This window comes from Hibiscus syriacus, unplaced genomic scaffold (assembly GCF_006381635.1).
Source record: "Hibiscus syriacus cultivar Baekdansim isolate YM2019G1 unplaced genomic scaffold, ASM638163v2 tig00112153_pilon, whole genome shotgun sequence".
NCBI lineage: Eukaryota > Viridiplantae > Streptophyta > Magnoliopsida > Malvales > Malvaceae > Hibiscus > Hibiscus syriacus.
In genome coordinates, this window is record NW_024063262.1 from 316,753 (window position 1) to 460,931 (window position 144,179).

General features: G+C 33.4%; 1 protein-coding gene and 1 pseudogene across 1 annotated transcript; both read right to left on the minus strand.

Annotated features, from left to right (window-relative positions):
- Positions 1–57,369: 57,369 nt before the first annotated feature.
- Positions 57,370–103,952, minus strand: LOC120175005 (annotated as a pseudogene).
- A 17,211-nt stretch (positions 103,953–121,163) lies between these two features.
- LOC120174995 (ABC transporter G family member 16-like) lies at positions 121,164–125,339 on the minus strand. Its single transcript, XM_039181708.1, is given in 3 exon segments — positions 121,164–121,192; positions 123,017–124,442; positions 124,445–125,339. Coding segments are annotated over 2 exon segments (2,247 nt in total). The 5' UTR covers positions 125,268–125,339; the 3' UTR covers positions 121,164–121,192; positions 123,017–123,018.
- Positions 125,340–144,179: the final 18,840 nt, after the last annotated feature.

Consider the following 144,179-nt stretch of genomic DNA (forward strand, 5'->3'; position numbering starts at 1 on the left):
TTATAAAAGAAGAAGTGTATGTGGAACAACCTCCAGGTTTTGAAGATTCAAAATTTCCAGATCATGTTCTTAAATTGACAAAAGCTCTTTATGGTTTAAAACAAGCTCCTAGAGCTTGGTATGAAAGATTGTCAAATTTTTTAATTGAAAAAGGTTTTTCAAAAGGAAAGGTTGACACTACATTGTTTTTAAAGCATAAAGGTAAAGATTTATTAGTAGTTCAATTTATGTTGATGATATAATATTTGGTTCTACTAATGATGTTCTTTGCCAAGAATTTTTTAAGCTAATGCAAAGTGAGTTTGAGATGAGCATGATGGGGGAGCTCTCATTTTTCTTGGGACTCCAAATCAAGCAAAGAAAAGATGGCATCTTCATTAATCAAGCTAAGTACGTCAAAGATATGCTCAAGAAGTTTGGACTGGAAAATGGGAAACCTCATGACACCCCAATGAGCTCTTCAACAAAGCTTGACTTAGATGAAGGAGGTAAATGTGTAGATGTTAAATTATATAGGTCAATGATTGGCTCTTTGCTTTATATAACTGCAAGTAGACCAGACATTATGTTTAGTGTTTGCTTATGTGCTAGATTTCAATCATGTCCTAAGGAATCACATTTACTAGCTGTTAAGAAAATCTTTAGATACCTTAAGGACACTCCTAGTTTAGGACTTTGGTATCCTAGAGACTCTAGCTTTAACTTGCATGCCTTTTCTGATGCGGATTATGGAGGATGCAAATTAGATAGGAAAAGCACCTCCGGTACTTGTCAATTCCTTGGAAATATGATGATTTCTTTCTTTTCAAAGAAGCAAAATTATGTTGCATTATCTACCACTGAAGCGGAATACATTTCAGCCGGTAGTTGTTGTGCACAAGTTTTATGGATGAAACAACAACTTTTTGATTATGGAATTGAAGTAGGTACCATTCCTACCAAGTGTGACAATACTAGTGCTATTTGTCTCACTAAAAAAAATCCCATCCAACACTCTAGAACTAAGCACATTGAAATAAGACATCACTTCATTAGAGACCATGTCACTAAGGAAGATGTAGTTGTAGAATATGTTGATACTTTGCATCAATTAGCGGATATCTTTACAAAACCCTTAGACAAGGAAAGGTTTTGGACACTTAGAAGAGAATTAGGTTTAACTGACCTATCTTCACTTAGTGTTTAAAATAATTTAGCACTTTTAATAAATACTGAACAATGCTTATAATAATAATTTTTGATTGCATTCTTGCTATTAGTTAGGGGGAGTTTATGATTCTTAGTGAAAATTAATTTTATGTTTAAATAATGTTTAAAGATTAATTTAATTGATTGAACATAATTAATTTTTGATATATGAGTTGCCAACACCACTAGATCCTATTAATTTAGCATTTTTAAGCGTTTGAAACATATTTTTCTTTTGACATTTTTGTGCTTAATGCACCGATGCACTTAACAATGCATCGATACATCCCTTTGAATGTGCATCGATGCATCCGCATGATGCACCGATGCATGCCTTGAATATGCATCGATGCATAAGACCATGCACCGATGCATCCGTCGGGTTTTAGGTTTTAAAGGCTTCATCTTCTTTATTTTTCAAAACCTAAACTCTAAACTTCTCACGGCCGTTCGTCCCCCTCTCACCCTAAATCTCCATTTTGCTCAAAACCTTCGGGAAATTATCGGATTCTTCAAGCTTTTCATCCTACAAACCTGCTACAATCATTAAATCGCGCATAACATCTCTACATTCCACTCAATCCGAATTTTTCAAGGTGATATTTCTTTTCCGATTTCCCTAACCATGTCTAATCCCAAACACCCTAGGTCATCCTCGAGTCGGTCTCACCAAAATCGTCCTCCCGCTCCTAGACCTCAAAATCCATCCAATATTCCTTTATCCCTCATTAGTACTTGTTTTAACATGCCTGAAAACCGTAGGGATGAATTGTACTCTAGGTACATGAACTCATTCTAATCCTATCGTATTAGGGAAGAGCGTATTCCTTCTCTACAAGCTATGATAAAAACTTGAATTTGAATACCTCTCAATTCTTCGCCGATGGAAGTTTGATAAACTCTTTTCTCTTCAACCCATCATCTTTCACCAACTTGTCTACATCTTTTATTCCAATGCGGTTTGTATTCAGAACACAACTCAGTGCGGTACTATAGCGATTAGATCCTATCTTTTAGGACAATATATCACTATTACTTCTGAATCTATCGCATCTCATTTTGGTTTAGATGACGAGGGTTTATTTAATGAGAAGGAAGATGTGGAATATCCATATCTCCCTAATGCTAGTGTCAGTACCTTTAGGTCTCACCACGATCGATTTCTTCACTTAATGATCTCTTGGTGGTTTAGACCATCCGCAGGTCGGTACTCCACACTACGTACTACAGACTTATGGTGGATGCACTGTATAAAGAACAAAAAGAAAATCAATTTTCCACATATTGTCTTTAGCGCGCTTGTCGATATCATAAACATCATTCCCTCAAAGCATGTAGAAACCCTACCATATGGTTGTCTACTAAGCAATTTGTTTATCAAACTCGGCCTAGATGTCTCCCTTGACAATCCTATCCCGCTCCAAAACCCAATCAATATCACATCCTTAAAGAAATTGGATTAGAAATTGGATGAGAACACCGGACTATGGTCTTTTCGACCCGGTAAGCAAACCCCGGGAGCTAGTTCTTCACGAGCTGCTCCTAGTTCTTCTCGTGCTCCTCCTCCTCCTCCAGCTCCTGACGCTGATGATGATCCAGAGCTTCAAAGGCTTATGAGAGATATTGACGAGGAAGTACCAGCTCGGCAAGATGATCAAACGCCACCTTATTTCTGATCTTTTCTAGAGTCGTTTGATCTACGTTTTGCCTCCATTGAGTCTACGATTTCTGAGTTTCAGAGGGAGATGCGTGATCGTATGGATTCTCTGACTCTTGAAGTTCGAGCTCATTATCCTCCTCCTCCCGATCCTCCGATGGAGTAGACTTGCTTGTCATGTTTTCTTGTTTTTAAAACTTGGATTGATTTTGATTTTTGTGCTTTGTTTGGTACTTTGAACTTGATTAGTTGTTGGATGTTTGTTTGAGGATGCTTGAACTTATTATATATTTGGTTTGACATTTTAACGCTTTCTGTTTATTAATTTTGCATCATTAGAAATTTATGACCAAATTATGCCATTTCACATTTTATTATGAATATTGTTTATGAAAACTAATGGCTAATCTATCTTTTGATTGTGATCTTAGCAGCTTATTATTAATAAATCAATTGGCTAACGTTTTTCAAAATTCTTGTTTAAAACGTTTTTATAGAGTCTTTTTGATTTAACAAAAAGGGGGAGAAAATTTAAGATGTGCTATAGTAAGGGGGAGTAAGTTTTTCAAAATCGATTTCAAAAATAATTTCTTAAACAAATCTTAAAATTACTCAAATGTTTTGTTATATCAAAAAGGGGGAGATTGTTGAAAACATTTTTGATATTTCGATATAACAAATTACGTTAAATGAATTTTAAGATTTTACAAATGATTTTACAATTTTATATTCGATTCAATTAACCGAATATCAAATTATTACTCCAAGTTTTTCAAGATCAATTTTAATCCTTACTAAAAGTGTAAAATTGTGATTTGTACTTAAACTATTTTTGAAACAATTTTCACAAAGTATTTTGAACCAAAATCAAGCCTAAATTCAATTATTTAAAGTGATGCACCGATGCATCAACCATGCATCGATGCATTAGTGAATTAATTGAACATCGAATGCATTCCATGCACCGATGCATTCTCCATGCATCGATGCACTCTGAATATTTTCAAAACATCGAATGCATTTGATGCATCGATGCACAAGCCATGCATCGATGCACTCAGGCTATTTTCAAACATCGAATGCATTTCATGCATCGATGCATACTTGGTGCACCGATGCATTAAGTGTTCCAACGGTCAAAATATTTGAATTTTACACTGATGCACCGATGCATCCTTCATGCATCGATGCATGAGACGCTCCACCCAGAAAATTAATTGTTTTCACACAATAACGGCTCTATTATCTCCACTATCTATCACCAACGTTCAGAATTGATTCAAGGAGTATTTAAACAAGTTCTGGAGCCATTGATCAATAAGAAATCATAGAGAAACAAGAGAGTAAGCATCAAACACCAAGTTTGTGCAAATCAAGCCAATTTTCCTTTCAATATTCATTTTGCTTTCAAGAACACCATTTTTGCTCATTTGTAATTATCTTTGAGTGTTCTTTTCTTGTTCTAGAATTGTGCAAACATCTTACCTTGTGAGGTTTTCCTTGTAAGTTTGCAAATTTGTAATCTTCTCTTTGAGAAAAGAGTGTTCTCAAGAATTGGGGTATATTCTTGAGGTTGTTGTAAGGTTATCTCTTTGGCCTCAAAAGAAAGAACAAATTAGTGAATTTTTTGGAAAATCCTTAGTGTGGATAGCTAAGGTAGTGGACGTAGACTTTGTTTGAGAAAGTCGAACCACTGTAAATCATTGTGCAATTACTTTCAATTTTCTGCAAAAGCTTCCACCAAAATTTTAATTGCCAATTCACCCCCCTCTTGGCCGATTCCATCGATCGATTAACTCAACACACTTGAAGAAGGGTTAGAAACACCTATCCAAGTAATCAAACACAAGAGAAGAGTTTTTCATTCTTATTTTCATTTCTCTTGTAAATATTGTGTTTGTGTGAGATTAATTCTTTGTAAACACCTACATTTGAGAGGTGTATTTGTTTACTTCTTTTTATCCTTTTGTAAGGGGTTTTAGTTCTATCTTAGCCAATTCAAAAGATAGGGAGTTGTAAATGTTACTCTTGATCCTTGAAAAAGAAAGAACAAATTAATGGATTTGTTAGAAAATCCTAAGTGAGGAGCTTAGGTAGTAGATGTAGACTTGGTTGAGAAGTCGAACCATTATAAATCTTTGTGTTCATTGTCTTATCTTTTACTCTACTTACTCCCTAAACACATTTTTATCAATTCACCCCATTTGCAACAATTTCGGTTGTTCAACTGAGCCTCTTCAAATCCTAACACGACAAAAAAAGGACTCATCTCGCCTCGTGTCCATCCCTAGATTTGAATCAAGTCATTTTTTGTCATCTCAATTCAATTCTAGATTATATTCGATTTAATTTTATTCAGATCGAATAAGATATAGTGCAAAAGGTCTATGATAAATTAGGTTGCGTCAGGTATCAAGTCAGTCAACATTAGATTGAGTCAATATTGAATAATTTTTTTTTAGTATGTGTCTACAAGATTGGTCATTTATTGGGTAGAGTAAATCTTGGATCTTCAGGTCAATTCAAGTTGAGTTCGATATGATTCCAATAAAGAATATATAAAATTATCATTATATTCTTGTAAAAGTTGTATATTTTTATTTGTCAATTTTATCATTTAGGCTCAATTTTATTTAAATTTAAAAAATATTTAACAATGATAATTAAACCTAAATCCGACCTATAAGAAGTGTTAGAGTTTGAAATATTTTTCTTATTGATCTGGTCCAAAACATTTACGTGTGACCTATTTGGTGAAAAAAAAATTCAATAATAAATTTCATTAAAAATTTCAATAGATTTTAATGTTTAATTATAAATATAATATTTTTATTAAAATCTGAACAAGAATAATAAATTAATTATATTAAATAAGTATTAGTTTGAATTTTTTTATAAAATATAATATATTGTTATTAATATTTTAATTTTATATAATAAATAAATTAAATATTTTTACAATATAAAATAAACTGTTTTATATTAAATTTAAGTAATTCCATTTTTTCGTTAATGAAAGAATTAAAATATTTTGGAAATTAATTTAGGCATAATGAAAAAACACAATATTTGATAAAATAGTCATTTTAATCCACATTCTTTTTTGGAGTACATTAACCTTAAACATTTTATTTTGAGTTTTAACCTCATTAGATGAAAATTATTAGTCAACTAACAGTTAACGTTCGAAGCTAACTTAGCTAAAAATAGGTGTAGGGAGATGCTATTGTGGTTTGTTCACGTCAGAGTAGGGATGTGCCAGTCTCCCATGTCAGCAATGTTTTAAATAAATTTGAAAAATATAAAATAATTATAAATAATTTTTATATTAAATTATTTACAGACAACTACAAAGTGATATATATTAGGGGTGTGTAAAAATATCCGACCTGGTTAACGCAACCCGTCGACCCGGATCTAAAAATACCGGGTAATTTTCTAAAAGAAATTATCCGGCCAGGTCAGGTACCTGGCCCGACACTTTCCAGGACAGGCTCGGGTCACAAAAGTTGATTTTCCTGGGTACCCGATTACCCGAGTACTCAGTTAAGTATTTTTTTTATATATATGTTTATTAAATTTGTTATTGCATATTATATATAGATATGGGGATATGACTAATATAATACCCAAGTCCCTTGAGTACATGGAAAAACCTTTCGAAAAATCTAACACGGCCATATTACTTGCACCCAACATGCTCATAATCTTATTTCAATCTTCCATTTTTTATTTCTTCATATTCATTGATATGTTAATATTTCGAACATTTAAATTTTTTGTTTCGATGTTGGACTATGTAATTTGAAGTTTCAAACATTTAAATTTGTGTGTTTTTTATATTTAATAATTTGAAGAAAAAAATATATATGTGTATCCGGGTACCCGATTACCAGGTACCCAGAACATCCAGGCGGGACACGGGCTGATAAATCACCGACCTGGATGTTCCGGGTACCCAGTAATCGGGTACTCGAAAATCTGGGTACCCGAATTTGCACACCCCTAATACATATCACTCTTTAATTGGTGTTCAGATCAATTCAGGTTGAGTTGGATATGATTTCAATATAGTATATTATAAAATTATTAATATATTCTTCTAAAATATAAACCTTTTTGTTTGTCAAAATTATCATTCATGCTCAATTTTTTAACTTGAATCGGACTTATAAGAAGTGTTAGATTACGTGACCCTTTTTATATTGATTTAGTCCAAAAAATTTACGGTGTCACTTATTTGGTGAAAAAAAATCAATTATAAATTGTATTATCAATTTAAAATTTCAACTAGATGTTTAATGTGTAATTATAAACATAATACTTTTATTGAATCTGAACAAGAATAATAAATTAAGGGTAAACCATGTGAATAGTCCTCTTTATTTTCGATCTGACTGATTTTGATCACCAATTCAAAAATTAAAGACGTTTGGTCTCTTATTTTTATTTATCCGTTCGAATTTAATACCTCAACCGTTAATGTTTATTAACCTATTAATGGAAGTATTACGTGATAATTAAAGTTTTTCAAAATATTCATGTGCATCCACGTGCCTCTTCTTCTTCACTTTCTCCACAACTTAACCAAAAACTATGGGATTTACAGAGGCTGCAATCTACAACTGAGCCAAAGCCGCTACGGAATAAATGGATCAATGATGTAAAACATAAAAGGGAGCTTAATAAAAAAAATTCACGTTTCTTCTTCTTCTAATGTTACAATCATAGGTTGCAGTGAAAATATAAGTATTTGATATATATAGTTTGAATAAAATAAAATTACTAAAATTATTGTAATAATCAAACTCTATTAAAATTTATATACTTTGATATATAATATTTTACCATATAAATATAGAAATTTTAATAGAGTTTGATTATTACAATGATTTTGTTAATTTTATTTAATATATATATATATAGTTAGGATCTAATTACAGAATGTAAAACTCTTTAATTTTACACAGATTTGAAACCGTTGGAAGAGTGAAAATAAACGGCTGAGATTGACTCCTTGTTTTCTCTCAATAAATATCTTGCCATTTCTTGCTTTTAATCTCAGTCATAACTTATCTAACAGTCCTAAATCTATGTAATGGAAGAAGTTGTCGGCCTCATCTTTGAACATAACATCATTAGAAGACCAATCACCATCAAAAAGTTCAAGGGAATTGATTCGGTTGCATTGCTTTATGAGAGTAGCTTTTTTATGAGAATAGGAGGTGTTATAATCTCCTAGATGAACCCAATCAGAACGGGACTTTTGTCGCCACAATAATTCTTCTTGATCGAGTAATGTTTCAAGCTTAAAGCGAAGCTGTTCACAAGATCCACAGTTACACTCATATATCCGCACTGAAGTCTGTATAGGTTGAGGTAACTAGGCGGAAACAAAATTTCATTTTTCTAACTTCCATAGTAATACTCGAATTGATTTACTTTATTAAAATACCTTTCAGAATTTCATACTTTTAACATGCACTCGGCCACACATCAACAGATCTATGATTCCTTTGAAGGTAACATGTAATATATATACAATAGACAAATAATCTATATGCATAACATCCTTCAGAATACTTTAAAACTTCTACACAAGTTTTAGAATAATGACATTAATTTCATAATTGATAGTACCAAAGAGAAGGATACGGCAGTGTTGGGTCATTCTCCACAAATAGACTAAATAAAATGGTACAATTATTATATCTTTCCGATTTTTAGGACATTTTCATTAATCCGAACGAGAGAGCCTTGACAAACATCATAATTGATTTACATAGAGTTTAAAGAAAATCAAATAGTTCAGACCGAAATAACTCTAAGGTTATAGATATAATGTTAGTCAAAATCGCACGTAACACTACTACAAGAATCCATCCAAATACTAAAATTGTTGCACAGAACAAATTTTTTTATCAGAACTCCCAATTGCAGATGAGCTTGGAAGAGTATTTAATTATGGGGCATATATGATCCGTAGGAGTTATTTCTTAGGAAAGATTATATATATATATATATATATATATAATTAAAGGAAAAACTGAATATAATACTGAAAACCAGACTTGAAATAAATTTACAAGAGAAAATTCAGAATAAATTCAAAATTCATGATAAAGTTTATTAAAGGAGGACTAAAGAGTGCTAAAAGTATATCAGAAACACATATGTCGTTATTTTCTAATTTAGGAGTTAATTGTACCGCTTCAGGTCAGACAAATATTGATTTTTTTTAACAACTAACATATTCATGTTTGAAATAGATTGTAACTTTTCGTATGAAAAATATTCTCATAAAAACAAGTGAACGTTTTTTGAAAGAATTTCTTTGAAAACAAGAAATAACTTCCTAAGCATAATAATTAACCCAAGATATCATCAGATCAGATTAGTCAGAATTGAATTAATATCTGTTAAATTGCACCTAAATCAACTCCAGAAAAAAAAATCATAACACTGAATTACATTCGCTAATTAACTAACAATTAGTTGTTTGAGTTCAGATCTAACAACTAAAGTAATCAATAAAGACATCTAAACAAAATCTGATATCCCTACCAGTCTATGGCTATATATTAAGTATTGAACTATGATTACAAAAAATAGTAACTAGCCAGAATGACATTGGAGTCTTGGTACCTTCAGAAAATTCTTGAAAATCTTGTAGTATTTTCTTCATAAATAATTTTTCATGAAAATCCTTTTGTAAATCTATTTTAAACATATTTTCAAAATTATAGTGGACTACACAGTCCGAGAATTTAAATGTATGCTCTGATATCACTAAATGTAAACCCTTAGATTCGACTTAAGAGTTATAACTGAACTAGGGTAGCCACACTGACCACATAAATAGATTACATACATAAATTTATTTAATAAATCATTTTTTAAAGAAAATATTTACCAATAATAAAATCAAGAATAAACTCATGCCACAATTTAAAGAGGTTGAAAGCAAAATTTTAGCCTCACATAGTATGAAATCAAGACTTGTCATTTGATAGCCAAATTGGTTATACATATGAATAATATGAAAATATATACAAAAACAGAGTGTGCTACAAGCTCAATGTGCCCTCTAAATACAAATAACAATCCAAATATTGCATGTATGATATAAAAATAATAAAATATTAAAGTACTAGAAAATAATACACAGTTTCTCAGATCATTACCTCTAGTATAAATAAAAAGAATGAAAACATTACATGCTAAAAGGAATTTGATACCTCCAAAGTGGTTCCAGAGTAGAAAATAAAAATCAGGATGAGGACGCTACACCCCGAAGAGGAACCCGAGTTAACCTACAAAGAGGAACTCATCAGAAATTAGAAACAGAACGGGAATGTTGCCCTTCGTAGAGGATCCCATACAGAAACAGGACGGAGATATAATCCCATATAGAATCAGGATGGAATATAATCCCATGCAGAATCAAGATAGGGATATAATCATATGTAGAATCAAGACGTGGATATAATCCCATGCAAAATCAAGATAGGGATATAATCCAATGCAAAATAAATAATGCATCAGTATACATATTAAATGTGAAGCAACATTATTCAAGAATCAAACATGTCATATATATAGTTTACGATCATGCTTACAGATAACAATACACAACATAACATATAAAGTGTATCAAACAAGTCAATGGGACACACCTATAGTATTTATTCATCACCGGCTAAGCCTTACTCTTCCGACGATCAGTCACACTAGGTCTTGTGGAGTGTGGACCTAAAAAAACCCTTCTATGAGTACGAATGCCAAACAACTAAAAGAAAATAAACTATAGAGTCACTAAACAAAACTTACACATATCTCGAGACGAGCAATAAAAAATAAACTGAGCAGAACATTAGTGATCAGGATCTACTGCAGAGCGATCTAAAGACACGAGTGCACCTTCAGAAAATAACACCAAAAAGTGAGTCCAAAATCTTAAATTTTACTTAACATAATTAAGATTTTAAGTGATAAACGAAATAAAACAGGGCTTTCATGTTTGAATTCGATAAAAAAACTAAAAAAAAAATACTCAAGACGTCAAAAAAATGAAGATACGTGTCTTCAAAAAAGTCAACAGAAAAGTCAATGGTCAACAAAAAGTTAGCAATCAATGTGTCAAAGTCAACGGGACATATCAATAGGTTTAGTTCAGTTGATCGGTCTAGGGCTAGTTTAGGCAGACCTATTCAGCAATTTGCACCGCCCAAAATAGTCCCACGAGCACATGGCGACGCGTAGGGGCGCGTGAAGGCATTTTCGGTGGGAGAAAAATTACCATAAATGTAGAAAATATTTTAAGTCCTCTGAAGTTACTTACCTGGGTCAATTCACGAAAAAGAACATCAGAGATAGGGTTTTTAACGAAATCCAAAACTTTTCCTCCTCCAAAAAAGCCAACTTTAGCTATGATGGAAAAACCGAGACCATCAAACGAACGACGATTACGGGACGAGGAGCAACGAAATATCGATGGTACACTCCACAGCCAAATAAACAATGACCAAAATTAAATCAAGCAAAAAAAGTAATGAGAGTAACTGGGAGAAAAAGAAAGAATGTGCAGTGGACTGGGGTGAACGGACAGGAAAATGAGGGAAAAAGGAAGGGAATAAGATTTTTAAGCAATCCATGGGAAATTACATTAAAATTCCTTCTACTTTTGAGAAATTATAAATCGTTATTGAAACTTTAAAGCATTCAAATTTAGACCTAAAAAATTAGAATATGACAAATACCCACAATACCACCTTCAACATCAACATTGAAAGCATCTACAACCCCTCACTAACACCTCCAGCATCACTCTCAATAACCCTTTTAGCATTTCAATGAATATTACCCTCACCCACACCTTTACCCTCACCAAAGAGAAAAAATAACCATTGCTACATCAACATAAAATAATACATGCACAAGAAATGAGATTTCACATGGTTCGACCTTACCTACCTCTACAAACGAGATTTAACATAGTTCAACCTTGCCTATCTCCACGGGCGAGATGAACAATAATCCACTATAAAGGTAGAGAACATGAAAAATACAAATACATGATATCACATATATCTCAAAACTTGATATCGATACAAAAACCTGTTATATCCCAAAATAGTCTTCCAACATCCATACAAAACTATCTCTACAACATAAACTCTAAAGGTTACAAAGAACCTAAAAAGTATTTACATCTCTCCAAAATAATTCTATTTAACATTATCCTAAATGTTAAGGCAATCTCTATTTATAGAGCTAAATACTTGATCATCACGAATTCTTGCCTAAAACATAAAACAAGACATGCACAAGAAACGAGATTTAACATAGTCCGGCCTTGCCTACCTCCACGAGTGAGATGAAAAATAATCCACTATAAAGGTAGAGAACATGAAAAGTACAAATACATGATATCACATATGTCCCAAAACCTGATATGGATACAAAAACCCGTTATATCCCAAAATAATCTTCTAACATCTATACAAAACTATCTTTGCAACATAAACCCCAAAAGTTATAGAGAACCTAGAAAGAATTTACATCTCTCAAAAAAATATCTCACATAATTCTAAGGGTTAAGGCAATCTCTATTTATAGAGCCAAATACTTGGTCACCTAGAAGTCTTTCTTAAAATAAATATTTACTTTATTAAATAAAGTAAATTACAAAGTAATCTTAAACCATTAAAATTACAATAAAATCCAACTTAGTTACCAATTCTAATTTATGTAACACCTCAAATTTTGGGCTAATAGTTTTGAGTTTACTTGAGATCTATGTAGACCTCGTGGAGTTCATAATTAAAGACATTGGGCCAAATGTGGCTTAATTAGTTGTGAATTAAGTCCAAAAGTGTTATAAAAAAAGGGATTTTTGCATAGGAGATAAAATATGAGGGACCTAAAGCGTACCTAGACTGTTGAAAAAATAAGATGATACCTTAGGCTTTTATTTATGGTTTGGGCACGGGGTCTTCTATTTCCATCTTTTTTTCTTTTTTTATTATTTCTTTCTTCATCTTCTTCCTCTATAGCAAATCCTAGCTCAAGGTAAGTGGTTAAGGGCTCTGTTATACTCCCTTAAGCTTCAAATCTATCCCTAACCTTCTTCATTTCCATCTTGTGTTAAGAAATTATTTTCTTCTTGCTTGGCTAGAGAAAAAGGTGGAGAATCAACCAAGTTCTAAGAGGAATGTGTTGGTTGGCTAAAGGATCCTCATTTTGGGATTCTAACATCAAGGTAGTGCGTATTTCTAATCCTTTGTGGTGTTAATGTTTTTATAAGCATGAAGATTTTTTAAGATTTGAATATTTGAGCATTTTAGGGTTTATGCTTGATTTCATGATTAAATGATGTTTTTGATGTAAAACATGTGTTTTATGACACTTTATGACCCTAAGAAACTTCTTAAAGCTTTAAAATAGGATTAGGAACTAAATTAAGACATTAAGGGTGATTTTTGGGTTTTTTAGCTTAAATAAGATATTTATGGGTTATAGTAACGATATTGGATGAGCTAGGATGAATTTTGGGTAATTTTAGTAGGGAGTATCGATACAGAGGGGAATAGTATCGATATTGAGGGTATCTAGATCGATACTAGCGCAAAAAAGGGTATCAATATTGAAAATAGTATTATCGATACATTGCCACTTTTTAGCAACCATAAGCCATTTTTAGTACAAATACTCATTGGGGTATCGATACTTGACCCTAGGGTATCGATATTGCAAGTAGAGTATCGATACTATCCGATTTGGATTGTTAGGTTTGATCTCATTAGGCCTCTAAGAGCTATGAATGATTCATAATGGTGGAACTTAGCCCGTTAGGGACATAAATGACAAAGATAGCCTAAAAACACTCGTAGGAGTGGGTTAGTAACCATACTATGTGTAATACGTCTAAGTATCTTCAGTTAAGTACATATCAAATAAATTAAGAATGCGGATTGTTGTAAAATATGTACCAAAAAGCGGTATGATAAGTAGGTCAGATTAAGTAATAGCAAAATCGTGTACTAAGGGAATGTTAGTGAACTGAGAATGTATAAGTTATCCCTCCAATTCAAGGGGTATTAAAGGAAAGTGTGACTAGAGCGTCGTTACCCAATAATGAACCCAAGCTAGGTATTGTTAGAGTATTCTCAAAGACCAATCATATGATGATTGTAATAATACTTTTATTTACCGATTTTATTGAATAAAGGCATACCGCTATTATTTTCATTTATATATATGTGTTTAACATAAACTGGAAGATAATAAAGTCCATATAATGGCATAATTGTTATTATTAAAAGATCCCTAGTCAAGTATTATTATGAGCATGGACAATAATAATACGCTTAAGACTAACATGTTATTTATTGATGACAATGAGTTGTCATTGACATAGAGATGTCAGAATTGATACATGATTATATTGTTAGAGAACAATGTATTAAATTGACCGACCATGAGCATATGTCTTGGATTATTATGTGACAGTCATAACATTGCTCATGGTGATGACTATATGTATCATTCTCAGACTTGAGATCAATACCATCCCAACATATATTGTTGTATGTTTTAATGCAGCTAAACAAGCTCCGTAACTGGTTGCTCTATAAAGACTGTTGTTCAATATATCTCAATATATGTAGTGGGTTTGTATGATTAAGATAGGATTTGTCCTTCGTACATAACAGGAAATATATCACAGGCCACTTGATTGAGTAAGACTAGAAATGCATGTCCATGCTCGAATAAGTTGATATGAGATATCATAAACTATTCGTTAATGAAATTCTACTCTAGATATTAAGAAACAATAGATGGGCTATACAAGTGTGACTATTCCAAGACTTGTGCCTATTCTAGATATAAAGGACATAAGGATGTAATACATAAAAGAGTAATCACCAAGATGATATGTCGAATCATATTTTCTTGTAACTTAGGTGACAATGATATATTGCTAGATGTCACTCATTGTAGGTAATATTAGAATTGTTCTAATAATTACTGCTAACGTTACAAGAACCTACAAGGTCACACCCTAGGATTGAAACGAGCAAAGATGTACAATTTGTTGTACGTTACTAAAATATATATCTATAGTTAATTAAATATATGTTTTAATAATCCTGAATATTTAATTTTAATTAAATAATTAAATATAGATTTAATTAATTTGAAATAATAAAATCTCCAATATGATTAGGGTAACTTGGATATAAGAGGATTATTAAATTCCAATTAATTAAATATAGATTTAATTAATTTAAAATAATAAAACCCTAATATGATTAGGGTAACTTGGCTATAAAAGGGTGTGTTAGGTCTAGCAGCCGTTTTTGCAACACACACACAAACCCTTCAGCCGTTTTCTCTCAAAACAATTTTGGGGAAAAAAAATATTGCTCTCAATCGGGTCGACTGAGTAGAGGCCGAGACGTGATTTCGTGGAGGCTTTCAATTCGAATCGATCTACACCACCGTATTCACTGCTGTTCTTGCTATTTTCAAGGAACCCACTATAAGTATCCGCATCTCTTCCTTCTGATTTCAGTTTTTCGTACTTGGATCGCTGGTGAGACCGTCGAGTTTTATTTCCGCTGCGCCATGGGGTACGCCGACGGTCCCAACAGTGGCATCAGAGCCACTTGTACGATCTGATTTTGGGTTAAATTTTTGGTTGATGCGATATATATGAGATGCATGTTCTAGTTTTATCGATTTCGGTAAATATGTTGATATCATTGTTCGAATCGATACCCGCAACGATTAATATGTTAATTTGTTAATATGTTTTTCAATCGATTTGTTACTAGATGATCTATGGGAGTGCGATAGCAGATCGCATTTAGCAGTGGAACAATGGTTGTTCCGATGTAGAAAACCTTCAGGATTGAAAATCCCAAAAGAACAATTCTGTTGATAATTATTATCAAATCGTGAAGTTTTTAACAAATTGACCCCTTATCAGCAGTACAAATTGAAGACCCATATTAATATTTTTAACAAAGGCGTAATAATGTGTGTATATATATGATATGTTTGTTTTGCACGGTGTTTGATATGCATGGTTATAACCCTTGTTCAATTCAAAATGGTTTATTTTGAAATACGGTCTGCGAGTCGTGCCTTTCTATATCTTTGTTGTATTTCTCTTCTCATCTTACTCCCTTGTTTGTAAAACGAGTTTCTTTTAAAATTGTAAATCTATGAAGATTCACAAGGAGCAGAAGAATGGCGAGAAGATGCCTAGAGAGAAGTCTTAGGCTTTAGGGTTCTTGGTTCTCCCATTGGCTTGGGATGGGCCACCTTAGTAATTGGTTTGGGCTATAACCATTGCATCTTATTTATTGCTTTATTTGTTATGTATGCAATGCATCAAATGATATAATAAGAATGAATATTGATGAGATCAATAAGGACCTAATATTAAAACGAACAATGATGAGATAATTACGCAAATCTCTCTTTATAATCTAAGTTAACTTAGCCGTCCAATATTTACCCTTGTTAAGGCTTTGATCGATATTTTGTGGGCTTTGCCAAAGCATTGGCACATAAATCTATATTGGTTAAACGCAAAGAATAAGCAAGTGATATTCACCGGTTGAAATATTGGTAATAACTTAGCTAGGTTATTCTAATAGGATTAGAAACCTAGAGGTTAAATATTTGGATAAGTCATGAGATGACTTGAACAAAAGTTGTTCACCAAAATGAGGAGTTACATGAGATGTAACTAGTCAAGTGTTACTTACCTAAATAATCATTATCCTAAAAGAAAAGCCAAAGTTGATTTAGGAAATTGATGTATTATGGATCCTCACCCACTAGAAAACTTTTGTTGAATTTTTCCGAAATTAAAACGAAGAGGGTTTTTAATTTTGAATAAAATAGTGGGAGTACTTTGTAAATAAAGTCCTATTTATAAATTTTAATTTGGTAAATTTACTTACTTTAATATTTCCATTATTTTAGATTTAATGGCAAACAACACTTTATCACTACGATCACTCCTTGAGAAGGATAAACTTTATGTCATAAACTTCCTTGACTGGTTTCGTAATTTGAGAATTGTTCTCAAACAGGAAAGGAAGGAATATGTCATTGAGGAACAATGCTTCACAAGCTGACAAAGACAAATTCAAGAAACATATGGATTATATGTTAGATGTTGGATGTCTAATGCTTGCCACCATGACTCCTGAGCTTCAGAAGCAACAAGAGGACATGGTTGCATATGAGATGATTCAAAATCTCAAAGAAATATATGAAGGGCAAGCACGTCAAGAGAGATATGAGACCTCTAAAGCTCTATTTCAATGCAAAATGGTAGAGGGAACTCCTGTAGGAGCTCATGTCATCAAGATGATGGGCTACATCCAAACGTTGGAAAAGATGGGATTTCTTCTCAAAGATGAATTGGCTACCGATGTTATCCTGCAATCGTTTCCAGATATCTTTAGCCAATTTTTCCTTAATTTCAACATGAATGAAATTAACAAAATTTTACCACAGTTACTTAGCATGTTACGAACTGTTGAAAGTAACATGAAAAAGGTTGGACCTAAGCTCATTCTGATGGTCCACAAGGACAAAGGAAATGGAAAGAAAAAGGTAATGGCAAAGTATAAGGGAAATGGTAAGACCAAACCAAAAGGGAAAAATACATTGAAACCCAAAGGGGGAGTTAGCAAAGAAGGAACATGTTTCCATTGCGATAAGACCGAACACTAGAAGAGAAACTGCCCTGTTTACCTTAAAGAGGTCAAGAAGGAAAAAGCAAACGGAACGTTTGTTTCAGGTATTTATGTTATTGATGTTAATTTGTCAGCATCTACATCTTGGGTATTAGATACGGGTTATGGTTCTTATATTTGTACTTCTGTACAGGGACTACAAAAGAGAAGGAATCTGGCTAAAGGAGACGTGGACCTACGAGTGGGAAATGGAGCAAGAATTGTTGCATTATCTATAGGGACATATGTTTTATCTTTGCCTAGTGGACTTGATTTAAATTTAGAGGATTGTTATTATGTGCCTAGTTTGACTAAGATCATTATTTCTATTTCTTGTTTGGACAAGTTTGGCTTTGAGATTATTATTAAGAATAATTGTTGTTCTTTTTATCTCGATAGTGGTTTTTATGATTCGACACAATTGGTTAATGGTCACTATATTTTGGATCAAAATAACACCATTTATAACATAAATACTAAGAGATCAAAAACAAATGACTCGAATCAAACGTATCTTTGGCATTGTCGTTTAGGCCATATAAGTGAGAAACGCATATCAAAACTTCATAAAGATGGATTCTTAGATTCATTTGTTTTCTAAAAATATGATGTATGCGAATCTTGCTTATTGGGAAAAATGACTAAAGCTCCTTTTAATAGTAAAGGTGAGTGAGCAAATAATTTATTGGGGTTAATACATAGTGATATATGTGGACCAATGAATACACAAGACAGAGGTGGCTTCCATTACTTCATTACTTTTACCGATGACTTCAGTTGGTATGGGTATATTTATCTTATGCGCCATAAATCTGAAGGCCTTGAAAAGTTTAAGGAATTTAAAAATGAAGTACAAAATCAACTAGGAAAGAGTATTAAGGCACTTCGATCAGATCGAGGTGGAGAATACTTAAGCATAGATTTTTATGAACTCCTAAAAGAATGTGGGATTGTCTCACAGCTTACACCACCTGGTACACCACAGTGGAATAGAGTTTCTGAAAGAAGGAATCGAACATTGTTAAACATGGTTTGATCAATGATGAGTCATATTGATCTTCCGACTTCTTTTTGGGGACATGCACTTGAAACATATGCTTTCACACTAAATTGCGTTCCATCTAAATCGGTTCAAAAGACACCATACAAGATATGGACTGGGAAACGTCCCAGTATGTCTTTTATAAAGATTTAGGGTTGTGAAGCTTATATAAAACATCAGATGTCTACAAAGCTAGAACCTAAATCTCATAAGTGTATATTTGTTGGATATCCTAAAGAAACTAAGGGATACTATTTCTTCAACCCTAACGAGAACAAAGTGTTTGTTGCTTGAACATGAGTTTTTCTCGAAAGAGAATTTCTCTCAAATAAAGGGAATGGTAGAAATATTGAACTTGGAGAAGTTCAAAGCAACAAATAAATGAACCTAAAGATGAGCATGTTTCACAAGTTGTTGAGGAGCATTCAACAGATTTAGAAACACAATCATTGCTTAGATCCACAAGAGAACATTGTGCAACTGAGAGATTTGGATTTCTCGTTATGACACATGGAGATGTTTTTCTTATGGATCAAGATGAGCCCTGACTTATCAAGAGGCAGTGTCTAGCCCAGACTCTGAGAAATGGCTTGAAGCCATGAGATCTAAGATGGATTCCATGTCAGTAAATCAAGTATGGACTTTGGTTGAACCACCTGAAGAGGTCAAACCCATAGGGTGTAAATGGGTTTTCAAGAAGAAAACTGACATAGATGGTAATGTACAAACATACAAGGGGAGATTAGTTACTAAAGGTTTTCAACAAGTTCATGGTGTAGACTATGACGAAACATTCTCCCTTATAGCTATGTTTAAGTCCATCCGGATCCTGCTCGTAATAGTTGCATTCCATGATTATGAAATCTGGCAAATGGATGTCAAAACCGCCTTCCTTAATGGAAAACTTGAAGAGGATGTGTATATGACACAACCAGAAGGTTTTGTCTTTCCATGAAATACTGGAAAGGTTTGTAAGCTACAGAGGTCTATTTATGGACTAAAGCAAGCTTCTTGAAGCTGGAGTCTTCGTTTTAATGATGCAATCAAAGAGTTTGGTTTTATCAGAAATGAAGAAGAGCCTTGTGTTTATAAGAAGGCTAGTGGGAGTATTGTTTATTTCCTAATCTTATATGTAGACGACATACTCATCATAGGAAATGATATACCTACTTTACAGTCTGTTAAGACTTGGTTAAGTAGTTGTTTTTCTATGAAAGATTTGGGTGAGGCAGCGTATATCTTAGGAGTTAAGATCTATAGAGATAGATCAAGACGACTTCTAGGTCTGAGTCAAAGTACATATATACACAAAGTGCTGAAAAGGTTCAATATGGAAGAATCCAAGAAAGGATTTTTGCCTATGAGACATGGCATTTCTCTTTCTAAGGAAATGTGTCCTTCAACTCCACTAAAAAGAGAACAGATGAATAAGATTCCATATGCTTCAACTATTGGTTCTATAATGTATGCCATGATATGTACTCGACCAGATGTATCGTATGCTCTAAGCATGACGAGTCGGTATCAAGCAAACCCTGGTGAAAATCACTAGGTTGCGGTTAAAAATATCCTTAAGTACTTAAGAAGAACTAGGGATAAATTTCTTGTCTATGGAGGGGAGGAAGAGCTTAGTATAAAAGGTTATACTGATGCCATCTTCCAAACTGATAAGGATGACTCACGATCGCAATCGGGTTTTGTGTTTTGTCTTAATGGAGGTGCTGTGAGATGAAAAAGTTCGAAGCAAGATATAGTAGCTGATTCTACAACAGAGGCTGAATACATTGCAGCTAGTGAAGCAGAAAAAGAGGTTGTTTGGATCAAGAAGTTCATATCAGAATTAGGGGTTATTCCCAGCATATCAGATGTTGTAGAACTCCGTTGTAACAATAATGGAGCCATTGCACAAGTAAAGGAACCAAGATCTCATCAACAATCCAAACATATTCTTAGGCGCTTTCATCTCATTCGAGAGATCATTGATCGAGGAGATATGGAAATATGTAGAGTACACACGGATGACAACATTGTTGATCCCTTGACAAAGCCTCTTACACAGCAGAGGTATGATCGTCACACTGAGTCACTCGGTATTAGATATGTGATTGATTGATCTTAGTGCTAGTGGCAGATTGTTAGAGTATACTCAAAGACCAATCATATGATGATTGTAATAATAGTTTTATTTACCGATTTTATTGAATAAAGGCATTGCCGCTATTATTTTCATTTATATATATGTGTTTAACATAAACTGGAAGATAATAAAGTCCATATAATGACATAATTGTTATTATTAAAAGATCCCCAGTCAAGTATTATTATGGGAATGGACAATAATAATACGCTTAAGACTAACATGTTATTGATTGATAACAATGAGTTGTCATTAACATAGAGATGTTAGAATTGATACATGATTATATTGTTATAGAACAATGTATTGGATTGACCGACCATGAGCATATGTCTTGGATTATTATGTGACAGTCATAACATTGCTCATGGTGATGACTATATGTATCATCCTCAGACTTGAGATCAATATTATCCCAACATATATTGTTGTATGTTTTGATGCAGCTAAACAAGCTCCGTAACTGGTTGCTCTATAAAGACTGTTATTCAATATATCTCAATATATGTAGTGGGTTTGTATGATTAAGATATGATTTGTCCTTCCTACATAATAGCAAATATATCACATGCCACTTGATTGAGTAAGACTAGAAATGCATGTCCATGCTCGAATAAGTTGATATGAGATATCATAAACTATTCGTTAATGAAATTCTACTCTAGATATTAAGAAACAATAGATGGGCTATACAAGTGTGACTATTCCAAGACTTGTGCCTATTCTAGATATAAAGGACATAAGGATGTAATACATAAAAGAGTAATCACCAAGATAATATGTCGAATCTTATTTTCTTGTAACTTAGGTGAAAATGATATATTGCTAGATGTCACTCATTGTATGTAATATTAGAATTGTTCTAATAATTACTACTAACGTTACAAGAACCTACAAGGTCACACCCTAGGATTGAAATGAGAAAAGATGTACAATTTGTTTTTAAGTTACTAAAATATATATCTAGAGTTAATTAAATTTATATTTTAATAATCCCAAATATTTAATTTCAATTAATTAATTAAATATAGATTTAATTAATTTGAAATAATAAAATCTCCAATATGATTAGGGTAACTTGGATATAAGAGGATTATTAAATTTTATTTAATTAAATATAGATTTAATTAATTTGAAATAATAAAACCCTAATATGATTAGGGTAACTTGGCTATAAAAGGGTGTGTTAGGTCTAGCAGCCGGTTTTGCAACACACACACAAACCCTTCAGCCGTTTTTTCTCAAAACAGTTTTGGGGAAAACAAATATTGCTCTCAATCGGGTGAACTGAGTAGAGGCCGAGATGTGATTTTGTCGAGGCTTTCGATTCGAATCGATCTACACCACCGTATTCACTGTTGTTCTTGTTGTTTTCAAGGAACCCATTGTAAGTATTCGCATCTCTTCCTCCCGATTTTAGTTTTTCGTACTTGGATCGCTGGTGAGAGCGTGAAGTTTTGTTTCCGTTGCGCCATGGGGTGCGCCGACGGTCCCAACAGGTATCGGGCTAGCTAATATTATAGTCAATAAATAGCAAACATAGTAATCGTCATAAAATCATGAAACACATATAAACCTCTGAAGAGATGGAAATGACTAAAATACCCATAAGTACTAATGACCACAATATAATAGCTTAATAAATTATCAGAAACAAAAGACTAATAAATCTTTGTATAATGCCCTAGATGAGAAAACAAGGAAAATAATATTTAATGATGGGTTGACCTCACTTTAGTTGTCGAGCTACACTAGTGTGTAGTTAGGCTACCTCAGTTACCTGATTAGGGCGTTGCTAGTATTGTGTGGCCTTAGGACCTTTATATATACATTTGTATTTTCATCAATCCAGTACATTAGAAATCCTTAAAGCTTGGCTTAACAGTTTTGTGAGACCAAGCCAGTGCTTCAGGGTAACGAGAATTGTACTGATGATATGTGACATCATATTCCCCTCCATGATCTACCTGATGGCTATATTAGACCAAAAGATCATTTAGAAACTTATTGGGAATTTCACCGATGCTATGTGACATAAGGTTCCCTTAATAAACTAGTTTCTAATGGATATGTTTGACCAAATACTAGCAAAGTGTTGAATTCAAATAATATATAGTAGTGTTAGTGTCGCATTTAGATAATGCGTAATAGTTATATTCATTAGGGTTAAGACCCTTTAGAGGTGTACTCATGGCGATACCCTTAGCATAGGATTAAGGGAAGCACGAGACTCTTACTTCAGTGATAAAATAGTGAAACCTTAAGAAAGTAGTAGCACTTAGTTAGGATCATGCATATACCTACTGCTTAGTACTATGTCTTTAGCATGCTTATGTTTATGGGACTCATAATGCTACTCTAGATTAGCGATCATATTACTAGGTTTTGTAAGCTCATTGTTAAGATGTTTTCATTTGCAGGTTTTTAGTTTGGGTCATTCTTGGAGTACCGTCGCAGTAGGATTTCCAACATCTCCTTAATAGTATTGTATTATAGCTTTAGTGGGCATATGGATTCATAGAACCTTACTCATGTATTTGGTTTATCAAACTTTGAGTTTATATTATTTTGTTTAAAACTACGTGTCATTGTAACGGCCCGAATTTCAGGTTAGGATTTTTCAGGTTCATTTGTTTGGACTTATAAATGATTTTACCTTAGAATGTGAACCTTTGGACCCAAGAGGATTTGATTTGGGCTTGGGACGAGCTCAACTAGCTCAAAGGGGGTGATTTTAATCATACATCAAATAGGGAAGGACTAGGTGAGTAATTAACCCATTTTTGAAGCCAAATGTCGAATCCCATTTATTTGGGATGATATCACTTCTGCATCAAGCTCCTTTTTTTCATCCCATGCTTTGTCTTTTTCATCTCTTCTTTCTCATTATTTTCCTCTCGAAGGAAAGTTAAAGGTCCAAGCCTTTTAGCTTGCAAGCTTGAATCAGAATTTCCAAGGTAAGATTCTTAATCTACACTTCCTAAGCTTCCAATTAAGCCCTTATTTGCAAGGTTTGGGTGTCTTAGGCAAAAATGATTTTTGGAGGGGTTTATGTAACTTTGTGATTTAGTCCAGTTTTGGATTCTAAGAATTATTTCTAATGTCCCTTTAAGTTTAAAATGAGTTAACAACTCATTTTCATGGATTTGATTAGTGCAAGAGCAAGGGGAGAGCTTAAAGGCTAGAGGCAAGGAAAATCTATTTGGGACGCTTTCAGTAAGCTAAGCATCAAGGTAACACGTTTCTAACTTAACCATATTGTATGTAGATCTTGGTATCTACATTTTGGTATGTTTTGTTCATGTAAGCATGCTAGAGTAAATAACTATTTTGGTATGTTTGGGGGTCCAGGCTGAGGTGTTTTGAGATCGTATAAACTACAAGTATTCAAAACAATTAAAAATAATCAAGTTAACTCAATTCTCATATAGAAATCAAGTAAGTTAGGATGAAATAAGATTTATATTTATGTGATGTTTGGGAAACAATCTGGACACCTGAGTTACTCTAGCATTATGGTGATCGTCCTTTGTTGTAAATATTCGAATATCGTTTATTGTTACGTATATGATGCACGTAAATTTTGGGTCATACCCATATGAATTTCGATGCACGTAAATTCTGAAATCGTGCCTTATGCTCAACTAGGTTCGGATATGAGCTTTTGATGCACATTAATTTTGGACCTCTTCCTGACCTCTCAAAGATTCAAGGTAGAGTAAGGGATATAATTTCCGTCACACGTAAATTCCGTCTCTTACCCGAAGTTATCCTGTTTTAGCTAGGCTAGTGTGTTGTACGAGACACACGTAAATTCTTAAACCACTCCACTTGGCCTATATCATGTTTGATATGTAGTTTTATATGTTCATGACTTTGCATTCCGACATGTTCATTAATGAATGCATGTAGTATTGCATAGTTATTTTGTGGCACTAAATTTGTGAGCTCAGCGTATGGAATATGTTTCTGTGCTTAGGTTAGTAGAGGGATCATCGATGAGCTTATTGCATCTATACATTCCAGACTAGAAGATTTGCAGAGTATTTCTTGAGTCTATTTTAGAGGGCATGCATTCTATATGGACCTTTTGCATTTGAGTCATAACTCTATTTTGATTTAAAACTCTATGGTTGTATTGTACGTATTTTGAAGGACTCATATATTTTTTAAATATTGAATTTGACTTCTGTTGCAATTATGATTAGTTATTTTGATGTTTATAAATTTTTTTAAAAAAATTGGGTTGATCATTTGGGTGGTTCTGTGTGGCATCGTAATCCATGGATCTTTGGGTTGGACTGGATTAGGGTCTTACAGTCACGGAGCTCAGATTTTTATAAAGTGTTTTTATAATTGTTATTTATGTCCATTATGATACCATTATGTATGTTTGAAATGAAAACGAATAGGTTTTGAAAATTAGAGGTTGTCTCGACAGCCTAATGTGACACTTTAGGGCCAATCGGGTTTAGGGTGTTACAATTTAGGTGAAAGTATGAAAAATCTCCCCTTTGACCAAAAGTTTATCAAAAAGTCGTCTTCATCAACTTCAATCTTTACTTAAATTGCATATCCATTAAATCACCGTTGTCAAGTCTTTAATAACTTCAATTCTTATACAATATCAACTGAAGTATCACTACATCAACCGAGAATTACTCCCCTGTAACTGAACTCATTTCATCAAATTCATTTTGCATGTCTCTAAAATCATTAATAAAATTTGCAACAACAAATTCCTTCAAAACACAGTTCGAACCATAGCACTGATACTACTTGTTAGGTATTTGAAAGCGAAAAAACAACCAAAGTGATATCAACATAAATAAGACATGCACAAGAGATGAGATTTAACGTGGTTCGGCTTAGTCTATCTCTACGGGTGAGATGAAAAATAATCCACTATAAACACAGAAAACATGAAGAGTACAAATACATGATATCACATGTAGCCCAAACTCGATATATCCTGAAATGCTCTTCCAATATACATACAAAACTATATTTTTAACATAAACCCCCAAAGTTATGGAGATCCTAAAAATTATTACATCTCTCCAAAATAATTCTTTCTCACATAATCCTAATGGTTAAGACATAATATCTATTTATAGAGCTAAATATTTGTTTATCAAGAATTCTTACCTAAAATAAATATTTACTTTTATTAAATAAAGTAAATTACCAAGTAATCTTTAACCATTATAATTACAATAAAATCCAACTTAATTACCAATTATAATTAAGGTCGAAATATGACAAATTGTACTTATATCATCCCAAAGCACCTCTAGTTTCTTGTAAACGACCACTAAAGGTTTTATAGAAGTATATCATTGGGATACTATTAAAATATCTCACATAATAGAAGTGTATCATCCCATAGCACCCCTGAATAACTTTACAAACTTCAAAGTATGAAATCATATATGAACTATTTTTTAATCTAGTTAACTCATCACCTAAATATCTCACATATGAATCTCAAACAAATTTCCCTTAAGTATTCAAATTCATGTACTCCTTATCCTCATGCATTTCTATTTTAACAAATTAATTACATTTGTAGGAATTACAAATTTATAATATTTTTTTAACGATTTTCCATTATATGAACCAAATATACATCCTACAAATGTAATTAATTTGTTTGATGCCAAAATATGTTATTCCTACAAATTTAAACAAGTTTAAAGTATATATATAATCACACTAGTTTAAACACACACATGACTAGGATCCAATTATATAGTGAAAAACTAAAAAGTTTTACACCTTTTTAGGATCTTTGGATGAGAGGAAATCAAAGGCTAAAATCAACAATAGGAAGTGAGAACACATTCACTGAAAAAAAAATAGTTACTCTTAGCCATTGATTTCCCCTCATACAATGATCCTAAAAGGGTGTAAATTTTTTAGTTTTACACATATTTAGGATCATTAGATTGAGGAAAATTAAATACTAAGATTAAATTCTTGTTTTCCATTGAATATCTTCTCGTTTTATACTGTTAATCTCAGCCTTTAAATTTTCTCATCCAATGGTCCTAAGAAGGTGTAAAAATAAAAGAGTTTTACACAGTATAATTGGATCCTGCCCTATATATATATATATATATATATATATATATATATATATATATATATATATATATATATATATATATATATATATATATATATGTACGTATGTATGTTAGGATCCACTTACACAATGTAAATCTTTTTTAGTTTTACACAGATTTAGGACCGTTGGATGAATAAAAATAGATAGTGGAGATTAACTCATTTTTTCTAGTAAATATCTTCTTATTTTCTACTGTTAATCTCAACAATCTATTTTTACTCATCCAACGGTCTTAAATCTGTGTGAAACTAAAAGTGTTTTACACACATATATAATCACGAATTTTCAAACACACAAGTATTCTACATGCAAGGAAACAACTACAATATCATATGTAAACTTCATATCATTCTTTCTTAATTTTCTTTTACCTTGTTGTATATAGGAAGAACACACATGAATCATTGTGAAATAAACAAATTGTACAACATATCATAATATGCATCCCGAATCAATTTTTGTTAACTTTGATTTCGATATACTGTTTGTTATTTTGAGATGATGAGTCAAAGTTATCTCAAATGCATTAATTTATGATAAGTTAAAATTTTAGTTATTAAGATATCAAGGAGCTATCATCTCTAAACTCATAATTAAACACACCAGAATTATCAACAAAAGGTTCATAAATGCTTACTATTAACATTATTATATTGATCAATTAAGTAACAAACACAGGACAATACATAGGATAATCGATAACGCATACAAACTTATAGCAAATGTCATAAGATATTATTCCTTAAACTCCAGCAAACGCAACCTATTGTTAAACAAGAGCATATTGCAGCTACTTTTAAGTCTCAACGGTTGCATGATGATTCTTTGTTGTTTGGTGGCTTTTTGCTTGTAGCAATCTACATTATAAAGCTGACTGATTTTGATTCAATTAATTAATATGGTTGGTAAATTGATGAAAAAAGGGAAAGCATCTTATCTGTTAACCAATGAGTATACCGAATAAACAAGAAAAATTAGTCTATAATTAGAAACTCTTTTACGGTGTATATTCTAATCATATGATAGTTTGTGTCAATGTTCCTCTTCTGCAATCAATCTTTTCATGTACTATTTACTGATTTTAGCAAATATGCACATCATGTCAATTTTATTCTTCTGATTTTATCAATTAATTATAGACATTTTAATTATTCATGTCCGAAAGATGTGAAGGGTGTTTTTTCTTTAAAGGACAGTGTTGCTGAACTTAGTGAGAACAGTGAGACTTTAAAGCACCAGTCATGCCATTTTTCTATAATTTTACGTGAAAAAGATTTTCCTTTTATGTTCCTTGTTATCTCAAGGTGCATTGGCAAATTCAGAAAAAATTTAGACTTGGCCATTATAAACATAATAAAAATATTACTTAAAAAATTCATAAATATTTTGATCACCTAGCATAAAAAACAATGATGTTAACAAGATTTTTTTAATTATTTTTTAATCATGACATGAAATTAGCTTATGATGATACATCAACGCTAATTTTTTAAAGATGAGAGACCAAAACATAACCAAAATATAACATTAAGTGTGTTTGAAAATAAATATTAGTTGAGTGACCAACATAAAAATTAAATAATAAATGGGTGATTTAATAAATAATTTACCTTATTTTGGGCATGGGGGTCATGACTTACTTAGGCATAGGCCTAGATACGCCCCTGGTTGCTGGAAATATAAAACTGTTGAATACCTTAAAAAATTGGATTTCTATTGCTTCTCTTTTTTCCCCGTAAAAAGTAGGAAAGAGAACCCTTTACATGCATTTCGGAGAGGGTTTTATATACCCCTCCAGATTAAAAAAAATCAAAATGAAAATAGAGAATCCTCATTTCTTATTCTGACTTGCTTCTTGTTTATTCTGGTTTTCCTGGTTTGCTTGTGCGAGGCTTGTACGGACGATTTGGCGTTCATGGACCGGGTGGCAGCAGTTGGGATAGAGATGGCAGCAATAACCGGGGCATTCATTAAGGGATTTTCGTTTTTAACTTTTTTATAATTAATAATAAAATAATAATTAATATGTGTGTGAGAGAAAAATTGGTGATTAAAGAGTTTGCTCAAGCTGCAGGTTGTAGTTTTGTTGATACAATCAATCTAGTTGTCAATTTTTTTTACCGTGAAGATATTTCTGTCATTTGCAATTTAAAGTCAATGACAGGTACGTCAAGTGAATGTGAATAAGGCCTGTTTAAATGAGATCCACAAGAGAATATCTATATGCACCAACCTGCTAGCTTCGAGGTTTGTAATCATGATGGATCCCTTTTGGTGTGCAAATTTAAGAACGTGATGAATGGCCTGCGTCAAGCACCTCGTAAACTGCACGATTTTCTGTGTAGCCTTTGTTTTAAATCCCCCAAAGCTGATACATCATTATTTTTGTATGTTCATGAAATAGTCACTACATATGTAATAGCTATGTATGTTGATGACATCCTTGTCAATGTGTCATCCGAACTGCATAAAACTCAAGTAATTATCGCCCTTAATGATGTAATATCCCAAATTTTTGGACTAGTAATTAAAATGTAAATTTTGAAAGTTTAGTGGTCAAAGTAAAAACTTTGTAAAAGTTCATGGACTAAAGTATAATTTTTAAAATTTATATAGTTTGTCCCCGTAAATGAATAGTTCACCACCAAGAATGATGTTTTCTTGGGTTTCGGATTTTTGATCCGGAGCTTGTATTAAAGTCTATTAAGCGATAAAGTTCGGTAAAATATTCGAATAATCGGGTCAAATAAGAAATTTAGGAAAATTGGAAGGATGATATAAGAAGGTTAAAAATATTATTTTCATATTATAGAATGGTGAAATTCAACATTGATCATTGGAATTAAGATCGATTTTCCATGTTAAACCGAGATGGTTTAATTATGGTGACAAATTTGTAATTTTTTAAAATTAGATTATTAAAGTTGGAAAGTATGAAATAGTTTGTTCATGTTTGATATTGAAGATGATGTCATGGTAATGACACAGTGGAAATTATCATGTTTTACTAATGGTAAAAAAGTAACTTAGAATTAAATGAATTTTAAATTCATTTAATTAGTATTAAGACATGTGTTAAGAGTTTTTTTTTAGTAGAAAAGTCAAGAAATTTGTTTCATCTTCTTCCCATAGCTGTGACCTCCATAGCCTAAGGCGAGAAGATTTTCATTTTCATTTCTAAGCTTATTTAGTTGATTTTTGGACTAAAGTGTGAAATAAAAAATAAATCTACATCAAATTCTCTATCATTTGGTATAAATAGATCATGCTAAACTTGCTTGAGTGCTTGGTTAGGTGATTATGGTGGATGCAGGGAAGTTGAAATATGATGATTTAAAGGTTGATTTTGTTGTTGTTGTAGAGTTGTTTCTAGGCTTATGTGATAAAAAAGACCATTAGAAATGGCTATGTTAGATTCGTCCATCTTAGGGTTTCATGAAGAATTGTTGGATTTAGATTGAATTTGATATGGAAATGATTTAGATTGCGTGGAATTGATGTTAGGAGCTTGAATTCATGCTTGAATTAAGTTGAAAACCATGCTATTATTGCTTAGTTAGGTTCGACCTTGATGAAGAAATTAAAGGAAAAATATGGAAGAAGAAAAAATCCTAAGGGTTAGAATTGATATTAGAATGATTTTGCATCCTTTGGAATATGTTTTGGACCAATTTGGAAATTTTTGAAAGTATAAAGACTATTTTATATATTTTGATAATTTTAGGGATTGAAGTGTAATTATTCAATAGTTGATGTACTGTTCTAGAATTGAATATTAGAATGTTGATTTGGATCAAATTACAATTTTGCTAAAGTTTAAGGACTAAATCATGAATATTGGAAAGTTCGAGAGTTAAATGACAATTATGCAAGTGTGAATGTACTAGTTGGAATACAATGTTAGAATGCTGGAAATTTAGTGTTTGAAATTAAATTAAAGTGATATGGAAAATGACCATTTTGAATAAATTGGAAAAGTTATGATGAAATCTAAATGAATTTATAAATTGTGGTTGAAATGTAAAGTTATGAAAGTTATGTGGATTAATGATGAATATGAACATTAAAGGAATTGAAGTGTCATTTCAGAAAGTTAAGGTTGATATGGAGCTTTGAAATGTTATTTGTATCAAACAAGTATCAAATGAATTTTATGGATTTTATTATTAGATTTTCTTATGTTAGTTGAAGATACTAATTTTTTTTACCCATTTTGATTTATTTATTATTATTATTATTATCATTATTATTAGTATTATTATTATAAATATTACTATTATTATTATTATTATTATAATATATATATATATATATTAATAATTACAAGCCCAAATTGAAGGCCCAATACAGTGGCCCGGATCCAAAAGCCCACAGTAAACCCTAAACCTAATTTAGGGTTTGTATCATCCCAACAGCCGCCTCAACTCACAGCCGTTGGATCTGGCTTTGATCCAACGGCTCAGATGGTTCCAGCAAAGGAAGCCCTAGGGTTTCCTAACCCTAGGGCCACGCGGCCGCCGCAGCTGCTCCCGCCATCTCCACCGCTGCCACGTCTCACCGAAGGCTCCAGAAGGTCGGCCGTAGCCGCACACGTCTTTCCCAAATGGTGAGTCACCACTGGAAGTCCGGTGACTCACCGAACTCTATCCTTCGGACCGGTCCGAGACGAGCGCCGGTGATGGCTATAAAGCCATCACCCAACCTGCAAGAAAAAAGAAGGACCACAACAGAGACAGAGAGAGATAGAAAACAGAGAGCAACGTCCCACAACCAGCAAAAACCAAAACAGAAAGGAAAAGAAAAGAAAGAAGCTTACCGAAGGGCCAGTGTGTTTCGGCTTTAAATAGCCCTTCCCGAACGACGTCGTTTCGGGGAGGGCTATTCGTGTAATTATTAATAGTTAAATCCTTTCCGCAGTCATACTAGTTTATAAACTTTACATTTTAGTCACTAAATCGAATTTATAATCCTTTTAATTTGATCTCTAAATTTTTGTTTTATTTATTTTAGTCCTTTTTATTAAAATAATATATTTTGGATAAATAACAGATTTAGTCCTATAATTTTAATAATTAATATTTTAATCTGAATAGTATGTTTTAATTTATTTTATTCTAATATCCGAATTTTATATAATTTTATTTTAGTCACTAAATTAATAAAATAAAGAAATAGCATGTTTAATCCCTATAATTATGAATTAGGTTTTTAATTTTAATTTTACTATAATTTAGTCATTTATTTTAAATGTTTTCATTTATTTTACTGCTTTTAAATATATCGTTCTAGTTGTATTTTTATTGTTTTAATTTTACTTGTTTATATATTTAAATATTTTTATTATTATTATGTAGTCATAAATATATATAATAAATAATAATTCATATTTTTTTAATAAATTATTTTAATATTTTTTATCGAAGAAAAGAGCATTCTTAATACAACTGGATGTCCTATTCTGGTATTTTAAAATTAAATATTATAAAAATTATTATTTAATTTTATTTAAATTAATATTTATTAATATCAAAGAAAAGAGCTGTCTTAAGGCACCTAGAAGTCCTTTTCCGATATTTTTAAATAAATAAATATTTTTTATATAATTTTGAAATAATAGGATTATAAATTAAATATATTTTGAATTTTTTAAATTTTAAAGACAATTTATAATTAAAAAGTACCAATTTTGGGCGTTGTAGGGGTGCTAATCCTTCCCTAAACGTAACCGACCACGAATCCCTTTTTATTATTAAAAAGAAAGAATTTTTGGTTATAAATGCAGATCAGTTCATCTTTTAACTGATGTTTTCTTAAAAACTTTGTTAAAAGATAATTTTTAGGTATTCGACCTACCTGACCCAAAAGGCCGATGGCGACTCCCAAATTATTTTCAAAATCATTTATTCACATAAATTTTCCCGCCAAATAAATATTTCGTGCCCGGGCGAAAACGAGTTACGACAGCTTGGCGACTCCGCTGGGGACCTGGTCAAACTTTTAAAAATCAATTATAAATTGTCTCTATTAATTATAAATTAAAATTTCATATATTTAATTTATAATTCTTTTTTATATATATACATATTATTTTTATAGTATTTATATATATTATTATTAATATTTCATTTTATTTGCAAGTATTTTATTATTTATTTTTCTGTTAGAGGTTTGAACATTTCTCCTCACACACAATACTTGCATTGCATAACATAAACTCTATAATTGAGTTTGTCCCTTTTAAGTGAGAGTGAAAGCGACGTCTTCGTGAGAATTTATTCTCTGTGTTAGACCTAGCAAGTAACTTTTGGGGTTCATATGCTCTATGTCTTTGTGAGAATTTATTCTCCGTGTCAGGCATAGAGAAATGTATCCCCTCGAATTGAACTCGATCCATTTTAGTCTGTGATGGACTAGGATTGAGGGTTAGTAGCCCAAGGGGGCACTAACAAGGACAATTCGAGTACCTTTATTCTTAGATCTGAAACCCTGCATATATTCAAACCCTAGAAATTCTTCCGGTCTGAAGTCATGCCGAAATTTTGTCCAAAATAGGTATACACACAGGAGAAATGAATTCTAATTTTCCTGTTAATTTATTTATTTTCTTTACTGATTAAATTACATGTAAATTTAAATTATTTATATTATTTAAAAGCATGTTTAAATAAAAATATTTAGGTAGATGTTATTATTAAATTTCTTTATTATGTAAACTAATTCATTTCTTTTTGTGTGTTCTTTATTTTTATTTTTTTTTGCATAGCATCATACAAGATAAAAGGCATTGATCCTTGTGTTAATTGTCTCATTGGAAAGCCTTCATCAATGGATAAAAAGTGTTCAAATCAAGTAATTCTAAACTCGGAAGTAAGACAGTGGGCTGAGGACTTACAAAGACAAGAAGGAGACAGTCTGCATGATGATTATGTATCTGACTTGGCCAATTATGCTCCAGTTTCGCTAAAAAGAAATGATATACAAGATTTGCGAAGTATTTGGGAAAGTTGGGATTCAAACAAAAAATTGCAGTTTTATCAGACTTACGGAGACATCCCATATTTGCTCTATGTTGAAGTTGATGATGAATTACTCAGAGCCCTAATTCAATTCTGGAATCCAGGGTACATTTGCTTCACTCTCAATAAAGAGGACTTGGTCCCTACTATTGAAGAGTACACAACTTTGCTACATATCGAAGGGGATTTGGAGAATCGAATCTATTCAAAGTCAATTAAAACTCAACCCTTTCGAGTTAAATTAGCAAAGATTGCCGGGGTACGAGAAGAATGGGTGGCATCCCGTACAAAACAAAAAGGCGAAAGCGAAGGCATTGCTTGGACCAACATTAAAGAACTGATTCAGAGTCATCCAGATACTAAAGTACGATTCGATCTATTTGCTCTGGGTATGTATGGTATGGTCATCTTCCCAAAAGTATTGGGATATGTTGAAGCAGCAGTGGTAGATTTGTTTGAACAGCTACCGAAAAAGATTAATCCTGCTTCTGCAAATCTAGCAGAGACCTTCAGATCATTAAATGCTTGTAGAAAGCTAGGAGGTGGACTATTCTCAGGGTGTACCCAGTTGTTATATGTTTGGATCCGTAGTCATTTCTGGAGGACAGAAAAAGTTTCATACCGACGCTTTAATACGGATTACTCACCATTAAAAGAATTTCTGGAGCAGGAATGGCCGAAAGAAATTAAGAAAGATATGTGGATTAATGCCTTTCGAAATCTGCAAAGCAATGACATTGTTTGGCGAGCCCTGTGGCAAATCCAAAGGGAATTCTTTTACAAATGTGGTGATTACAATTGGATAATGCTGCTCGGATTATGGGGAGGAATTGGATATGCACCACTTCTGGTCATAAGACAGTATGAAGGTCGTCAATTTGTACCTGTCACCGCTGGATTACATTCATCTGAGTTCGCATTTCACAGCAAAAATTATAAAAGAAATATCATGGAAGCCGTTACAGCTTGGAAAACAACTTTTTGTATCCGAGCTAAAGCAGCAAAAGAAATGCTAACTCCCGATTATGAGGAATGGAGATATGTCAGGAAAAATGAAAATATTCCTCTACCAGATCAAAATGAGGATATCTCTATGGAAGATCACATTAAGGTGGTTCCATCAGAGATTGAAATCCTGAGAGCTGAGTTTGAAGCAGAAAAGAAGGATGGTCAAGAGAATTAGAGCAAATGAGACGAGATAAGGCTATGTTGGGTGTTGATATTGACTTTCATTCATCACAATGTGCAATGTTGAGAGAAAACAAAGAAAAAGTTGATGGTGAATTTAGAGCATTAAAGAAAAATTACCAAGAGTTATATAAATCCCGGAAAGCATCAGGACCAAGCCAATCGACGGTACAGATGACCAGAGAATTGAACATCGAGAAAAGTCGAGTTGAAGATCTGAAAGGAAAGAATAGCCGTCTACTCAAAAGCCTTGAGAAAGGAAAGCAAAAAATGGAAGATTTTGAGGTCGACAGAAGAGAGCGAATTATAAAACACAAGGCTGAACACTGCGAGATCATGAATGAAATGCAAAGAGAAAGGGATCGAGCCAAAGATTTAGAAGAAATGAAGAATGACATCTTTGATAAATTTGAAGGTGAGAAAAATATCATGTTCCAGGGATTTGAATCTGAAATGAACCAGTTGATTGCTGAACTTGAAGTCAGGGGCCAAAAGATTGAAGAATTCAATGTTGAAAAAGAAAAATGGGAGCTGAAAAGAAAGAATTTCAACACCAAACTTGAGGTAGAGCAAGAAGTGGCTAGTAATTGGATGCAAAGATGCAGAAACAAGAATGTTCAAATCCAAAAGCTTAATCAAAGAACGCAAGAAGCACGAACAAAACTTGATGAAGATCTGGATCAGTCTAGAAACAAAAACTCAGAGTTTAACGCTTACATTTTGCAACTTGAAGAATCATTATTTCAAGAAAAGGTTCGTCTAGGACCTAATGATCTCAAAGAAAGTAATGAGGAAAGTGCTTCACTGCGAAGACGCATTAGAGATCTTGAAAAAATTCTGCACAATTGTCAAGTCAGAATCACTGAGTTAGAGCAAACTCTTGAAGGAACGAATGAACAATGGCAAAAGTCAACTGATTTCTATTTTGAAAGAAGCGAAGAAAGAAGTAATATGGTGTTCGAGGCCATGGTACAAATGAGCGAAGTTGCTAGATATGTTGGGGAACTAGCTGTTGAAGCCAAAATAATTGAGCATCACGTTGATCCAGTTTCTAAGTACGGAAAGAAGGTGTCATGGTTAATGAAAGAAATTATAGAGCTTAATAGGAAAGCTACGCCTTATCTGTAGTTGTGAACTATTATAAAGAAACTTTTGTATGCCGATGAAAGTTGTTCTATGGCAGTTAACTTTTTGGGATTAATACCTTTTTGCATACATGCATTTTGCATACATTCATTATTCATTTCATGATTTTTTTTATAATTTTTATTATTAAGATAAAATTCATTAATTAAAATTTGGAAAAAATAATATCAAAAGATTTTTCAATCGAAGTTATTCTGGCCAAAAGAGAAATACAACATCACTACGGTACTAGACAAGATACTAAGAGAATTATGGAGGATAAAATACAACATATTGAGGAACAGCATAATAAAGAACAAGCAGAAATGAGAATGAAGCTGGAGAAAATTGAAGACAGTATTGCAAATTCACAAGACAGCATGATGCAGAAAATAGAAGACATGTTTAAAAGGCAGGCTATCATTGGAAAAATGCATGAAAATCCTGATTCTTTCGACCAAGAACCTATGTATCCTCTAGGTTTTCCACCAGAACCAATTTATCACTCTGGTACTACACCTATACAAATCAATGCTCGTACAGCAGCATTTCAAGAAGCCAAACCACATGAAAATCGACAAGAAGATCCTACATCTTCAAGCAAAAATCCACTTATATCAGATGTGAAAATAGGGGATTTTAATGCTGAGCATCTAATCCCAGATTTGAATGAGCTGAATGAGAAACAAAAAGTAAATGAAGAATTGACCAGACAGATCAAGAGCTTAGAAGAACGAATGAAATCCGTGGAAATAACTGAATCATTTTATGGGTTTGACGCTAGTGAGTTGAGTTTGGTTCCAGACCTAATCCTCCTCATCAAGTTCAAAGCTCCCGAATTTGATAAATATGACGGTACTACATGCCCTTCATCCCACATTACTATGTTTTGTCGCAGAATGGCAGGATATGTGAAAGACGAGAAATTGTTAATTCACTACTTTCAAGATAGTTTGACAGGACCAGCTTTAAAATGGTATACTCAATTGACCAAAGCCAACATTAGATCCTGGAAAGATCTGGCTAAAGCATTCTTAGAGCAGTACCGCCACGTAACAGACATGGTCCCTGATAGATGGACTCTCCAAAACTTGGAGAAAAAGAATAATGAAACATTCAGACAGTATGCCCAGAGATGGCGTGATACAACAGCCCAAGTTCAACCACCTTTGTCAGAAAAAGAGGCCACAGTAATATTTGTCCATACATTGAAAGCTCCTTATTTAAATCATCTAATGGGGAATGCAACCAGAAATTTTGCAGATTTGGTCATTTCTGGAGAACTCATTGAAAATGTCTTGAAAAGTGGCAAACTTGAATCAAATGAGGGGTCTAGTTCCAAAAGACCTATGTACCGGAAAAAAGAGAATGAAGTCAACAATGCAAACTCTTACAACAAGGATGCATCGAAAAGTGTTACAATAACCCAGCCAAGGGTTAAGAAAGAGGAAACAAACACTAATCGAGCAGAGTCCAGAGGATCTCGAAAGGAAAATGAAAGGTTGTCTTTTACACCTTTACCAGTACCATATACTGAGATCTATGATTCGCTGTTAAAAGCAGATGTCATACGGCCCTATCCTTTGGTTCCCATGCAACCACCATTCCCTCCTTGGTATGATACAAAGGCACACTGTGTTTACCATGAAGGAATTACGGGTCATTCTATTGAAAACTGTTTGGCATTCAAAAGGGTGGTTCAAAATTTGATCAACACTGGAAAGTTGGAATTCAATACACCATCTGCATCAAATCATCCATTGCCAAATCATGGAGATAAAAACATGAATACAATTCAGGAAGAGAACAGAAAGAAAGCAAAAACTGACATTTCTGAAATTAAATCTCCTTTTATTTGGGTATTCCAACAACTCTCTTTAGACGGTATAATTCCACAACAATTCAGACCAAAGCAGAATGAAGGCAAGAATTATTGTGAATATCATCAAGAGAAGGGGCATAAAATTCAACTATGTCCTGAGTTTAGGGATTTGGTGCAAAAATTGATGAACAACAGAGAAATAGAATTCTTTGAAGAAGAACCAAGGAAAAAAGAAGATGATGTTTGCTCATCAGAGGATTCTAAACCTAGTCAAAGAATAAATGATCCTGTGATCATTAATGTGAAATCATCTACGGTAATTCCTGCACCAATAAAGCCGAAAGTAGTTATCACCACTCCTCTACCATTTCCATACAAAGATACCCACAGGGTACCTTGGAATTATACTACCGATGTTTCAATGGTAGGAGGATCTGTTTCTCTAGAAAAAATAGAAGAGAAAATACAGAGCTTGGGTACAACATCGACGTCTGAAGCAGTGAGCGAAGTCGGGTTCTTTACAAGAAGTGGGAGATGTTACTCTCCCGAAACATCCAATTCTTTAGAACAAGTGAAAGCAAAAGGAAAAGCCATGGCAATACCTCAGAAGGTATTTGATGATGAATCCCCTCCAGCATTCAATGAGCCTGTGACAGAAAAACAAGCTCAAGAATTTTTGAAATTCCTGAAACATAGTGAGTATAGTGTGGTTGAACAACTACACAAACAACAAGCGAGAATTTCTATTCTTGATCTATTGATGAATTCAGAAGCACATAGAAATGCTTTGATGAAAATGCTCAATCAAACATTTATCCCTGAAGATATATCCCTCAATAAACTTGACAGAATTGTGGGACATATAGCCGCTGACAATTACATAACGTTCACGGATGATGAAATACCTGAAGGCGAAATGGGGTCAGTAAAAGCTTTGAATATCACGACACATTGTCATGGCCATGTGTTGCCAGGAGTATTGATTGACAATGGATCCGCTCTTAACTTGATGCCTCTAGTCACACTTCAAAGAATGCTTGTGGATAAATCACACATGAAGAGCTATCAGAATGTAGTGCGAGCCTTTGATGGTACTCAAAAAGAGGTGCTTGGGAAAATGGAAATACCGTTGTTAATTGGTCCAGTCGTGTACAATATTGACTTTGTGGTGATGGACATCCACCCTACATATAATTGTTTATTAGGGAGGCCATGGATTCATTCAGCAGGAGCCGTTCCTTCTTTATTACATCAGAAATTGAAATTTGTTGTTGATGGACAACTAATATGCGTCGGAGCTGAAGAAGAAATCATTGCGTCTGTAACAAGTGATGTTCCATATATTGAAACCAATGATGATGCACTTGAATGCTCTTTCCGAGCTCTTGAATTTGTAAATGCAACCTTTATTGCAGAAGGAAGCAAAATTCCATATCCCAGATTATCTGATTGTACCAAGATGATGGTACGACAGACTTTAGGCATCGGAGCTAAAGCTGGGAAAGGTTTAGGAAAGAATCTTCAAGGGATTTCGGTTCCTTTAAGTATACAGATGAAGAAAGATCGTTTTGGGCTTGGATTTAAGCCCAATTTTCAGCAAAAGAACAAAGAGATGAAAAGAAGATGTGAAGACAGAAAGGCAAGGTTGAAAGGGAAAGAAATCCTTTGGGAACACATGTTTTTCCCACAGTTGAAGACCACATTCAGATCAGGGGGAACAATTAATGTAGAACAGCAGCTTGTTGAAGCCTTTAAAGAAGAAAAATTGACGAAAGATCAAAACATAGTTGAAGAAGCTATGAATGGATTATTTATCAACATGATCATGAATGACAACAAGACTGGCAAATACTTGGATAGGATTCGCCCATGTTTTCCTGGAGAAACACTCAACAATTGGACCACTGAAGATCTTCCTATAGTTTTTAATATTAACGCAGAGTAATATTCAGAACTAATCTTTATGTTTAGCTCAAAAAAAATATGAAAACTTTTTGTTATTTTGTAAAGGAAATTATGTTAAATAAAAGAAATTTTCTTTAAAATTTTCAGATAGCAATCATTCTTTACATTTTTTTACATTTACATTTATTTCATAATTTACTATATTTTCGAAAATATGTCCGACTTAAATTTGCAGGTGTCACCATGTTAATAGCATGTTTATTCCTAAATTTAATCAAGAGATAAATTTAGAGCAACCTATATGTCTTGAAGAAATCAATGGGTGTGAGGATGAACTGGAATGTGATGTTCCTACTGAATTATTAAGATTGGTATAAAAAGAAGACAAACAAATTCTACCCCACAAAGAAGAGATTGAGACTGTGAATTTGGGAACAGATGAAGAAATGAAAGAGGTGAAAATTGGTACTACTCTGACAATCCAGATAAAACAAGAATTGATAAATCTCCTTCAAGAGTTCAAAGATATCTTTGCCTGGTCTTATCAAGATATGACTGGTTTAAGCACAGATATAGTGATACACAAGCTTCCAATCAATCCAGAATATAAACCGGTCCAACAAAAGCTCAGACGAATGAGGCCAGAAATGTTGTTGCAAATCAAAGAAGAAGTGATGAAATAGATCAATGCAGGTTTCCTACAGGCATCTAAATACCCAGAATGGGTAGCCAACATTGTTCCCATACCAAAGAAAAATGGGAAAGTTCGAATGTGTGTGGATTACAGAGATCTCAACAAAGCTAGTCCGAAAGATAGCTTTCCATTACCCCACATAGACACATTGGTAGACAATACTGCAGGACACGCATGGTTTTCATTATGGATGGCTTTTCAGGATATAATCAGATAAAAATGAATCCTGAAGACATGGAAAAAACAACATTTGTAACCATGTGGGGCACATTCTGTTATAAAGTGATGCCATTTGGATTGAAAAATACAGGGGCAACATATTAAAGAGCCATGGTAACTTTGTTTCATGACATGATGCACAAAGAGATTGAAGTATATGTAGATGACATGATTGCCAAATCCCGAACTGAAGAAGAACATATTCAAAATCTGAGAAAGCTTTTTCAGAGATTGAGGAAATATCAATTAAAGCTCAACCCCGCAAAATGCACTTTCGGGGTAACTTCTGGAAAACTTTTGGGATTTGTGGTCAGCAAAAAAGGAATCGAGATTGATCTAGATAAAGTAAAAGCAATTCAAGATCTTCCACCACCCAATACAAAAAAAGAAGTTCGAGGCTTTTTGGGAAGATTAAATTATATATCTCGGTTCATTTCTCAATTAACTGACAAATGTGATCCAGTGTTCAAATTACTTCGAAAGAACAATCCTGAAGTCTAGAATGAAGAATGTCAAGAAACTTTGGATATTATTAAGAAATATTTATCCAATGCCCCAATTTTAGTATCACCAATGCCTGATAGACCATTAATTCTCTACTTAACGGTCTTTGAAAATTCAATGGGATGTGTACTGGGACAGCATGATGAATCTGGAAGGAAAGAAAAAGCTATTTATTATCTGAGCAAGAAATTTACTGATTGTGAAATTCGATATCCACCAATACAAAAATTATGTTGTGCCTTGGTGTGGGCTACTCGAAGACTCAGACAATATATGTTATACCATACTACTTGGTTGATATCAAAACTTGATCCTTTAAAATTCTTAATGGAATCACCAGCTTTGACAAGCAGAATGGCTAGATGGCAGATGTTATTATCTGAGTTTGATATTGTATATGTCAACCAAAAAGCGGTGAAAGGAAGTGTCATAGCTGATTTTCTAGCCAGTCGTGTATCAAAGGATTATCAGCCTTTGAGTTTCAATTTTCCCGATGAAGATTTGTTGTGCATATCCATGAATGAAGAAGTCAGGACAAATGATGCATATGCATTTTGGAAGCTTTACTTTGACGGAGCATCCAATGCCTTGGGACGAGGAATCGGGGCAGTGTCAATTTCTCCAGAAAATGTTTATTATCCCTTTACAAGTAGACCGGAGTTCTTTTGCACCAATAACATGGCGGAATATGAAGCTTGTGTCATGGGATTGAAAGCAGCTATAGAAAGAAAAATCAAATGTCTCAAAATATATGGAGATTCATCGTTAGTGGTGTATCAATTGCGAGGAGAATGGGAAACAAAAAATCCCAAATTGTTGGAATATCGAAATTTTACCCTCGAATTAGTGAAAGAATTTGAGAGAGTTACCTTCAATTATCTCCCTCGAGAAGAAAATCAAATGGCAGATGCTTTGGCTACATTAGCTGCTATGTTTCAAGCAACTAAGAAAGTTATAGTGTGGAAGAAGAGGTAGATGGTAAACCATGGTATCATGATATCCTGCAATATATCAAAAATCAAAGTTATCCACCAAATGCATCGGAAATTGATAAAACCTTAAGAAGAATGGTTGCTGGATATTTCTTGATGGCGAGATTATGATAGAAGAAGCAATGATCAAATGCTATTGAGATGTTTAAATACCAGCGAAGCTCGAAGCATCATTGAAGAAGTACACAGTGGAATATGTGGAACACATGCAAATGGTCTTTCCATGGCCAGAAAATAATGAGATATGGATACTATTGGGCTACCATGCACACAGATTGCATTGATTATGCAAGGAAATGTCATAAATGCCAGATATATGCAGACAAGATTCATGTACCCCCATCTCCTTTACATGTAATGACAGCACCCTGGCCATTTTCTATGTGGGGAATAGATGTCATTGGATCAATCACACCAAAAGCATCGAATGGACATTGCTTCATCCTTGTGGCAATTGATATTTACCAAATGGGTTGAAGCTGCTTCATATGCCAATATTAAGAGGTCCACAGTCTGCAAATTCATAAAGAAAGAGATAGTTTGCCGGTATGGCCTACCAGAAAGGATCATTACAGATAATGCTCTGAACCTAAACAACAAAATGATGACCGAACTTTGTGCACAGTTTAAGATCAAACATGTAAACTCAGTGGCATATCGTCCTAAGATGAATGGGGCAGTTGAAGCAGCAAATAAGAACATCAAGAGAATCATTACAAAGACCACTGAAAACTTACAAAGATTGGCACGAGAAGTTACCTTTGCTTTATGCATACCGAACTACTGTTCGAACATCTACTGGGGCAACACCGTTTTCTTTATTCTACGGGATGGAAGCGGTCTTACCAATTGAAGTTGAGATTCCATCGCTTCGAATATTGAGAGAAACAAAATTGGATGAATCTGAATGGATCCAAGCTAGAGTTGATCAATTGAACCTGGTTGAGGAGAAAAGATTGAAAGCTATTTGTCATGGACAGATGTATCAAAAACGGATGATGAAGTCTCATGACAAAAAAGTACATCCAAGAGAGTTCCAAGAGGGTGATCTAGTACTAAAAAAGATCTTGCCTATACATAAAGATTTTCGTGGGAAATGGATGCCTAATTGGGAAGGGCCACGTTTAAAAAAGGCCTTTTCCGGAGGAGCATTGATCTTGGCAGAAATGGATGGAAAAATTCTGAGAAATCCAATAAACTCGGATTCTGTCAAGAAATATTATGCTTGAAGAAAAAAAGAAGAAAAAAAAAGAAGAAGAAAGAAAAAAAAGAAAAAAAGAAGGAAAAGAGAAAAAAGAAAAAAGAAAAAAAGAAAAAGGGGGTCAAGATGAAAACCCGCAAAGGGCATCTTGTAACCAAAGGAAGGATTTGAGTTGAAAACCTGAAAAGGCGGCTCAAATGCAGGTTGATATTAGGCATCTGGCAATTGAACTCTCTTAAGATTTTGACAGTTTGGGAGAAACTTCACATCTTCAAGCATTTTGACAACGTTTGAGATCTTCCAGACAAAAGCTTACATCATTTCTCTAAATTGTGTCACTTGATTAATTTAGAAACTTATGCTAATAATTTGTTGAGACATTTGAATTTTATCATTCTTATGCTTTCCATAACTTTGAATACAATTCTATCTATTTCAAGTTCAATTTATTTGAGATTCAATTTATTTTCAAAAATTCAATTTATTCTTGTATTGAATTAACATAATTTTGAAATAAGTTAAAGATTTCTGAATATCACTTTATGTTAATACCTTTTAAAAGCATGGAATACAAAGTAAGCAAATCATCACCATATTAAAGCCATGAACATCAAGATTGTTACATGGGATGCTACCGACAACAAGGTCGAATCCGCCAAATCTACTCATCAATTGCTCCAACCGATCACCATTCAGTTCTTGCACATCTGTTTTCAAAGATATACTCTTTTTCATAAGCTTTAAGAGCCTTAAAGATCATTTCTGTCAATTTGGCACTTCCTGTACATGTTTATAAATAGTTCAACTTTGTTCTTGGATTCCAAGAAAGCCATCATTTCTTTGTCAATGGAAAAGTATCAGCACATGGAGGAAGCAGATAAGAGAGATCGTTCTTAATTGGCAGAATTATGATATAGCCTTTTTTAGTGTAGTAGCATGAAAATGCTTCGAATCTACAAAGTCTGGCTCTACATCTAAAAGTATTGTGATATCCCAGTCCAAACATTAACTGGAACAAATGCAATGTACTAGCATCTTCTGGAAGTGTTCTTTGAGTTATCTGATCTGGTTGGTAGAACCAATCATTAAAATTGGAAGATGATGTGCTCATAGCATCTTCTGGAAGTGTTCTTTGAGTTATTGATCTGGTTTGGTAAAACCAATCATTGAATTTGGAAGATGAATATGCTCATAGCATCTTCTGGAAGTGTTCTTTGAGTTATCTGATCTGGTTTGGCAGAACCAATCATTGAAATTGAAGATGATGTGCTCATAGCATCTCTGGAAGTGTTTTGAGTTATCTGATCTGTTTGGTAAAACCAATCATTGAATTTGGAAGATGAATATGCTCATAGCATCTTCTGGAAGTGTTCTTTGAGTTATCTGATCTGGTTTGGCAGAACCAATCATTGAATTTGGAAGATGAATGCTCATAGCATCTTCTGGAAGTGTTCTTGAGTTATCTGATCGGTTTGGCAGAACCAATCATTGAATTTGGAAGAGTAATATGCTCATAGCATCTTCTAGAAGTGTTCTTTGAGTTATCTGATCTGGTTTGGTAAAACCAATCATTGAATTTGGAAGAGTAATGTGCTCATAGCATCTTCTGGAAGTGTTCTTTGAGTTATCTGATCTGGTTTAGTAGGAACCACAGAACCAATCATTGGAATTAAAGATGAACTGCATGATCGTCTCATTAAGAAGTTTCTTTTTAAGCTTCTTTTGTTATTTCCTTTCCAAAAAAAACATAGCCCAAGTTTCGCCTTTTCTTGTAATTGGGATCATTGCATAATGGCTTCCTACCTTTTACCGAAGAAATGCGTCAGCAGCCTTAGTCATTGAGCAGCACAATAAAATTTGTCAATTTTGCAATTGATGAATCTGAACCACATCTCTCCATGGTTATTGAAGTTTCAGCCTCTGAGAATCCCATTTTTTGTCAAGAATAACAGTTTATTCTCCTCATCAGAATCAAAATTCAAGATTTCTCGGTATTAAAAGAACTATCGATATCTGTGAAATCATCTGAATCCATCACTTCATAATCAGATGAGTTGTTATCAGAGTTAACATGTTGCATGAATGCAAGCTTTTCAAGAGCCTATACTATTGAGTTTTATTCTCAAGAGATTTTGTGACATTATATCTACATTTGTCAAAAATGATAGATTCTCTGATTTGAAGAAGAAAGATCTATTAGGTTTCTACAACTGAAGAACACTCAGTCACCAATCTGAAATCAAATAACTTAACAGAGCCTATACTATTGAGTTTTATTCTCAAGAGATTTTGTGACATTATATCTACATTTGTCAAAAATGATAGATTCTCTGATTTGAAGAAGAAAGATCTATTAGGTTTCTACAACTGAAGAAACACTCAGTTCACCAATCTGAAATCAAATAACTTAACATTCATGCATCATATTTAGGTGTTTGCAAAAATAGGTGCATTTTCATTCATTTTCATCCATGTTTAATTTTTAACAGGAATTTCAAAGATTTTAGCAAAGATTTAAATCCATCATTCAATCAAATCATCACTTGAGATCAGCTTTGCCAGATAGAGTTCATAATGAGAAAACTCGTCATCTGAAGAAAGATTCATAATGGAAATTTGTCATCTGAAGAAGGAAGAATAAGTTCATAATGAGAAGAATTTGTTCAACCTTTTGTTTAAATCCATCACTTGATGGATCAGCTTTGCCAGATAGAGTTCATAATGAGAAGAACTCGTCATCTGAAGAAGAAGAGTTCATAATGAGAAGAATTTGTTCAACCTTTTATTTAAATCCATCACTTGATGGATCAGCTTTGCCAGATAGAGTTCATAATGAGAAGAACTCGTCATCTGAAGAAGAAGAGTTCATAATGAGAAGAATTCGTCATCTGAAGAAGGAAGAATAAGTTCATAATGAGAAGAATTTGTTCAACCTTTTGTTTAAATTCATCATTTGATGGATTAACATTGCCAGGTAGAGTTCATAATAAGAAGAATTCATCTGAAGAAGAAAAAGTTCATAATGAGAAGAATTCATCTGAAGAAGAAGAAGTTCACAATGAGAAGAGCTTGTTCAACCTTTTGCATAATTTAACAGTAGATAGATTAGCATCAACCTTTCCAGAGAAAGTTCATAATGAGAAGAACTCATCTGAAAAAGAAAGAAGAAGTTCATAATGAGAATAGCTTATTTAATCTTTTGAATGACTCTATCACAGAAGAAAATAGGTCAACATCATCCCCAGCAGAAAGTTCATAATGAGAAGAAATCTCTGAAGAAAGAAGAAAGAGATTCAACAACATCTCCATCATATCAAGTAAGCCAAATGGATAAAAAAATTTATTATCTTTTCATCTTTGCCCTATTCTTGTTAACACAAAAATGAGCAAAGAGGGGCAGCTGAAGATACTAATTTTTTTTTTTACCCATTTTGATTTATTTATTATTATTATTATTATCATTATTATTAGTATTATTATTATAAATATTACTATTATTATTATTATATATATATATATATATTAATAATTACAAGCCCAAATTGAAGGCCCAATATAGTGGCCCGGATCCAAAAGCCTACAGTAAACCCTAAACCTAATTTAGGGTTTGTATCATCCCAACAGCCGCCTCAACTCACAGTCGTTGGATCTGGCTTTGATCCAACGGCTCAGATGGTTCCAGCAAAGGAAGCCCTAGGGTTTCCTAACCCTAGGGCCACGCGGCCGCCGCAGCTGCTCCCGCCATCTCCACCGCTGCCACGTCTCACCGAAGGCTCCAGAAGGTCGGCCGTAGCCGCACACGTCTTTCCCAAATGGTGAGTCACCACTGGAAGTCCGGTGACTCACCGAACTCTATCCTTCGGACCGGTCCGAGACGAGCGCCGGTGATGGCTATAAAGCCATCACCCAACCTGCAGAGAAAAAAAGAAGGACCACAACAGAGACAGAGAGAGATAGAAAACAGAGAGCAACGTCCCACAACCAGCAAAAAACAAAACAGAAAGGAAAAGAAAAGAAAGGAGCTTACCGAGGAAGCTACCGGACCCCTTCAAACGTCACCAAAACCTTCGGAAACCGAATGTACTTCTTTAGATTCGCTTCGATCAGAAGCTATTTAGGAGAAAGGAGCACCAGAACCGTCCTTAGGACGGTCCGATCTATCTAATAGTGTAAAAATAAAATTTTCCGGCCACCGGATGCGGTGGCCGCGGTGAGGGTAACGGCGGCAGACGGTTGCCGTCCCGTGACCAGCTTCCCTCCGATGAGGGAAGCTAGAGAGAGGGGAGAGCGTTTTATTTCTCTCTCAGTTAGAGAGAGAAATAAAAATGAAAGAAATGATATATGGCCCGAAGGGCCAGCGTGTTTCGGCTTTAAATAGCCCTTCCCGAACGACGTCGTTTCGGGGAGGGCTATTCGTGTAATTATTAATAGTTAAATCCTTTCCGCAGTCATACTAGTTTATAAACTTTACATTTTAGTCACTAAATCGAATTTATAATCCTTTTAATTTGATCTCTAAATTTTGTTTTATTTATTTTAGTCCTTTTTATTAAAATAATATATTTAGGATAAATAACAGATTTAGTCCTATAATTTTAATAATTAATATTTTAATCTGAATAGTATGTTTTAATTTATTTTATTCTAATATCCGAATTTTATATAATTTTATTTTAGTCACTAAATTAATAAAATAAAGAAATAGCATGTTTAATCCCTATAATTTTGATTAATTATGAATTAGGTTTTTAATTTTAATTTTACTATAATTTAGTCATTTATTTTAATGTTTTCATTTATTTTACTGCTTTTAATATCGTTCTAGTTGTATTTTTATTGTTTTAATTTTACTTGTTATATATTTAAATATTTTTATTATTATTATGTAGTCATAAATATATATAATAAATAATAATTCATATTTTTTTAATAAATTATTTAATATTTTTTATCGAAGAAAAGGGCAGTCTTAATACAACTGGATGTCCTATTCTGGTATTTAAAATTAAATATTATAAAAATTATTATTTAATTTTATTTAAATTAATATTTATTAATATCAAAGAAAGAGCTGTCTTAAGGCACCTAGAAGTCCTTTTCCGATATTTTTAAATAATAAATATTTTTATATAATTTTGAAATATTAGGATTATAAATTAAATATATTTTGAATTTTTTAAATTTTAAAGACAATTTATAATTAAAAAGTACCAATTTTGGGCGTTGTAGGGGTGCTAATCCTTCCCTAAACGTAATCGACCACGAATCCCTTTTTATTATTAAAAAGAAAGAATTTTTGGTTATAAACGCAAATCAGTTCATCTTTTAACTGATGTTTTCTTAAAAACTTTGTTAAAAGATAATTTTTAGGTATTCGACCTACCTGACCCAAAAGGCCGATGGCGACTCCCAAATTATTTTCAAAATCATTTATTCACATAAATTTTCCCGCCAAATAAATATTTCGTGCCCGGGCGAAAACCGGTTACGACAACTATACTTATATATGCTTTGAATATGTGTTGTGTATATGATTTTGTATAGATTGTGATAAATATTGTGATTGAAGCTAATCGAAAACAAAGGATCAAGTACGAGTAAAGGGTATCGACATTAAAGGTTTAATAGTGAGGCATTCAAGGTGAGTGCATTCTTACCTATTTATTTTATTTATATGTTACAAGAATGACTTGTGATCATTCAACCTCTGATATTTTGAAATGAAAAGAGTTTAAATCGTATTATGAAATATTTTTATAACGATTTCTGAAATGGTTTATGAATGGTTTCAGGTATGAACTGTCAAAATTGCATTTTCTATATGATTATCGATATTGAGTATTTGATATCTAAATGATATGTTATTTGATAAGAAATGTCCTGTGTATGTGTATTGAGTTGTCTGGTATAGTTGACATACCATAGAGGTGGAGTATAGCAGCTGCATTATGTACTAGCACGTATGATTTTGGTGTTTAGTACGTAATTGTATTGATTTCATAGTTGTCTGATATTGGAATATGGTATTATTGAGAAAATAATACATAATGTGTTTGATTTTGGATATTTATGAATTTATGGTATAGTGATATTGTGTTTTACAATACCTATACGTCTGTCACGTATTAAAAGTGTAATATGTGAATATTCATCTTACTCATGTACCATTCAGTCTCATTTAGTGTACATTGGGCTATAAATTGAATAAATGTGTAAAGTGCAGATTTGATTTGGTTCAATTGAAACTATAACTTTCTCCGAATATTATGATAGGATTTAGCATATACTGCAATTCCTCGGAAAGGTTGATTTCAGATTTTTATAGTAAAGAACGACTTTGTTAAGTCGATTTCATACATTGATACATTTTTACATGATATTTCTATATTTGAATTTATTATAATATTTGATATTTCTATACGATATTTTTATTATTAATGATTCGTTAAGTATATCTTAGCGTGTGATTGTTTCACGAGTAGGTAAAGAAAATGACAAAGCTACGGAGTGAGGAACATATCGTGCATCATTTTTTGTGGAATCATATCGACATACAGTAAAAATAAGACATGTTTTGATGTTATTTTGACTTGTTTAGTGGCATGTATATTATAAATGTTCTAGTTGCTATGATAGAATAGTTATAAACTTGTTTTGGAATATTAAATTAGTGCTTTAATATAGGTACTATTAGATATAAATAATATAAATAGTTGTACGGATGAATAGTATTTTATTAAATTATGTTTTAAAAGTTAATTGGTTGATTTTTAAATTAGACAGTTTTTATTCATGATATCAAATAATATTGAATTGCTTAGTTGCTGCCTGGAATCAGAATTGATTTGAATATTAAAATATTGTATTTCTATTTCATGTGATTAAGAAAAAAATAGTGAAAAGGGTAAATTGATGATTTTTTAAAATAATAAATAAAATTTTATCGGATTTCAAGTGGGAAATATTTTAAATACGTGATGTGATATCTCTAACTTGTATTTGAGTACGTATTCGAGTTATGGGTGTTACAAATGATCACTTCTCCTTGAAAGATCTTGTTTGTGTTCAATATTTCCTCGGTATTGAAGCAATTTATGCAACAAATGGAGTTCTGTTGACTGATAGTAAGTTCATTGATGAGCTTCTTCCTAAGACTAACATGATTGGTGCTTGTTTAATTGATACACCTATTACAGTTGCATCCAAACTTAGTAAATCACCTGGCACTGAGTTTTTGGATGTCAGAAGTGTTGTTGGTGCACTCCTTTATATTTCTCACACCAGCCTATACATTTCGTTTGTAGTTAATAGGATTGCGTAACATATGCAAGAACCGCGAGATGCTTATCGGAGTGTTGTTAAGCGTATCATTTCGTAGCTCAGAGGCATTATTGACTGTGGACTATGGTTTAGACCAGGCCCGTCCATTAACAAGTACGAGCCTCAAAAGTTAGGGGCTCACAGTTTGAAAAATATCTATTAACCCAAAAAGATAATTTTTCTATTGTAAGCCTAAATAAAATTCAGTGAAATAAGCTTAATTTTGAAATTTTGGATTTTTTTTTATTTTGTAAGAAACTATGATAGTATGATAAATTTTGATATTTTGTAATTTTACCTTATTGTAATATATGTTAAGAAGTCTTATTTATAAAGTAGCACAAGACATCTACAACTTTTGTGATGATCCTTGTTCAGGCCATAAACACTTCCAAGTGTTCTTCACATTTCATGGATATTAATTAGGGAAATGATGTTAATGATCGTCGTTCTGTATCATGCTACTGTGTATATCATAGAGTTCACTTACTTTCTTTGAGCTCTCAGAAATAACATTCTATTTCATAATAAACCGATTCTGAATATCAGAATTTGGTTAATGCCACCGCTAAGATCAGGGACAGAGCCTTCGGGAGCAGCTGCCCCTCAAATTTTTTTATCATTCCCTCAAATTTTTTTATCATTAAAGAATATAAGAACAATTACTAATTTAGGCCTTTAAATTTTATTTTAATTTCCCCCTCTATTTTCTATTATTAATTATACTTTGCCCCTTAAACTAGAATCTTGACTCTGTCTCTGTCTAAGATACTTTGGGTTTAATCGATTCTTGCATATATGCTCATTGTTCTTGGTGACTCTCCAATAATTTGTTGGAAAAAGGTTAAATTTAATTGATGGATTTAATATTTATATTAAATTCATAGTCCTTTTGACTATTCCAAATTAAAAGATAATTTTTAATTTGAATATTAATAGGATAATTACTCTTTTAATAATTCAATTTAAAAATATATTTGTTATATTTTTAATTTTGAATATTAAAAGATAATTATATACTTTTGTATAATTTAAATTAAAATAATATATGTTTAAATTTGAATAGTAAAATGAATTTACCTTTTGACCATAGCAAATTAAATATATTATTTAATTCGAATATTAGTAGGATAATTACTTTTTGAATATGCCAACTTAAAAATGTTTTTGTTACCTTTTCAACTTTGAATATTAAAGATAATTATATACTTTTATATATTTCAAATTAAAATAATACATATTTAAGTTTGAATGGTAAAAGGAGTTTTGTCTTTTGAATATTTCAAATTAAAAGATATTGTTATCTCTTTAATGTTGAATATTAAAAGATATTTGGTTGGATTAAATCTCTCTTGAAAATACTCTATAAACAGTGAGTAAACATGTTAGGTTTTTCACATCTTAACATATCTCACAACTTAGTTTTTCAAGAACTTCTATTATCTTGAAAAAGTTTTCTCTTCCTTAGTTTTTCTAGTGATAGTCGAAGGCAAGGATCGTTCGTGAATTGTGCAAATGTGCTACTGTAGCTGATCATTAATTATTGTATCCTGGGAGACAGACGATCAACGAACTCGAGCACAAAAGGAGTGTCAAAAAATATGTCTTAAGGAAATTTGTAGCAACAAACCTCAATTGATTCCGATTAATAGATCAAAATAAAAGGAGTATTTTATTTCCATTTATTTTTATCTTATCATCTAAGAAGTTTAACCTTTTTGGTTTATTTTCTCAGGATTGATTGTGTCTCAAATTGTAATTTCATATAACAATCTCAATATAAGAATAAATTTGTTCTATCTCTTAACCCTTCATTCTCTTTAATTTTATAATGATATTTATTTCTATATCATTTTTAGATTAATAATGTGTTCATTTTTTCTGACAATCTCAAGATTTATTTTATTTTCTTATTTTTCCAAGATGATGTAGAATCCGTGAGTTTAATCCTTGTTGTGTATGAGGGCAATGCCAAAAATTTGGCAATGCAAATATTGGGCGAAATTCAAGAGGAATTTACGCCAAAGATAAGTTTCCTTCAATTTTTTGAATTTATGGATTTCAAATTCTTTGAGAAATATTTTTAAGTTAATTTTAATGTGAGATATGGCTCCATTAATTTCTATGTAAGGATTCAAATAATTGGATTCCAATATATTTTCAAGATCTCTGTTGTTGCACACTTTGTGGGGTACACCTTGAATCTTGATGGTTTGGGTTTTGATTAACAATGGTGAAGTTAATAATGATGATCAAGAATTCAAGTTTTCGTTGACAATGATGAAGTCAATTTGGTTGGTGAAATCTGAATGTTTCCCATTAATCTGAAGTGATTTGGAACTCTTTCTTCTACCTTTCTTTAATCTAAAATGATTCAAATATCATGGAAAATGAGATAGCAAATAAATTTGTTTCAGATTTATCCTATCGTCTTAACAGGTTTGCTAAAATCTCAAGGTGGACAAATTTGTATAACAAAAATTGTCGTGAAAGTAACTATGGTTATTGATTTTGTTTCACAATTTTGATTTTGTCCAATAACAAAATCGGAAATAAACAAGAATTAATTTTTTTTGTTTATTGGAATCTTTAATTTAATGTTTGAAACCAATTGGGATTTTAATTCTGTCGTGTAACAGAATTATTTGATTTCTATATAAATCTTTGGAAGGTAACAACCGTGTTACTGATCTGTTTCAGAATTTTAGTTCATGACTAAATTTTGTTGATACAATAAAATCAAAATTTAATTTTGGTTTATTGTTGGGATTATCATTAATCCTAGTTTCGTGTGTTAAATGAAATCGTTATTGTCGTTGGTCCTGAGCCACGATAAGAAACTTATAAAATTCTATGAATAGAATTTCAAGATGGGATGATATATAGATGTTATTTTATTTGGTCATGGTGAATTTGACCAAATATGAGATGATCATTTTACTATTAGAGAGGATGAGGTAAACATTGTTACCGGATTTTGGAAGTATTATGACTTCCTATGTTGGAAATACATCTTGAATGTATTATCTGATACACAATATAAGGTGTACAATTGAACCATATATACGAAACAAAAAGATGGTGGTACTAATAAATTATTAGTGACCAAGTTCTTAAACTTCATAGTAATGACATATACGAGGGATGATAAATGCTTTATTATCTACATTGATGATAGCAAAAGTATTGTTATGTGTATTTGCTAAAAGAGCAAAACAAAGTTATATAGAAAAAAAATTATTTTCTATAAACATGAAGTTAAATTAAGATGGTAAGAAGTGTGAACAACATGATATTACTCATGAAGTGACATCACTATATTATCCTAAATAAATAGAGTAGAAAAGTTGAAGAATTGAACAATGAACGCAATGTTGAGAAGTTCTCAGTTATTACATAACATGTGGGGGATAGAGAAGTTGTTATGACAACTAACTACCTTTTAAATAAGGTCCCCAAGAAAGAAAAAAGGACAAGACACCACATGAGTTATGAAAAGGTTGAAAACCTGTGTCATACAAACACTTGAAAATGTGGGGGTGTCTTGAGAATTTAATTGTCATATTACCAAAATAAATGAAAATAAAACTTAAATGATGGATTGTATTTTCTTTGACTATCCTACTATCTTAGAAGGATATATCGATGCTAGTTGGAATTTGATATTTAAAATATCAACGACACAATAGATTATGTTACACATTGGAAAGAAAAAATGTCATGGAAATCCTTAAGAAAATAGTTATAACCTGATTCATAGTGAAATATGAGTTTGAAGCTCTAGATAAGTCTAGAGCATAAGTTGAATTGCTTTGGAATTTCTTGGAGGATATTCTTAAATGGCTTAAACATGTGCCCATGTTTATATTGTTACTAGCAAGTATAATGGTAAGTCGAGACATATACGCCATCGACATAATACCATAGACAACTGATCTCAAATTGAGTAATCTATGTTGATTTTGTAAGATTAAATGATAACATTATGGATCCACTAACCTAATGTTTAAATCGAGAACCTAATGTTTAAATCGAGATCAAGTTGAGAAAACATCTAAAGGAATGTGACTAAAGCCCATGAAATTTAAAGGTTTAATGTGAACGAAAACCCTACCTTGTTAACTAGAGATCCCAAGATCTAGGTTCAAAGGGACAACCTAATTGCATAACTCATGTATGGTCACTGTGGGGTTTTTTTATCCCATGTCCATTCCTATGATGCAAACAGTGATCAAAGTGGTATAGGCTAAGCAAAAAGCTTTTAATGACCATTGTGTACTTCGGTGAGTCGAGCAACATAAGTCACCTATGTGAGAGTGAAGTGTAACTACTTCAAGGAAACTATTGGGAATAGTTCGTATAAACTATTGTTGAACCAGGCAGATGTCCATGGCTTTAAGGACATATCCATGATAACTAAATTCTTGTGAGAGGGGTAGTTGTATGAAGTATGTCATCGTTTACACAAACGGCAGAACAGTTCAAGGACATCCCGTCTACTATTTAATCGGTAAAGTAAACATACTATCACAAGGGAATATTCAAAGGATGGCACTTACTTATCCTATGCAACTATCAATCGCAGATTCTATTACCACATCGTCGGAAATGTTTTTGATTAAATCACAAATTTCATTAATGTGGGGGATTGTTGGAAAAAAATGTGAATTTAATTGACGAATTTAATATTTATATTAAATTCATAGTATTTTTTACTATTGCAAATTAAAAGATAATTTTTAATTTGAATAATAGTATGATAATTACTCTTTTAATAAGTCAATTTAAAAAAAATATTTTTTATCTTTTAAATTGTGAATATTAAAAGATAATTATGTACTTTTGTATATTTCAAATTAAAATAATATATGTTTAAGTTTGAATAGTAAAATGAGTTTACATTTTACCATTACAAATTAAATATATTATTTAATTTGAATTTTAGTAGGATAATTACTCTTTGAATATGTCAATTCAAAAAAGTATTTGTTACTTTTTTTAACTCTAAATATTAAAGATAATTATATATTTTATATTTTAAATTAAAATAATATCTATTTAAGTTTGAATGGTAAACGAAGTTTTATCTTTTGAATATTTTAAATTAAAAGATATTGTTATCTGTTTAATGTTGAATATTAAAGATATTTAGTTTGATTAAATCTCTTTGAAAATCCTTTATAAATAGTGAGTAAATCTGTTAGGTTTTTCACATTTTTACATATCTCGAAACTCAGATTTCAAGAACTTCTCTTATCTTGAAAAAGTTTTCTCTTCCTTAGCTTTTCTGGTGATAGTCGAAGGCAATGATCGTTCGTGATCTGTGCAGATGTGCTATTGTAGTTGATCATTAGTTGTTGTATCCTGGGAGATAGAGATCAACGAACTCGAGCACTAAATGAGTGGTCGAAAATCTGTCTTAAGGAAATTGTGTAGCGAAAGACCTCAACTGATTCCGATCGATAGATCAAAATAAAAGGAGTATTTTATTTCCATTTATTTTTATCATATCTTCTAAAAAATTTAACCTTTTTTTTATTTTCTAAAAATTAATTTTGTCTCAAATTATTATTTCAAATAATAATCTCAAGATAAATGTAACTCATTCTATTTCTTATCCCTTCATTCCCTTTAATTTTTTTTAATGATATTTATTTATTATTATTTTTTATAACATTCTCGAATTAATGTGCATATTTTTCTAACACAATTTGATGTGACAACATCAGTACGGTAGCCATGGCTGCCAATCTGATTTTTCGTACCAAAGTTAAGCATGTTGACCTAGACTACACTTTATTTTTGAAAAGGTTATAAAGTAATTGTTGGTTGTTAAATATGTAGCAGCTCATTTTCACTCAGATAATGTCCTCACTAAACCTCTGACAGTATATCGCTTTCAAGCTCTTCGAAAACAAGTCTCTGTTGGATCCATCTCTCATGTGATGTCATAAGGTGCTCCTGGTGTATATTCGGTTGTAGAAAAAGAAAAACATGGTGAATATTAAGCCTAACTAATTCTATTTGATAACCCAACCAATTCTGTTGCTTGCCCAACTACCCTCAGCAGGCTAAATGGAATAATGATAATCTGATTAGGTTTAGCCTCGAGCTAAGCCTGGAATGAGGCACATGTTAACAATATTAATCCCAAATGACACAATAATGCATGAAATGATAATTTAAATATTATATTGAACATTTTTTAAAAAAAATGTACAATATCAACCCTTTTAAAAATACAAATACTAAATTAGATAATCTATCAAAAATAACATTTGAGATATTTTATCAAAAATACAATATCAAACATCGTCCCTATAATTTTCCAAATGACACTTGAATAATTTATTACAATTAAACTTTATTAGTTTTTAAAACCTCTGGACGTGTATTAAAAACCAAGTTAAGCAAGTGAGCCAAAATCAGTATTTACAGCAACCAAAAACGTGTTGAATTAATCCCCTTCAAAATCTCTTGTTTTTGCTTCCAAATAATAAAGAGAAGTAAAACAAAATCTGAAACAAGAAACCCCAAAGCAATGGTAATCCAGAAGCAATTCCATTTGCTTAAATCAGTGATCCCTTGTTGTTTGAGAATATCAGAACCCTTTCTCAAACATGTTGAGCTTGTAATAGTCATTCCTAAACTGTTCCCTATCGACTGCAATAACCTAACTTTCACCGCCTGAGGGACTTCTCCGAGCGGCGAATTGTCAAACACTTGAATGCCTCTGGCGAAGCACTTGGTAGGGTTTTCGAATTCGTTTTGTAGTACGGCCTCGTATGGATATTACACCAGGGAAAGGTAATGGCACCACATCCAGTAGTCCGGGATTCGGTCTCGGTTGATGAAGAAGCCGCTGAAGAGTAGGAAATAGGGTAAAACCGAGACCGAGATCGTGTAGTCTAACATCACATGCGGGAGCGGGACAACGCCCGAGAGGAATGTCACAAACGAACTCCCGCACCAGAACGAAGCGAATATAATTAAGAAATAGAATACGAATTCCGGGATTCCACCAACGAGTCCTACCGCCCAAAACGTAGTCGCGGCGAAGGCCAGCGACAGAATCGTCAAGCCTGGTATTGTTACTAGAGCGTTTGATATTACGTTTGATAATCTCCTGTATGTGTAGTAGGCGGTTTCTCTCATGAAAATGTACCTTTCTTGGAGGAACTCCAGGAGGGCGTTGGTGCAAGTGTAGTGTCGTAACCGGTTTTCGTCCGGGCACGAAATATTAACTTCATGGGAAAAGTAATATGAATAAATGATTTTTAAAATAATTTGGGAGTCGCCATCGGCCTTTTGGGTCAGGTAGGTCGAATACCTAAAAATCATCTTTTAAAAGAGTTTTTAAGAAAACATCAGTTAAAAGATAAACTGATCTGCGTTTAACCAAAAATTCATTTTTTTTATTAATAAAAAGGATTCGTGGTCGGTTACGTTTAGGGAAGGATTAGCACCCCTACAACGCCCAAAATTGGTACTTTTTAATTATAAATTGTCTCTATTATTGGAAATTAAAGATTAAAAAATATATTTAATTCATAATCCTTTTATTTCAGATAATTTAATATATAAATAAGATATTTACTTATTTAGAAATATCAGAAAAGAACTTCTAGGTACCTTAAGACAGTTCTTTTCTTTGACATTGAAAAATAAATAACTAAAAATGTAAAAATTTAAAAGTAAAATAATTTAAGAAAAAATTAAATTATAATATTCAATTATTTAAAATACCAGAATAGGACATCCAGTTATATCAAGACTGTCTTTTTCTTCGATATTAAAAATAAATAAACATTATTAATTTATAAAATTAATCAAATAATATATATTAAAAATAAAATAATAATACTAATTAAAATATTATATAAAATTAAAATATATTTAAACAATAATTAAAATAAAATTAAGACTAAATATAAAAAGTAATAAACTTGTAATTACATAAAAGTATTAAAATTAGTGACTAAATTATAACATATTGAAATTAAATATTCTAATTCGTAATTAATTATTTAATATTGCAATGGCTAAACATGCTATTTTACGCATTTATTAATTTGGTGACTAATTTAAAACTATATAAAATTCGAATATCATAATAAATTAAAAATATATACTCGGGATTAAAATATTATTTATTAAAATTAAAGGACTAAATATGATATTTATCTTAAATATATTATTAATACGGTTAATGGCTAAAATATAAATAAATAAAATTTAGAGACCAAATTAAAAGGATTATAAATTTGATTAGTGACTAAAATGTAAAGATTACAAGTTAGGATGGCTGCGGAAAGGGTTTAACCTTTACCAAATTACACACAGGTCCTCCCTTAAACGACGCCGTTTAAGAGAGGGTATAAATACCCTATGCTGGCTGGCCCGAAGGGCCATCATCTCATTTCTCATTTCTCTCTTCTCTCTCTTAAATGAGAGAGTTTAAATTCTCTCTGGCTTCTCTCTAAAGCTGAGAGAATGACCCGGCCGGCAGTCGCACTCCGGCGTCGGCGACCACCGCCGGCCACCACACGCGGTGGCCGGATTTTTCCTAAATACCCCAAATAACCTCCTAAACCCTATTAGGCCGAATCAGGCGTTAGTTTCCCCTAAAAAAGTCCCGATTGGAGTAGATCTGAAGAAATACCTTCGGGTATTTCGAATAGTTTGGTCGGCCCGTAGCGTCTTCGATCACCGGTGGCTTCCTCGGTAAGCTTTCCTTTCTTTTTTTTTTTTCTGTTTTTCTTCTTTTCTGTTTTCTGTTCTCCCTTCTTTTTTGTTTTGCAGGATCCGGTGGCTTTTATAGCCACCACCGAGCCATGCTCGGACCGGTCTAGAGGGAGAAGTTCGGTGAGTCACCGAGCTATGTGGTGACTCACCCCATAGCCGTGACATGTGGGGAGCAGCTGGCCTTCTGGAGGCTTCTGGCGAGGGTGTCGTTGGTGGTGGCGACAGCGGCAGCCGCGTGGTCCCTAGGGTATCATAACCCTAGGGCGTCTTGTTGTAAAACTTTGGACCGTTGGATCTTGCCAGATCCAACGGTGGAGATCGTCTGGCGGCTGGGGATGAGATGGAAAACCCTAGTTGGGTTTAGGGTTATTGTTTGGGCTTTGTAAATGGGTTTGTAATATTTTTATTATTATTATTATTTTTTATTTAATGATAATAATATATATATATAATATATTTATTTAATAATAATAATAATTAAAATAATAATGAAAAATTAGTGTCTACAGTTGCCCCTCTTTGCTCATTCTTGTGTTAACAAGAATAAAGCAAAGACGAAAAAGACAATAATTTTCATTCAGCTTCTTTTGAGTAGGATTGAAATATTGAAAACATCATGCACTGAAGGACTTACAGATGACCCGAAGGCTTTGAAAACATCAAAAAGCTCCCGAAGGCTTTTTGGAAACATCATGCACTGAAGGACTTACAGATGACCCGAAGACTTTGAAAACATCAAAAAGCTCCCGAAGGCTTTTTGGAAACATCATGCACTGAAGGACTTACAGATGACCCTAAGGCTTTGAAAACATCAAAAAGCTCCCGAAGGCTTTTTGGAAACATCATGCACTGAAGGACTTACAGATGACCCTAAGGCTTTGAAAATATCAAAAAGCTCCCGAAGGCTTTTTGGAAACATCATGCACTGAAGGGCTTACAGATGACCCGAAGGCTTTAAGAACATCAAAAAGATCCCGAAGGCTTTTTGGAAACATCATGCACTGAAGGGCTTACAGATGACCCGAAGGCTTTAAGAACATCAAAAAGCTCTCGAAGGCTTTTTGGAAACATCATGCACTGAAGGACTTACAGATGACCCTAAGGCTTTGAAAATATCAAAAAGCTCCCGAAGGCTTTTTGGAAACATCATGCACTGAAGGGCTTACAGATGACCCGAAGGCTTTAAGAACATCAAAAAGCTCTCGAAGGCTTTTTTGGAAACATCATGCACTGAAGGACTTACAGATGACCCGAAGGATTTGAAAACATCAAAAAGCTCCCGAAGGCTTTTTGGAAACATCATGCACTGAAGGACTTACAGATGTGAGAAATAGTTTACTAAGTAAGAAACTATGGAAATTGTTTTCTTACTATTCAACAATTTCATTTTCAGAAAAGATTGAATGAGAAACTATGGAAATCGTTTTCTCATTATTTTTCAAAATAACATGTTGATTGGGTAACATGCCCCAATCTCAAGATAATACTCATTCTTGTGGATTGCGTCCATCTCTTCTTCAGATGTTTGCGTGATTCCTGTATTTTTGGTTTTGAATACCTTCTTCTTGTAAGGTATTTTTTCTTTCTTCGTTCTTCCGAAGATCTGTAAAACTTCATGTTTGAATGCACTCAGATGTATCAATGTAATGCATTATCTATTGTGCAAATGATGTTCTTATGAATGCATGAATGTTGATGCAATCTTCATTTGACTTCAAAGTGGTGAACTCGATCTTCCTTCAGTTCATCATTTATTGCCAGGGTTACCTCTGGATACAGTATCGCAACTTATGCTATCAAGCTTGCATTCATGCAGAATCATCTGATCAACTTATATCTTTGTTGTCTTCTTTGCTTCATGAAAGTCTTAGAAGAAATGTTTCACTTGTGGAACTCTTGTCGTAGTCAAAACTATGACCTTGATGCCCATTTTGTCTTGGATAAAACCAACTTTATTTGTTTGGACTTGTGTAGAAATCCCATAAAGTTTTCATCTTTGAAAAGAGAATCTGTTATCTTTAAAAAGAGAATCTATCATCTTTGAAGAGTGTAGATGTAAATATGCCTGACTCAGCAGGGATTAATTAGGAGAGTAGAGTCTGTTCTAATTTAACTCTTGAAACATCACAAGGAAGATTTATTCCAATTCCTTTCATGTCTCCACATATAATCAATCTCGAATAAGGCAACTTGGACTAATATCATGTCGAGATGCTTAACATCAACCTGTAGTTCAACCTTAATTGACCCCATTAATTTATTGTTTAAAATTTCAACTTTCTTTGGAAAGAAATCTTCATTATATCTCACTTCTAATCTTGGGGTTGAAGAAGACAAACTTCATCTAGGATCAATAAATGGAAACCATATGATTGCAACATTGGTTCAGCATAAGAATAGCAGGTTCGTAAAACATTTGACAGTGCATTCATCCTTTCTGTGGTTTCTGCTCAGATGTTCGTAAAACATTTGACAACACATTCATCTTTTACTGTGGTTTCTGCTCAGATGTTCTCAATCATTGAAGCTCTTTGCCTAATGTTCAAAGCTTTTGAATAACGTCACAAGACCACTTGAGAACAAAACTCAATGGGGATTCAAGTGTAATGTTGGTACGACCAAAAAGTTGGTCAAATTCACAAGATATGCTGGTGTCGAATTGAATAGGAGACATTAACTGATCTTGATATCATCTCGGGCAAAGACAAATGTAATACTGATCACATTTTCTTCTATAATGACCTTTGTAGGAAGTAGAAACACATCAACTGTAGGATCAATGTACAGAAAGATATCCGTGGAATTTTTGCAGCTGGGGATGAAATACAAATGATAAAACCAAAATAGATGAAAACTCAGTTCATCTTGGCTAGCAATGATGATCCCAAATAATAACGGGAATAACAGTAATATAAGTGAGAGTCGAGTCTCCCTTTTCAGTGTCATCAAGGAAGCAAGAACTGATGTGAAAAACAGCTTCATAATCTCAATAGTATGGTTGAAACTATTTGCTAGGAATTTCAAAGAAATATTTTCAATTATCGTCGACACACAGAAGGCCAAATTCCATGCTGAGATCTTAAGGAACTGAACCCTGGATTAAGTAGTCTACCTGGGGATCATCTTTATTCATGCAACCGTAATGTAGTTTATCAAAGAACACACTGTCATGTGACATACGGTTAAGCAGATTAAGTATTTGAAAACATACTTGCTGAGTAAACATTTATTCAATCATCATGATCATAATGTAATTGCCTGATGAACGAAGCAATTATGTATAATCAACTTGACTGTCACTGTTTCACCATTTTCATTCGTCATATCTTTCTGTCTCATTGGAAATATTGGTTCAAGTCAATGATCTTTACACAGGATATTGTGGGCTTTCAGCATGCCCCAACATTGGCTAATACAAGTGTTCAAAATGCATCAACAGTTCTGATTCTGATTGAAATGGGTTTTCAGCATGCCCCAGCATTTTTCAGAATATTTCAACATTTCTGATTCTGTTTGAAAAGGGTCTTCAGCATGCCCCAATATTTGCTTCTTGTTAATCTGAGTCTTCAAAATACCCCACATGGATCTGTTTGAAATGAGCTTTAAAATGCCCTAATATTTGCTGATACAGATGTTAAAAGTGTGCTCTATATTACTTCTTGTTGAGATGAGCCTCCAAGAATACCCAAATATTCATATTGCTGTGAGCCTTCAAAATGCCCCAATATTCTATTTCTGGTTGAAATGGGCCCTCAAGATGTCCCTTTAGACTTATCTGATTCACTCTCAATCTCTATTTGACTGGAATGTCATGATCCCCACGAGGTCCAATTTTGACAATGAATTGTTGTAGGTACTTGTAGATTTATTCGTGCCCCAAATCTATTTGTCTCGAATACTCTCATTCTAGTGTCACTAAACAGTAGTGTTATCAGGTAACTGGAATTCTCTTCATGTTGTCACAAATTTAAGAAATACTCAATCATTCTGACATAAATGTCTGAAATGAGGTGACCATTTTCTGTATCTGGAGGGGTCTAGTCAGACAGTGAAGTAAAAATAGCTTGGTAATCCGTTCCAGGCTGACACAGTGGCTTATCATCTTTTAGTGAAAAACATCTCTGAAATATACTTTTCTGTGGGAGAGAAACCAATTTATGCAAACAATAATCTGATGCAATGGCAAAACTACATATTCAATGGTACAAGCTCATCAAAAATCCGCACCCATGCAACATGTTGAATCTGATAACAACTCATATGATTATGAAGCGATCTTTCAGGATGATTTCATATATATTGATAGTTCTTCTGATATCGAGGAAATCATGAATTCTGATTTTGATGAGGAGAGTAAACTGTTATACTTGACAAAAATGGGATTCTCAGAGGCTGAAGCTTTCAATAACCATGGAGAGATGTGGTTCAGATTCATCAATTGCAGAATTGACAGATTTTATATGTGCTGATCAAATGGCTAAGGTTACTGACGCACTTCTTATGGTAGAAGATAGGAAGCCATTATGCAATAATCCCAATTACAAGCAAAGGCGAAACTTGGGCTATGATTTGTGGAAAAGAAAGAAGCAAAGGAAGCTTGAAAAGAATCTTCTTAATGAAGATGATCATGCAGTTCATCTTTCAATTCCAATGATCAGTTCTGGGGTTCTTACCGAATCAGATCAGATAACTCAAAGAACACTTCCAGAAGATGCTATTGGGTCTCCTTATTTCTACTATGAGCAAATTCATCTTTTAAATCCAATGATTGGTTTTGGAGTTCATACCAAACCAGATCAGATAACTTAAAGAACACTTCCAGAAGATGCTATTGAGTCTTCTTATTTCTACTATGAGCACGTGGCACTTGCTCCAGTTAATGTTTGGACTGGAATATCACAGTACTTTTTCGATGTAGAGCCAGAATTTATAGATTCGAAGCATTTTCATGCTACTACACTGAAAAGGGCTATATTCATAATTCTGCCAATTGAGAACAGATTTTCTCTTATTCTGCTTCCTCCATATGCCATATATGATGCTTTTCCATTGACAAAGAAATGATGGCCTTCCTTCGAGTGTCCAGAAGTATGTTCTTGATGAGTGTTGAAAATGGAATCTGGTATGGGTTGGAAGGAATAAAGTTGCTCCACTTGAACCTGATGAGGTGGAAATGCTTCTAGGTTTCCTTAAAAACCATATACAAGGATCTGTATAGAGACATGTTTCCCAGTGATATCAATGTCTTGTTTCTTTTTGCTGGAATCAGTGCTGTAAAGATCGCCTTCTATTGTCTTAGTATATCTTTGAAAACAAATGTGCAAGAACTGAATGATGATCGGTTGGAGCAATTGATGAGTAGTTTTGTCGAATTCGACCTTGTTGTAAGTGGCATCCAGCGTAACAACCTTACTGGAAGAAATAAACATCATTGTGATGGGCTTGAAGATTTTTGTTGGTGCATTTACTTGCAATGATTGCTACAACAAACTGTCTCTTCTGCTGCTTCAATATGTCCCACTCTTTTCGAATTATGGAACGGTTTAGTTGATAGTAAAATTTGTCATCTTCAACTTTTGGAATCCTGTAACCAATGTTACCCTATATAAAAGGCCTATAAGGGTAGATTCTGTTCCAATGTCTTATTCTGTACCATAAGTCCTCAAATTCAAATTCAGCAATCTTCTGAAGGACATAATGAATATCATCTTGACAAAGAAAATGATCAGCATAGAAGAAGTAGCAATAATGTATCAAGACTTGAGCCAGCATCACGGTATAACCAGATTGCAGGTAGTGACTTGTTCATGGCTTCATGATGTAATCTTCTAGAGAACACGAATTGATGGTTGGGGAAAATAATCTGTCTGGTGATGCTTATTGCCCTCAGCATGAGATAAACGATAATCTTTCTTGATGAGCTACTAATAATGTGATAGGGGGTGTCACAAGTTCAATTCCCCAGACTTTCTAGCTTCTTGGACCATTTGCCTTCAAAAATGTGAAGTACTTCATTCCTCTGGCCTTGTTTATTCTTTTTTCTACAACAGAGGTAGAATAAACAACAATTGCTTCAATGACCTTTCTCATTTGAGACTACCAGGTTTGAAAATGTTTTTTCCTCCTTTGTTTATTGAAGAATGAATGACTTTTACAAAGTATTGCCCTTCTTAGGTTCACAATAGAATCAGATCATAAACAATGAGTTTAATAAATATCAAATAAATCAACTACACTTTTAAATCATTCAAAAATCATAGTCCTATGGCAAGTGTCAAAATTATTGACTGATTTGAGGTGTGGGTGGATTTTGGTAAAGTAGGTTCTTTCAAGTTGGTTCAGTATGTCGTTTTGTCTTACACTAACTTGAATAAATGGTTGTTATGCCCATCTTGTAGAGATGCTTCTTGTTTCCCTACTCTCAGGAACGTCTTTGAGATGTGCGGTGCTTTATTAAGAGCTTAAGATCGTCTCTTATGTCATTTTTGCACCATTCATTATTCGAGCCGCGTTTTGTAGGTTTTCAACTCGAATCCCCCTTTGGTTTCAAGATGTTATTTAAAAATTTACATCTTGAACCCCCCCCCTTTTTATCATTTTTCATAACATACATTAAAGATTTAAAAAAAACAATTTTTGCAAATAAAAATCAATCTTGGAAGGCGGAATGAATTCTAAAGATATCATCTTTTACTTAGAAATCTATGTATGATTAGAATGGACTTTTCAGGTACGTAACGTAGACCATGGTTTATGGTTATGAAAGAAATGGATAAAAAAGGTCCAAATAAGTGTTTAAGGATAATCAAACCAAGGATCAATTCATTCTGATGCCATCAATCTTGCCTTGCTTAACTTGGATCTGCTTTGTTGGGATTTTTCCATCATCTGGATCCCTCTAGACTGCTAAATTTTGGATTCATTTCCATTTTCTCATATCTTCAACATTTCTTGCTTTTCTTGTTTATACCTGATCAACCTTGTAACTTGAGGCTCACCCATCTTGATTTAAATTTTTTTCCTTTTTTTTTTCCTTTTTTTTCCTCCTTCTTTGCTGGATGAGTATAATACTTCAATTGCTTTGAGCACCTCCTTTTCCTTTTGCATTTTGGAGGTTTTCTATTATTCTTGATTGGATGGATCTTCAAGCACTCTGTATTGGACATACTTTATAGTTCAAAACTTTCATGACTTCATGGAAACTTGTCTTCGTAATAAAACTATATTGACAATATTTATTCTGTGAGCCAATATCCTTTACCTTGCCCCCCAATGTAGAGGATGATCCTTGGTTAGGGTTGAATTAGAAGAAAAATTATTCAGGCTCAAATGGGGACAACAAAGGATATATATATATATTAAGGGATAAATGAAACAATGCCGTTCATCATCTCATACACAGAAACCTTTGTAAAAAGAGGTATCCACTGGGGATGAATATTCAAGATTAACTTTATTTACATGAAAAAATATAATTAATGCATGATATATTTATTTCAATCAATCACTTTCCCCTTCTTCTTTGAGTATGCCCTAATCACTTGAAATTATCATCAATGAGTTGGTCCATGATGCCTCATCTCGTCTCTTCTTGCAGTAAGATTTACGAATAGTTGAAAGTTTGGTTATTTTGAGGTCTTTTGGTTTATGATGGTTTGGTGTTCGAAAAGACAAATGTGTGACTTTTGAAATCATGTATATGGTGGAAGGTAATATCATCAATCAATCGACTCTACCCGAGAAGGTAAACACCTAGAGTTGGTGTCTCAAAAACAGGTGGAGACATTACTTCAGAATCTTTGTAGTGTCAGGATTTGGTTTGAGTAATTGGCATTGGATGGGATATTAAAGATATAATTTTACCACTTGCCAATAGATCTATAACTATTGAAAAATTAAAAGAACATTTAATCTACTTGATACTCAATAATCTCAAGATTAAAATTTGATTCCTTGCTCATAAATTTAATAAGCAACACACATTTATTTATTGCACAAAAAGCGGAGAAAGGAACAAAAAACAAGTTCAAACAAGATGCTGAAAATAGAAAAGTACTACAGTGGTAGATAACACTTCCACTTATTTATTTATTATGCCTCATTACTCCTATAATGGTATGTAATAGGATCAGGGTTCTTTTCTTCATTTGCCCCCCCATTTCTTGATCATTTCTTGTGTCAAAACCCCTTTGTCAACACGCATCTCAATTTCTTTTAACAATGGCCTACAATTGCCTGTAGAATGCCCTTTTACCCCCAAGTGGAAATTACAAACACTATTTTGATCATAACTATGAGCAGAAGGGTTTGATGTCATTTTAGTTGGTCTTGGTGTGATGTATTGACCTTTAACCAAATGAGGATACAAGTCTGAAATGGAAGTTTGGAACACTTCCAAAGTTTTTCTTGATCGTATGACTTTCTTTGGTCGATCCGAACAGTTACTTGCTCTTTTTCTTTTGTAATTACGAGGACTCTGGATGCAACATTCATTCACATGATTAGCTTTTGCTTTTTGATCCATCGGGCTCTTGGATATGACTTTTGAGTTTTCTTCATTGATTACATTCTCAATTAAATCTCCAGTTGTCACAAGATTCTCGAATTCCTTTGTCGGATTTGCCTGCATCAACTCGCGGAAAGGAGCGGGAAGGGAATCACGAAACATACGTGATATCTCTTCTTCTATTATGGGAGGTTGAACTTGTGCTGCCATTCCTCTCCATCTTAGGGCATATTCTTGAAATCTTTCATTGGTTTTCTTCTTTACTCTTCGAAGATCCATACGTGTTGGAGCTAAACCTTTAATATACCGATATTGTCTCAAAAATGCATCAGCTAGATCTACCCATCTCTTGATCTGTTCTTGGGCCAACTGATTGTACCAGACTACTGTTGGGCCAACAAGACTATCATGGAAAGAGTGAATTAACAGGTCATCAGAATTTAAATATCCTCCCATTTTTCTGCAAAACATTCTCAAATGGATTAAGGGACAACTGGTGCCATCATATTTCTCAAAATCAGGCATTTTGAATTCATGGGGAATAATCAAATCTGGAACTAAGCTAAGCTCTCTTGCTTCTAATTCTTTGTGGTAGGCACTAACATCTTTCATGTTTATGATTGCTTTCTCTGTCCTCTTGACTTTCTCCTCATATTGTGAATAATTAATGAGGCTATTCTTTGGGTTTGAGTGGGATGCCCCAGGGTATGTTATCTTTCTCGACTCTTCAATCTGATAGCACGATTTCTCTATAGCAGTTGTATCTTCTTTATCAGATTCCATTCCCTGGATAATTTGATATGATCCATCTGGTACTGAATCTGAAACTTCTTTCCTTGTATCCTGAGGTAACCCTGTCAATGGTTCTGGCCAATGGTCTTGTAGTCCTTCATAAGATTGCTCCATTGTTTTCATGATGATGGTACAGTAAAATAAATGAATGATCTTGGTTTTTACTGTTACAGAAACCTTTCATGAATTATTTATATGTTTTTATAATTAAAGTACATGACAGTAATTAAATAAAAATATGAAAAATGCATAAATGGAAAAATAAGAATGCAAAATGTGCAATTCAAAGATATAAAAATACAAAATGAAAATGCACAGATACAAAGTGTAAATGCATGTATGAAAAGGTGTTACTTAAGAGTGATCATCTTAGAACAGATTTCATTGAACACAAAAGCTTCAGTACATCAAACAAAACTTTTACATGTAGGGGACAACTTTTAATCCTAACTTCAACAAAACTTTACATATAGGGAATAACTTTCCCATTTTCTTCTTTAAAACCAAGTTAGATTATCAGCTTATGGGCCATATTGCTTGTCTGGAATGCAGCTTCTTTCATGACATTCTGGGGTTCTTTCATCTCCTATGTTAATTATCGGAGTTGATCATTTTCCTTTGCGAGAGAACATTTGTGTTCAAAAAGTTTTTGGAGAAGATCTTCATGTATGCTGCAACTCTTTTTCAGTTTAGTGACCCCTGATATCCACTCTTCTGGGGTGTTTCCTATACCAGCATTTTGAAAAGCTTGACTGACCTTCTGGAAGTCTTCATGTATGGTTTCCATTTTGGTGCTCAATTTATCGTTTTCAATCTTCAAATGACGTATTTGAGCTTCAAACCTTAGCAAATCTTCTTCTCTCTGGGCGCCCCTACTGATATTCTTACCTTTGAAGACTTTTGGTATTAATCTATCAGGACCCTTAGTTACCAAACTAGGTCGATCATTTACCATAAATTGTAAGGTTCTATGATCCAAAAGACTTTGGACTCGGCGTTTGAAGGCAAGACAATTCTCGATGGTATGTCCTTGAGCTCCGGCATGATATTCACAATGAACGTTGATGTCATACCAATTTGGATACGGAGGTTGGAACGGTTTTATATAATATGGATCCACTTCTTGTGCTTCAAATAGCTTCTCATATAACTCTTTATATGATATGGGGATAGTATCAAGATGAGAGCCACCTTTTGTCTTGGATTGAACCTGAGTTTTAGTCATTGGGAGTAGACCAAACTTTGATGATTTCTGATCACATGATTTCTTCTCATCTCTGAGAGCTTTTACAGTGGTCACCATTTCTTTGGTATCTCCATACGATTTGTGAATACGAATGATGACTGTCTGTAATTTCTCAAATTGGTTAAGAATCGAAATCCCTTGCGTATCTGAAACTGCAAAGTTAGGTTCATTGAGTTCTCTCTCTTTCTGTGCTGGAATCTCTTTTCCTTTGGCCAAAACAGATATTCTATCCATCATTTTGGACATCTGCTCTCTTATTTCTCGTATCTCCTTTTGCTCTTCAATGGGCATATAATCTTTGGGTGCATAGCTCTTCTCTATCTTTAGAGTTCCCTCAGGATGTCTTTTCTTGGCTGCGTCATATTTTGTTCGATCATAAAACTTTTTGTCCATTTATGATTTTTTCTAATTTGATGAACAATCTTTTCAGTTAACACCTTTTGGTCATGATCATGCAGTGCAAACAAAATAATTTAAACAAATTAGAGCAAAAATAACATACATGGGAAAATAAGAAAAAAATAAAATGGTTAATGCCAACTAATTGAAAGAAAAAATTTATTTATCATGGTATATAATAAATCCTAACCTCATGCTTTCTTATTCCATGCTTTGTTTGGAAAAATTAACCTAACTGCATGATTTCTAGTTCGCATGCATTTATTCAGGAAAAAGAAAAGGAAATAAAATAAATTAAAATCTAAAGTTTATTTCTCCTTTGTGTATACCTATGAACAGAGGTTCAGTATTGTCTTAGATCAGAAGAATTTCTAGGGTTTATAATATGCAGAGTTTCAGTTCTAGGAGTAAAGGTACTCGAATTGTCCTTGTTGATATCCCCTTGAGCTGTCAACCCTCAATCCTAGTCCATTACAGACTTAAACGGATTGAGTTCAATTTGAGGGGACACATTTCTCTATACCTGACACGGAGAATAAATTCTCACGAAGACATAGAGCATATGAACCCCGAAAGTTACTTGCTAGGTCTGACACGGAGAATAAATTCTCACGAAGACGTCGCTTTCACTCCCACTTAAAAGGGACAAACTCAATTATAGAGCTTTATGTTATGCGATGCAAGTGTTGTGTGTGAGGAGAAATATCCAAACCTCTAATAAATAAATAAAATAATTAATACCTGAATAAAAAAAACAATATTAATATAAAAATAATAAATAATAAAAATTTAAAAGAAAAGAATTAAAAATTAAATAAATGAATTTTTAATTTCTAATTAATAGAGACAATTTATAATTGATTTTAAAGTTTGACTAGTCCCCAGCGGAGTCGCCAAGCTGTCGTAACCGGTTTTCGTCCGGGCACGAAATATTAACTTCATGGGAAAAGTAATGTGAATAAATGATTTTTAAAATAATTTGGGAGTCGCCATCGGCCTTTTGGGTCAGGTAGGTCGAATACCTAAAAATCATCTTTTAAAAGAGTTTTTAAGAAAACATCAGTTAAAAGATAAACTGATCTGCGTTTAACCAAAAATTCATTTTTTTTTATTAATAAAAAGGATTCGTGGTCGGTTACGTTTAGGGAAGGATTAGCACCCCTACAACGCCCAAAATTGGTACTTTTTAATTATAAATTGTCTCTATTATTGGAAATTAAAGATTAAAAAATATATTTAATTCATAATCCTTTTATTTCAGATAATTTAATATATAAATAAGATATTTACTTATTTAGAAATATCAGAAAAGAACTTCTAGGTACCTTAAGACAGTTCTTTTCTTTGACATTGAAAAATAAATAACTAAAAATGTAAAAATTTAAAAGTAAAATAATTTAAGAAAAAATTAAATTATAATATTCAATTATTTAAAATACCAGAATAGGACATCCAGTTATATCAAGACTGTCTTTTTCTTCGATATTAAAAACAAATAAACATTATTAATTTATAAAATTAATCAAATAATATATATTAAAAATAAAATAATAATACTAATTAAAATATTATATAAAATTAAAATATATTTAAACAATAATTAAAATAAAATTAAGACTAAATATAAAAAGTAATAAACTTGTAATTACATAAAAGTATTAAAATTAGTGACTAAATTATAACATATTGAAATTAAATATTCTAATTCGTAATTAATTATTTAATATTGCAATGGCTAAACATGCTATTTTACGCATTATTAATTTGGTGACTAATTTAAAACTATATAAAATTCGAATATCATAATAAATTAAAAATATATACTCGGGATTAAAATATTATTTATTAAAATTAAAGGACTAAATATGATATTTATCTTAAATATATTATTAATACGGTTAATGGCTAAAATATAAATAAATAAAATTTAGAGACCAAATTAAAAGGATTATAAATTTGATTAGTGACTAAAATGTAAAGATTACAAGTTAGGATGGCTGCGGAAAGGGTTTAACCTTTACCAAATTACACACAGGTCCTCCCTTAAACGACGCCGTTTAAGAGAGGGTATAAATACCCTATGCTGGCTGGCCCGAAGGGCCATCATCTCATTTCTCATTTCTCTCTTCTCTCTCTTAAATGAGAGAGTTTAAATTCTCTCTGGCTTCTCTCTAAAGCTGAGAGAATGACCCGGCCGGCAGTCGCACTCCGGCGTCGGCGACCACCGCCGGCCACCACACGCGGTGGCCGAATTTTTCCTAAATACCCCAAATAACCTCCTAAACCCTATTAGGCCGAATCAGGCGTTAGTTTCCCCTAAAAAACTCCCGATTGGAGTAGATCTGAAGAAATACCTTCGGGTATTTCGAATAGTTTGGTCGGCCCATAGCGTCTTCGATCACCGGTGGCTTCCTCGGTAAGCTTTCCTTTCTTTCTTTTTTTTTCTGTTTTTCTTCTTTTCTGTTTTCTGTTCTCCCTTCTTTTTTGTTTTGCAAGATCCGGTGGCTTTTATAGCCACCACCGAGCCATGCTCGGACCGGTCTAGAGGGAGAAGTTCGGTGAGTCACCGAGCTATGTGGTGACTCACCCTATAGCCGTGACATGTGGGGAGCAGCTGGCCTTCTGGAGGCTTCTGGCGAGGGTGTCGTTGGTGGTGGCGACAGCGGCGGCCGCGTGGTCCCTAGGGTATCATAACCCTAGGGCGTCTTGTTGTAAAACTTTGGACCGTTGGATCTTGCCAGATCCAACGGTGGAGATCGTCTGGCGGCTGGGGATGAGATGGAAAACCCTAGTTGGGTTTAGGGTTATTGTTTGGGCTTTGTAAATGGGTTTGTAATATTTTTATTATTATTATTATTATTTTATTTAATGATAATAATATATATATATAATAATATATTTTATTTAATAATAATAATAATTAAAATAATATAATGAAAAATTAGTGTCTACATGTAGAACGTGGTCGACATGGCGAATGTGAAAAACCCTATTCTTTCTTGTACCCCTCTCGACGAATTATCGAGCTGCCAATATACCGTCGCGAGAATGAAACCAGTCACTAGAACTGCTCCGAGTCGAACCGCGAATAGCTCCGGCATTCGTCTTGGATTCAGGATGGATCGACTTGATAATACAAGTATTTCTTTCCAAACTGGATTTGCAAATCCTGGAACTATTGAAGATGAAGTGACATCATTTGAAGCACCCCAGAACAAGTTTACCTCTACCAATACTTGCGCTAATTGCTTCTTTTAGGGTTAGACCGAGTCGGTCCAGCTCGAGTTGTGTTGTGGTTTTCATGATTTGCAATGACTTGTTGAACTCGACCAAACTTTTTGTTCCTTGTGGAGATACTTCGAGTTCTCGGATTAAGTCGAGAGCAAACTCGGTTTTGTCCTCGCCCTCGGGTATCGGATGCCCTAACTCGGAGAAATACAATGGCAGATTCATTGGTGAATCATTCTAAACAGTTTGGCCACGAGACAGGAACATCATTCGGTCAAGCAACCCAAGAATTCGAATACTTGGTTGATGAACTGACATTACATCAATGCTCCCACTTTTAGCTATCCTCTGTAGAACCTTGATCACCATGAAGGCACTGGTGGAGTCGAGCCCCGATGTCGGCTCGTCCAATAAAAGGATGATGGGGTCATGAATTATATCAATGCCGATCAATACACGGCGACGCTTTCGACCGGAAACACCTCGATGACCTTCGTCACCGATGATTGTTTTGGCGGCGTTTCTTAGGCCTAATGATCGATCAAAGGTTCAACTTGAATTTTCTTCTTGGATTTCGGCAATGTCTGAGGAAGTCGAAACTCCGCAGCGAACATTAAGGTTTCCTCGACGGTGAGCATAGGGTAAAGCATATCATCTTGCATAACGTAAGTTGAAATCACTTTCAACATCCGTGATTCCAAAGCTTCGCCATTCAAAGTGACTTCCCCTTTCAAACTCTCTTTAGCTATCCTATTGGCTAAAGCATCGATCAGCGTCGATTTACCCGAGCCACTCGCGCCGAGCACGGCCATTATCTGGCTGTCTCGAGCCACGCCGGATATTTCATTAAGCAATATCTCTTGGAGAAGCCAGGCAACGCCATCTTGCGAGGTACTTTTACTCTATACGTAAGGTTGTTAAAGGAAAGAACGAATGGAACCGGCCGTGGCCCTGTGATGTCGACGAGGTCTTCATGGACAGGAGACTTACCGCCGGCGTCTTCTTTATGTGAATCTCCGGTGACGGTTGAAAAATCGATGGCGACAAACTCCGAAGAGAGTGGAGGAGGAAACTGGGAGGGATTATTATGATTATTATTATTACCCGAAGATATGTTTTAAGCGACGATACGAGACATGATGGGGCTTTAGATTTACCTCCTTTTGTGTAAAATAATATATCAGCCAAAGGCGACGGCATCGGTCGTTTTCAAAGACCAGAAGAAGAAAAGCAGAAGAAAAAAATTGGGCGTTTTATTGGGGGCACGTAAATGGCTAAATCATGCAATCTGAAAACAGGAGGTGTTATATTTTTCATGGGAGGTGGAATTAGAACATGTGGACGGTTGTGATTGAGATGATATGGGTTTTGATTGATGGGTGGTAGCATGCACGTAAACACACAGTTGTAGGGTGACTTGGGGTTGGACGATTGATAACCTGAAGCGCAAGCATTGTTCAATTATTTACAAAAGGGATGGCTCTAGTTTAATGGGATTTTAAGGCTATAATTTGAGTAATCTTTCGTGCTTTAAAATGTTAGAGGGGAAATATTTCAAACCGTAATGTTCGGCTTATTTTTAGGGTAAAGTACATGAATGGTCCCCCAATTATAGGGCATTATTTTGTTGATTCTTCTGACTATTAAAAGTAACAAAATAGTCCACCAATTATAGGACATTACTTAGTTGAGTCTTTAGACTATTAAAAGTTACAAAATAGTCACTAGAGGTGACTAATAAGATATTTCAAACTAGTCATTTTTCGTTAAAATTGACAGTCATCTGAGCTATATGTTAACCTGCTGACTAGGATATAATAAAATATGATCCCAAAATCGTTTGATTTGTATAGTAATTTGAGATTCTAGGAACATATTTTATTATATCTCAGTCATCAAGTTAATGTTAGGGCTGTAAATGAGACGAGACAGATAGTGAGCTACTCAAGACCAACTCGGTCAAAGCTCGATAGATACTCGACTTGACTCAAGTTCTTAAAAAGCTGAAACGAGCTACTTGATTTTAGACTCAAAAAGCTCGTGAGCAGCTCGAAAATATAATATATTAAGATTTTATTTTTTTAAAAAGAAATTATTAATAATATTAACACTTATGTATTGAATTTTTTAAAAATTACAGTACTATAAGATTTTTATTTATTTAAGGTTCAAGTTTGAGGCTTTATTTAAGTTAAGTTTAAGATTTGTTTTCTTTTTGAGCTTCTATGATCTTCAATTCATGATTTTAAGTTTGAGTCGAGCTTGAAAATTTTAGGCTCGCGAGTTTCTAAGTCGAGCTCCATTTCAGAGTTTTCGAGTCGAGTCAAGTTCAACAATACTCGAGCTCTACTCGGCTCGTTTACAACCCTATGTCAACATAGAGCGTCATCAATTTTTTAACAAAGAATGACAAGTTTGGAATATATAAATAATCTAGCGACTAATTTATAACTTTCAATAGTCAGAGACTCAACAAACCAATGACCTATAGTCAATGACCATTTTGTAAATTTTAACAATTGAAAGACATAAAAACAATGTCTTATAGTCGATGGACCATTTGTGTACTTTACCCTATATTTTATGTTGATTTGATATCTATTAGGATAATAAGTTGCATTCCATCCAATCCCATTTTTGGTGATTATTCAAATTAAAATGATTTTAAAGTTATAAATATAATTAAAATGATTTGACATCTGTTATGATTTTTGATGATAAGTAATGGCATTTTGTTACATAAATCTAAAAGTAGTAAAATAGTGATAAAAGTTATATATGATAAATTTAGCCTGCAAAAATATTCTATAAATCAAAGAATAAAATTAATAACATTAAATCTCGACTTATTCACTCTCAAGAAATATAGAATCCCGCCATATAACCTTACCAACATCGTAAATACAATACTAATAAAAAGACATTAATTATTAAAACACTATTTAAATATTAAATTAGTATTAAAAATATTTCATAAATTTATATAAAAAATAATTAATTAGCTAGTTTTCTTGAATAAGTTAATTAGCTAGTCAAAAATAAAATAAAGGTTTATATGAACAAAATTCCTTATCATGTGTAGGGATGTAAACTAGCCTAACCGAGTTCGAGTAATTTTAAACTCGACTCGACTATAAAAAAATCTAAAATAGAGTTCAAATCGATTCGAAAAGTTGTGAGCCTAAAATTTTCAAGCTCGATTCGAACTCAAAATCATGAATTGAAGCTCGAAAAAGCTAGTCAAAGCTTGAAATAAAAAAATCTTGAACTTAACTCGGTTGAAGCTCAAAATCAAACATGAACCTTAAGTACATGAAAAACCTTCTACTATATTTTTAAAAAATTAACACATAAATGTTAATATTATTAATAATTTAATTTTAAAAAATTGTAATATATAATTTTTTTCGAGTTGCTTGCCAGCTTTTCGAATCGAGTATCAAGTAGTTTGTTTCGGCTCGCTAAGACATCGAGTCGAGCTCGAACTCGACTATTTATCGAGTATTGACCGAATCGTTCTAGAGTAACTCACAATCTGTATCGTCTCAATTTAGTCCAAAAGGAATTGAATTATGCAATCCGTAAGATATGAGAAATATAATAAATAATTATTTACCATAATTTATTTGACAAAATTTCATAAGTAAAAAAATTAAAAAATATAATAACTAGATTAATATGATAAATATAAAGTTTTTTAAAATTTAGATAATGTGAAGAAAATAGTTGTATGAACTTTTATGCAAATATTTTAAAAATTTAATATTAGAACCTTAACATATTAAAAACAAAATATATTGCAAGAATAACTTGATCAATTTTATTTTCAGATATTCTCCTAATTAAAGACTGTAATTTTACATTCCTACCAAATAAATCAAATAAGATAATGTAACATTTCAAATAATATATAAAATAATATTACATTTCGAAAAGCTTATTCCCTTAAGTAATTTTACATTAGGTGAATCAAATGTCCTATAAGAATTTAGTAAATAACATATAACATTCTATGTTTACCCAAAATTTAGTTTACTTTTTTTTTGTAAAGGTTTAATAATATTTAAGACTCTCACATTTTAAAAACAAATAATGAGACCCTCCAATTAAAAAAATTAAGGTGGTACTTTGACCAATAGTTTTAGTTATTAGCCATTACAATACTGATGTAGTAGTTTATGATGCTGATTTGATAATTTATTATGCTGACAATACAATTCACAAAGGTTGATGAAGTGGTAGATGAGTTAAATTGGTTTTTTAGGTTGAGTTCAAGGGTCTAATTATTTTTTTAAGTTTAGAAGCTCATTTATTTTTTTATAAAAAATATTTTAAATTTAAAATGTAAACTATAAAAATATTCAAATATTATAAAATAAATATAAAAATACTATAATAAAAATTAAATTACTAAAACAATTAATATATATATATATATACATATTAAGAATATTAAAAAACTATTAAAATTAAAAATATATCATAAGTTATAAAATGATAAATTATAAATATTTTACACATTTTTAATACAAGTATAATAAAATTCTACATGTACAACTTATTATAATTTGCTCATCTCAATCCTTGGGTGTGACCATGTAGGTTCCTATAACATTAGTAGTAATTATTATAACCATTCTAATATTACAAACCATGAGTGATATCTAGCAATGTATCATTATCATCTAAGTTACGAGAAGTCATGATTTGACATAACCTCTTTGTGACTAGCTTCATTATGTATTATATCCTTTTTTTTCCTTTATATCCAGAATCGACACAAGTCATGGAATAGTTACACTTGAATAGCCCATCTAATATATCTTGATATCTAGAGTAGACTATAATTTGTAATATCTCATATCAACTTGTTTGAGCATGGCCATGCATTTCTAGTCTCGCTCAATCAAGTGGCCTGTGATATGTTTCGTATTATGTAAGAAGGACAAATCCTATCTTGATCACTCATACCCACTACATATATCATGATATTTCCAACATCAGTCTTTATAGTGCAATTGTTATGGAACACGTTTAATTGTATCAAAACACGCGACTATATATGATGTGATAGTGGTGATCTCAAGTCCGAGGATCATACATATAGTCATCACCATGAGCAATGATGAGACCGTCACATAATAATCCAATACATATGCTCATAGTGGGTCAATCCGATATGTCGTTCTCTAACAACATATTAATACATTGATTCTTACATCTATATGCCAATGACAACTCATTGTCACCAATTGACAACATGTTAACCTTAAACGTATTATTATTGCCCATATCCATAATAATACTCAACTAAGGACCTTTAATGATAATCATATTATTATATGAACATTATTAACTTTCAGTTTATTTAATACACATAAATATAACAAAAGAAAGTAATGGTAATGCCTTTATTCAATAAATACAGTAAAGAAAATATGTCAATATAATCATCACATGATTGGACTTTGACCATACTTTAACAATATATGTGCATGCACAAAGGAGACCCCCAATGTTGTGGCAACTACAGAGGTATTAAACTACTCAGTCATACCATGAAGCTATGGGAAAGGGTGATAGAGGCTAGGGTGATAGAGGCTAGGTTGAGACATGTTACTAGGGTTTCGGAAAACCAATTTGGCTTAATTCCATGTAGGTCTACTACGGAGGCGATTCATCTACTTCGACGGCTTATGGAGAAATATAGGGAGCAAAATAGAGATCTTCACATGGCGTTCATTGACCTTGAAAAGCCGTATGATAGCGTTCCACGCAATACGATCTGGAGGACCTTGGAAACGAGACGGATCCCAACTGCTTATATCCAGGCGATTCGTGATATGTACTGTAGATCTACTACTTACATCAGGAATACAGTTGGCGACACCAAGGCATTCCCGGTGGAAATCGGACTCCACCAGGGGTCAGCTCTTAGCCCTTACATCTTTGCCTTGATTATGGATGACATCTATTCTGCGACACCAGTCGGTGTTCCATGGTGTATGCTTTTCGCTGACGACATTGTCCTAGTAGCTGAAACAAAAACTGAGCTAAATAGAAGACTGGCTGCTTGGAATACTGCTTGAAGAAAAAGGTCTAAATATCAATATTGAAAAGACAAAGTATTTATGCTCAAACTTCAGTGGGAACCAAAACGATGATGATGTAGAAGTATGTATAGAAGGACACGTGATCCCCTCAAATGAATGTTTCAAGTACCTAGGGTCTATGATATATAAAGATGGGGGTGTATATGATGATGTTACACATCGTATAAAGGCGGGATGGTTAAAGTGGAGGGTTGCTACTGGAGTTTTGTGTGACAAGAATGTGCCTTTAAAACTTAAGGGAAAATTTTATAGAATGGCAATAAGACCAGCACTGCTGTATGGATCAGAATGTTGGGCAATCAAGAAGGATCACGTAAGGAGGATGGAGGCCGCAGAAATGAGAATGCTTCGATGGACATGTGGTAGGACTCTGTGGGATATGACACCAAACTCTGCTATTAGGATGTCCTTGGGGGTGGTGTCTGTATCCGAAAAATTAAGGGAGGGAAGACTACGGTGGTTTGGGCATGTCCATAGGCGACAACCATCGGATGCGGTCAGGAGGGTTGAGTCGATTATAGTCGACGGTGCCAGAAGGAGAGGACGGCCAAGGCGGAAGTTGGAAGACTGCTTGAGATCTGATTTGAAGGATTTAGCCATTACCGAGGACATGACCTCTGATAGGAAAGTATTGAGACAGGGTAGTCGAGTAGTGCGGGTCACAGACATAGGGTGTAACATATCTGTCTTCTTTTTAATGCCTTTGTAATAATTTCCATGACTTCTACTTTATATACGTGTCTGTTATTATAATTTATGAAGGCTTAGAACTACGGTAGCGGATTAGTGTTGCCTCAATTTATGTTTTAACCCATTTGAATTTATTCCTTCTCGTAGCTTTCTATCGTTTGACCATTGTGTATCATTCTCTTCAGGTTTCCTCTTTTTAAATTTAGTCGGATCTTACATTTCTGTCTATATGTAGAGATTTTTACGCAGGGATTTATTTGCAGGGATTACTCCCCATTACAGATGAGCATAATGAAGACTACATATGAAGACTTTTCAACTATGTATTTACTTATTTATTTATACAGGCATTGTATTTTATCTTTATTTTTAATTTTCTTCCTGCCGGAGGTCTTCCACGGAAGCTGCTCTTAATCCTAGCGTTGGGGCCAGCCTACTACCCTACCTCCCCCTTACCCCATTACATATGTGAATAAGGTTTTATTGTTGTTGTTTTTGTGCATGCACCATGTACTATTTCGTGCCGTGTAATGTATCCTAAAAGTACGTTTGTACTATGTACTATTTATTGCTACGTATGAATACTCCAACTCATGGCATGCCAATTATACCAAGAATCTCAATATGCATACAATGGGTTTTTTCTTATCAAATCATATTCTATTCATTTATCAAAACTATCGAAAAATACTAACATTAAAATATCATATACAAGTGCATTGGGCAGTTCATACCCGAAATCATCCAAATACCATTTAGTAAAATATCGTATAAAAGTGTATTTGGCAGTTCATACCCAAAATCATTTGAATACCATTTTTAAAACAATATAAAAATAAATTAAAATACAATTTAAATATTTTTCTTTTGAAATATATATATATATATAATAAGTAAAATTGAACTCACCTGGTATACTTAGCTTGCAAACCTTTATTAAGAATTCAAGTTTCACTCTCAGACTTTTTCCTTATCTTTAAGCTTGCTTTGATTTTGATCATAATCTATACGAACATAATTTTTGAAACATATACATTTCAAATCACTTGTTAATATCATACTAACATAGGTGCACATTATCATAATAATTTATACAAATTCTTTCGATACTTATTTGATACTAATTTCATCTCATATGATCAATGTCATCTTTAACATTTCATAATACAACTTCAATTCCCTCAATGTTCAATTCAATGAATAATATCACACAATCATTTCCAGCTTCACAATTTGATCATCAAAATGAATTCTTTTAGAATTTATCATAATATTTCCAATTTATTCAAAATGGTCATTTTCCATTTAACTTCATGTTCAAGAACCGACAACATAATCAAGCATTCCAATATTTCTTTCAAACTTAGCATATCAACTTTTGAACAATTTCCATTTTAAACCCACATCTCCTATCATATGTGATTTGGTCCTCAATACTTTACAAACTTCCAAATTGGTCCAAACAACATTCTTAAGCTTGTATAATCATCCATACATCATTTCTAGCCTCAGCGAAAATTTTCATTATTTTCCCTATTTTTTCTACTATGATCGAATATGAAAGGTTTCCTATTTCATGATTTTCAACTTGATACAATCATTAATTCAACCTCTAAACATCAATTTCATGCATCTACGATCATTCTCATATCAAAATCAATCCAAATTTAAATTCATACCAAAACCCTAACTTAGCCAAATTGAAATTTAACATTTTCCAAGTGTTTTCAATCATCATATAAGCATGAAAAAGATTCTACAACATCAACTAAATCAAAATTTAACCTCAAATCATGAAACCTAACATCCCCTTCATCCACCCTGTCGACAATGGTTTTCGTCCAGAGTTTTTATTTATTTGTTTATTATTATTATTATTATTTATATAGCTTTGTTATTCTTGACTCCCATGCGAAGAGAAGTCAATCTTTGTTATTCTTGACTTCCTTGTGAAGAGAAGTCAATCTTTGTTATTCCTGACTCCCTCTCGAAGAGAAGTCAATCTTTGTTATTCTTGACTTCCTCATGAAGAAAAGTCAATCTTTGCTATTCCTGACTTCCTCGTGAAGAGAAGTAAATCTTTGTTATTCCAGACTCCCTTGTGAAGAGGAGTCAATCTTTGTTATTCTTGACTTTCTCGTGAAGAGAAGTCAATCTTTGTTATTATTGACTTCCTCGTGAAGAGAAGTCAATCTTTGTCCTTCTTGACTTTCTCGCGAAGATGAGTCAATATTTTAGTGTTGTCTTTATTGACTTTCTCGCGAAGAGGAGTTAATCTTTCAGTGTTGTATCCCTTGACTTTCTCGTGAAGAGGAGTCAATATTTTAGTGTTGTCCTTCTTGACTTTCTCGCGAAGATGAGTCAATATTTTAGTGTTGTCTTTATTGACTTTCTAGCGAAGAGGAGTTAATCATTCAGTGTTGTACTCCTTAACTTTCTCGTGAAGAGGAGTCAATCTTTTAGTTTGTCCTTCTTGACTTTCTTGCGAAGAGGAGTCAATATTTCAAATTTGGTCTTCATGAAGAGCAGTGAAGCAAATCAATTCCGATTCAATCTTCCGTGAAGAGCATCGAAGTGGATCAAAATTTTTCTTAAGTAGATCAAAATTTTTCTCGAGTCTGATCTCCCCTAAAGAGTAGTGGAGTAGATTTTTCTTCATTCAGATTTGGTATTCTTGAAGAGCAGTGAAGCAAATCGATTCTGATTTAATCTTCCCTGAAGAGCAGTGAAGTTGATCAAAATTTCTCGAGTCTGATCTCCCCTAAAGAGTAGTAGAGATGATTCTTCTTCTTTCATATTTGGTCTTCCTGAAGAGCATCGAAGCAAATCAAATTCGATTCAATCTTCCCTAAAGAGCAGCGAAGTGGATCAAATTTTTTCTCGAGTCTGATCTCCCATAAAGAGTAGCGGAGCAGATTCTTCTTTTTCAGATTTGGTCTTCCTGAAGAGCGGTGAAGCAAATTGATTCTGATTCAACCTTCCCTGAATAGCATCGAAGTGGATCAAAATTTCTTGAGTCTGATCTCCCCTAACAAGTAGTGGAGCATATCTCTCATTCGGAAAACATGGAGTTGATCGGACGAAAACCCATTGTCTCTTCGTCTTTGCCCCATTCTTGTTAATGCAAGAATAGGCAAAGAGGGGCAGCTATCGATAGTGGTTTTCTTCCGGAGTTTTTATTTATTATTATTATTATTACTTATATTTATATTTATATTTATATATTTTATTTTTATTTTATTTTACAAGTCCAATTACAACAGGCTACCGAGCCCAAAATTACAACCCAGTCAGTCCAGTTAATTACAATTTAGACCTGAGCCCATAGAGACAATCCGACCCATTTCAACCGACCCGACCCGGTTAGGACATCATCCACGTGAAACACTGATCCCAAATCTTTCTCAGGAAGATTTCATGCGCCTGCCATTACTGTAGCCTCCATCAGCAATCTCCATATTGCACGACAGAACCACTGCAACACTCCAACAACAACAGGCAACAACAGACAATTAATTTATTATTTTTCACTATCATGTAATGGGGGATAAAAGGGAAGGAAAATACAGTGTAGAGAACCCGAAAATTAGGGAGGGGATATCAGTTCGCAACAGCATTGGGTTAGGGGTGTCAATTTTTTTGGGAGAAAAAACCGAAGCAAAATAACAAGGTTTTTGAGGTTTTCGATTTTCCAGTAACAATGTAGGGGGAGGGGAGAATCGCGATTCAAACCAAGCAATGTAAATCTGCCTCCCCTTTTCGGTGTAAAAAAAAGAATGCAACAACAACAATTTTCTTTTCTTTCTTTCTTTCGTTCATTCCCATATTTTTTTTCAAATACGAAACAAAACTCTACATTTTTTTATTCATTTGAATCATCAGGAAAAATAAACAAAAAAACAAAAAAGAGAAGGATGAAGAAACTACCTTCGGCCAAGGTTCATTGTTGGCGTTAGAGGAATCCAATCGAGGATCCGAACGATGAAGATGTGGAGGAGCGGATGGTGAGCAATATACTCCAAAATGGAAAAGATCCAACGGTGGTCGACGGTGGATCGGAGAAAGGAATGTCGAACGATTTCGGCTATATTCGTGGAGATTGGGGCTGATTCTCGCGAAACGAAGGCCAGATCGGAGATGATAAGGTCAAGGTGAACCTCATGGTGAAATTTGGTGGCCAACAACCATCGGAGGCGGAGACGCGGATTGCGACGCGAGGACTGGCGGCAGCCTGGACGGCGATAACTCACCAGAATTCTAGAGAAGGGTTAGACACTATCTCTCTAAAATTTCAAAAAAGAAATGAAAATTATATTAAAAAAAGAAAAAGTTGATATTTATAGAAAATTTTATGGGAAAATTGCACTTAGGACCCCCTAAATTAGGTGTATTTTTACAAAATAATCACTTAAAGGGACCATTTTTGTAATTTACCATTTTCTTATGTATGTTATATATTTTTGGTTTAATTTTTGTTTGGTCTATGTACTTTTATGCGTGTTTTGCATTTTGGTCATGTGTAGTAACTATTTAATTTTTAAAAAATATTTAGGGACTGATTTAGTGATTTTCCATTATTATTTTCTCAGCACTAACTTTTTGGTTTATTTTCTTACATGTCTTTCTACTTTATGCGTGTTTTATATTTCGGTTACGATTCCACTGTTTATTTTATTTTTTGATTTTATGCTCTAATTTGTGATTATTTTAATTTAGTCATTTTTTACTTATGGTTTATCATTGATTTTTATTTTTATTCGTTTTAGCCACTGTTTGGATTCTATTTATTATTCTATTATAATTTAGATACTATATCTTCAATTTATGCATTTTCCTTACTGATGGTTTATGATTGGCTATTATTTTTAGTTTTATTTCATTTTTGTCCCATTTCACTTGTAGTCTTATTTTTTTAGAAATTTTTTTAATTTGAGTGTCTTACTTTAATAATTTCCATTTTGGTCTTGAATGATTAAAGTTGGTGTATTTATGATTGTAGTGCTTGGATTGTGAAATATTTGCAATGGTTGCCTTTATTTATTATTGATTGTATAGTTTAATTCCTAAAGTTACTTTTTTATTATTTTGATCCATGATTTACATGTTCATTAATTTCTTGCTAGTTGCAATATTTTCAAATATTATTTTACTCGAGAAGTTTATAGAAGCACGCCTTACTTGACAAGGAGTGTGTTTCCAAGAATTATTTGAATAAAATAATACATTTTATATTCGAATGGATTCATTTTTTATATAATTAATATATGTATTTGGATAATATTATTTTGTATGGGGAATCTATGGAAATGCCCCCTTGACTTACAAGGAAGTTATTTCGAGAATTGATTGTGCAAAATAACAACCTTTATATTTTTTCTAAAAAGGGATCATAATTTAAATGTTATTCGAATTTTCCAATTTCAATATTTAGATGATGTATAATCGCTTAGGTACCGATTTCGGGCGTTGTGGGGGTGCTAATCCTTCCCCACACGTAATCGATTCTCGAACCCTTTTCAAAATGAATTTTTGGTTAAAAGCAGATCAATTTTTATCTTTAAAATTATTTTTCTTAAAATTATTTTAAAAGTTATTTTTAGGTATTTGACCTAACTAACCCAAAGGTTGATGGCGACTCCAAAATTTATTTATTTATTTTTTATTTTAAAACCCGATATTTTCTAAAATTAAGTTGGATCGCTCCCCTCCATAACCCTAAAAAGCTTAAGGACCGTTCTGACACACCCAATTCATGAACTTATAATTTGAAGCATGGAAAGCATGAACAAATGGTATTGAATATTAGAGAATTTCATGTAGATTAATATTCTATTTCATGCTTTCATAAAAAAATCCTAATAATTTGACTTGAAAAAAAAAATTCTCTTACCTTGTAGGAAACCCACGGCAATGGAGGAGAATGAAGATGAGCTCTTGAAATTTCTATTAAAAATATCTAATGTCATTTGTCATTTTAATAACCAAAGTGAATTTAAAAAATTTATTTAATGGAAAATGACAATTTTACCTTTATAATTTCATGATAATTACTATGTCACATGACAATTTTGTTCATCCTAAAGTCAAATATGAACAAATAAATTTCTATCTTCCAATTTTACCCTTGAAGATTTTTCGAAATTACAATCTTGTTATTTTAATCCAACTGTCCCGATTTAACATGGAAAAATCAACTTAAATACAATGGTCCATGTTAAATTCTACTAACTTAAGAAATGGAAATGACATTATTAACCTTATTTTATGATCCTTCAAAATATCTCAAAAATCCGATTCGATCAAATTATTCGAATATTTTTTCGAACTTTATAGCTTAATAGCCATTAATAGAAACTATGTATAAAATTCTTGGTAACACAAAAATGGCGTTCTTGGGGGTGACCTATCCATTTACATGGTCAAAATACATAACTTTTGAAATTTTCAACTTGGTCTTTAAACTTTTCCTAAGTTTACACTTTGGCCACAAAACTTTCAAAATTTACGTTTTGGTTACTAGAATTTTTTTTGGGATATTACAATCCACCTAAAATCGACCCACAATTTGAGATAAAAACTCGCATTCGACCCGACACACACAAGCTCGTATGCAATCACACACGCGCACACACACATATAATTCTTGATTTTATTTAATAAAATGTTTATTTAATTAAAATAATAATATAGATAGGAGTATTATTGCAATTACTCTAAACATATAAGGTATAATTATATTTTTTTGGGTTGTGTTGAATAATTTTCATCCTAAACCCAAATCTAACTCGACCCAAACTCGTAATCTAAATCTCAACTCAACCGAGGTCAACCCCAAAATTAATTTTTTTTAAAATATGATCTAAAAAACCATATCATATAAAAAACTGTCCAATTCAAATTTAATGTTCATCCCTACCCAGTTCATGCATAAAGCTCACATAATAGTGGAAATGTGAATGAAGGCGTGGACATGATCCACAGAAATGGATGACAGTTAAATTAACTGCTCACATCATGGAGCCCTGAGAATATCATGGGTTTGGAGGAATATCGTGCAGCTCTTTACAATGAATAATGATATCTTCACAAAGGACCTGAGAATTGTGCTTGGGGATGGAATATCGGTTGATTTTTGGAACGATTATTGGAACTCAGTTCCGTCGCTTCTGAGGATTTTCAACCTGGCTGTCAAAATATCTGGAAAAGTGGTTGAGTTCAGTGAAAGATTGAATGGAAGTTGGGCATGAAAAATTGAAGTAAGAAAATGTTATTTGATTGGGAATGAGACCTGTGGTTGGTTTTTATATCTATTTGAATAGTGTAATGAACAGTTGTGTTGGGCATGATCGGCTAAAATGGACAGGGCCGGCGAATGGTATATATTCACCTAAATATTTCTGCTTGCTAGAAAATGTTGGAGAGGCCGTTTGTGATGAAGTCTGGAAATAAGTTTGGGTTAATCTTGCTCCCCCAAAAGTCGAGCTTTTTGTATAGAAGATTCTCTCTAAAAATTACTGGTGCTTGTGGAATTAGCAAAGCGGGGAGTGGTTAGCGCTGATGCATGCGTTTACGTTCTATGCCACAAAGAACTTGAATCGGCGAATCATCATTTTTGTCACTGTGAAGTGGTCTGGGTCGTTTGGCAGCGGTGGTTTGTGAACTGAAATTTTCATTTTGTTTGCCCTTCCGATTTGAGATATTTCCTTCGCTCATGGGATGGTGTCTCGATTGCTAAGGGAGGTAAATTTTTTGGAACGGTAGCTTTTTTCGGCATTTCGTGGTCAATATGGAGGAGTAGAAATGAAGTGCTATTTAACAAGAAAAACGTTTGTGCTAATCAAATCTTTGAGTAGCCATGGCTATAACCGCGTTTTGGTGCAAGTGTAATTGGTAGGGAATCTATCTATCCTTGTATAATTTCTCCAGATGTTTATAGGATTTTGTAATCACCAATTTTATCCCAAAACAAATTAATTTAAATTGTGAGAAACCATACCTTGCCACTCACTATTGCACTGATCCCAGCCCATCTCCTGTCGATCACTATGCACCAACTCAACTACTGCTCCACACAAGCCACCACCAATTCCATTAGATCCCAACTCTCTGTCATCTCCATACCCAACTCGAAACAGAAGATTTTATCTCACTTGACATAGTTTCACTCGAAACAGAAGATTTTATCTCGCTTGAGATAGTTTCACTCGAAACAAAAGACTTTATCTTGCTTGAGATAGTTTCACTCGAAATAGAAGATTTTTATCTCGCTTGAGATAGTTTCACTCGAAACAACATATTTTTATCTCGCTTGAGATAGTTTCACTCGAAACAGAAGATTTATCTCACTTGAGATTATTTTTCTTAAAACGAACAAAGCCTCACTTGAGGGATCAACATTTTCTTTGCTCTATTCACAACACTTCAAATCGGAAACGCTCCACCAGAGAGGATGACATTTCCTGTGCTCGATTCAAAACACGTCGAATTAGCCACGCCTCATATGAGGGACCAAAATTCCCAGTAGAGAATTCATGAGAATAACTTATTCAACCTTGACTCGATTCTTGGCATTTCGAATCAGCGACGCCTCACTTGTGGGACCAACATTTCCAGTAGCGAATTCATAAAGAAAAGCTTGTTTCCGTTACTCGATTCATGACATTTCGAATCAGCGATGCCTCACTCGAGGGATGATCATTTCCAGTGGACAAATCATGATGAGAAGAACTTGGAGCTGAGAGATATCAGATGACCAAGTTGGATAAAATTGGTGCTTTATGCCTTCGCTCCATTCATGTTTCACAATAATAAGCGAAGAGGGGCAGCTGTAATCACCAATTTTATCTCAAAACAAATTAATTTAAAATGTGAGAAGCTATACCCTGCTACTCACTGTTGCACTGATCCCAGCCCATCCCCTGCCGATCATTGTGCCACCAACTCAACTACTGCTCCAAGCAAGCCACCACCAACTCCATCAGATCCCAACTCTCTTCCATCTCCATGCCCTGTAATTGTTTTGTTTTAGTTTATTGATGAAACTGGGTTATATAAAAATCCCAACAAGAAAAATGAAAGAGAGCGACCCTCCCAAAATTTGAAAGCAATAAAAAAATATTCCAAGTAGCCATATTCTTTGGGTTTCTAAACTAACATGAAACCATAGCCTTTTTTATTTCTATTTTTTCGGGTCGACATTTGAGAAAAAACGTAAAAAAATAAATTGGGAAGAAGGAGAAGAGACTCATGTTCGGTCGAAGCTTCGCCGGCGGAGGGGACCTTTGTTCGCAAATCCGAACGGTCAAGAGGAAGAGGAGCTTCGGTGAGAAACATACCTCGGAACGACGACGATCCAAAGGCGAACGAAGGAGATCCATGCTGTTGAAGTTGAGGGGCCACCGTGTCGAGACGAGAAAAACTCGAAAATTTGGTGGCCACTGGAGGCGGCGGCAGTACGACGGCCAACAGCGACTGGGCCGACGAGGGACCGACAACCAGCAGTAGCCAGATTTCTAGAGAGAGGGAAGACCCTCTCTTTAAAAAATTAAAAAAAAAATGAAATCGTAAAAAAAGAAAAATGTTTGTATTTATAGATTTTTTTGGGTAAATCACGTTTTAAGTCCCCCAAACTTTCCCACGTTTTTACAAAATAGTCACTGTCAGGGACAGTTTTCCTAATTTTCCCATTTTACATGCATGCTTTATTTTTTTGGTAAAATATCATTCCAGGTCCCCTTATGTTTGTCGTGTTTTTACATTTTGGTCATTAGAGCTTTCGTTTCTAATTTATTGCAATTTTATTACTCTGTTTTATTTTATTTTAATTTAGTCACTATTTATTTCTTATTTAACTACTAACTTTTATTTTCTTGCATTTTAGTAACTTTTATTTTATGCAAATAAGTCCTTGTACTTGTGTTTATTTTATTTTATATTTTATTTTTTACTGTTTTTATTTTTTATTAATGTTACTTTTTTTAAATTAGGTTTAATAATTGTTTTGTTTCATAGTTTAAATTTAGATTTTGTTTTAAATTAGATTAATATTAGAATAAAGCTTATAAATTAGGATCTCACATTAGTTTTAATTAGGGAGAAATTCGAGTCGAGTTTTCACAATAGATGCCCGATTGCTAGACTTTTAAAATTTATTAATAATTAATATTTTCTAAAAAAAAGCTTTAAGTTTAATAGTTTAGAAAAAATTAAGTTGTTAACTAGCCCCCCAACTTTAGATATTATTGATTTAGGCCCTTAAACTTTTAATCTTTTAGAAATCGATATTTTTAGATCTTGACCTTTTAGTCCCCGAACTTCAATTAACGTTTTAATTTTCACATAATTAATTAGGTTAAATAGAGCATCCATTTTAGATTAGATTTCAAACTAGTCTTTTAATTTAGGGGATAATTCGAGTCGACCCTTGCGTAAATGCTCGAGGGACCATCTTGGTTATTCGATTCAATAATTAATTTAATAATCAAATAGGGTTAATATTAGAGCCTACATTTAGGTTTAATCCCCTAAGTTCCTTAATTTTTATAATTTGACACTTTAAGCTAGAAAAATCCTTTATTTACCCTTAGCTTAATTAGGATAAATAAAAATTTGTTTGATTGCATATTTTTTTTAAACCTAAGGCAATGTTCACTTATTAGGGAATTAATGGTATATCTCCCGCAAGTATGCTCAGGGGGTGACTACTAGTGATTCCCGAAATAGTTCGACATCATTTTCAAAGATCACATCATGATTTTCTAAAAACGAGACAATATTCGGTTATTAGACACAATAGTTGATCTCCCGCATTTACGTTTGGGAGCGATTGCTATCGGTCTCAATAAACGAATACCTTTTAAACTTTGCATCCCTAATGATTTTCAAATTAAATAAAGATCGAACTCAAAATTTCTAATTTTAAATATAGGGTAATCAACTAGGTACAAATATTTGAGCGCTTGTGGGGGTGCTAATCCTTCCCCACGTGTCACTGACTCCCGAACTCGATTTTTGGATTTTTGCATACCCAAAAACTTGATATTTTGATAAAAATAAATTGTTTTATTAAAATCACCTAGTTTTCACGGTGTCCCAATCGCACATTAAATGATTGGTGGCGACTCCTCACATTTCTAAATTCTTTTTAAAAGAGAAAACCCCTGAGTCGGTATCGGTCTTTTCCCCGCCCGGAGGAGAAACGGTGTCGACAGCTTGGCGGCTCCGCTGGGGATGTTTTTTTTAACAACTTCATAGTCGAGCAAGGAGTTGGTTACCTTATATTTAGGATTTTGGGAAATTATGAGTTCGATCTTGTTTTAATTTACAGTATATTATGTTATTTCAAAAGAAAAAAAAAGATTTTTTCTCTGATTAATTCTTACACTTCTGTGAATATTAGGATTATTGCGTATCATAGCTCTAAACCTGAGCTCAAACTCGGTTTACCTATGTAGAGATAAATGTCACACTTTACGAGAAACATTGGGCTTCCTTGTGTGGGTCTGATAAAATATATATGGAAAGCATCATAAGTTGCCTATTCGGATATCAGTTCCGATATACGCTTTTTGTGGTGTGATCCACTAAGCCTAATTCGATTCGCAAGTCTGTAATGGGATAGAATCGGAGTCAACCTTAGTAGGTTGTAAAGATGGCTCGGGAACTCATTGTTAGAACCCATCCTCATGTAGAGAATTTAGTAAACCTACCCCGCTAGAGCCATGTGGATAGCCTAAGAGAATTAGAACGCATGAGGTTAGGACTATTAATTTTCTTAGTATGTTTTTTTCAGTCTCAACTTTGAGTCAAAGTTATTTATTGTTTCTAAAACTATATTTCTTTGACTAATCATTTCAACTGACTTGATTCTTTTTGTTTCTACTAACATTGATTTCATTTTATCTGGTCTTGTTGCATTTTTGCATGAGCATGACATATCATTCAAAGGCATTGATCCCTTAAATAATTGATCTTTTAGAAGGTGAAGGACATATGCTCGCATGAGTGAAGATCATCAATCCATATTTCACTACAGAAGTAAGTCATGATAAAGTGAGAAATAACAAGATACCGCGAGGTATACCAAATACGAAGCGCTCGAATATCAAATCAAGTTGACAACACAAAAAAGAAACAAAAAAGGGAAAAATAAGAGAAAGAGAAAAAAATGGAGAATAGAGAAAAAGAAAGCAAAAGATAGAGAAACAAATAAAGAAGAGAAAAAAGAGAAAGAAAAAGAAAAAGAAAAGAAAAAGAAATAAAACATATCAAACACTTCAAGATGAGTAACTCAAATCAATTAGGCTTTTAAAATTCGAGTCGAGTTTTCACATTAATTTTAATTAGGGAGAAATTCGAGTCGAGTTTTCGCAATAGATGCCCGATTGCTCGACTTTTAAAATTTATTAATAATAAATATTTTCTAAAAAGGCTTTAAGTTTAATAGTTTAGAAAAATTTGGTTGTTAACTAGGCCCCCAACTTTAGAAATTATTTAGGCCCTTAAACTTTTAATCTTTTAGAAATTGATATTTTTAGATATTGACCTTTTAGTCCCTAAACTTCGATTAACATTTTAATTTTGACATAATTAATTAGGTTAAATAGAGCATCCATTTTAGATTAGATTTCAAACTAGTCTTTTAATTTAGGGGATAATTCGTGTCATCCCTCGTGTAAATGCTCGAGGGACCATCTCGGTTATTCGATTCAATAATTGATTTAATAATCAAATAAGGTTAATATTAGAGCGTACATTTAGGTTTAATCCCCTAGGTTTCTTAATTTTCATAATTTGACACTTTAAGCTAAAAAAAGTCTTAATTTACCCTTAGCTTAATTAGGATGAATAAATATTTGTTTGATTGCATGTTTTTTTTTAAATCTAAGGCAATGTTCACTTACTAGGGAATTAATGGTATATCTCCCGCAAGTATGCTCAAGGGGTGACTATCGGTGATTCCCGAAATAGGTCGACTTCATTTTCAAAGAACACATCATGATTTTCTAAAAACGAGGCAATATTCTATTATTAGACACAATAGCTGATCTCTTGCATTTACACTTGGGAGCGAATGCTATCAGACTCAATAAACGAATACCCTTTTAAACTTTGTATCCGTAATGATTTTCAAATTAAATAAAGATCGAACTCAAAATTTTCAATTTTAAATATATGATAATCAACTAGGTACCAATTTTTGGGCGCTTGTGAGGTGCTAATCCTTCCATACGCGTAACTGACTCCCGAACCTGATTTTTGGGTTTTCACATACCCTAAAACTCGATACTTTGATAAAAATGAAATATTTTATTAAAATCACCCGGTTTTCACAATGTCCCAATGGCACCTTAAATGATTGGTGTCGACTCCTTACATTTCGAAATTCTTTTCAAAAGAGAAAATCCCCGAGTCGGTATTGGTCTTTTCCCCTCCCGGACGAGAAACGGTGTCGACAGATTTCATTTAGGTTAAATAATGTGGGAGGGTGTTTGTGCTTAAGTCTTGATGTGGGGTTGTGACCGGAAGTTTCTTTACTGTTTTCAGTGTTCGATTGCTTTGGTTTGATTTCTTGGTGCATTCGTGGTTCCATGGTTAGAATATATAAAGTTGTATCTCTGTACAGGTTGGATTCTGTTGGTCAAGCTACATGGTAGCTTACAGTGTGATTCTAGTAACAGGGAATATGCTAAATATTGTTGTTAAGTCTGATGTGCTATTTTGGGTAGCCTATGCCAGTGGCATTGGAGTGGCTTTGTTTTGTTTTTATATTGGTGATTGTTTGATTGGTGCTCTACCATGAATCTTTGTTTTTGTTGTCTAACTTCATTCAGGTTTTGCATCAAGATTAGTTCTACGTAGTGTGGGCTACTCATTGTATTTGGGGGTTGTGATTTAGTTACTGCCCTTAGTTGGGATGGCAATACTTTTGAATCTTGTGTGAGTGTGTCGTAACCATTTTTTCAGCGGAATAATTTTTTATTGTTTTAAAAATAGTTACGACTTTTAATTTTGGAAAATAGGTGATTTTGGATTAAATTGGATTAAATCAAAAAGAGTTGTCATCGGCCTTTGGGTTAGGTAGGTCGAATACCTAAAAACGTCTTTTAAAAACAATTTTAAGAAAAATCATTTTTTAAGATAAAAGTTAGTCTGCGTTTACCAAAGATTTGATTAAAACGGATTCGGGAGTCGGTTACACGTGGGGAAGGATTAGCACTCCCACAGCGCCCAAAATTAGTATTGTTTTGCTTACACGTTGTCGTAATGGTGAAAACCCTGAATCAAATATAAAATTAAAATATGATCCTTTTATCTAATATTGATTAACTTGCTTCAATAAAATTAATTAATAAAAAAAATTCTTTAATTTGAAAAGAAATGTCGACATTAGCATTCCTCTGTCAAGAAAGCTATTTCATCTATTTCTTATTCAAATTCAAAAATTTCATTCTCATTGATTTTTTTTATTTGAATCGAAAATAATTTAAATACCAATTTTTACATGAAATAATATAATAATAATTTTTAAGAAAATATAATAAAATATTTATAATAATAATATTTTAATTCTTAAAAATGAAATAAAATAATAGGTAAGAAAAGTTAATATTTGAAAATAATTAATATAATTTTTAATGTGAGAACAACATAATTTTAAGCAATATATAATGGGAGCTCCACTTGCAAAAGGTTTTTAAAATAAGTACAATGAAATCTGACGTCGTTTTGAATTTGATTATTGTATTCCATTATATATTTAATATTTAATGTTAACAAGGATGTTAAAACCAATTAAAATAGTATTTGCTAAAAGTTAAAATAGTAAGATATATATGTATAAATACATAAGATTTTGAAAATATAATCAACAAATAAAATGATCTATATAATAAATTAAATAATATTAAAGTTTTTTTATAATATATAAACTTATTGAATAAATACAATCGAAATATTCTATATGTTTAGAATGAAATCAAATAAATTTAAATTAATGTTATATATATATACATATTTATTAATATATATATTAACATAACTTAAATACTAATTTAAAACATGAAGATTGACAAATTAAATAATTAGGTGATTAAAACAAAAGAATAATAAATTTTAAGACCAAATTTAAATATAAAATATAAAATACAGTCAGTGACTATAATAAAATAATTAAACATATAGTGACCAATGTCAAATATTTATAAAAATACGTAACATATAAAAAATAGGATTAAAATATAAATAGTGAAATACATGTGCTCAAAATCAAAATAAAAAAAAACTTCAATTAATGTTTAAAATAGTATGTTACAAACTAAGAGGGACCTATAAGCCATTACCCCATCCACGAAATTACAGATTTACCCTTGATAAAATGACGTCGTTTTGTTCTTAATATCTATATCTATTTTAAAGAATGAAAATGCTCATTTTCTCATTTTTTCCCTTTGAGCCGTGAGAAGAGAGAGAGAAAATAAAATGCTCTGAACTCTCTCTTCTAGAGGGTTCCTTAGTCGCTGCTGCCGGTGGATTCCACGGTGGTCCACGGTGGTCGGCATGATGATATAGGGATCGAATGGTCCCAAAATTTCTCTCTTTTTACCCTCGACCCAAAACCGAACCCCTTTTATACTAAAAATAACCCTAAAACCGTAGATCTAAAGATTTACCTCTCAAATATTTGTTGAAGTATGGTGACCTTCGGTGTTCCAGTGATGTTCGTGATGCTTGGTAAGCCTCTTCTTTTGCTTCTTGTTTTTTTTTCAGTTTTCTATTCGAATCCCTTTCTCCTCGAATCTCTTTTTTTTAGTATTTTTTTCCTTCCCTCTGTCTCTGTAATTGCTCCCTCTTATAGTTGTTGTATAGTGGATTTCCAACTGAGGTCGAATGGTGGGTAAAGCATAATACCAAATTTTGAGATTTTTATTTGATTAAAAATATGTTCAGTGGATTTTGTGGTGGATTGATAATTTTTTCTTGATTTCGGTTGCTACATGACACAAGCAGTGACGATGATGACTTTGGATGCTTGTAGATTACTCGACGTTTACTGTTACGATGGTTGGAAAAGTCTGGCACTGTTGTGGTGGCATGTATAGTGGAATGAGATGAGTGGCGGTGGATATCCTTAGGGTTTCCAAAAACCCTAAAATTATTGAGTAATCTGGACTAGAGTTGAGTCACGGGTCGGGCCTGGCTTCATTAAACTGTTGGGTGTATTTGTAATTTGAACTAGGCCTTTGAATTTTTATTTGGCCTGCAAATATGAATAAAATTTTATTAATAATAAATATATATATATATATATATATATATTAAATCCCAATAAAAAATGGGTGTCTACAGCTGCCCCTCTTTGCACATTCTTGTGTTAACAAGAATAGGGCAAAGATGAAAAAGACAACCAATTTTTGTCCAATCTTCCTTCGTTATTGGATTGAACAAGTTCTTCTCAATATGAACTTCTTCTCCCTCTCTCGGATGAGTTCTTCTCATTATGAACTCCTTACTGAAAATGTTAAGTCGTCTCCTTCTGTGGTGGACTTGAAAGGAACAAGTTCTTCTCATTATGAACTTTTTCCTTTAGGGCAAGTTCTTCTCATTATGAACTCTTTTAGAAATGTCAATCCCTCAAGCGAGGTGTCACTGATTCAAAATGCTGTGAATCGAGTGATAGGTCAAACAAGCTCTTCTCATTATGAACTTCTTCTCCCTCTGTCGGATTAGTTCTTCTCATTATGAACTTCTTCATTGGAAATATTGATCCATCTCCTTCTGTGATAGAATTGAAAGGAACAAGTTCTTCTCATTATGAACTTTTTTTCCTTTAAGACGAGTTCTTCTCATTATGAACTCTTCTAGAAATGTCAATTTCTCAACCAATGTGTCACTGATTCGAAATGTCATGAATCGAGTGATAAGTCAAACAAGCTCTTCTCATTATGAACTTCTTCTCCATATGTCGGATGAGTTCTTCTCATTATGAACTCTCCATTGGAAATGTTGATCCATCTTCTTCTGTGATGGAATTGAAAAGAACAAATTCTTCTCATTATGAACTTCTCCTTCCTCGTTGGATGAGTTCTTCTCATTATTAACTCTCCATTGGAAATGTTGATTCATCTCATTCTGTGATGGATCATAATTTTATTGACTCTCTTTGAATTTCTGTCAAAACATTCAAAGCATTTCATGAATATGAATGAATGGTCATGTTCCTATTTATAAATGCCTACTGATATATGCATGATGTCGTTTTAATAGTATGAGCTCTGTGGTCCTGCATCTCTTCATTTCAAATGTGTCATCTGATCTTTCATTTGCACTCCATACTTTTCTTGGGCTATTTTATGCAAATTCTCATTTCTCTTGTTCCCATACAAATCCTTTTCTGCTTCCTTTTAAACTACACATCTTGTCAACATATCAAAGTATCAATATTTTCAATGTTCTTTTTTCTCTGCTCACGTGCATTTTCTTTGGTCATGTCTTACCATACACTCTTCGAGCATTACAGTGAGAATCTCTTATATGGAAGTATTAATTCAGAGTAATACCAAGAAGGATTTTATTTTTTAATGCCATGTCAATCTACTTATAAGAAGAATGAATAGAATTGAAAAATAAAAAACTTTAAATTCTCTGACAAGGAAATAAATTTACAAAGTTAAGGCAATCATAGAAATAGTGGAAATCTAAAAACACATATCAGATGTCCTTATGGATCACTAGCATGAGTGTTCTTGAACCAATCCACTTGATATAACTATTGAGTTGAGCTTCTATCTGGAAGACTTCAAGGTTTGCCAAAATGTCAGTAGTTGTGAAGTTTCTCTCAAAATATCAGACCTTCGAGATGATTTAGTTGCCTGATACTTAATCTCAAAATGCCTTTGAGTCGCCTTTTCAGGTTTTCAACTCAAAGTCTTCCTTTGGTTTCAAGATGTCCTTTGTGGACTTTCATCTCGAACCCTTCTTTTTCTCTTCATTTTTTCTTTCTTTTTTTTTTCTTTTTTTTTTATTTTTTATTTTTTCTCTTCAAGCATAGTACTTCTTGCAGAGTCCGAGTTTATCGGATTTCTCAATTTTTCTCCATCCATCTCTTCCAAGATCAACGCTCTACCAGAGAAGGCCTTATTGACAATATATGGACCTTCCCAATTAGGCATCCATTTCCCTCGAAAATCTTTATGAATTGGCAGGATTTTTTTTAGCACTAGATCACCCTCTCGAAATTCTCTTGGATGAACCTTCTTATCATGAGCTCTCATCATCCGTTTCTGATACATCTGACCGTGGCAAATAGCTTTTAATCTCTTTTCTTCACTGAGATTCAACTGATCAAACCGAGCCTGAACCCATTCAGCTTCATCCAACTCTACCTCTTTCAAAATTTGAAGTGATGGGATTTCTACTTCCATTGGCAAAACTGCCTCCATCCCGTAGACTAAAGAAAAAGGTGTTGACACTGTCGAAGTTCGCACTGTAGTTCGATATGCATACAAGGCGAAAGGTAATTTGTCGTGCTAATCCCTGTAAGTATCAGTGGTCTTTGTGATGATCCTTTTACTATTTTTATTTGTTGCTTACACTGCTCCATTCATCTTTGGACGGTAGGTCACTGAATTAGAATGTTTTATCTTGAATTGAGTACAAAGTTCTACCATCATTTTGTTGTTCAAATTGGTGGCATTATCTGTGATGCTTCTTTCTAGTATCCCATACCGGCAAATTATCTCTTTCTTTATGAATTTGAAAACTGTAGATCTTGTGATATTTGCATATGAAGCAGCCTCAACCCACTTGGTAAAGTAATCAATTGCCACAAATATGAAGTGATGTCCATTCGAAGCCTTTGGTGTAATTGCCCCAATGACATCCATGCCCCACATAGAAAACGGCCATGGTGCAGTCATCACGTGCAAAGGTGACGGAGATGCATGGATCTTATCCCCATAAATTTAACATTTGTGATATTTTCTTGCATAATCAACACAGTCTGAATGCATAGTGGCCCAATAGTATCCATATCTCATGATCTTCCTGGACATAGAAAGCCCATTTGCATGTGTTCCACATATCCCTTCATGCACTTCTTCAAGTATACTTCTTGCTTCTTGGGCATCCACACATCTCATCAAAACTTGATCACTACCCTTTCTGTACAGAACTTCCCCATCTAATACATATCCGACAACCATTCTCTTTATTGTCTTTTTATCGATCTCAGACACATGTAGTGGGTAAGTTTGATGCTTGATGTATTGCAAAATGTCATAATACCATGGACGACCATCTACCTCTTCTTCGATATCATAACAGTGTGTCGGGGTTTTATACATTTGCATTTTAATTGGGATCATGTCAGCTCTTCTATTTGCTTGGAACACTACAGCCAGTGTGGCCAAAGCATCTTCCATTTGATTATCTTCTCGGGGGAGATAATTGAAAGTGACATCTTCAAATTCTTTTACCAATTAAAGGATCAATCTTCGATATTCTACTAAATTTGGATCATTTATCTCCTATTCTCTCGTAATTGATACACCACTATTGAGGAGTCTCCATATACTTGGAGCACTTTGATTTTTCTTTCTATAGCTGCTCTTAATCCCATAACACAAGCCTCATACTCTGACATATTATTGGTGCAAAAGAACTCCAATCTTCTTGTAAAAGGATAATAGACATTTTTTGGGGAAATCAATATTACTCCAATTCCTTATCCTAAAGCATTAGATGCCCCATCAAAATACAGCCTCCAGGATTTATCATCTGAAATTGTTTCCTCCTTGGTTGTAATACACATCAGATCCTCGTCTGGAAAATTAAAGTTCAAGGACTCATAATCATCTTAGGCACGACTTGCAAGAAAATATGCTATGGCACTCCCTTTGATTGCTTTTTGGTTTACATATACAATGTCAAATTCTGATAACAACATCTGTCATCTAGCCAATCTACTAGTTAAAGTCAGTGATTCCATTAAATATTTCAAAGGGTCAAGCTTAGATATCAACCAAGTAGTGTGGTATAATATGTATTGCCTAAGCCTTTGAGTAGCCCATACCAAAGCACAACATAGTTTTTGAATTGACGGGTATCGGATCTCGTAATCGGTGAACTTTTTGCTTAGATAGTAGATGGCTCTCTCTTTCTTTCCAGATTTGTCATGCTGCCCCAACACTCATCCCATCGAATTCTCAAAGATCGTTAGATAAAGGATCAATGGTCTACCATGAACTGGTGACACCAGAATTGGAGTATTGGACAAATATCTCTTGATTTTCTCCAAAGCCTCTTGGCACTCGTCATTTCAAACTTCTGGGTTATTCTTTCGAAGTAATTTGAAAATTGGGTCACATTTTTCAGTTAATTATGAAATGAACCGAGATATATAATTTAACCTTCCTAGGAAATCTTGAACTTCTTTCTATGTACGAGGTGGCGGAAGATCTTGAACTTTATCCGGATCAATCTCGATTCCTCTTTGACTAACCATAAAACCCAGGAGTTTTCTTGACGTTACCCTGAAGGTGCATTTAGTTGGATTGAGTTTCAATTGATATTTTCTCAATCTTTTGAAAAGCTTCCTCAAGTTTTGAATGTGTTCTCCTTCAGTCCTGGACTTGGCAATCATGTCATCCACATATACTTCAATCTCTTTGTGCAGCATGTCGTGGAAAAGAGTCACCATAACTCTTTAGTAAGTTGCCCCAGCATTTTTCAAACCAAATGGCATCACTTTATAGCAAAATATGCCCTACATAGTCACAAATGTGGTTTTTTCCATGTCTTCAGTGTTTATTTTTATTTGGTTATACCCCGAGAAGCCATCCATAAAAGAAAACCACGAATGACCAGCAGTGTTATCCACTAAAGTATCTATATGAGGCAATGGGAAATTATCTTTTCGACTTACTTTATTAAGATCTCTGTAATCCACACACATGCGAACTTTCCCATTTTTATTTGCACAAGGACTATATTGGCGACCCATTCCGGATACTTTTCCTCTTTAAGAAACCTTGCATCAATTTGTTTCATAACTTCCTCTTTAATTTTTAAGAGCATTTATGGTTTCATTCTTCTGAGCTTTTGTTGAACTGGCTTACACTCAGTCTTTATCAGAAGCTTATGCACTACTATGTCTGTACTCAGTCCTGGCATATCTTGGTAAGACCACGCAAAGCTATCCTTGCATTCTCGGAGCAGATCTATCAATTCTTGCCTTATCTCAACAGAAAGTGTGCTGCCGATTTTAACTTCTCTCTTGTCATCATCAGTTCCCAAGTTTATAACCTCAGTTTCTTCCTGGTGAGGTAAGATCTGTTTGTCCTCCTTTTCTACCAGTCTTAATAGTTCGTTAGGAACATCACATTCTACCTTATCCTGACACTCGTTGATTTCTTCCAAATATATGGGCTGCTCAAAATTTATCTCAGTATTAAATTTAGAAACATTCATGCTATTGATATTGTGACACCTACAAAGAGAAAAATTGAATCGAATATATATTTGGAAGGAGACCAAAATTTATGAAATGAATATAAAGAATGAAAATGAAAATGTAAATAGTGATAGCCATTTAAGAAACAAAAGACTATCTTTTATTGAAAGCAAGTAGAGTTAACATAGCTGCCCTTATGAAAATTCCTTAATACTTGCGGGCACAAGTATAAAGATTAGTACTAGGTATTACTCTGAATTAATCTTAAAAACTACAGGGAGATCCTCTGCAGTCCAATTTTTCAACATTTCCCCTGGGAAGCAATGACGAATTCCGGCCAAATATATTCCCGCTTTATCGTCCCCAGTTATCATATTAATGACCAAACCCTCCATAACTTCATTGAACAAGTCTCTTTCTTTCATCTTCTCTTCTTCATCAATTGCTCTGGCTAACTGTTGCTCTATATCATACACTCCTCCAAACTTGAAAAAGCTCTCCAGGGGAGGGAAAGACATACGCTCCCATAGAATATCCTCTCCCTTCAGTCTAGCTCTTCTTACTTCACCTCTCTTTTTCATTTCTTTCTTTCTTTGCTAAAAATCAGGCTTAAACCCCAGCCCAAAGCGATCGCTCTTCATCATGAAAAATTTGGGATATAAAGTCCCTTGCAAGCATATACCGAGACCATTTCCTATCTTGGCTCCTTTTCCAAGAGTCTCTCGCACAGCCATCTTAGTACAATCAGATAAACACGGACGAGGAATCTTGTTTCCTTCAGCAATGAAAGTAGCGTTGACAAATTCTAAGGCTCTGAATGAACACTCTAAGGCATTCCCATTTGTCTCAATATATGGGGCGTCAGTCATCACAGAAGCAATAATCTCTTCCTCAGCCCCAATACTAATCAACTGACCATCTGTCATGAATTTTAATTTTTGATGCAAAGACGAATGGACTACCCCTGCACAATGAATCCATGGCCTCCCAAGCAAGAAATTATATGAGGGGTTGATATCCATCACCACAAAATCAATATTGTAGACAGTTGGTCCAATCAATAGTGGTACCTCTATCTTTCCAAGAACATCCCGCTAGGTTCCATCAAAAGCTCTAACAATGTTTTGGTAGGCCCTTATATATGTGCTATCCACCGGTAACCTCCGTAATATGTCCATATGCATAACATTAAGTGTAGACCCATTGTCAATCAAAACACCTGGAAAGACATGACCATGACAGTGAGTTATGATATTGAGGGCTTTTACTGATCCCATTCCACCATCAGGAATTTCATCATCAGTGAAAGTTATGTAATTGTCAGCAGCTATGTGCCCTATAATTCGATCCAACTTGTTCACTGGTATATCCTCAGGCATAAATGTTTGATTGAGCACTCTTAATAGAGCATTCCGATATACTTTTAAATTCATTAACAAATCCAGAATCGAAATTCGTGCTTGTTGCTTGTGTAGCTGCTCAACTACGATATACTCACTATGTTTTAAAAATTTCAAGAATTCTTGAGCTTGTGTTTCTGTTACCGGCTCATTGATTTTTGGTGGAGGTTCATCATCAAATATCTTTTGCGGTACCACCACAGTTTTTCCTTTTACCTTCACTTTGTCTATTTCTTTTGACATCTCGGGAGAATAACACCTCCCACTTCTTGTGAAGTGCCCGAATTCACTCACTATTCCAGTCATCAAGTTGCCTCTTGGTGCTTCATCTTCAACTACCTTTATTTTCTCTAGCGAACCAGATTCTCTTATCAATGAAACATTTGTAGTGTAATTCCAAGGCACCTTGCGGGTGTCTTTAAACGGAAATGGTGAAGGAGCTGTGATTACAACTTTTGGCATTGACGACCCAGAATTCATTGTTGATGGTTTCACCGTGATGACCACTGGCTTGTTTGTTCTATGAATGAGCTCAGAATTTTTTTTGTAAATACATCTTCTCCTCTTTTTTCCTTATCCTCCTCAAAGAACTCTACCTCCTTATTATCCATCATTCTTTGTAGTAACCCTTTGAATTCAGGGCAAAGCTGAATTTCATGCCCTTCTTCTTGGTGATATTCGCAATAGTGTCCACCTTTACTGGTATTTAGCTTAGGATCTTGTCGAATCATGCCAGCCTGATAGAGTTGTTGAAATACCTAACTGAAGGGAGACTTGATTTCATGAACATCTATTTTTGCCTCCTTCCTATTCTCCTCATGAATTGCGTTTACCCCTTTACCTCCATGATTCGGTAATGGGTGTGTTGATACATCTGGTGAGTCAAACTGTAATCCTCCTGTATTAATTAAATTTTGCACTATCTTTTTGAAGGCAAAACAATTTTCAATAGAGTGACCAGCAATTCCGTCATGGTAATCACAATATGCATTTGCGTTATACCAATGAGGGTAGGGTGGTTGAAGAGGAGTCAAACGGTAGGGGTGTACCACATCTTCTTTTAACAACAAAGCGTATATCTCTGAATAGGGTACAGGTAGTGGTGTGAAGGATACATTCTCCCTTTACTTGCGAGGTCCCCTGGAATCATTTCTAGTGGTGTTCATTTCATTCCTCTCTGCCCTTGATTGGGTTATTGTGACACTATTTGCAGTATTCTTGTGGTAGACACTTGCAACTTCATTCTCCTTTTTCCGGTACACAGGTTTTTTTGAGCTAGACCCTTCAGCTACTTCAATCTTGCCACTTTTTATATCATTTTCAATGAGCTCACCAAAGATGATCATATCAACAAAATTTTTAGTGGCATTTCTAAGCAAATACCCCAAATAAGGAGCTCTCAAAGTGTTGACAAAAATTACAGTAGCCTTCTTTTTGAGTAAAGGGGGTTGGACTTGTGCAGCGACATCACGCCATATTTGGGCATATTAGCGGAAAGTTTCATTGCTTCTTTTTTCCATATTTTGAAGAGTCCACCGATCTGGAATTATATCTGTAACATGGCGATACTGTTCTAGGAATGCTTTTGCCAAGTCCTTCCATGATTTGATATGGGCCCTAGTTAATTGGTTATACCACTTGGCGACAGAACCTGTTAGACTATCTTGAAAACAGTGAATTAGCAGTTTTTCATCATTCACATGGCCAGCCATCCTCTGGAAAAACATGATAATATGAGATGAAGGGCAAGTGGTTCAATTGTATTTTTCAAATTTGGGAACCTTGAATTTCACAGGGATAATTAGATCTGGAACCAAACTTAGCTCTCTGGCGTCAGACCCATAGAATGGCTCAAACACTTCTACTGATTTTACAATTTCTTCAACTGTTGAGTTATTTGTTCATTGGCTTTTTCATTCTCAGCTAACTCATTCAAATATGGGGTTAAATGCTTGATATTAAATTCCCCTAACCTTACACCTGAAACAGGCTGATAAACGTTTGGGAATATGGATCCCATGAGGTGCTACTGATTCTCATTGCTGACATATGCATGAGGCCGGGCTTCTTGAGGTACCGAAGGATGAGAAGATGTGTATAGGTGTAAAAATAGGAGGAGGACGAGATTCTGGTGTAAACCCTAGCGGATGCTGGGGGACAGAAGTAAACCCCGTAGGATGTGATGCTCCTACTCCAAACCATAGAGGATGCGATGGATCTTGCTCGGATGACATTAGTTGGTCATCCGTAATCATTCCACCTGTAGCATGTTTCTTAAACATTTCTTCCATCCTTTGTAGTAAACTGGTTTGCGAGTTTGTTATCTCTGCTTCCATCTTATTTAATCTCTCTTTCATTTCTTCTTGAGCTTGTTTTTATTCTTGTTCAAGTTGGATCATTCTAGCTTCCATTTTATTAGTTGTATTCCGAGTATCGTACATGTGTGAGGTGAATGCCAGAATAACTACAATGATTGGAAATTATATATTATTTTTGGTGTTTTAATGAATGAATACATGTTTTAATAAAATAAATGCAACCTAAAGACGTTAACCCAAGCAGTTACCATTTGGGTTTAGCTCTTAAACTCTTAAACTCAGATAAGGTTTAGCTCTTAAACTCAGCTCTACATTTTTATTCATAATATCAATGATCTCCCTTGCATACTCAGAAACTGGATTTATTCATAGTTGGATGATCTCAGCTCTCTTGGCCAATTCATTCATATACTGAGCAACTCCACTCATTTGAGCTATAGCTTCACCCATCATACGCTCTCGTTCTTCTACCAACATCCGATGATGTTCATTTGTGTCCTTCCATAATTCCTTAATTCGAGTAATTTCTCTTTCGAGATTGGTGATGTGTATTCGACACCGTTGAAACTCACTTTCTAGACCTCTGACTTGCTCTCGTAAAGAGTTATTCTCCTCACAAGTAAGCCTTAAGTTCATCCACTCAGGTGGAATTTGCATTTGAAGTAAAGACTCCTCAAGATGCGAGATATAATCTTTGAGCTCACCATTCATAGCTCGAGATCGATTCAACTCCCCTTCCAAACTAATTTATAAATCTTCCATTTTTTCTATTAATTCCTCTACTCTCATGCTCTTTGTTTGGAATCGTTGCATCCAAGACCCAATTTCAGCCTATTTTCTTTCAAGAATTCGGTTCCACCCCTATCTTTTAGACCATATATCCTTATTCTTTCGATCTATTTCTTCTTCAAGCTCTGTAATTCTTCGGTCTTTATCTTCGAAGTCCTCAATTATGTTGTTTATCTCAGTTTTCAACCCCTGGACTCAACCTTTTTCTTCTTATAATTCATTCGGGCTGATATCTTTTTCCTCCTGAAGTTTCTGAATTTTACGAGCCCCGACCTTAGATTGTTTGATCAATTCTCTCTTATCAGCTTCCAACTCTCCAATTTTTGCTTTGTCGGCTTCTATCATCTTAACTTGACATTTATTCTCAGTCTCAATACTTTTAATTCGTCGCTTTGCGGCTCCTAATTCTCTGGCCCATTGATGTGGTGCTTTACTTGACCCAAATCCCCTTCTCGTCTGTTGCATCTTTTGATAATCCCTTTTTAGTTCTTCAAGATTGACTTCCACCCCTTCTTTCATGTTCCTCATCATTTCGAACTGTCTGGTATGAAATTCAGCTTCGAGAGTTAGCATGAAGTTTTCTCTCTCCGTCTCCTTTATTTTCTTAGCATCTTTAGCTTTCTCTATCTCAAACTCGCTTCTCTGGATCTCCAAGTTCAAAGGGATGTTTCTGATTTGTTCTTCCATCGACCTGGATCCTTCTTCAGATGCTAAAGGAATCTTGTCATTTACCCTTTGAATTCTCCAAGCTTCATAATCAGGTGTCAAGATAACATCTGCTCCAACTACCTTGGTCACAAAAGTCAACCTCTAAGAATCAACCACATCACTTTCTTCTTATAATTGGCTTATTTGAAATCAAATTCGGCACCGACTATCCCGTGGGTAACTGGAACAAATTGTCGAGCCCTGTATTGTATTAATACCAACAAAGGAGCATATCCAACTCCTCCCCATAGTCCTAGTAGTATGATCCAGTCCAAATCTCCACATTTGAACAAAATTTGCGTGTGCATCATCCATGGAGCTCTCCATGTTATATTATGACCCTGTAAATTCCTGAAGAATTCAACCCATTGTTCTTTGTGTGATACTTCAGGCCATTCCTTCGTAAGGTACTCGGCAATGGGAGAATAATCTTTCAAAAAACGATTATAATTGACTTTTTTTTCTTTCCAAAAATGACTTCTGATCCATATAGTAAGCAACTGAGCACATCCCATAAAGCGACCTCCACCCAGCCTTCTACACATATTTAAATATCGAAAGGTTTCAGCGAGAATTGCATGGACCAGATTTGTTCCTCTTTTTAACTTCTCAACCAAGTAAACTACTGCTAGCTCAACAATCCCCAAACACCTTGGAAAAATAATCAAACCATATATTCCAGAGTAAATACATCTCTCCGTACATCTTCGTCTACATGTGTTTCAGCTATCTTTTGTAGGTGTAACCATGGTACTCCTATGCTTTCCCCTCTTCGTTGCAAACGATCTTTTATCCATTTATCGCTTGTGGCCGAAATCTTTGCAAGCTTTGATTTAAACAAAGGCCCTTTTATCGATCGAGAGTAGATTTGGCTTACTTTAACCTTTGGCAGATTCAGCAAAAAATGGTATTCCTCCAGGGTTGGAGTCATGTCCTCCCGATTAAAGGTGAAACAGCAATAAGCCAGATTCCAAAACTGTATCATACTTCGAATGAGAACCGGGTCTACCTTGACATATATTAGATGAAATATGTCCCCATAGACTTGTTGAAAAGTATGTTTCTGAGTCGAATTCCAACTTTCCCAAATGGCCTTCAATCCCCGAAGTTCATTCTGTTTTAATGAGGCTGGTGTATAATCAGACAACTCTGACACATAGATCTTTGGGAGACTATCTCCTTGCTCTTTCTGCTTTGCTTCAGACCAATTCCTTACATCTGCTGGATTTACTTCTTCTTTTAGGAAACTCATTTCCATCATGAAAGTTCTTCCACTTTATCGATACTCACATATCAAACGCCTTTTCTAATGATATGTATATGTAATATGAAGGAAAAAAAACAAAACAAAACAAACAAACAGTTAGTCAAAAACAAGTGAATAAATTCAATATAAGAAGAAAAAAAATTAATTGAATCTATCTCTATCTATCCCAAATAAAAAAAATCCTAATCTACCCTTTTACGTGTACACCTATTATCAGACAAAGGGTCGATATGTCTATACCTCGGGTGACAGTTCTAGGGTTCACTGTATGCATGGTTTCAGCTCTAATGGGAAAGAGATACTCGAATTGTCCTTAATGTCGATGCCCCCTTGGGCTACCGAACCCTCGATCCTCACCCATTACAGGTTTCGAGCGGAACGAGTTCAATTTGAGGGGATCCACTATCTTATACCCATACGAGGAATAAATCCCTACAAAGGTATAAAGTATGTATCTCGTGGGTTATTTGCTAAGACTCATACGAAGAATAAATTCTTACGAGAGTAAAGCATTCACCCCAACTAATTTGGATCAAAGCTTGGGTCTAGAGCTCATATTATACCACTGCACATGATGTGTGTGACGAGAAATATTCAAACCTTTGAATTAATAGAAAAATGAAACCTCTCGAAAAAAAAAATCTGAAAATAAAAATTCAAATGTTAGTATGATAATAAAAATAATGAAGCAATTAAAATTTTTAATAAAAGGATCATAAGTCATCTTAAAGACTCGAACTCATAATTTCCACCACAACAACAATGAGTAAGCAACTTACAGTCTGACTCTCTAAAAAAAATGTCCCCAGCAGAGTCGCCAAGCTGTCGTAACCATTTTTTTGGCGGAACAATTTTTTTATTGTTTTAAAACCAGTTACGACTTTTAATTTTGGAAAATGGGTGATTTTGGATTAAATCAAAAAGAGTCGCCATCGACCTTTGGGTTAGGTAGGTCGAATACCTAAAAACGTCTTTTAAAAGCAATTTTAAGAAAAATCATTTTTTAAGACAAAAGTTAGTATGCGTTTACCAAAGATTCGATTAAAAGGATTCAGGAGTCGGTTACACGTGGGGAAAGATTAGCACCCCCACAGCGCCCAAAATTGGTACTATTTTGCTTACACGTTGTCGTAATGGTAAAAACCCTGAATCGAATATAAAAATAAAATATGATCTTTTTATCTAATATTGATTAACTGCTTCAATAAAATTAATTAATTAAAAAATTCTTTAATTTGAAAAGAAATCTCGACATTAGCAATCCTCTGTCAAGAAAGTTATTTCATCTATTGCTTATTCAAATTCGAAAATTTCATTCTCATTGATTTTTTTTTATTTGAATCGAATATAATTTAAATACCAATTTTTGCATGAAATAATATAATAATAACTTTTTTAAGAAAATATAATAACATATTTATAATAATAATATTTTAATGAGAAAATAACCTCAGTGACCAAAAATGCCTTATAATATACGATTTTAACCAACTTTTTTTGGATTTGCTAAATGACCAACTAAATCGCAATGCGATCGATAATTCGCAACGCGATCTCCGTTATCGCAAATTAGTTTCTAGATTCGCAACGCGATTCTGACTATCGCATTGCGATTTCCCAAATTCGCGTTGCGATTTTCCTAATTCACAATGCGAATATGTAAATCGCAACGCGAATTTGGAAAATCGCAATGCGATTACGTAAATCGCAATGCGAATACGTAAATCGCAATGCGATTTACATAGCGCCATTCGTATTAACGCGTATCTTTTTTTCAAATTCCAAACGTGAATATATTAATATATCGGAACACTAAACCGTCTACAATATATTCCGTAATCGTAACTCATAATCTAAAACCCTAAATCACAACTCAGTCTCATCTCCATCTCTCACTCTTTAAGGATACATCCGTCCCCATCTCCGATGAAATAGTCCCCACGACGATATCAGTCTCCATCTCCGACGAAATCATTCACGGTCAGAAATGGAAAATCAACCAAATCAACCACCAAGGGTTAGTTTTTTTAATTATTTTTATTTTTGAAAATTTTGCATTATTATTAGGTTTTTTATATTGAAATTGATGATAAGTTTACTGGTGTTTTCAATAATAGATTAACCATTTCACTTAGATTGCTTATTATATTCATTCGATTGCTGCCAATACTGCTAAACTGTTTAGTCTTTAACCCTGTGAAGTTAGTATTTGTCTTTGTTTTGTCTTTTGGTTGAAGTAATGCAATCCATTCAAGTTTCTTTCAATTTTAGTATTTGAAACCGAGAATGACTATCGCAATGCGATTCTGTCGTTGCGATTTTTATTTCGCGTTGCGATTCTTGCGTTGCGATAGTCAAATTCGCATTGCGATAGTCATTTTCGTGTTGCGATTTTCATTTTCGTGTTGCGATTTAAAGTTTTGCTAAACTATTCTTCTTCTGTAAATTGAAACTTGAATGAAATGCATTACTTCAACCAAAAAACAAAAACAAATACTAAATTCACAGTGTTGCAAATTTAAGTTTGAAGAATAAACTACTACTATTTATGTTTATTGTTCTTGTTATATCTTCACAGTGTAGTTTTTGGTATATCTAAATTGGTATGTTTATTGTTTTTGCAGAACTTTTATTCGGCTCAATTGACCTTAAGAAATAAAGTAAGCCTGGCCAAAACAATTACGTCGAAGCTCTGCACAAAGAAATATATTTGAGGATACTTGCTTCGGGCCATGGCTGAAAGTACAACATCCGGGTGGAGATGTTATGTTGACCCATCTGTTTCTTCAAACCATGACTAGCGATCTACCAGAGACTATACAACGTCGTGATGAAGAGATATGGTTTGATTTTCCACCGGTGTATACGTGTTTTGGGCGGGAGGAGTTTTGCTTAATCACCGGTCTACGCTTCGGACACGATGATGTAGATCGGTACATTAGACATATTACTCGCCTATCATGGTTTTCTCGAGTTTTTCCTGAGCTGTCAACGGAGAAGACGAATTTACACGTGGAAGACTTAACGAGATTATTGAATAAGAAAGATGGTTTTACTCGGATGGATGACGTCGATGTTGTCTGAGTATGCCTTCTAATACTTTTGCAAGCCGACTTTTTAGGCAGAGAGGCCCGACAACCTATTCCTAATGATCTAATTAAATTGGTAGAGGACCTAAATGCATGGAACCTGTTTCCGTGGGGTTCGTATCTATGGAGAGCTACATGGAATAAGTTGTCGTCTGCCTTTGATGATTGAAAAAGTTTGCGTGGCGATCCAAATACACTTTGTCAAGCTTTATTTGGGCCTTTAAGGTAATAATTTTTATATAATGTTTCCAAAATTATAATTAATTCTTTAACAATTACTAATGTTTGTTATTATATTGTTTGTAGATTTGGATATTTGAGGCCTTTCCCGCCATGCATACATATGCATTAAAAACTTCTAATGATATTCCTAGGGCTATTTCCTGGAAGAGGAAACGGTCCTTGCAGCATTGGGAAGATTTACTACCGTATACTACAATAAATAATGTAAGTTAACACAAATACTACCATATGTTTATAAACAAGTTATTACTAGTACACGTTTAACTTTGTTTGAGCTTTTATATTGTTAGGAGGCCAACACTCCATTACAGAGGCTGACACCCATGAAAGCTGAGCTTGCCACTGATTGGTGGCAAGCTAGTAAGCGTTTTTTTGATAGCACGGATGATGAGCAGCCACCACTTCGAGAGCCATCACCTCACCCAGAGCCATCACCTGATCGACCCGAATATACACCTCCACAACGAGAGTCATCACCTATTCTGTCACAAAATCGAGCCTCTTCTCCACCATCACCTCATTATAGGCGACCGGCAAAGATGCCACGACGTTTATCTCCCTTTTCTCCACCTCCACCTCCACGGGATGAGTTAGGGGAGTTACGTAATGAGGTCAATGCCTTGCGTGAGGAGGTCGGTACTTTACGGGATGACAATGGTGCATGGCGTGTTGAGGTGTCTACTTTACGTGGTGAGGTAGCAGCTCTACGTGAGATTGTAACATCGTTGCAGAACGAGGTTCATACTCTACGCAACGAGGTAAGTTTAATATTTTTCATATTTAACTTTATGATAAATTTACTCGTAATTTCACTTAGATTGCTTAGTAAATTCATTCGGTTGCTGCCAATACTGTTTAACTGTTTATTCTTTAACCTTGTGAAGTTAGTATTTGTTTTTGGTTGTCTTTTGGTTGAAGTAATGCAATACATTCAAGTTTCAATTTGCAGAAGAAGAATAGTTTACTATCGCAATGCGAAAATGACTATCGCAATGCGAATTTGACTATCGCAACGAGAGAATCGCAATGCGAAATGAAAATCGCATTGTGATTCTCTCGTTGCGATAGTCAAATTCGCATTGCGATAGTCATTTTCGCATTGCGATAGTCATTTGTGCATTGCGATAGTCATTTTCGCGTAGCGATTTTGTTGTTGCGATTTTCATTTCGCATTGCAATTCTCTCGTTGCGATAGTCATTTTCGCGTTGCGATTGTCATTTTTGCGTTGCGATTTTAAGTTTCAGATTCTATTCTCCTTCTGCAAATTGAAACTTGAATGAATTGCATTACTTCAACCAAAAGACAAATACTAACTTCACAGTGTTGAAAATTTAAGTTTCAAGAATAAACTACTACTCTTTATGTTGTTATTGAACCTGCACTAAACCTATATGTTGTCCTTTTAAATGTTTATATAAGTGCTTACTTCTGGAATGTTATCTGATGCATTTAGTGAACAATGATATAATAATGACTTGGGTGAATACCGTGCAAGTTTGAAATATATTTGTCTTTGTTTTCACTATTTAATATCATGTCTGTTTATTTACTGATTTATGTATTAATTTATTTTTAGCGGCCCACTAAGGTGGATGCTCTATGTCGGGTTTTTCTTACAAGACGGAGTTCACGCATCAGAAGGCGTGCACGTGCCATTACGTCTCCGTTCACCCCAATAGTGCAAAGAATCCGTAAGAAAAAGCCCGACTCACCTGTCATCGTTCAAGAGGCCTCCCCTATCGTTCAAGAGGGCCCTATCATCCCTCAAGAGTCCCCTCCCACCGTTCAAGAAGCCACTGTCATCGTTGAAGAGGTCCTTCCCAACATTCTAGAGCCCGATTCACACGGCGTAATATATTGAATTATTGAGAAGCCCTCTCACGTTCCGGACATGATGGATGACTGTTGGCTTTCGTATAAGTTACCGGCCAGTACCATTCCGACAGATGAAGTAGAGAGGAAACAACTACCGGAAACAATTCTGGATAATACCCTTTGGGCTAGACCGCAGTTGATTTTTATCTACATGAGCGGAGCCAAGGGTGTTACGCTGACATATACAAACTCAACGATGATATGCATTTGTTGATTGAACGGTCTTGGTGGGGTGTATTATTAGGGGTTGAAGACAACGGCTATTTCGATGGGGGGTAAGTCTTATATTTCTTCTTATAATTCAGTTTGATTAATTTTTTTTAAAATTTATGTAATTCACTAATATATGTCTTTTTTTGTAAAACAACATATTGATGCATGGGTGACACGTCTTCTAATTGTAAGGAAATTGAAGAAAAATATAAAAAAAAACGCGATATACAATTATCCCGACGTCTTTTCACGTAGTTCACTTGAAGAATCAACGACAGGAATCATATGTGTTGGCTAATGGACAAGCTAAACTTTATCCTGCATGGTGTGAGGTCGATAAGGTTAGTATATTTGTTTAAATATTTTAAAGGTGTTCATAAATAAGTGCACAATTTGAATTATTACATTTCGATGCAGGTGTTTATCCCTATTTTGGACCGTACTCATTGGCTTCTCATCGAGCTTCAGCTCCCATCCCTAAAGACAATAGTATATGACAGCATGATAAATTACATATCATTGTCTGATTTGAGAGATATTATTAAGGGATGGAGTTCTCATTTAGCTAAATTCTTGGTTGCAATTAATTATTGGACTAAGTCTGGAAACAAGAAGCCAAAGAAGTTCAATGTTATAGTTATCAGAGATGAGACCGCGCCACAACAAATGAAGGAAGCCAGAGGGGATTGTGGTCCTCTCGTATGCATGTGCTTGGAGCGTTTGATGACAGGAAGTACACATTTTCTACCTCCTACCGATAGAGATAGAGGTGCAGTAGGCTTGTGGTTTCGGCATTTTATGGCTAGAGCGATATATGCGAGACGCTGCCTACCTGCATCTGCGTTATGAAAGTGTCCATAAACAATTTGTAAGTCAAATGCAAGTGTTGTTAAATATATATACTCTTTTTGGTTTGAAAATGTTTGGTTAAGTAGCTAGAATTCAATAATTTGTTGTTTTTAGGTTTTAGATGTGTAGAAAGTGTTGTTGATTCAATGTTTGGTTTCTGCAGGTTAATCCTGAAGTGAGCTGCGTGAAATGGATGTATGAGTGAAAAAGTTGATTTCATTATTATTTTTTGATTATTTAATTGATTTGTAAAAGATGGTTTGTAAATGTTGATTTGTTTAATTGATGTGTACATAATATTTGTGCTTGTTTAATTGATTGAAATGTAATAGTTGATTTGTTGATTTCAATCTGCATTATGTTGAATGCAAAACAGACTATCGCAACGCGGAAATTAGTTTCGCGTTGCGATTTTCATTTTTGCATTGCGATTCACTCGTTGCGCTTTTTATTTCGTATTGCGATTCTCTCGTTGCGATAGTCATTTCCGCGTTACGATAGTCAATTCCGCGTTGCGATAGTCATTTACGTGTTGCGATAGTCATATTCGCGTTGCGATAGTCAAATGAATGTCTAATAAGTGATAACAACTGAACATATCATAGCAATGTTCAAACTCAAGTTACTAATACATGCCTAACTGAAAATGTTAAAAGTTCACACATAATATACACATAATACAACGTTTTCATTTAAAAATCACCTAAGTTAACAGTCCCAAAAGGTGAAGCCGGTTGTGATTAGGATTTTGATGAGGATCCATATTTTGGTAGAGGAAAAGATGATTATGATGGCACTGGTGATCCACATGTCAACCTTGTATGACCACTTTCCTTGCACCGACTACATGTCGATCTCTTCTTCTCTTCACCCTTAGACGGTATACGATCGTGACTTTTTGGTCGGCTAGGTAGCCTTCTGTCCATGGCTGGTGGCAAAACTGTTTGTAAGTCATCTGGTATGTCCCACTCAGAAGGATGTGGAATAGGGTAGACAATCTCGCCATAAGTCTTTTGATATACTTCTGTAGTGTAGCAATCCATAGCGTATGCGCTTGAATCATCTTGGTTTAGATGAAGAGAAACTTTTATAACATGGCCACACGGATATCCAGATATTTGTCATTTCATACAACTACACGTCTTTGCATTTAGATCGACAAGCCCATTTAAGTTATTATCCAGTACTTCAAACAAAGTGTTTGAACATGGTTCAACTCTCCATGACGTTGACTTCACAACACGTTTCGTTATCTTTTTTTCTGTCCATGGTGTAACACGATGTTCCAATGTTCTTGTAAATTTAAATAAATAATACTTAGTAAAATATATGATAAGTTACGAATTTAAAGAAATAATACCTGCATGGTTTCTTTTCTTGTAGTACCACTGTTGAATAGAGGCTCGAAAAAACTCCATTAACATAGTAATGGGTAATTTCCGGGAATGACGACTTAGAGCGTTGATTGATTCTGCACTATTAGACGTCATGAAATCATATCTTGCTCCAAGTTGATGTACTCTTGACCATCTTTCAAACCCGACATCTTCTAGTGTTTGAGCACACTGAAGCAAAACACGTCTTAAACAGTTTATATGCTTATTAAAATTCACTTCCCGATAAGCTTTTACAGCCTTCCAGTATGTCAATTTGTGATTTTTTATACCAGCAGACCTTGATTTTAGATTTCTATACAAATGAACACCACAAAGTCCATGAAAAGCATCTGGGAAACACCTTCTAACAGCGTTGTAAATTGAGTTTGCCCTATCGGATATGATTGTCAGATTGCTAATAGGACCTATGCAATCCCTAAGATGCCCCATAAACCATGTCCATGAATCAGAGGTTTCAGATTTGCCAACCCCGTAAGCTATTGGCAGTATCCCATTGTTAGCATCCATGGCTACTGCTAATAAGTTTACTCCAAGGTATCGACCTTTTAAATGTGCTCTGTCAACTATAATAACTGGGCGCATGCAATTAATAAACGAACGAATCTACAAAATCATATACACAAGAAATATAATCATTTAAATGTGAAATGCATGTAACTAACAAAAATGAGTCAACAAAATTATATTGATTTACTAACCGCAGCACCAATGGCGATAAACAACAACTCAAAGAGTCCATCTTTATCTGTTTTGATATGAGTTACCGACCCAGAATTTTTCAACTTTAAATTGTGACAATAAGCCGGCAGTTGGGCAAACGATGCTTCTGGCGACCCCCTCAACAATTCCAAGGCATAACATTTGGCTCTCCAAGCTTGAGAATATGAGATACTAATCTTGAACTGAGCATTCATGTCAGTCATAATTTCATGTCCCCGATATACCCTGCCATTCAAAAATATTAACTCAGCTAGAAAACCACCCAACACCTTTTTGTTTGCCTGTCTATGGTGAGGAAAAACTTGGGTTCTTGAACATGTATGTTTATCAATAAAAGTCCTAACTTGAAACATTTCGCAATCTTTTATCCTCTTTGCAATCATACGCCACGTACAGTTTTTGTCAATCATACACCTTGTTTCGAAACGATCTCTGCTTGATTTGTTAACTTTTAGATGATAGCCATCTTCCACACATTTCGTATACAAAGCTATCTTCAAGTCTTCCTTTGTATCAAAACAATAATCTTTCTTGATACGAATAATTTTTGTGTAACAATCAACTGCTATCTTTACCAACTCTTCTTCCGGTATCTGAAGTAATTCTGGCATATTCCAGTTATACTCCCGTGGCATTTTCTTCGGGGACTTTTCTTTGGGGATTTCTTCTTCTTCTTTTTCTTCTTCAGTGTTATATGAATTACAGAATGGATGTTCAATATGTTCATTTACAGTCGTAACTTCCTCCTCATTATCATCAACAACATCTTCCTCGGCAACGGCTGTTTCATCATCAAAATTCGGGTATTGACCAATATCAAAATCATTACACGCAAGGTCTGTTTCTTCTTCTGAAAAATCATCAAAATACGAGTATTGACCAAGATCAAAGTCTGGGTATTGACCAAGATTAAATTTCGAATACTAACTAGTACTCACAATTTTTTCGGTTGGCTCATCATCGTCTAACTGGTCAATACGAAAACTGGAATTTGGTGCTGAAAGTTGATTGGGATTTGGATTAGGGAAAGGTTGTGGGTTTTGAGATTATGTTTGGTATTGGAAATGTGGTGAAACAAAATTTGCTTGGTGATGAAATTGTGGTGGAACCATTAAATTTTGAGCACCATAAACTGGGGTTGAAAAACTTAGTTGATTACTACTCGCTACTGACCCAACTTCACTACTTCTAGGTTCAACAACATACAATGTAACATCATCACTTGAAACACTAATGTAAGCAATGAATTGTTCAACATCTTCATTGTCGGTTAACAAATAAACTTTACCATTTATCTGATAAGATAGCCTAAATCCACTTAGGGGCTCTAAATTCAATTTATTTGTAACACGTAACATTAGAGTTTCATAAGTTAACTTTTTTAATGACAGTTTTAGTTGAAGATTCATGGGTAAAGGCATATATTGTAAAACACCATGAACATTCTCCCATGACCCTCCAAAACACAAATCTATCCAAACATGATCAACATTAGATGATTTCATTATTGTAAATTAATTTACTAAACAAACGAGCTGCGAAACTAAAACCTGTTGCCGGATGGGGAAGGATGTCGTTGGATATAGGAACGGATGTCGCCGGAGAGAGTGATAGATGGAGATGGAATGAGTTGCGATTTAGGGAATTAGGTTATGAGTTGTTGCTGCTGCGTAGTTATATACCCAAAACATTTGTGTTGCGAAACTAAAACCTGTTGCGAATTCAGAAATCGAGTTGCGAATTTGAAATTCAGTATTGCGATAGTCAGAATCTCGTTGCGATTTACGTAATCGCATTGCGATTTACGTAATCACATTGCGATTTTCCAAATTCGCGTTGCGATTTACGTATTCGCATTGCGAATTAGGAAAATCGCAACGTGAATTTGGGAAATCGCAATGCGATAGTCAGAATCGCGTTGCGAATCTGGAAACTAATTTGCGATACCGAAGATCGCGTTGCGAATTATCGATCGCATTGCGATTTAGTTGGTCATTTTGGCAAATCCAAAAAAAGTTGGTTAAAATCGTATATTATAAGGCATTTTTTGGTCACTGAGGTTATTTTCTCTATTTTAATTCTTAAAAATGAAATAAAATAATAGGTAAGAAAAGTTAATATTTGAAAATAATTAATATAATTTTTAATGTGAGAACAACATAATTTTAAGCAATATATAATTGGAGCTCCACTTGCAAAAGGTTTTTAAAATAAGTACAATGGAATCTCACGTCGTTTTGAATTTGATTATTGTATTCCATTATATATTTAATATTTAATGTTAACAAGGATGTTAAAACCAATTAAAATAGTATTTGCTAAAAGTTAAAATAGTAAGATATATATGTATAAATAAATAAGATTTTGAAAATATAATCAACAAATAAAATGATCTATATAATAAATTAAATAATATTAAAGTTTTTTATAATATATAAACTTATTGAATAAATACAATTGAAATATTCTATATGTTTAGAATGAAATCAAATAAATTTAAATTAATGTTATATATATATATATATATATTATTAATATATATATTAACATAACTTAAATACTAATTTAAAACATGAATATTGACAAATTAAATAATTAGGTGATTAAAACAAAAGAATAATAAATTTTAAGACCAAATTTAAATATAAAATATAAAATACGGTCAGTGATTATAATAAAATAATTAAACATATAGTGACCAATGTCAAATATTTATAAAAATACGTAACATATAAAAAATAGGATTAAACTATAAATAGTGAAATACATGTGCTCCAAATCAAAATAAAAAAGCTTCAATTAATGTTTAAAACAGTATGTTACAAACTAACAGGTACCTATAAGCCATTACCCCATCCACGTAATTACAGATTTACCCTTGATAAAACGACGTCGTTTTCTTCTTATATATATATCTATTTTAAAGAATGAAAATGCTCATTTTTCTCATTTTTTCCCTTTTAGCCGTGAGAAGAGAGAGAGAGCAAATAAAATGCTCTGAACTCTCTCTTCCAGAGAGTTCCTTAGTCGCCGCCGCCGGTGGATTCCACGGTTGTCGGCACGGCGGTATAGGGACGGAATGGTCCCAAAATTTCTCACTTTTTACCCTCGACCCAAAACCGAACCCCTCTTATACTAAAAATGACCCTAAAACCGTAGATCTAAAGATTTACCTCTCAAATATTTGTTGAAGTATGGTGACCTTTGGTGTTCCAATGATGCTCGTGATGCTTGGTAAGCCTCTTCTTTTGCTTCTTGTTTTTTTCCGGTTTTCTATTCGAATCCCTTTCTCCTCGAATCGCTTTTTTTAGTATTTTTTTCTTTCCCTCTGTGTCTGTAATTGCTCCCTCTTATAGTTGTTGTATAGTGGATTTCCAACTGAGGTCGAATGGTGGGTAAAACATAATACCAAATTTTTGAGATTTTTATTTGATTAAAAATATGTTCAGTGGATTTTGTGGTGGATTGATAATTTTTTCTTGATTACGGTTGCTGCATGACACAAGCAGTGACGATGATGACTTTGGATGCTTGTAGATTACTCGATGTTTACTGTTACGATGGTTGGAGAAGTCTGGCACTGTTGCGGCGGCGTGTACAGCGGAATGGGATGAGTGGCGGCGGATATCCTTAGGGTTTCCAGAAACCCTAAAATTATTGAGTAATCTGGACCAGAGTTGATCACGGGTCGGGCCTGGGTTCATTAAACAGTTAGGTGTACTTGTAATTTGAACTGGGCCTTTGAATTTTTTATTTGGCCTGCAAATATGAATAAAATTTTATTAATAATAAATATTATATATATATATATATATATATATATATTAAATTCCAATAAAAAATGGGTGTCTACAGAGTGTAATGGTCGTTATTGGTCGATCCTGTTTGGTTTCGTTGGGCAGTAGTTTGGGACACTTTTTTTCCAATTAGGTTTATAGAGTTTTTTAACGAGATCCCGATCACTATCATTGTCTTTGTATGTTTTGCGCTATAAATACATGCAAGACGCACATTTAAAAAAAACTGCTCACATCATCTCCTTTAACACCTGTTGACAATTCTATCTTTCCTTAGTATGGATCAAGGCACTTTTACTCTCATTACAAAACAAATTAGGATGAATTAAATATATTATTTTTATACTTAAACTTGATTTTAATTTTTAATTTGATATTTTTATTATATTTCAAATTAATATATGATTTTTTTACAAAAATTATATTGTTATTTTTTAAAAACTGATAATTTTGTCTAAATTAACACTAAACTTGATTTTTATTTAATACTTTTATATCTAAATTTAACTTTAATTTATATTTTGTCCCATTGAATTAAAAAAAAATTAAATTTATATACTAAATGTATATTAAAATCAAATTTATTAAACAGACATGGGAGAGTAGTCCCCAAAGATCATAGACTATAAAAAAATAGTAGGAACACCCTGGTAAAGTAGTTTATTTCCTTTTATGAAAAGAAAAGAAAAAATTAGGCTACCAAACTTACATCAATAAATAATTCAGAATGAAATGGTGTCCTTTATCTAAGCCTGAAAATTAGTTTGAGAAAATGAATTTCAAAAGATTGGATGGAAAAAGTCAAATATGGTTACATTACATAAATGAACTTTGCAAACCCATCTATCATTCATTTCCCCATATATATTTAAAAAAAATATTTTAGTCTTTATATAGTAAAATGAATGTTTTAATCTCTATATTGTATTTAAGAGTTCATTTTAGTACTGCTATTATAAAAGAAATTTTTTAATCTTTGTACATTTGAAAATTATACACTTTGGTCCAAAATGTTTTAGTTATTTAGTTGACTTCAGTATTTTATTTTAATCAATCTTTAGTTCGCTCTCAATTCTAAATTCAAGTAAACTAATCTCTCTCAAAATATTTTTATGAATTTTTACATAAATATTTTAAACAAGTATGAAATTTAAATGTAAATTAATTCTTATTTTAACTCTAAACTATGTTATCTTCTCTTATGAAATTACAATACAAGTCAAAACTTAAAAAATATATAAAATGTTTAATTTTAAAAAATCTACATTAAATTAACTTAGAATTTTTAGATTTAAAATAATAATAAAGATTTAATTGGAATAAATAATATAAAAAACAATTAAAATAAATTTTCATTAGAAGTTTTCAAAAAAAAAATGAATAGAATTTTCAAAACTGTTGGGTCGGATTTTGATTTTTTTTTAGAGCAGGTACACATGTCAACTCATTTACAATCGAATTGGTCTACAATTTCATTCATCCATCAAAGTGAAACCAACGATTGCTTTTCTTATTTTGTTAATAATACAAAAAAGTGGAGTTCAAACTCTAAATAAAAAATAATAATATCATTTAACTAGTAAATTTGTATGCTAGGGGTGTGAGCGTTCGATATCAAATGGTTGATAGTTATCTTTAAACAAATATTACTTTGTACTAACCATGGATTAATAAAAAAAAGTCAAAACTCAACCGTGCCATTAATGAATAAAAATTACAGTAAAGTATACATTTAATAGCTCAACTATCAATTTTATTTTATTTTGGCAACTCAACTATTAATTTTAAAAAAATAATACATAATGTTATATTTTGGTCACCCCGTTGTTAAGAAGTTAATAGAACTATTGACGTGGAATTTTTCTAACAAATTCAATAATGACGTAACATTATAATATGAAGACACATCATTATCACTGTTAATTTTTTTAATGGTGAGTAACAAAAATAAAACTAAAACGTAATATTGTGTATGATTTTGAAACAAAAACTAATCGGGTGACAAAAACAAAAGGTGATAGTCAGAATACTAAATGTGTAGTTTAACCTAAAAATTATCCAAGTTGTAACTATTTTCTAGATAATAAAGACATTTTGCTGTGGCTAATCTGGAGTCTAGCACTAGAATCTGATCAACTAAACTTCAACAGTTAAAGGGAATTATTAAACCTCAATAAACAAAACAATAATGTTTCACACAAATTACAACAATATTTCAGTTACAGACTTGAAATATACCGAAAGCCAACTCCAAAGAAGAACCATGATTTTGTTTTACTTTTATGTTCTCTTATTTTTGCTTCCTAACAACAAAGAAAAATAAAATAAAATCCGGAACAAGAAGCCCCAAGCCACAGTGATGAGCAAGCAATTCCATTTGCTTAAATCCGTGATCCCTTCTTGTTTGAGAATATCCAAACCAGTCGTCAAACATGTTAAGCTTGTAATTCTCAGTCCCAACGTCCTGCTTATTGACTGCAACAATCTTACTTTCATGGCTGGAGGGACTGCTCCCAATGGTGAATTGTCAAATATTTGAGTCCCTCTGACAAAGCACTTCGTAGGGTTCTCAAATTCATTCCTTAAAACTGCTTCGTACGGATACTTCACCAGGGACAAGTAATGGAACCATATCCAGTAATCCGGGATCCGGTCGCGGTTGATGAAGAAGCCGCTGAAGAGTAAGAAATAAGCTAAAATGGCGACCACGATGGTGTAGCCTAACATCACATGAGGGACGACACCCGAGAGGAATGTCACGAACGAACTTCCGGACCAGAATGAGGCGAACATGATTAGGAAATAGAATACGAATCCGGAAAATCCGCCATCGAGTCCGACAGCCCAAAACGTTGTCACGGAAAAGGCGAGCGAGAGAAATATCAAGCCCGGTAATGTCACTAGAGCATTCGATATAACGTAGGATAATCTTCTGTATGCGTTGTAGGCGGTTTCCCTCATGAAAATGTATCTTTCTTGGAGGAAAACAGGGAGGGCGTCGGCACATGTGTAGAAGGTCGTCGACATGGCGAATGCGAAAAATCCTAGTCTTTCTTGTACACCTTTTGGCGAGTTATCGAGCTGCCAAAACACCGTGGCCAAAATGAATCCGGTCGCTAAAACCGCTCCCAATCGAATACCGAACAACTCCGGCATCCGTTTTGAGTTTAGGATTGATCTGTTTGACAATACCACCATTTCTTTCCAAAATGGGTTTGCGAACCTTGGGACCATTGAAGTTGAATTGACGTCTTTTGTAGCACCCGGAACGAGTTTACCTCGAGAGATACTCGCGCTGATTGCTTCTTTTAGCGACAGACCGAGCTGGTCAGGCTCGGGATCTCTTATATGCTTCATGCTTTGCCATGACTTATTGAATTCGACCAAACTTTTTGTTCCACCAGGAGATCCTTCAAGTTCACGAATTAAGTCGAGAGCGAATTCGGTTTTGTTCTCGTTTTCGGGTATCGGATATCCAAATTCGGAGAAATACAAGGGCAGATTCATCGGTGAACCGCTGTAAACAGTTTGTCCACGAGACAAAAATATCAATCGGTCAAGCAATCCGAGAATTCGATAACTTGGCTGATGAACTGACATTATGACGATGCTTCCACTCTCAGCTATCCTTTGTAAAACCCTGACCACCATGAAAGCACTGGTCGAATCAAGCCCCGACGTCGGCTCGTCCAAGAAAAGGATAATGGGTCATGAATAATATCAATGCCGATCGATACACGACGACGCTCTCCGCCGGAAACACCGCGATGACCTTCGTCTCCGATAACAGTTTTGGCAGCGTTTCTTAAGCCTAATTGATCGATCAAAGCTTGAACTCGCATTTTCTTCTTCGATGTCGACAGAGTCCGAGGAAGTCGGAACTCGGCGGCGAACATTAAGGTTTCCTCGACGGTTAGCATCGGGTAAAGTAAATCATCTTGCATAACGTAAGCCGAAATCACTTTCAACATTCGTGATTCCAAAGCTTCACCGTTTAAGGTGACGCTTCCTTTCAAACTCCCTTTAGCTATTCTATTGGCCAAAGCATCGATCAGCGTCGATTTGCCCGAACCGCTAGCTCCGAGCACCGCCATTATCTCACCATCTCGAGCCTCACCGGAGATATCATTAAGCAACGTCTTGGTCCTCGTAAAATACCCATCTCCGGCAAGTGAATCTCCAACGACAGCGGCGGCTGCGGCAGCGCTACCACCACCCCTCCGTCGCAAGAAACCAGGCAACGCCATTTTGGGAGGAACCTTTACGCTATAAGTGAGGTTGTTAAAGGAAAGAACGAACGGTATCGGTCTGGGATCAGTCACGTCGACAAGGGCTTCATGGACCGGAGTTTCGTCGCCGGTGACTTCTTTCCGTACATCGCCAACGTGTTGAAGCAATTGCCCAATAGTCCGGGAAGCTCCGGTGGACGTTGAGAATTCGCCGGCGATAAGCTCCAAAGAGTGTTGAAAAAATTGGGAAGAATTATTATTATTATCCGGCGATATATTTTCAGTGAGAATACGAGACATGATGGGTTTTAGCTTAACCCCTTTCGCCGGAAAATGGTAGAAAAAGATAAGCGGTTTTTAAAGGGAAGAAGAAGAAGAGGCTGTTTTGATTTTCAACATATCATGGTTTCATGGGAGTTGTATATATAGTAATTTGTGAAGGATGGAAAGTATTCATTTTTCATTTTTTTGGTTTTAAATAATAATTTTTTCTCTCTTCAGGATTCATACAGTTTGTATGGGGAGGTAAGTGCTGGGTTTACCTAAATCATCTAATATCAAATCTGTACGTCATTGTTTTCCTTAAGAGGAAAGGTTGCACGTGTACGGTTTTGATTGATCTCTGAAAGACACGTGGCATTTGATTTTTTTGGGGTTTTTTTCAGTTGTAGGGGAATTAGGTTGGGTGTTGATCTACTGTGGCGTAAGCTTTGTATAATCCAAAAGGATGGCCAAAGTTTAATTGGGATTTAATGCTCTCATTAGGCTGATTAATCTCATGTTTAAATCACTTAATTTAGGACTGAAACTTAATATTAGTCAAGTAAATTCTTATTATTTTATTATTATTTTTAATTATTTAATACTGTATTTCACAGATAAATTATCAAAAATAGTCTGGACTTATGAAAGTAAATTAGTGTAAGTTTTATGACTTTTAATTTAAATTTAGAACCATGAAAAAAGAGAAAATTAATATAACTTACAATTCTTTTTTTAGTCGTATAAATAAATTTACTTATATTAATATTAATAAAAAATAACACTTTGGAATTAAATAATTTAATCTAAGACAGACTAAATGAAAAAAATCAATTTAAAGCAACCATTTTGAGATAGAAGTGAAGGTAAATAATCAATCATATTTAATATTGAAAACCATAAAATACAACAAATAGTAGGCATTTAACTTGTAAGAGGGTAGCGCAGAAGAATACAACGTTAATAGATTAGAATTTTATTAGAGTATTTTTTTATAAATTTGAGATAAATATAAGATAATGTTTATTTGAAATTTTTTTATTATTTGATAATAAACATTCGTACATCTGTGCTCATATCTAAAATCTCAAAACAATAGTAATAAATTTGTGTAAATCGCTTTGTTTATGTTAGAATTAAATATTAATGTTTAGATGGGTAGAAAATTGATGGAATTAATAAATAAACTCATTTATGAGCGATTATTAATGGAAGTTGAGTAAGGAATCAAACTTCTAAAGATAACTTTAATGTAAACTGAAGATTGGAATTTAAATATCAGTTAGTTATTGTCGAAATTTTATGAAAAATATTAACATATGTTTTTTCATTAATTTTAATGGACGATACATAGATTTATATTTTTATTTAATTAATTAAGATTAGTTAAAAAGATGTGGTGAATGTTTTCCCTTTCTTTAAATGTTTTTTCCTTTGAGTTTGGATTGTTTTTTTATAGATCATATCAATTTTTTCTTGTTTACTTTTCTTTAGCCGGCGGCTGCACCGGTTTTAGACCCCCAATTCTCTTTTCTCTTTATTTTTTCTTTTGATTTTTAATAAGAATAATTCTACTTGTATTGAATGTTTATCTATGTCTGTGTTGCATATTTATATCTGCCTTTGTGGCTATTATCTATGCCTTTGAGGCTATTATCTATGCCTTTGTGGCATATTTTTCATTTTTTTTCTCGGTCATTTGTCCGTTCTTTTATTTATGTTTTCTCAGGGTTGGATTTGACGACGCCACAACTAATCAAGATGCACTTATTTGAAATCTTGTTGATCTTTCATGCTATGGACCTTTGGATTGAATTTGGATGCGTGATTTTGTGTTTTGGATAGTTTCTCATGACACTCGTCTCTGAACTGTAGTTCTCGGTGGTCTTTCAATAGCTTAATTCATTTATGTGGTTCGTTTACCAATGCAATCATATTTATTCGTATCTATTTTTGTCCAAGTCTATTGGTTGGGTTTTTAACATTTTCCATGTATAGTCCTTATATGATCTAAAATGATTAGTTTTAATGTTATTAGAGAAGCCCAAATCATGTATTTAGTTTATGGTGATAGTTATAAACTCTTATTATAATTTTAGATATTTTCATTTTTTTAATAATGCTAGTGGCTTTTTCAATGGAAACACCTCGATGACCTTCGTCACCGATGATTGTTTTGGTGGCGTTTCACTTTTTTAATCTTATTATTAGAGAAGCCCAAATCATGTATTTAGTTTATGGTGATAGTTATAAACTCTTATTATAATTTTAGATATTTTCATTTTTTTAATAATGCTAGTGGCTTTTTCAATGGAAACACCTCGATGACCTTCGTCACCGATGATTGTTTTGGTGGCGTTTCACTTTTTTAATCTTATTATTGAGGACCCGAGTTCGAGCACCATAGATGTCAAGAATGTGATCATTCAATGTCAAAAGGTTGAGAGTTATATTTGAACACATACTACTATGTACTTAACCTAGATTAATCAAAAAATATAAAATACTAGAATAATGAACAAAATAATTGTTTAAATATCACATTAAATACTTTATTAAATATACATGAAATAAAATATTTTATTAAAAATATAAATATCAAATATGATATTGTTCTGGTAAAAAATATCAAAGATTTGGCATTTCTTACTAGTGTTATCCACTATAAGGTCTAAACAGTTGTGCATTTTAAATCTAAAATGAGCAATATCAATAAGTATTAATAATGCAATTTTTTTTGTTACAAATAGTAATTACTTAATTAAATGCAGAATGGAGAATGTGTTAAAATAAAAATTAGCAAATTATTTTAAGAGTTATAATATTGTTCTTTACGTGGGAAAATTAAGTTTCCAAAATCAAATATAAAATCAAAATTGTGGTAAAAGAAGGCAGAGCTTCAAAGACTTTACGAGTTTACAAGGCTTAGAAAGGTCATTAGAAGAAATCATTAATCATTTAAAAGCCAACTAACATATTTAATATAAAAGAACTTCTAAATCATTCCCAACAAGAAATCTAAAAGGAAATTTGTCCGAATAGTTTTGATATAGTACAATGAATTTGTTTATATTAAGGTGATTACAACGTTATATTTGTTCTAAATATTCTCAATCATTTGATAATGAACGTTCAATCACCATGTTGTAACAGCTGATGCTCGAACCTGTGACCTCTAGCAACAATAGTTATTCCTTTAACCACTGAGGTAAGTTGATTCGTGCCAATACAATGAATTTTTAAGAATATAGTAAAGAAATTATCATTATTTTTAGGTGAAATTAAATCATTTATATATTTTTTGTTTTAATAAAATTTTTATTATTTGTTTTAATAAAATTTTTATTATCAAATAATTTTTTATTGTGAAAGCAAAAGATAAGTTTGGACGTATTGTTACATGGGAGGAATGGTTAATACTATCGCAGTGTCGTATAATTAATATTTTATTTTTTAATATTATGAGATGATTATAAGGTAATATTTGTTTAAAATTTTTCTTAATCATTAATAAAGAGCACATACTCTGCAGACACTACTACTCAAATCTAGGACCGCGAGAACAACACCCTCTTAACTATTAATGTCACTTAATGGTTCATTAATATTTTTATTAAACAAGTAAAATTTTGAATTTCGAATGTTATAACTTTAGATTCAAGTATGATCCCTTAAAAATATATATTTTTTAATTCAGTGATTTTTTTTAAAAAGGAAAATTTACTAATAATATAATTTTATATTTTTAAAGATTATAGTTTGTAGTTTAATCGAGATTAAAAAGGATCTTCACTTATCATGAATAATTAATGAGATCATCTTCTAACGATTTTGGAATTTATCTCGTTAATTTTTCTAATACAAAATTATTATCTTATTTTAATGCTCAAGGTTTTTTTTAATAATTTCGTCAAATTTTCTCAATTCTGTCCGTAGCAATTTTCAAAAAAAAAATTATTTTCTAAAAATATTTTTCCAAAACAAATTACTATAAAAATTGATTGCATAAATTAAATAAAAAATAATAAAGGAGAGAAATTATACTAAAATATTGATATCTCGTGAATTTAGCAAACTCGACCATCCACATCCTCTTTGATTTGCATCCGTAATATTCTTCAAATTTCTTTCTCATTTCAATTAATTTTTTTTCGTTTTCTTTCTTTACTTGTTTTTTTAAAAGAATTTTTCTCTTTTTACATTTTCATTTTTAGTAATAACATAACAATAATAATGATGAGATGCTTCAAATAACCCACCAAAATATTCTCAAATGGACTAGATAAAGAAATTGGAAACATTACTTCTTTTTTTCCTAGTTATGACACTACATCAAAATAGAGTTTTATCGACGTTTTTAGCCTTATAACGGCGTTTTTAAGCACCGTTAAAAGCATTTGTGGCGATAGGAAAAACACAGCAAGAAGCGCCAACCATACCAACGCCGCTAAAGTTAGCGGCGTTTGAGAACAAAAAACGCCGCAAAATGTCGAGATCTATAGCGCTATTTTTGGAACAAACGCCGCAAAAGGTCGAGATCTATAGCGGCATTTTGGAATAAACGCCACAAAAGGTCGAGATCTTTTGCTAAGATTAATTGACTTTGCATATTTCTCTTCTGCTTTACATCACCTAAATTTAATATTACGTAGCTTTATCTAATTAACAACAACCATACATTTTAATTAGGACACAAGTTATGCAGAAAAATACTTAACAACAAAATAAATTAAAATTTATAAACATTAAAATTAAATGTAATGTAGTTTGCCATTGTTCTCTAGAATTTAGTCTAGGTTCTTTCACTTTCAATTAAAAAAAAAATTGTTCACTAGAATTTAGTCTTCATTACTCCTTCGTGGGGAAAGGAAGTAAAAAAAAACAGTTTTCCTTGTTTGATGAAGCATCGTTAAGTTTTTCCTTCGTATAAATTGTATATGGAGAGGCTCTTTATCTATTTCACCAAATAAATCCCCTAGCTACGGTTCACCAAGAAGACTCCTTGCGCACTTCAGTTCTTCACTTGAAATAGATAATGACCTTCCACCTACAGTATGAAACTTGATTGGAGGTGGCTTGTGAATGGAATCAAACATTAAAAAAATTAAAATAAAAGAAAGAAGAGTTTACTTGGAGTAACAGTAGAGGCAGCGTCGTCTTCATTGAAGATAGACAATGCTTTTGCAATTGAAGATTCTTTCAATGCCACAGATTTCCCCAATCCGATTCTAAACATCGGGTATTTATCCACTCCTCTATCATCGTTCTCAATAAGCTTCGAATATCATGCATGCGTACGATCTATGAAGTTTGAGAGTACAAATTAAAAATATAGAGGCGGAAAGATTCAGAGATTATTACCTTGAAGTAGGAGATCGACCATGGAAGGGTATGGAGCAATAGGAGTTTCTTTTGGGTCATTATCAAGTTTCGACGGCAAGAACGGACCGAAAGCCTCCCAACGATAATTTGATCCGTCGTCAGAGCAAATATGTCACGTGGACATTACGACGATAATTTCTCTTTTTCTATCTTTTTGTAAACTAGTTCGAGTGTCCTCAATCTATTACATGAGCAAATACACTTTCTAAGTTCCAACGGTGTGAACTAAAACTGCATGAAGAAGTTGTGGCATCGCCTAACAAGGCAATTCCAACATAGTCACTAACCTAAAGCTACAACAATATGACATAAATGATACATCTTTTCATGATCAAAATCCACTAAAAAGAGATCAGCACAACTCTTCACATGCCAAAACAACAACTTAAAATTGAAAGGAAAACAATATCTAAACAAGGAACAAAAAAATGATAACATAACAACAATAGTGCAGTACCACAGTTTTGAGGGCAATGTCAACTAATTCAACTTCAATTCCTAGAATTTTCAATTCATGAAAGAGGACTAGTCCTCTTAAATCATTAGTTAAAATACAAAATAGCTATATTCTCCACCCGTGATCAGGCATTGTCTCGTAATCTTTCGAGATTTCAGGAAAAATTCATAAGTAAAATAGTAGTACAATCAAATTTCAGGAAAAAAAGTCACAAGCAACCAAATGGCTGAAAACAGTGGTAAAATCTACAACATCCAACCAGTTCAACTACTTTGATTGATCAGCTTCAAAACTATCAAGTACCATCAAAATATTCATTCAATTAGCTCAGATTTGCTTTTTAAAAAAAAAGCCTAACAAACTTAACCCAGCTACAAATTAAACACATTTGAACTATTAAATCAATCCAACTGCACTACACCTCAGAACTTTGCATATGACTGCGAAATCAGACACTTGGAAGCATCAAAATATTAGAAAACGACTCCCTTACTAGTTTTGTTTGGTTTGCTTTTGTTTAATCTAGTAATACTCAAAACCCTAACCACTCTTGTTGTTCTTAAATCATATTTCAAAAAAATGATTCTTTTATTTTCTTACTTTAGGACATATTTGTAGTTTTGTACACATTGTTGGAGCCTCGAAGATAATCAGAAAAAAAATAATAAATCAAGGCACGAAACGGAGTAAAAGAGAGAACAAAAAAGTTCTGGCGCCATATACAATGGGTTCCACATACTGTTTGAGCATGCTTGCTTGGATCTACACTTCTACCATCAACATAAAAGTGGGGAAACAATTAAATAGAATGAAAAAAAAAAACCATTCCATGGGAAAAAATAATGGATTTCCATAGACATTGTTCTTAGTTTTGTTGGACAAATACTGGACCTAATATACTATCTTGTCTTACACTGATCTATTAACTCCCGTTAAATTAAATTTACCTTTAATGACCAAAATCTGTTATCTTCAGCACCAAATCATCCTTGGGGCCCGAAAGTAGAATGTTCTATTCCAACAAAAGCACCATGGTTAGCTGGATTAAAGGAATTATTATATCGAAAAATTTACTCTGAAATCATATACATGCACAACATGGTTGCAATTTGCGAACAATGTCTTGCAGTAATTGATGAATTTTTAAGAAAATATGGTAACCCTGAGTTATAAACTTCTGGTATTCTTTGGAGTTCTGACTAGTCCAAGGTATCTATAATATGCTAGGATTACCATGGAAATACGACCCAAAAAAAACCAATACTCATTGCAAAGTTAAAAATCAAAATGATTGATTGAATCACTTCCCAGTAATTGGTACAAAACAACCAAAATTTTCAACTTAGCAAAGAGAAATTGAACTATTAATCCATCAAACCCGCTGGGTTCAAGAGATATTTCAAATGGGTATTCCAGAAATCACGACTGTTGGAATGAAAAAAAAACCAGATAAACAAACAAACCTGTTAAATGTGGAGAAGACGAATGATGTTGGGGTGACTACCAGAGGAGAGAAAACACATAAAGCAATTCGGAAACTTTCGATCGTCAAATGAGAAAAGAGATTCGATTTCGCGAGAGAGCGTTAACTATTGGAACATGGTAGAAACTGAGATAAAGCACTCCTCAACAACTAGCAGCAGATGAGTTTGGGTAAACGGCGAGAATGAAAAAAAATAGGCGAAGGAGGAAAAATTGAAAAAGGTTTAAAGGGGTGGGACTTAGAAACTATAAATTTGCGGCGTTTGTAAATAGGAACGCCACTAATGTACTGATAAATTGCGGCGTTTATTAAAAAAACTACACTAAAGTATGAGTTTTAATGGTGTTTTTGATTAAAACGACACTAAACTACTTCATTTTAGTGGCGTTTGTTAAAAAACGCAACTAAAGTATAAGTATTTAGCGACATTTTTACCTAAGAAGCTATTAAAGTACTACGTTTTAGCGCCGTTTGTTGAAAAACGCCACTAAAGTACTAGATTTTAGCGGCGTTTGTCTAAAAACACCACTAAAGTACTAGATTTTAGCGGCTTTTGTCTAAAAACACCATGATATATGTACTCTATTGCAGCTTTTGTTTAAAAATGCCTCTAAAGATCGATTCTATGGCGGCGTTTGTTTACAAACGCCACTAAAGTATTGTTCTTTAGTGGCGTTTGTCAAATAAATGCCACTAAAGTATGAGTTTTAGCGGCGTTTGTTGAGGAACATCGTTAATGTTACCATTTAGTGGCATTTTAGATATAAACGCCGCGATATGTATAAATTTAGTGGCGTTTTCTTTGAAAATGCCGCGACAAACGCCGCCATATACATGTTTTGATGTAGTGTGATCTGGGCAGTGTTGTTAACATGTGTACTAAAAAAATCTGAAAATCAAAGGCTAAATGAACAAAATATAAGAAAAATGAGGAACCGAGATAAAGAAGTTGGAAACTATATTAGGGCAAACGAATTGTTTCTTGATCAAGGCAAGAGTCCTTTAAGGCCTAAAAGAGTGAGATTCTATCATTCTTATAAACTCTCTTTTCTATTTTCACTCATTTTCCTAAATTTTTTTTGTTCTTTAATTTTTTTTATCATTTTCTCTTAAGTTTTTCTCCAAGATTTTTCAAGAATATTTCTTGTTTTATCTTGTTACTCTTCTTCTTCTTCAACCAATTAAATGTTTTGAGTTGATTTTAGGGTAAAAATTTACTTTAAATAAAAAATTACTTTTCTAAATATAAGTGTGAACAAAATCCTTTTATATATTTTTATCTTCACTATTAGTTATTTTCATTATTTCTTTGTTAATAAGTCTTCCGATCTAATGTGGTTCCATCCTTTGATAAAATATCTAATGTCAAATGCGATACATATACTTTTAATTATTCAATATGCTGCATGATATCACAACCCAAAAATCTGGCTAAAAGTTATGAGGAACTAGGTAAAATTTTGTATTTTGATCTTAACTTGAAAATAATGGTTAATTTGAGAATCTAGGAAAATAAGAGGGCTTAATTTACTAAATTAAAAATTTAGAGGGGTTAATTGAAACTTTTGAAAGTTTCTGGACTATTTTGAAAAATATGAAACCTGTTAAATTCTTTTAAAATCCTTAAGAGATGGGGGGAAATAGAGCATATGAGCCTTTGATTCAGTGTGTGCCCCTTTTTTTCCTATTTTAAATGGTAGCCATCCTTCCCTCGTCTCCCTCATCGGCATCCTATTTCGGTAAGCACCACCCTGGGTTCATTTTACAATTGGTTCGTAAGATTCCATCACCCTACAAGCCTCGGGAGGATGCATTAAGCCCTTAGTAGCATGTGCTTCTCATTATTTTTTAGAAAATTGATAAATTTAGTTTAATATAGGCTTAAGAGTCACATTTACCTCTGTAGTAGACCAAATTTATCATTTTCGCCGTTATCGTATTTTTGCATCAATTTAGCTCTTAGAGTTGTTTAATTTTATCATTATATGTCATTCCTCTAACTTAAAATCTTAAATTATAAACTCTAAGTTAGTGTTTAGAGGTATTAGATTATAGTTAGGGTTTAGGATTTTAAGTTAGGGGTAGGGTTATAAAATGATGCAATTGAACAACTTCGAGGGCTAAATTGATGAGAAAATATGATAGGGGTGAAAGTGATAAATTGAATATACTACAGGGGTAAAAGTTATCATTTTGCCTTTAATATATTAAGAGAAAAAAAAAAATAAATCAATTTACACACCCATTACTTTAAAAAATTATTATTAAAATTTTGGACCATCATCCTTAAATTTCCGATCTATCACTAGTATAAACCTTTATGTCTAGAGATGACAACGAATCAATTCTTTTTTTACTAACCCGAACCATACTCAAAAAATTGTTATGAACATTCGAAATCGATCTGACCAATGAAATTATAAAATTTCACCCGAACTTAACCAAACTCGATTTTTTTAATCATACAAATATCTTATTTTCAACGAAATTTCATCTTTTTGCTTTGTATTTTTCATCTTATAAACAATTTATAATTTGGATGTTCAAAAATATCTGATTTGACCTATTGATCCACCGACCCAGTATGAAATTATCATATATTTATAATGAAAATAATCGTATTTTCGATTCGGGTATCCAACTTGTTATTTTTGACGGGTTTTCAAGCAGGGCCCGATTTATAAAATAATTCTTAATCGAGTAACTGCCGACTCGGTACCTAGTTTCTTATATATACTTTTATTTTTATTTTATATTATATTTTGTATTCATAATTTTTAAAATATTTCATTCTAACATTCTAAATTCTTAATTTCTTAAATTTTTTCACCTTAATCTTCTAACTTATTAATTTCTTAAATTATTTCACTCTAACAATGTAAATTATTTCTCAAATTATTTCTTTTAACTTTAAATATTTTAAATTTAATTTATTTCTTTAATTTTATTTTTAAGTTTTATATTTTAATTATATAATTTAAATTTTAAAATTTTATGAGTGAATTGTTTATTATAAATGTTTAAATTTTAGATTTTTCTATTTATTTTTTAAATGATATAATTTAAAGAAAAAAATTAAAATATGAACGAGTACATGTGACCTGAAAATGTGGGTACCCAAGTTTTAAGGGTACCCGACTTATGGTTACCAAACATAATGGGTCGAGACATGGGCTGACATTTTGGTACTTGAATATCACGTGTACTCGAAAATACATGTACCAGGTTTTGAATACCCATAATTTATATACAATTAATAAAAAATTAATATACATAGATGGACAGTAGGGGTGTGTGAGGGCAGACGATCCTATGAAAATTTTAAATTTTTTCTATATTTTAGACTTTTTTGTGTATTTTCTATATATAATATTTTAAATTAAAAGCTCGGAGTAGGGCGTCGTCTACTTTGACATAGAGTAAGTAGGCGATGTCACCATAGCGCTGATAGAATTTCTAATTCATTTTATACTTCTAGCTACCCCATATGCTTCGCAACTTCTAGACATTAATTTGTTTGAGATTTATTGAAGCATAACCAACTAGCTCTAACTCATAATCATCTGCAGACTGTTCCCGTTCTTTTTTCTAGTATTCTTTGAACATTATCTTACCTATGCATTCTTAATCTCTTGCATCATAACCCCTTTTCCATTAATGAAAATTGTTTAGAATTAGCAAAACCTCACGAATCAATACTTCTATGTTTTGATACAAATGATGGAAAATAAGAAAAAACAAAAACAAAAATAAAAGAAAACAAGTTGATAAGTTAAATTAATAATTAAAATCAAAATTATAACTGTTCTTACCCCCACATGATATCTACCCCACATGCTTTTGTTCCTACCGAACACGATTTCTATCTCGCATGCTTTCTGACAGAATAATAAATTCTAATCATATATATTTCTAGTTCACATGCTCTTAACAATAAATAAAAGTTAAGGCAAGAAGAATCATCATAGGGTTTTAACATAGCTTTGGGGTGGGCTGTATTCTCACATAAAATAGTTTGGTTCTAAAACGGGACTCGATTTCTCATTGTCGATGCCCTATAGGGCTTGCTAGACTCTCAATCATATACCCATCACAGACTTGTGTGGACCAAATTGAACTCGAGAGGATACATTCCGCAATGTCTGACACAAGGAATAAATTCCCACGAAGACATAAGGTATATGAGACCCGAAGGCTACTTGCTAGGCTTGACACGGAGAATAAATTCTTATGAAGGCGTCACTTTCACCCATGCTTAAATAGGTCAGATCTTGCATATATAGCTTAAAGACATGTGTTATTTAAAAAAAATCTGAAAACATTAGAAAATCGTTAGTTCAACTATTTATTAGAAAGAAAAATATTCAAAGGTAAGTAAAAAAGATCGATAATATAAATTAAAGCCTAAACTAAAATACTCACCCTGAGTATCGATACCAAAAATAACTTTGATGTTTTGAAAAATGCCTTGGTATTGATACTCTCATAAGTATCAGTACAAAAATTGTATTATGGAATCTGAAACTTGACACCAGTATCAATACTACCCTCTGAGCATTAATATTGGACCTCGAGTATCGATACCCCTTGATGACGTATTGATACTACCATTATATTTTGCCTTGAGTTTGTTTTTCATGAAGGACAATATCGATATTGTTCTTACAATATATATACTGACGACCTGAAGTGCCCTGTTTTGGGCACGAAAATGCATCTAAATCTCACCCACACACTCCCCTAAGACTAGCAAAGCTTATTAAAGTCTTATTTGAGGTCTTAGAGGTCAAAAGGTACCATATTTAATGCTTATAAATAATAAATACGAATTTTCCATGAAATTTACTCGAGCATGCTTCATGAATTAAAGAAACCACAAAAGCACATATAATGATCTACATGTGGTATGGTCAAGTTAGAATCATTTTACCTTGATGCTCGGTGACTGAAAAACATCCTTGAATCACCCAAGAGTTAGCTTCCCTGTGCCCCTTGCTTTAGAGCTCCCACCATTCTCTTGCACTAATCAAAACAAGCATAATGAGTTGTTAACTCCCTAAAACAAACTAAAATTTCTAGATTTCATAAACCTTCTTAAACCCATTTTTTGATGACTCAACCAAAACTTATGATTAGGGACTTGAATGGAAGATTGAAAGGAGGAGACTATAGTTCTTACCTTGGTTGTTTCAAAGAATACTTGAAAACTTTAAAGTTCAAAGCTTTGTGTGACGCTTGGAGAGGAAGAAGACAAGCTTGGGATGAAAAGGAAGAAGAATGGCCAGATATGATATCATGTTTCATAAATGGAAATCAGCTTTGATTTGAAATAATGGGTTAATTACCAACCTAATCCTTCCTCATTTGGGTCAAGACTAAAAACAACCTTTTTAAAGCTTGCAGGGCTCATCTCTCAAGCCCAAATCACGTGTCACTTGGGTCAAACTCTCCATGGGCTAAGGGGATTTATTCTAAGATCCAAATCAAATATATTCAAAACTCCTAATATGAAATTCGAGGCATTACACGTGTACACATAAAAATAGATAGAATTAACATAATAAATAAATAAATATGAACATACAAATTTAAATGTTCACTCGATAAATATAGGAAAAAATATATAAATACAAAATCCAAAAAGTAACTAAAAGAGAAACTTTTATTATATTAAATAAAAATAAAATAAACGATTTCCCTAAAGAGCATTGATGTGAGCTAGAATTAAGCAAGATGTTCACCTGTTATTCATCGACCTCCTCTCTCAATGAGTTTTTGAAAAAAGAAAAAAGAAGTGCCAAATAGACGTAGAAGTGCTAGTATGCAAGTAGAACGAACACGGAAATAAAATTACCTTTTATTACTTTTTTCTTAATTGATTTTCTTACAAGAGTTTCCATGGATTTTCACATCCTTCTCCCCTTTTCCCTTCTATCCTTTTTTCTCTCTTTTGTTTTGTGTGTCTAATGAGATGAAAAAGGTCTCTATTTATAGTTGAGCCTCCCTACATCCAATGATCTAGATTATTTAGATCAACGGCTAAAATGTGCCCAAATCATACAATATCCCCATATTTAAGGAAATAACATCCAATCCTATCTAATCACGTCAATTAGCATAGTATTTTCTTTTAAAAGGATATCACACTAGATATGGCAATATTCTCATAGAATATTCTTTGATATGATGATACTTTCCTTTTCTCCATGGTCAGTGTGAACGGGTTCTCTACCATTCCCCAAGAAAAGAGCCTATTCAAATAAGTTTGAAGAATGAAAAAAATTAGGCATTACAGATTTGTTGAAGGATTATGAATTCATTTTAGATTACCATCTGAGAAAAGTAAATATAGTAGCCGACACATTGAGTCATAAATCAATGTTAACATTACGAGCGATGTTTGTGCAGTTGTGTATGACCATTGATGATGAATTGTTAGCTGAGTTATATGTCAAGCAAGAGTTGGTTATGAAGGTAAATGACCTACAAAGGACCAATGATCACTTGATGTCTAAAGTAGATAGAGTTTGTCGAGGTGAGGCACCCGACTTTGAGTTGAGGGATGATGATGTCTTATACTTTCAAGTTCGTTTGTGTGTGTCAATTAGATTCCTAAGTGAAGCACATTCTAGCTCATTCTCTGTGCATCTTGAAAGTAATAAAATGTACCAAGAGCTTCTATAGTTATATTGATGTCAGACATGAAGAGGGAACTGTCTGAGTATATTTCTAAGTTTTTGGCAAACCAATAAGAAAAAGTGGGACATCAGATTCCTTCTTGTTAGCTTCACCCTATCAAAATTTTTTTGATGAAAATGGGATAGGGTGACTTTGGATTTTCCTCCGACTTACCATTGATACGATAGAGGCATGGCGTAGTTTGGTTAGTAGTAGAACGATTGACCAAGATGACTCATTTTCTTCCGGTACTGATGTATATTATCCTAGAGAGGTTAGCTTAGTTGTACATTCAAGAGATAGTGAGACTGTATGGGGTGCCAAAGTCGATCATCTCTAATCGAGTTATGTGTTTCACTTTTAGATTTTGGTTAGCGCTTCATGAGGCCTTGGGTGCATGTTTCCACTTTATCACCATTTTTCATATGTAAACTAATAGTTAGTCTAAGTGAATGATCCAAATCTTAGAAGATATGCTCTAGTGTTTCATCATCGACTTCATTGGTAGTTGGGATGATCATCTTCCCTTGATAGATTTTGCCTACAACAACTACTACCAATAGAGCATTAAGATGACTCTCTATGAGGCTTTATATGGAAAAAATGTAGAACTCATTTGTGTTAGCTCAGTGAGAGGAAAATGGTTGATCTTTACTTGATTCAAGAAATGGATTTAAAACGTAAGGAAATAGAGTTCTTTGTGGGTGACAAAGTATTTCTTAAGGTTTCACCTTGGAGGAAAGTACTTTGCTTCGAGCAAAAAAAAATGACTACGCACTTTATAGGACTGTACAAGTTACTTGAGATATTCAAACTAGTTACCTACTGGTTAGTCTTACTATCATAAATGGATTGCATCCATAATACGTTCTATGTGCCCATGCTTCGTAGGTATTATTTGACTAGTCCCACAATTTTGGTAGAACAAATCAAAGTGAGTCATGACATGTCTTATGTAAAGGAACCGTTAAGGATCTTGACACGAGAGATCAAGGAATTAAGGAACAATAAGATTTTACTTGTAAAGGTCCATAGAAGGAATCATGACATTGAAGAAGTGATATGAGAGCCTGAGAAGGCTATACAATAATAGTATCCACACTTATTCTATATAGGTAAATTTTAAGGAAAACAATTTCTTTTTAGAGAGGGAAGAGGTATATAACACCTCAAATTTTAAGTTAATAGTTTCGAGTTGGCCCAAATGTGGTATGAATGAATGTAATAGGCTATCATGAAGAGATGAATTGTTATTGGCCCATTAAGATTGCTTATGTCACCTGTTAGAAAGGGCCACTCCTTTGTCTTCTTCTTAATCTCTTTTGTTTCTTCTGTTCTTCTCAAGTTTGTCAAAGCTAGTAACTTTGTTGTCCAATGTTCGTAGTCCAGATTTGCGAAGGTAAGAACTATAATCTCCTTCTTTAGAGCTTCTTTTTAAGCCCACCATCTTAAGGTTTTGCCACGGTAGCCATAGTGGGGTTTTAGAGATGTTTTGGGTTTTAGAGATGTTTTGGGTTTTAAGGCTCTAGAATAATTCTAATCCATTTTTATAGTTTAGAATCATGTTTCTCCTCCTTAAATTAGTTAGTAACTCATTATTTTCTTGTGATTAGAAAGAAGTTGGAGAGAGCTCCAAAAATAAGAACGAGGAGAAGCTAGTGCTTCTATGACTTTGAAGTGTTTTTCCAGTAGCTAGGTTCAAGGTAACACACCTATAACTCGCATGTAATGCTTGTATATCATTATGTGTAGTATGATGAATTGTATGAGTACATAAACATTTTCGGTTCATTTGGCTTCATGTAAGAGATGTGGCGCATTTAATGTTGTTCACATATAAAAATGACCTATTATGTTTCCTTTGAACTTGCATAAGCTTTAAATAACATTTGAGGGCCTTGTGAGTGCTTTTGGTATGATTATGAGTGTTTTGTACATGAAAAATAGAACATTCTGGGTTAAGGTATCGGTATTAGATGAACAGTATCGATATTGCTAGTTTGATAAGTCAAAATCAAAGATTTTGGGTAGGTAGTATCGATACTCTATTCATAGGACATTGATACTTTATTTTTGAAATAATATGGTATTGGTACTATTCATAGGGTATTGATACCAAGGGGCCTGGAATTTATACTATTGGTTGATTTCAAATTCCAGTAGCCAAAATTGGTACTGATACTTGGGATACTATCAATACCACAAGATACAATATCGAAGAGTATCGATATTAGGGTGAATTTAAAAACATCGAAAGTAATTGGTTACGAGACTCAAAGTAATATCGATACCATAAGGAAGTAGTACTGATACTACAGGGTTGAACATTAGAATCATCGTGAATAAAATGGCTAGAAGCCTTGCTTTGGTTAAAGGGGCCCATAAAGAGTTTAAGGTCGATGAAATCTCTTAATGAAAGCTTGCAAGTGAGAATATTAAACAAATCATATGATAAGCATAAAAACATTATGAAGTAAAAATTTCACCAGACTTATGCTTTTGTTTGATACCTGAGAAATGATGACACCCGGTTACTTGTGTATGACAACCATCTACATTATACAAGAAATCGTATGATAAGCATAAGAACATTATGAAGTAAGAACTCCATAACACTTATGCTTTTGTTTGATACTCAAGAAATGATAGGACACATGGGTTACTTATGCATGACGATCGTCTACTTTATACAAGAAATATCTAGATATATTTCGATTTAATGTTAAAGTACTGAAGTATATTGCTATGAAACTTTTGTTTAATGTTAAGACACTTTAGATATTAGTCAATGTTTTGAGGTGATTGCATGCTTGATGCATTTTGTTGTTCCATGACTATATATGCTTGCATACTGATATAGTGAATGTACATAGTATAGTAGAGTTATTCGTGTGGCACTGAGCTCGTGAGCTTAACGTTTGAAATTTTGTTTCAATTCGCATTTCATTAGGTTCCAGTTCGAGGAGCTTATCACCAGATTGAGGATTCAGATTCAATCAAGCTATTATAATATGTCTTAAGTATTTTGGTGGGAGTTCTTTTCATATACCTTATGTATATTTGAGTTGTAACTCTTTTGATAAACTTATGTATTTTGGGATGTATTGTTGGGAGCTCATCTTTTGTAAATATTATTACTCCGTTTCAAACTGTGGATTTTATGAATGTTATATCATGAATGTGAGTATGAATTTAAAAAAATGGTTATCCACTTCATGATTTTGTGTAATATTTAAATCCTCCAGATTTTGGGTTGGATCAAACTTGGATGTTAAAATATTTTCGTAGAAAAGTTGTCCTCAAATGAAAAGGTACTTAGAATTAACTTCTTTATTTGCATAATTACCTAAACACCTCCAATGCATGATAATGTAATAGGGTAGAAATAAACTATCTAAACACCACCAATGCGTGATAATGTAATTGGGTGGAATGAATGTTGGATGAGTCTCAAAATTTTTATATCACTTTTTTTCATCTCTAAAAAATATTTTGACCCTCATTTCACAGAAGTCTATTTCAAATTTCAAAAATTTAATCCACAAAACTTTTTCTTTCTCTCTTTGATCCTCCAAATCCACCATCAGATCAAGCTCATTTTGGAATATGTTCACCGCACCATTAAAGATCTCTTCACCTTTCGGATCACTAAAAAGAAGCTGCAACTAAAAAAAAGTCTCATAATTGATGATGGGCCTCTCTTTTTATTCTTTTATGATTTTTTGGCTTTTTTTCCTTCGATTTCTTTTTCCTATTTTTTTAAAATTTTTTTCTATTATATTTATTATTATATGTTGGGGGGATATTTTTCTAGTTGGGCTTGACTTAGGGTATTAGGTTATTGACCAGGATGGATCAAGGGGACGGGTGGGGGCCTCTCCAGAATTTTAAAATTGCCATATGTTTTATATTTTTCTATGTATTTTTTATTAGAAATATATTTCTGTCCTTGGAATTTTATAACTTTTTTCATTTCTAAAATTTTAGAAGTTCATTCCCCTTAACGTAAAATCTTGTGTCCGTCCCTGTTCTCGACGATGGTCGAGGGTGTGGTGTTGGATGTAAGTGTTGAGTGGGATAATGTTGGTTTAGGATTGATTTTAAGGTGTTTTGAGGTAATGGTGATGATACATAGTAATTGGTGAATGGATGGCTTCATGGAGAGTTATGGACGAGTGTTTGTAGGTCGATGATGATGAAGTAGTGTTCTTTAATTGTTCTTGTGAGAGCCCCTTCTGTGGTTGAGTAGGGCATTTATATGGGGAAATATTGAAAAATTATTAGATAGTTTCAGTTTATTACATTATTCATGGTATAATCAATAATATTTATTAATCTCATTTTTTAAGATAAATAATTTCCATATTTCTTACATGGAAATAAGAAATGATTAGTAGTTTAAAAGTTACTTCAAGGTGGATAGATTTGATTGGTTAAGACTATAAATGATGTGATGAGTTGAGTTCATCAAATAATTTCTCGGAAGTATGGGACTGTTGTTGATAAAAGGCATGTGTAGCTCAAATTAGTGAACTGGTGATGGGGTATCTAGGTAACATGGTAACCTAATATAAGAGGTTTGTTAAGGGTGTGGGTTGCCTTGGGAGGGAAGGGTGTTGATTGGATTCCTTTTATTGTATTCTATATTCTTTTAAGTCTTGAATATAATAATAATAATAAATAAATAAACAAGTATATATAAATAATATGTGTTTTAAATAATAATCCAAAATGCACTTAAAGCTTAAAATTCAATGTATCTTTGTCTAAATTCATAAAATTTGTCCATAGTTAAAATTAAATTAATAGTTTAACTAAAGTCTGATCAATACATTTTTTAAAGTTTAAAAATATCATTTATTCGTATTAAAATCAAATTATTCCAAAAATATTGGTTCATACACAGATGAAAATCAATGTCTACAAAATTATTTAAAATTTTAATATTCGA